The sequence below is a fragment of the Seriola dumerili genome, unplaced genomic scaffold (assembly GCF_002260705.1).
Source record: "Seriola dumerili isolate Sdu_G_001 unplaced genomic scaffold, Sdu_1.0 BDQW01000113.1, whole genome shotgun sequence".
Taxonomy (NCBI): domain Eukaryota; kingdom Metazoa; phylum Chordata; class Actinopteri; order Carangiformes; family Carangidae; genus Seriola; species Seriola dumerili.
The window spans coordinates 595,364-739,542 of record NW_019174368.1 but is presented as its reverse complement, the minus strand read 5'-3'; the positions used below and the strand labels follow the sequence as shown (position 1 = coordinate 739,542).

The 144,179-nt window shown below is 39.5% G+C and overlaps 6 protein-coding genes across 7 annotated transcripts in view; 3 read left to right on the top strand and 3 right to left on the bottom strand.

Annotated features, from left to right (window-relative positions):
- Window positions 1-39,722: 39,722 nt before the first annotated feature.
- LOC111223780 (vesicle-fusing ATPase) lies at window positions 39,723-77,820 on the bottom strand. 2 transcript variants are annotated; one of them, XM_022748047.1, is made up of 21 exons: window positions 77,731-77,814; window positions 62,472-62,489; window positions 54,547-54,632; window positions 52,313-52,412; window positions 52,137-52,176; window positions 50,860-51,026; window positions 50,621-50,731; window positions 49,283-49,358; window positions 48,606-48,761; window positions 47,539-47,738; window positions 47,288-47,453; window positions 46,967-47,041; window positions 46,452-46,639; window positions 45,561-45,656; window positions 45,319-45,475; window positions 44,970-45,103; window positions 44,618-44,764; window positions 44,291-44,425; window positions 43,771-43,884; window positions 42,640-42,695; window positions 39,723-40,987 (listed from the first exon to the last, which is right to left on the bottom strand). In XM_022748047.1, exons 1-21 carry the CDS (start codon window positions 77,740-77,742, stop codon window positions 40,966-40,968), a joined length of 2,256 nt encoding a protein of 751 aa, XP_022603768.1. In that variant the 5' UTR covers window positions 77,743-77,814; the 3' UTR covers window positions 39,723-40,965. The 2 variants fall into 2 exon arrangements, with proteins under 2 accessions (XP_022603768.1, XP_022603769.1); XM_022748048.1 differs by lacking the exon at window positions 62,472-62,489 and having other exon boundaries at window positions 77,731-77,820.
- An 8,004-nt stretch (window positions 77,821-85,824) lies between these two features.
- LOC111223752 (cyclin-dependent kinase 5 activator 1-like) lies at window positions 85,825-87,258 on the bottom strand. The gene is made up of 2 exons (XM_022748012.1): window positions 86,743-87,258; window positions 85,825-86,587 (listed from the first exon to the last, which is right to left on the bottom strand). The coding sequence occupies exons 1-2, from the start codon at window positions 87,256-87,258 to the stop codon at window positions 86,096-86,098; spliced, it is 1,008 nt and encodes a 335-aa protein (XP_022603733.1). The 3' UTR covers window positions 85,825-86,095.
- Window positions 87,259-95,020: 7,762 nt separating this feature from the next.
- Window positions 95,021-98,067, top strand: rpain (RPA interacting protein). Its single transcript, XM_022748022.1, has 7 exons — window positions 95,021-95,196; window positions 95,307-95,498; window positions 95,852-95,924; window positions 96,155-96,266; window positions 96,553-96,616; window positions 97,385-97,525; window positions 97,958-98,067. Exons 1-7 carry the CDS (start codon window positions 95,125-95,127, stop codon window positions 97,985-97,987), a joined length of 684 nt encoding a protein of 227 aa, XP_022603743.1. The 5' UTR covers window positions 95,021-95,124; the 3' UTR covers window positions 97,988-98,067.
- Window positions 98,068-98,758: 691 nt separating this feature from the next.
- On the top strand, window positions 98,759-107,269 carry LOC111223763 (26S proteasome non-ATPase regulatory subunit 11A). Its single transcript, XM_022748025.1, has 13 exons — window positions 98,759-98,872; window positions 99,630-99,731; window positions 100,990-101,186; window positions 102,045-102,102; window positions 102,377-102,571; window positions 102,703-102,847; window positions 102,949-103,009; window positions 104,030-104,092; window positions 104,271-104,396; window positions 104,575-104,610; window positions 104,713-104,764; window positions 105,103-105,246; window positions 106,212-107,269. The coding sequence occupies exons 1-12, from the start codon at window positions 98,782-98,784 to the stop codon at window positions 105,243-105,245; spliced, it is 1,269 nt and encodes a 422-aa protein (XP_022603746.1). The 5' UTR covers window positions 98,759-98,781; the 3' UTR covers window position 105,246; window positions 106,212-107,269.
- A 2,080-nt stretch (window positions 107,270-109,349) lies between these two features.
- On the top strand, window positions 109,350-116,899 carry LOC111223713 (homeobox protein Dlx3b-like). Its single transcript, XM_022747957.1, has 3 exons — window positions 109,350-109,824; window positions 112,539-112,723; window positions 114,851-116,899. Exons 1-3 carry the CDS (start codon window positions 109,473-109,475, stop codon window positions 115,292-115,294), a joined length of 981 nt encoding a protein of 326 aa, XP_022603678.1. The 5' UTR covers window positions 109,350-109,472; the 3' UTR covers window positions 115,295-116,899.
- Window positions 116,900-140,118: 23,219 nt separating this feature from the next.
- The window catches only part of LOC111223726 (homeobox protein Dlx4a-like), a 12,881-nt gene continuing 8,820 nt past the window's right edge, over window positions 140,119-144,179 (bottom strand). Inside the window, exon 3 of the mRNA XM_022747974.1 lies at window positions 140,119-140,704. Within this exon, the coding sequence (XP_022603695.1) occupies window positions 140,462-140,704 (243 nt within the window). The 3' untranslated portion in view covers window positions 140,119-140,461. The remainder of the gene's footprint in view (window positions 140,705-144,179) is intronic.

Sequence of the window (144,179 nt, the reverse complement as noted above, 5' to 3'; positions counted from 1 at the left end):
AGGTGCAGAGACTACCTCCTCCTGCACTTTGAAGGAGGCGATTCGGACACCTCCTGGATGAGAAGGTATTCTAACTGGGAGGAGACCCCGAGGCAGAGCTCGACACACACAAGGGATTATATATCCCAGCTGACCAGGAATGCCTCAGGTTCCCCTGGGAGGAACAAGAACATGTAGTAGGGGAAAGGGGCATCTGGGAAACTTTGTTTCCACTGTGAACGGGATAAGTGACAGAAAATGAATAGATGAAAGCTTGTAAAAAAAGAACATAAACAGTTTATCGGCATCTGTTTGATATCAAAGGGGCAGCAGTACGCGCTGGCACTTAAAAAGAGTGACAGATAGCAGGATAAAGGCATCATAAGCTTGTTATTTTGGAATAAAAATAACTCTCACAAAAACCAGTGCAGAAGATAAAACATTAGGTGATTTGAAAAGTCTGCATTGTCCGTCATTTATTGGGACCTAAAGAAGCATGAAAAGAAATCAGATCCTTCTCATATTCTAAAATCATGACGGAGTCGGACTTTGTTCTTAACCCGTGTAATTTGGTCGAACACTTACATGTGCAGCATTAAAGTACAGTAGGAGTGGCAAAGTACAGAAACACTTCAGCACATACAGTATGTTAAACCGTCATGTCTCTGTGACTGTCTGCAAATGATATGCACACTATAGGAGGATTTCTTTTATGGCATGTACATGTTGTCAAAGGCATGTTGCACAAGAAAAGTGATTCATGCACAGGAGCAAAAAATAAAGCAACAGTGTGCAACTCTGCTCTGATCCTGCAAATGTCACAATGGTAAATAAACAAGCACATAAAGTTCATCCTGCAATCAGAAAAGCTACAGTGCTGTTTCAGTATGCAAAGCAGTTACTGGGTGGAAAATCTATTGTTGGCAACCCACATTTGAATGCACACAATGTACAGACACACACACACACACACACACACACACACACACACACACACACACACACACACACACACACACACACACACACATTCCCTGTTAATCTTCCTCCATCTGTGCAAGCTGCTCTTGGGTTGGGTTTCTGACAGACGCACATAATTCTCTTTGTGTGACTGTCTTTCATAAAGGCAAACAAGTTAGGCTCATGCTGAAGATGCACGCATGCACGCACAGGTGGAGGTTCCATTATCCTGTAAGTGGTGACAACCAAAACAACCATGTGAGTCAAGGCCTGTCCTAACTGAGCCTCAAGCACTCCTCACACTGTTATGGTGCTACTCGTCGACATTAATAGTGAAAAGTACGGACAGATACACAAACTCCTACGCTCACAAACCCGCTCTCACACACTCAAACAAAACTCATGTATTCAATTAAATTGAGGTTGAGTTAACACCCAGTTAAGTTCATATATTATAATATATATATATATATATATAACATATATATATATATATAGTTATATATACACAACCACACACACACACACACACACATTATATATAAACATGATATATACATCAACAAAAAAGCTTCTATTTGCTAGTCCACACACCCCACAGCCATGGATGGATTAAGAGACAACGGACCTTTGTGGTCGTTTTGTTTCCCTTTGTAGTTTTTGTGCTTCATGTGATTTGACTTTCCAACAAGAAACAGCATTTTACACAGAGACTTTGGTTCAGGGGCCTCTGATCTGGTGCAATAACACATCCATGACACTAAAGGGGCAACTCACCTGCACCTTTTGACTCTGGTTGGGAGGGCACAAGGGGCGGCCAATCAAATTCACAGAGGGGGGTTGTACCACCTCCGGCCCCTGGCACTGCCACCCACATACACAGACACACAAACAGTAACAAAAGCCTGTTCAAAACCTCAACACACCTTGAGTCCTGTACAGTATGTTACCGTGGTAACTGTATTGTGATAAGTCGAGGTTAGCACAAATGCCCATCTGTCCTCTTTCCCTCCCTTCACTTCTGTTTTGTGGCAGACAACAACAAACACACTTCTGGTCTCTTCCTCCTAAAACACAGACGTCTCTCAGGGAAACGAGGGAGACCTCAGCAGCGGGTCTAATTAAGCAACAGCAGGAAACAACAAATAAAAGAGACATCAAGATTAATCTCATGAAAGAAGACAGAACGAGAGACAGAGAGAGAGGGACGGGAGGAAAGAGCTATTTCATACAATATGCATCATTCTGTAACCGGGAGGGAAAATGACTTCCCTCCCCCATCAGTTACAGTGACAGATTTACTGTACAGGCTTGTTATCACTAGTGTACCAGAAATATGGTATGAGTGTCAGGACGTAAAAGAAACCATGAGTTGATGGCTGGTTGGCTGCCAAATTGGCTGCAGAGCAAAAGACCAGCCGTCACGAAATTAACAACCATTTGGCTGTCGGAAAGCGAGGAAAAGGAAGACGAGATGAAAAACAAATTATGAAAAAAGGGGGGTGGGGGGGCAACCTGGTGGCTCAGTTGTCTTAGAGACGTGGACCGTATCCAGATCCAGGACGTGAATTCAGGGCCTTTATAGCACGTCAAATAATTCCTCTCGGTCTCCTTTAAGACATTCAGGCTGATAAGTTTCAATACTTTTTCCAACTGTCAACACGGTTTCGTGGAAATAGCAAAACCAATTACTGGATTGTACTAACAAGCATTGTGTGTGTGTGTGTGTGTGTGTGTGTGTGTGTGTGTGTGTGTGTCTAAATCCTGACGGAGCTCCACTGTTGTCCAATGACAAAAACACAACAGTGAACTCGGGGTAAAGATTGGAAATTAAATCCGATACAGATATTTTCTTTCAGAAAGTGTAGCTGTCGGCGGAGTGAGGGCAGCTCACTCTGAGCTTCAAAACCCCTCTTCAGAAACCTATGGGAGACGTCACGGAGGCTACATCCATCTTTACTTACAGTCTACGATGCTGACATTAGCGCTTAACACCTTAAAGCACCTCTGTGGCAAAATAGCCCCAAAGAGCTGCTAGCATGGCTGTAGACTATGAAATGGAACACATGGTTACCACATAGTTACCACATGTAATACTGTAGTACAAAAACTATGGCAAAATATTTGATGTAGATAAATGTACATGATGTTATGATGCCAAACTGCCCACCCCAACTTGGACTGTATTTTAGTCATCAACAAATTTATCAACAACTGATAATGACTTAATCTTAACAACATTGAACAAGAAAAAGATGCCACATTTTTCACTTACAATAAAAATAATTGTTAGTTACAGCCCTAACCATAGACTGTTTTTTAAAATTATGTTTAATGAGAGAAAATAGGCTCGACAGGGTAGACAACCGTTTTTTTAAAAGGGGTTTTGACACTAAGACAGTCCAGGCCTATGATTAAAAAAAAAATAAGATTAGACAAAGAGACAAAGATTTGTCTGTGAATGAAAAGGATCAAAAATCAAAAATTGAAACTCATTCTTCTGATCACAACCAAAGGAATATTTCCAAAAATCTGTATTTATACTGATGATTTTTGGACTGAGGAGTGTGAGATTTTTAGGGTTGGTTGTCAATTAAGTGGGCTGACTGCCCCTCATTATTCTGTATCTTAACTGTGACCTTTGACCTGAGAGGTGAGCTAGGAAACCTAGGGAAGGGAAGTTATCCTCCAGTCATCCAGAAACAATAAGTGTTGTTCTTATTGTCTGTGAACCTGTTGACTTTTCTTCTGCTACCAAGAGACTGGCACACTGACCTGGAACGGGGTGCATGTGCGTGTGAGTGAGTGTGTGTGTGTTTGTGTGTGTGAGTGTGTGTGTGTGTGTGGTGAGCAGAGTGACTTGGCTGAGGCTCTGCTCTGCTGCTCTGTTCCAGTATTTTTGGCAGCAGGTAGGAATGAGGTCATAATGTATTTGTAACTGAGGCTATTTGTCATGACCCTTCTACATTTTTGGATGTGGATGGAGCCTAGAAAACACCCACCACCCCACCTACACACACTCTGCTGGGACAACTGTTGGTAACAACTGCTGGTGTGTGTGTGTGTGTGTGTGTGTGTGTGTGTGTGTGTGTGTCTCTGAGGGGGGGGGGGGGGGGGGGGGGGGGGGGGGGCTTCTCTCTTCCCAGGCAGTGAGGAAGATGCAACACAACTCTGCACCAATCAGACCAAATAAAGCTTAATACAATGTTTTACTTCAACAAGAGACACTTTTACTCCAACATGCTAAAACAAACAAGAGCATAATCATGTTAATAACTGAACATCTCTGTCCTTGTTCTTACTTTTTGTTCTTTACTTTATGTGGTAATTAGCTGGGCTGTAAAACTTGGATCCTGTGCTTGTTGGCAGAGGAGCAAGTAGGTATACAGTCCATATGAAACCATAGGGCAAGATAATGAAACAAGGGCGTGTGATCCTATGGAACTGGCGGAGCCTGTTTAAGCCGCTGCAATAGGCTGATAACGTCCCCGCTCAGCTTTCATGTTGGGCTGGGTGTGGTGGTTCATGGTGTGGGTGAGTAATGAATATTTCTCTGACAGTATTCACATGTGACTCGAGCACTCCCACCATTGAAAGCTTGTTCCACTTTATTTGAAGGGTATTAAATCAGGGAGCACAGACGGAGCTGACAAAGACTGCAAAAAAAAAAAAAAAGAAAAAAAAGAAAAAAAAATTTCAAAGTGAATCAAACAGTCCCTATAATCATTTTTAATGATACACAACGTTACTATCTCATTGTTGAACTACAATAGAAAATAGATCCAGTAACGATGTGGTATGATACGTTAAAAAAAATAAAAAATAATAACATATATATATATATATATATATATATATATATATATATATACACACACACACACACATATATATACACACAATACAATATATATATTATATAGTATATAGTATATCTATGGATGTCATACCCCAGAGGCATTGCCGTGTTTGCTAGCTTGAAAGAGCAGTGTGAAAATGGCAGCAGAGGAATTTGTCTTTTGGATTTGCAGGTGTCATTCAGACAGTAAAAAAGGCATGTAAAGTAAATTTATTTGCACTAACTATATAGTAGGTAAAATACACACCTTGTTCAATTGGTTCATTTCAAAAAAATTAATGCCCTTTACCCTAGATTCTCTGAGCCAGTCCACAGCAGGTTATCTGAACATGCACTATACATGTTTAATTTGCAATGGGCAAATATACAATTAAGAATATACTATATAAACAATGAAGTTTACAACATTAAACAAATCATGAATAAATATTTTCATGGGTTTTAATGGAGCAGTTCTTTCTTTTTATTATTTTCTATTATTGATGCAACAAAATTACGGTCACAGAACATCAACTGTTTTCCATAGAATTAGCACCTAATTAAATACTGTAGCTCTTCCCAGGAAATATTAGGGAAATGATGAGTTATTTATGAGGAGATAATAGCCCCATAAACTAAATGCTAATAAATTGGAAAAAAAAGGGATGAACCTCATCAAGCAAAGCTGAGACACTAAAACACTTTACACCACAAATTATGCAAATTAGCCGTGGGATATTTTGCATAGAAAACCGTTTTATTGTGAAAAGAACATCCACTTTATAAAAGCTGCAGCAGGTTGAAAAAGGTTTAACATTTCTTTTTTGCACAACAGAAACGTGTGTAAAACTAAAAGGAAACAGTTCATGGTCTTAATATTTATAGCTCAATAAAATAATGTACAATTTAACTCGTTTTGCCGCAAATTTCCACAATAGAAACCTTAAAAAAAATAAAAAGTCGATTTTTGGCTTCCAAAAGGACAGAAAAAGTTTGAGAACCACTGTGATTAGTGATGTTAAGGTTTGCATTTACATTTAAAGAGGTTATAACATGCCGTCTGAGCAGCGCTACTTCTTCAGGTCAGACCAGCAATTCAGTGACTTGGTATCTTGGACGAAATCTGAGTTGCACAATTTTTAGGAAAATGTCAGTGGGTGCTGCTGTAGAATAGGTCTAAGGTGGAAGGAGTAGGGGTCACCGGGGTCTTAGAAGAAAATGGCTACCACATGCACTCTGTCACATCCTTACAGTCACATATATCAAAAAGAAAAGAAAAAAAGGTCTTCACAACGCTGGAAATGATAAATCACGAATGCATCAGAATCTAGCTCAAGTCTAATGTGAAGATATCCATTATATATGTTTTAATATTCCAGTCATGTCAAGCCTGTCAAGTGTGGAGTTCATCTCCCACTGTGTGGTTCATTAGGACACACTCGGTGCGGTTCATAAACTATATGAAAATACATGCAATTTGAATGAAAAGAGGGAAATCGGTATGTTTGTTATGACACATGAGCAGCCCGAGCTAACAGAGTACAGGGTCTGAGTGCACTGATGTGAAGAAGCTGAGTAAGGCTTAATGATGAGAACAGAAAGATGATCTATAGGACAGTGTGGAAACAGAGCAGCGTGTCTGATTATCAGTCCAGCCAGGATGACGAGTAATGAGTTCAGCTGGAGAAACAATCATAATTTTGAATTTTACAGTAGTGTCATGCAAATGAAGGATCTATCTGGTACAAATACAGGAGCTTTAATGAAGATCTAACAATTTCATTAATTCACAGACAGATGCCCCCTGTGAAACTGATTTAATGCTCAAAAACTTTACCACAAAATGAAAGAGCTCACAAATGTAAAATATCTTGCTTTCTTAATGAAAACATCTCCAGAAAGGCTGGAAATCACTGAAAATATTATCCAGTGTGTGTGTGTGTGTGTGTGTGTGTGTGTGTGTGTGTGTGTGTGTGTGTGTGTGTGTGTGTGTGTGTGTGTGTGTGTGCCCCTATTTTCCATTGGTTTTTCATGCTCCACTGCCTCCCCTCCACAGCAGACTAGTTTTCTTGAAACAGGCACGTTCACCTGATCTACACAGTCAAATTACAGCCAGTTATGTGGAAATGTCTCATGGGCTGACGCAACGACAAGGCATGACAAATACAATTAACTCTGATAACTGGTATTAATGTTTTCAATTTATTCAAAGCTACAACCTTCAAATAATCAAAAACCTTCAAAGCTTTATTAATTGAATAGTTTTTTTTTGCCACTTGGAAGCTGAAGCAGAAACTGAAAACATGACACTGACCAATGATAGTCTTCTAAATTTGATATGGTTAGCTATGGTATGACGTTATTAGCTAGCAGTACACATCCAGCAACACACGGAGCAACATTAGCATTTATTTGGTGTTGTGAAAGTAGCTCAACACTGGGCAAAACCCTCAGCACCACAGTTTTGTAGTTACACACAAAACAAGTTTGCTGCTTGTTAACAGCTCTTCGGGTTATCTGTTTTTTAACGCTAACTTGATATGCTAATATTTTGTTGCTTTAAAAAGGCAAATGAATTTTCTGGCCACTTGGAGGCATCGGAGCAAGCTGAAAACAGAACATTAACATAGCATCACCTTATACAGATGTTACAGCGAATGTGTAGGCAAACGGTTACCCGAGCCCCAAAGGTTGTTTGTGCAAACCTAGGAACCATAGTTATGTTTTATTGTTAGGTGACCTCTAGCAGTCAGTTTTTACCCGTATTACAGTGGCCTTGGTTAAATGATGAAATATTAATGGGAAGTTAAAGCTGGGGTAGGTAATCCTGGAGATACTAGCATGAGTTAGTCAAATTTTGAAACTCCAACCCCCTCCCTTCAGGTATCCCTTGAAAGCCACTCCTCCAAAACTGCTGGAGTCGACACAAGAGTATAGCCCTCCATCAGAAATACAGCCACGAATGCATCACTTTTTTAAGGCCCTTCTGTTCCCTCAGTTGGCGCCATCATTGAAAAGCAATTGCCTTCTTGCACTGTGAAATGTCTTTTCGGTTGTTGCTCTCCTTTTCTGAGCGAAAGCTGCCCCCAAAGTCAAAGCCTTGGGCAGTAACTGCCTGTACTCTCTCTGCCATTCCTTTGCAACTTCTTCTTCTTCTTCCTTTTTAAGCCCAACTGCCGCTTGTCCGACTAAACTTACGCTTTAATGATCACCTAGACTCCAAAACACAAGAGTGAGCAAGGCCAGAGTACTGGCAGGCAAGCTGGTGTTAGGTCTGAATGCAATGACTGAAAAGACTTTTTACAGCCCCATGTCTGTCACAGAGGAAGGAACTTTTAAGTTATTCATTACTATGGGATGTTAAAGCGAATTTAAAGAAAACAAAAACATTATCTAACCCAGCTTTAACTTTCAACTTATCAATGTGCTTTCAAATGCACTGATGTAGATATAAACAGTACTGTGCGGTACATACCACGAGACAAGTCGACACTATCTCTCCAACAGAGAGAAAAGACAGAAGAAGAAGCGCGCAAATTATCAGGACAGGTTGAACTCCATTTACTGCGAGTCATGAAAGACAACAGGTGAGTGGCGTTAAATTACGAGGACAGGTTTGACACCATTTGTCATCACGCAACAGGGACAAGAACGCCTTTAGGGGGTTAAGAGAAAAAAAAAAAACAATATGCAAATTCTCAGAATAATTAAACCATCCCTATAAAATTTTATACTGAGACTGACTGAGAAAAAGACCTTAGATCTTTGCTCCTCAAGACTCATTAGTAAGTAAGTCTGTCGGAGAGAAAGACAAAAAAAAATAAAATGCTACCCTGATGATAATGATCACCTGTCAGAAACAGAAAGGACAACAAGACAGAAGAACAGACACTGAGTGAAGTTAAATGGACAGAAAGTGACAGCAGTGTGACTCTGTCATCTCTGTTGTCTAAACGTCCTGCTGTAGAAAAAAATGACGCAAATTGAGGAAAAAATATATAGGAAGTGGAAAAAAAAACAAACTTATTATTAATCATAAAGTTATGTTTTATTGATCAGTGGATTCATAAGAAATGTCTGTGGCTGGTGTAAGACCACCTTAAAGCTGCAGATGACTCTGTGTGAAGTGAAAGATGCTGCCCAGAGAATAAGAACTCGACTCTTCAGTAACAGAGTAGGGTTGTGCCGATGGACGATGATAACGGTGATCGATGATCATCAGAACGATCGCCGATCAGTTCATGTCTTTGCAAATGTCAAGGCGATTTTTGACTAATTTTTCCATTAATGTAGTAACTTCTTAACTCGTCCCTCAGTCAAGGTTTAGTTACAACTCTGGACTAATGCAAGACGGAAAGCAATGGAGTGACATTGAATATTGATTGAATTAAAATGTTGATTGGCTGAACATACTCCACAATATGGATACACGTCTCTCAGCACATAAAAACCATCATGTATTCAGTCTAGTCGCAGTATAAATAGTATTACATACTGTTTGAATGGGCCTGATGCAGCTGATAAAATCTATTACGACGCTGCAACCATAGTTTATAAGGTTATGTTTATATTGTATTCATTACCAGGCAGAGGAGGATTTTAAATTATTTTCTACATTTCATATTTTCTAAAAGTTCTCATGTTTTTTCATGAATATTCGCTCTTAAGACTCTATAGAAAATATTCTATTCAATAAGTCTTATAAAAGGAAGATGTTGTCAGTGGTCAGTTAGCCGATTCATCCATCTGCATGTTTTTCTGTGACAGAATGTGACTTCAGTGGATTGCATTCATTGTTGTTCACTGTGAAACCTGTCCAGTATGTGTATATGACACTTGAGGGCCAGTGTGAGCTGGGTGAAGTGGCCGGAGACAGACAGACCTCCTGTATCACCTCCTATATCAGTGACTACAAAGTGTGACCTCAGGGGACGGTTACGCAAGCAGGCCACAAAAGGACACCCAGAGACATGCCATGTATGAGGACACAGACACACAAACGTGCAGCAAAGAGCATGAAGGAATTTGCAAGCAAAACAACACACACACACACACACACACACACACACACACACACACACACACACACACACACACACAACGGTAGACAGCCATAGGTAGACACACATGCACACACTACTGCTTGTTTATGGGTGGGGACATTCTCCCAACTATTACACACACACACACACACACACACCAGCACACTTGTCAGAGTGAGAGCACAGCATGGGTGACCTTGGATGCCGTACGCTTTGCCAGCAGCTGAGCCAAGACCAGGACAGAGAGGAAGGCAGGGGGTGGGGGCATGGTAGACAGATGAGAAGAGACAGAAGTATGGACCTCTTTATTTGTAGAAAAAAAGAGGATGGAGAAAGTTGAGCAGGGGAGGAGGAAGAAGCTGAGAAGGAATGAAGAATAAGAAGGAAGCAGGAGAGGATAGGGAGGAAGAGCAGAGGGTGGAGGTGTGAAAAAGCTGTCTTCCAATGGTTGCATAGCAACCATATAAAAGTCATGAAAACTGAACACTGTGCCATCTGCCAAAATAACAGGAAAAAAAAGTACCACTATCTGTTTTTCAGGCACTCAGAGGCAGAACAACTCCCGCATTTGTGCAACACACACACACACACACACACACACACACTCTTCCATACATCAACCTACGCAAACACACAAATCCTACACAGCTTTCCGAGCCAGAGAGGATGTGGATAAAGAGTGATGAAGGAGGAACAGAGGATTGCTTAAGGGATGGGGAGATGAAACGAAGAAAGACGGAGGGAAGAGGGACGACAGCAGGGAGAAAGATGAGGGGAAGGAAGTTATCAAAAGAAAAATGTGGAGGAAAAAGAGATCACTTATGAATACCATTTAACGCGTGCAGGAAAATGTCCCCTTTATGAGTTTTTTGATGTTGTCAATGACTCATTGTTAAATGCAAAAATGCTTTTGAATTACCACGAAACCTCACTCAGCAGCACCCAACATGCGCGTGTTATTTTGGACTAAATCTGACTCAAGCTCTTTAGATGAAGCAATTTACGTTTGTCACATGAAATGAAGATAAATGCCTTAAAGTAATGTGCCTGATGTAGTGCGGCAGTGATCCTCGAGTGCTCGCTATCGTTTTGATCAAGGCTGGGTGAGACATTTCAATTCCACTCTAGCCCGTCCTTTTCATGAGACAGCGAAGCTAATAGCGGAGAGAGGGCGTCCCATTTTTCACCACTGAGGTGAATGCTTTAAATTGCTTTAAAGTGTAGTGGCCGAGGCCGTGTGAGGCGCTAGTGTGAAGACACACTGAGAGACACATACACGTATATAGCGAGCATGTACTTAAATAAACACTTTCACAGTGGTTCCCGTACTATTCCTGCCTGGGTATAGTTCAGTTTCCCAACACACACCTGAATAAAAACACAGGACCTCCAGCTGGGACAGGACAACATATCAATTTAATTTGAGTAATTCAGTTTGTGTTTTTGCCTGATGTGTCAGGATTCCTTATTGCAATGCACACAAAAACCTTTAGTCAAAGAGTATCATGATGATATCTGGCTAAATGTCACAACAGAGTCGCAACAGTCCTGTACACTGTGATGGGAATGTGTGATCACATGATTAGTTGTGCGTCTGGTTGCCTAGACACAAAGCCGGTCACTTCAACTCAAGGTTAAAGGCCCAACTATCAAATCTCTGCATCCTCTCTCTTGATTTTATTCTGAAAGTCCTGACTGGAAGTTGTGATTCATCTTTCCTCCGCTTTGATGCTTCTTTCTGACACTTGTTCGCTACTCTTCACCCACAATCCTCTTCTGTTTACTAACTGTTACAACCAATCGCACTTTTTGCTTCGTTCATGGGGAGTATTCGTTTGGACTATTATTTATTTATGAGGTTGAATGTGCATGGAGCTTTTTCCAACTGATTTCTGAACACAAAGTACAGACACCACTGATGTAAAACAACCAAAACTTGGTTGTTGGTACTTAACTTTGGTAGAAAATTGTGGCAGCACCAAATTGGTACAGTGTGAGTGACGTTTCGACAAATACAACATGAAACAACACAGGATACACCGTGATGCCACACTCACACAGACACAAAATGCCTTACTGTATTGGGTTGTGTTGCGAGTATTTGCAGCACACGTGTTGTCACATTAATGAACATGTTTTCTGACGTTGTTCGTGTTTTGTCTAGCTGCATGTGTTTTCTTAAGTTGAGCTCTCAGGGCCACCGTACTTTCCCCTCAAGTTCCACTCCAGACATGTCATCAACCACAAGCAAACCATCTGTCACTGGAGAGACTGAAATGGAGGCGGCTAACCTTTGGACTCATTCAGTTTTATTCAAAGCGTCTCTAACAGAATGAAAATTGCCAGCAGAACCATCTGCCACACGGTTCGCATTTATTCAGAGTTGAAAAACTGTTGTCATAACAACATATTGCATTAAAATTGGACTGAAGATTATATGGTATTCCCGTACTCAGACGTGCCACTTGCAGTTCCAATTATCATTTTGAAAAAAATGTGCTGGGGGCAAAGAGGAAAAGTCACAGTCATTAGTCTCATTACCTATTCATTAAAATGTACTCTAACACTGCACTGATAGCACTGCTGTCATTAATGCAATGCACTGATTAGCTGCCTTACGCCGACTAATCCCTCAACAAAATCTTCAGCAGAGGCCCAATCAGCAGCTTCTCATTTAAATGCCGTCACTCCACCACTCTTCCTCTTCGTTCTTCTGTTAGACACTGAGCAGCTACACATTTTGAATATGTGGGTATAGTGAACTTGGATCATGAATATCTTTGGCAATATTTGCTCAGCAGTTAACATGGAAGACAAAAGCCATTCCTTTTCCCCGCCCAAACTTTCCCAGCCACTCAAACTGCTCTGGTCACGTCCACGTCTCTACCTCCTGTTATGTCAGCTCTCTTTGATCCCCCCACTCTCCTGAAAAATCCTATTCAGCAACATATTACATGCAGTGAAGCGTTTGTCTGTCTTTTCGTGAGGCCACTGACCCACTTAGCAAGTCTATATATACCCAGTCTTCTGGGCAGACACTTATTAGCTCTGCTATTCTGCCACATCTACACACACAGTTTTGTCCCACATTCCAGCAGTGACACTGCAACACGTCAGACCGACGCAAACCAACTCACCAACGCAACCATCAAACAGTTCAAATCATGTCAATGGTGGGAATCAGGGGTCTCCAACCCTCTTCACTCCGAGCGCTCCTCCAGTCTTATATTACTGGTTACATTTATTCACATATCATATCAAAACCGTCTCAGAACCTTTGGGGCGAGCTACTTTAAAACAGGGAGGAGCGACTGGTAGCTCGCGAGCCCCCTGTTGGAGACCCCTGGTTTGAACTATTTCAACTACATTTAGTGAACTGACTGACTGACCCAAACAGCGGCTGTCCAATCATAGCTTAGCAAACCTGTCAGCCTGTCATTCTTGGTATCGTCCACATGCTGGAGTCGGGTGTTCGGTGCTCTAAGACCGTTTCATTAGCCGAATCAGTTTGTAGAGTTACAGGTTACAATAAAAAATAGCCTTGTTCATGACAAATGAATCCACTGTGTAGTATTTTGTCCCGCATGCTGTCAGAGTTTAGGGGTTAGTATTATGTTAGCAGCTCTGCTCTTATCTTCAGCAGCAAAGTTCGCAGAGATAATGTTAGCCATTTGGCTAATGCATCAGCTAAAAGAAAAGCGACAACCAAAAGTTTATGATACTTAGGCCTACAGGTTTTGTTCAGCAGGATAATCGTCACAAATGAAAACACTATTATGATCTTTAAGGCCTAAAGACAATCGCCAGAAGTAAAAAGCTAATGTTGGGCTATAAACAAACACCTTGGTCACATGACTTCAACGTCACCACTACTAAACTTGAACTTGTGATTTTCCTTTCCTCTTACAAAGTTAACAATAGTTTGCAAAAGCAGGAATATAAACACAACGAGACTGTAAAGGTGGAGTGGCGAGGCCATCGGTTTTCATGTTCACTGTGATGACGTTTAACGTCCCTGACGACCTCTGTATTCTCAGCCACAGCTGTTTTCAAAAAAAAAAAAAAAAACTCTGATAAACCCATTGTACACAATCTGTTCAGCACCAAACAGCAGACAGCCAAAGTTAGCGACCAGCTGGTGAAGCTTAAGAGCTGCGGAATAGAGACAGCGGAGATCAAAACTGAACCAAAAATGAAGGTAAATATCAGACTAACATTCATCATGTGGCCAGAGACAGGGCTTGAAATTATTATTGTTTTTCTGTGTCTGCTAACATGTTAGCCATAGCGATTTCATAGGGAGATAATTTGCCAATGTTGTGTTTACAGGTTGTTGTGCTGCCCCCAGGTGGTCAGAAAAATAATTAATGAGTTATTCTTCATGCCCGTAGTTAAATTTCTAATCAAATGCAGTAGAGCATATTACTGAATTTTCAGACAATTGTTAAATGATGGAAAAAATGTAGAAAATATGAGGGAAATATGACATTTATGTTTCATGTATCAACTTTACACTCATGGAACAATCGGACAGATTTAATATTTTTGTTTGCTGCAAATCAATGACAAAAAGTCTGTTTCCATTTTACTTTGGTGCATTTTGTTTTTACAAAACTCAGATGACAATACACATAAAAACAGTTGCATGAAAATGCTCCTAATACTTTTGAATTGTCAGGTTTGACTTATCAGCAGTTTTTCTTTATTACTGCCAGCCGTTATCTATTCAAGTGTTACTGATTAACACAACTGTTAACTGTCAGGATTATTTAAGAATCCCAATCATACAATATCTTATATAAGCTAAACCGACCATTTATTCTATAGATAATTTACAGCAAGTTCACCAGAGGCGATCAGCATTTCATCTGATTATTTTCCTGCAGACAAAAAGAAAGGACTGTTATTCTGCTTGGTAAAAATTTAATACCATGTAGCTCACAAATACAACCAGTCACTTTCCATTCATGGACATAATGACAATTTAAATTGCATTCAATATCCCAATTGTTCCCCGACCCTGAGCAGAAAGGGCTATAACAATAAACAACAAAAAAGCAAATTGATTGAGCTTCATGCGGCTCATATTAAGCCATTAAAAAATTCCTTAATTGGCCCCGATCCTTGGGGTGAGCTCAGGACGTCAGAAGCACACGCTGTGAGATACTACACTGTCACTGCCGCGTCATCCGACTGAAAAGAACAGCGCTCAGAGGACTCAAACTGGGTCACCACACAGATGTCGCTGTGCCAAGATAATGCCACCTTTGACCCCAACCTGGTGATGAGTTCATCCGCCGGTCAGCTGTCAGCTGGAGTTTCTACGTTCAAATCAATCATGCAGCATCAACAAAACAGGGAGATGCAGTAGATGAAAGATTGAGGACACAAAGCTCAGTGGGTTTTTTTTTTTTTTTTTTTGGGGGGGGGGTGCTCGGATGGGAACAAGGGTTTATTTGTCCATTATTATCTGGGCCTCACACCAGATTATCCAAACCTACCCTGAAGCACTTTATGCTTTTATAAATGAGGCCTGGAGCACAACAACAGATGACTGGAAACATACTGAGTGCTGTGAGCTGCTTCATGCTTCTGAGTGTTGTTTGAGAAATGAGTCGGAGTGTGTGTGTTGTGCTGTCGAATCATTCGGCGCCCCAATCACGCTTTGTCAGAACAGAACTAATTATGACATGATGAGTCCCATGAGCGCAAACAACAAATGGAATACACACACAAACACATATTTGTGTATACAACAAATACTGGCACACATAAAGAAGTACACGTCCACCATCCCCTCATCCCTACACACACACACACACACACACACACACACACACACACACACACACACACACACACACACACACACACACACACACACACACACACAGAGAGATTTAGTATCAGCGTATATGTTGGCAGATAATACTGAGGAGCTGAAGTACAGAGATGCCAGAATCATTTTTTCTTGCTTCTGTTCCTCCCCTTAATAACTGGTCTCATCAACATTATTATATAACGTTATTCGATGGAGAATTCTTCTGGTTGTTTTATAATATCCAACATTTCACAAGCATTCACTGCAATGTGATTTTAGACCGACGTATATATAAAAGGACCATGGTGACGGGACAAAATGAGCTTTAGTTATGTCCAAAAAACAGTTAATATGAATGGATTTTGTTACTCCTGTCATTATTAATTGTCTCACATCTATTCATCAATTATCCATACTGCTTATCCCTGTAGAGGCGCAGGGGGGACTCGCAGACTAACCCTAACCCGGTAGAATTACAGTTCCCACAATCTAGAAGCTTTGAGACTGTTTGACATCATTAGCATTTAGCAGTTTCTGTTTGTAATGTTCCCACGGATACACAGACAACTATTACTGGATTATTTGATACTGAAAAAAAGGGGAAAACAAGAAAAAAAAAAAAAAGTGATGATTCTCAGGCAGGTTCTGGAGGCAGAAGGAGCGTCTTTTGTTTTTCCATGATTTCTCAGCAGATTCATGGAGGTTTACTGGCGATCACAGATGATGACATCCGGGAGTTTTGAGTGAAAATTGCTGCAATGAGGTATCTAAATCACTTATATGCGCTCTGTGCCAAACAACACCCAACTTCCTGTTGTTGTCAAAACACCACACATCTGTTCCTGTAATCTCACGCGGTGTCTTTGCCGCACGTCTCTACCTCCGTGATGCACCGCTGTGCCCGGGCAGAGTCTCACAGAGGTGCACGCACGGCTCTGAACTCTCGTCTCGTTACCCATCTGATGGCTTCTCTCCCAACTTCTTCTTTTAACCTTCATTACTGCAATTTTTTTTTATATACCAATTATTTTATTTTAGAATTAAATATTTCAAAAATTACATTTTATTATTAATCCTCATAAAACGATAGTTCTAAATGTTGCATCGTCAGTCAAATGTAACTGCATTCAGAAGAACCTGCTGCTTTTCCTTTTCAACAGCTTCTGAGCAGCTGTGAATTATTGTAAAGCTGTAAAATAGAGCTACACAGGTTTTAAATTTGACTGGCTGAGGACACACAACCGTAAATCCACACACACACACACACACACACACATACACAAACACACACACACACACACACACACACACACACACACACACCTGATGTTTGTACCTACCCCTGTTTAGTTCCTATAGCATTGCTTGTGACTGGCAACACAGAAGCCAATGATAACTGAGACAAAGTCTAATCCGTCATCCTTTAATGTTGATGACATTTAAACTGATTACATTACCGACTTCCCAACAAGCCAAAGACAGATAGAGGAAGACAGATAGAGGAAAGAAGAAACAGCAGAAGAAATTAAACTGAATTCTCACTTCCTTCAGAGTTGCTTATGGTTTCAGTTTGCTTATCTGCTAAATTAGAAAACTAAAAAAAAAATTTCACTGACTCTGTTGCTTTGCAGAGAAATTCATCTTCCAGACCAAAGGAGTTTGATGTATGAGCTTTTTATTGGGCATTCCAACAAAAAGCCGCCAAGTTGGACATATCAAAAGGAAGTTTGGTCAATTTCCGAAACAGCAAACTCCTCTGACAGTCTCCCACCCCAACAGCGAGCAACGGCCTTTCTTCTACACAGTTTAAGTCTCTTGTGACTGTAAATCATTTATATGGGGGCCAGATGTGTTGTTCTCTTATGGCGTTTGGCAGCTGTTTCCAGTTTCACAAGCTACAAAGACGATGGATCAAGATCACAGGAATCGGAGAAGTGCCTAAAACCAGAGCAGGCGCTGTCGAGGATTTGCAGTCTGAAGAAGTGGACAGACACAACGGTGTTTAGCACATCGCCCTTGTCAATCACATTGATTTACCTGCTCTTCAATCATACGGACAATCACTTATCGGCTAAGGAAAAACTAACTTCTCAAAACATTTTCAGATTTTTACCAGCCAACACGAACAGTAAGATTTACAGAGATAATCATGGAGAGTTCGCTCAGGCTGTCAAAACTACGACCAGGTCAGCGAGGTATTTCAAAATTAAAATAATATGTGGTCTGCTAGCAATTTTAAAATGCAGCTCCTACTATGAACACTAGGTGCCACCATCATTATTGCTCGTGTTTTGCCATCCACGGACAATAGATACGGAGGTAGACGGACATGCAGGCGACTCCAAACACGGTGGCACTGTGACTATTTTTTTTCATAGAGTTCAAAAGGAAGAGTGTTTGTTTAATTTGCCCAGAGTCAATCACAGTCAAACACAACTCCTTTAAGTCCCACATGGGTAAAAGCAACTGGCAGCTAGCCTGTTAGCGCTGCCAAGTTTCTGGGCCAAGCCTGCTCAGGGAAATGCGACAAGAGCTTTCGACAGAGTGTGACTTATCTCAATAAAGTAGTCTGTGTAAAAGCAGCAAGAATTGAACAACAGCCAGGTTTTCCATTCAAAGTTGTTACAAATTTGATCCAAATTAACAGAAAATCTGCAAAAAGGAAACATCCACCACTGTCACGCCACTCTGAGGAACCGGGCGCATCAAGATAAACAGCTCGTGGCGCCAATTCTCTGCTTAGGTGCCATTAAACTATTGCAAAAGAAGAGGACACGACGAAAGCCAAACCTGAAGTGAATGCAAACAATGTGGGAATATGGCTTATATGTTTGTTTCCTTTAATTAATTAATTAATTAATTTAATTAATAATTAAAATTAATGAATTAATTACTAATTCCACACAGATCTGATGTTATTATCTGATGCAATTTTTCGTCTCTTCTTTGGAGCAGAAGCTTCATGCACATGGACATTATTTATTCATGAAATCTTCATTACACTTTGTAGCATTTCGTTTTGATTGATACACCACCTCTATAAAGATTTTTCATTCAAAAAACCCCCCCCACTTCTTTTATTACTTAATTTTTATGCACATAATTAAAAATGCACATTACACATGCACATAGGAGTGAGATTTACTGGTGAGTAATATTCAGTAGGGATAACATTTTCTCACTTTTATTATTATATCGGGAATTTTTTTTATTAAATGGCCCAGAAAAAATATACTTTTCTCACCATATGACCCGTGGCATGAAAAGTGGGGACACCCCAGAATTAGAGCATGCTGGGAAAGCAGCTACACCTGGTTAACAATGGATATTCTGAAGCGCAGCTGGGACTGCACATAAATCATATCGCTTGTCGTAAACAGTGCATTGCAAATGAAGATGTTACCCTTGGGCCCAGAAGCTTTTATCTGCGGCTCTGATCTCGTCTGTGAACAAGACTGAAAATAAATCGAACACTTTGTACAAATTATTTTCTGTTTGGATCTCGTTTTTTTTTTTTTTTTTTTTTTTTTTTTTACAACTGCTTTGAAAATTTAAGGGATTTTTTTAGTGGGATATTGGAGCTCATGCGACTGACTCAAGCTAAATCCCTCTGGCAAAAAAAAAGGGGAAAAAAAAGAAAATGAATACTGTGTTTCTGTTCAGAGATTTCACACAGAATGCTGATGTACTCTTTGGAGTTCCCTCTGAATAACATTGGGAGGATAAACTTCCACGATCTCTTATTTTGACTGATCATATAAAGCAAACGTATTTTAGTGAATAAATTGTTGTGTTTTCTTTTGATCCAGGACCATGGAGTGCGGTGCCTTCCACTTAGACGTTACAGCCTCTTGTACTTTTATGTTCTTGTTGTACTCTGAGGCACAAAAGATCAAAGTGCTGCCCAAATGGCATTTGAGAGGTCATTCACTTCCTCCTTCAATATCTGCTCTATTATGACTACTAAGACTGAAAGCATGTGGGTTTTAGAGCAGACTGCTCTTGTTAATGACTGACAGGTGAGTGAGACATCCTGTCATAAAAAAGTCTTTACATGGAGTTACATAGAAACATGTATACCTACTGTAAGACAGTGCATGTAATGTATGTATTTGGTTTGTTCGATAAATTTGGAAGGACTGTGTTTCTAAAATCATAATTCAACAGAAGATAATAATATTTTACCAGGATAAATGTTTTGCAATATTATTCTTACCGATGAAAATCCACAATTGAATCCAATTTGTGATTTTACATGATCGCCATTTTTGGAGGTTCTGCCATAACTGTCTTGGTGCATGTGAGTAAAACAGATGCTTTATTGTTTCAGGTTCTCCACAACAGAGACCTCATTTATATTTAGTCCCTTCATGCGTCTTTGTGTGGATTGGATAGTTGTACAATCGCTCAAAAGCTCAGCATAAACGCACTCAACATAGACTGAAATCAAACTGCAGAATCCGGCTCGGGACGTGGTTTGAGACGCTTTCTAGCCAGACGTTGATGCGCTTTCTTCTGCTCCCGTCGTGTGTAACCACATCAGTAAGTGCTCTGTGTCTGTCCTGTGATAACAGCAATGTGTCTGAAATTAAAAGTCACTGTCACTTGGGACAGAGACAAAAGCAGCTCCAGCAATTTCAACACATGCGATCACACAGACGTTGAATCGACCTGTTGTAGTGTTGATCTGATCCCTGGATAATCTGTGTGAGTGAGAGAGCATTGTTCTGTCTAGGTGAGCACCTGTGAAGATGATATAACCTTTGTCTCATGTATTTCATATACTGCCAATACAAATGTTATCACACTTTCTGGTGTAAATTAGGAGTTTCTCTAAACTTTGAACATTTGATCGTATTAACCTCAATTCAACATGTGACTAGAATTACTGCCTCGTGGTATGATATCCCTCCGCCAACCAGTCAAGTTGCAGTTTTAATCCATGTCAGACTCATACTGTGAAACATGATGTTGTGAAGACTTTGACGGAATTTAATAAGAGGTAATACGTGTCATACTTAAGGTATGAATTATTGAGTCATGGCCAAAAGCACATTTTGTGAGGTTAACCAAATTCTAATGTGTTCATTGAATCCAAGTGAACGATTGTGCCAAATGTAATGACATTCCCTCCAGGTGTTCCTGATATATCACTTTCACAAGAATGGGACCGATGTGAGGTCACAGTAGTGAGGCCTTAACCTTTGACCTTTTTACAACTAAAATTTAATCACTTAATCTTTGAGTGCAAGTGAACATTTGTGCCAAAATTGAAGAAATTCCCTGAAGACATTCCTGAGATATCGTGAGAAAGGGACGGACGGACGGACGGACGGACGAACAACCCGAAACAATGACACGGCTTTCGCTGGTACCGAGGTGTAATCAACTTCAGCTTCGTGGATTATTGTTTGTCATAAAGATCCTATAGATGCATTACTGCCACTTACTGGCAAAGAGACCGTGGAAAACTGAAGCATAGTTTGCTCTGATCGCTGCTTCAAAGCAGCAGCAACAATTCAATTACAACTCTCAGCGTCTCCATGTACGAATTCAGGATTTATCTTAATTGATTCTTGACTCAATAAGCAGAATAAAGGGCTCAATTTTCAGCTTCTTCCTCTGCTACTGTGCGCCAAACCATTCACTCATGTCTTTTCTCCACTGAACTGCAATATGAAAAATAACTTTCAGTTAAGCTAACGGGTTTTGATGATAGTCAGTGTCTTATGAAAAGCCGCAGGGCTTTAGAAATGAATCAGCCAATAGACCAAATGGACCCTTCCAGGCTTAATCAAAATTGGTGTGAGTTTTGTAAAGTGTTGCGGGGCGTGTTGGTGGGCAGGGTTGTTGGCTAGTACCGGAGTTTGATGGTATACCCAACATTCAACAAATACTTCACTTTCGTCAATCAGAGGTAATTATTAGGTTGAAGTTAAGCTCAATCCAAGCTCAAATCAGAATCATAGACTGTAAATAAAGATGGATGTAGCCTCCGTCACGTCACCCACAGTTTTTTGAAGAGTGCTTTTGAAGCTCAGAGTGAGCTGCTCAGCCACCTCCATCTTGGCAGTACCTGACTCCGCCTAACTCCCAGCTAATCCAAAAATGGACAAAGAGGTAGTGCGTATGTGGAGCAGAGACTTTGGTGAATACCTGTTTGTGGCAAGCATACGCTCACCCACCTGACACTCAAATAGGCCACGCTCTCAATTTTGCTGAACTTTGCTGAGCCTTAATAAAATGTAAACAGGTGAGTTATATAAAAATTCACCCCACGAACAGTTGTCATGAAGGAGGAAAATAGCTGTAGAGACCGAAAACAGATTTTTGTAAACATGTAAACATGTTTATTTCTGCTGTGAACTTGGACATTTTAATGTGGGGATTGACTCGTCACCATTAGAGGAAGTGCAGTTTTTAGCACTTCTGTGTTGGCTTCATTTTTCAGCCTTGAAGGTTGACGCTTGATCAAAATGGATTCATATAAAAACTGTCTACTTCAATCAATAATTTCCTCCACACCTAGGTATTATGGTAAATCTGTATCAATGTGGGTGTAAGTGTATAGTGTTGGTATTTTTCCGTGGGACATACATGCCTACTTCTTCTTGGTGTGTGACCATGCACGTCCGAGCTCAAAACTCTAAGTGTGGGTTTTAAGACAGATCTATATTACATAGTAGCAGAAGCAGACGGTAGGTAACAACTATCAAGAGATGTGCAAAGAAAGTACAATAGAGCAAAGCCAGAGGGGAGGAGGGAGGTTTGGGTCGAACAGGAAGTGGCTCCATTAGTGGACCATTAGAGGCTGTTGTCGGTAATTGCGTGTGGTTCTGGGGATGCATGGATGACGAAAAAAAGAAAAGACCTTTAAGTCCATCCCCATCATTATCATCACGCTCACCATGCTCCACGCTGTGTCTGACTGTCCGGCTGGATGAGTGGAAGATTAGCTGAAAAAATTGTCTGGCCGGCAGGACTGCTACCGTGCTGCGTGACTAATCTGAGTGTGAAAAAGAGCACGGAGACTGTCTGGAGAAGGACAAACTGTTTGACGTCCAGGTGATAAGCATGACCATTAGGGAGCAGGTACTTATTTTTTAAACAGCTGTAGAACATATCCTGTGACCTTTAAGAGTTTTCTGCTGTGCCTTAGTGCTATATGTAGCCTGTCTTTATAAAACAAACCAACCGCCTTACGACGACACATCTTACCAGACCTCAGACAATGAGTAAATACCAGCTGCTCATCTATAATAGTTCTTCAGACAGGAGCCCAGAATCCCTTACTCTACAATCTGTTCACACATAACTGTGCTGTCAAACACCATAATAACAGCATTGTGAAATTCACAGACAGCACCGCAGTGATTGGTCTGATAACAATGAGGACGCCTAATGGAAAGAGGTGAGGCATCTATCCATACGCTGTCGAGACAAGATAACAACAACCTCTCCTTAAATGTTGAGAAAACAAGGGAGATAATTGTTGATTTCAGGAAATCCAAAGCTGTGAAGCCACCACTTAACATCAACCATGTCCCCGCTGAAACTGTGAGGAACATCAGATTTTTAAGCGATCAGATCTCAGACTTCTCTAAACCCTGGTCAGCTACCATCGAGCACAGGCTACCATCAAGAGCGTCTTTATTGGAGGCTTACTGGTGTGGTTTGACAACCTGACTGCACAGGACCATAGACATTTGAGGAGGACAGTAAAAATGGCTTCAAAAATCAATGGAACGTCACGGCCACAGATTCGAGACATCTACATCTCCCGCTGTAGAAGGACGGTCTGAAGTATTATGGAGGACACCAACCACCCAGCACGTGGTCTGTTCACACTCCCTCCCTCAGGAAAACGCCTACAGAGCTCAGACCTGTTTTTACCCCCAGGTGTTGAACAAAATGTACTTTACATCACTGAGTCATTACTTTATTGTAGGATTAGTTACTAATTGTTGCCATTTCATTTACATCTAGTTTAAAGGGCTGAGACAGATGCATTTTGTTGCATTTGAATGTACAGCTCCACTTTGAAAACGTACATGACAAAAACAGATGAACCAGCTGTTTTGTAAGTTAATGCATTTTTTGCTTTTGGGTCTGTCGTGTACTTCCACATTCATGAAAGGCTTGAAACCAAAATTATTTATGCAACATTTCTCTAGAACTCTATAATTTAGTCTGCATGTTACAGTTCATGTTGAGTGGCTGTGAAAGGGTTGAATAGCCACTGGCCTGTAAAGGCATTTAGGTGTGTGACCTGAACTCACCATGAACTGATGGATGCAACGTCTTTTTCTTATCACGCAAAAACTCTTGACAACCTGAAACCCCCGTCTTAACACTACAGCCAAACAATGACATTCAGAGAGATTACATCACAATTTTATGAAACCAAAAATTTGCTTTACACTTGTAATTTCATGGTCAACGATCCTCGCGCTGCATTTTTACATTTAATATCTGAATATTTCCATATAATCTTTTTTAGATAAATATGAAGTTCAGTATGAAATATCATGTTCTTCTTTTTCATATCTGATAGTAAAACTATTTTGTAGCATTTTGTAGACAGAACAATTAATCAACTAATCTAGAAAATAATTAGTAGATTAATAAGTAATGAAAAAAATATGAGTTGTACAAAAGATAAGAAGTGCAATTCTTATCTTCTGTGACTGAAGGAAAAAAGGCAGGACTCAACTTTGATGGCACAGATCTTATAATTCATCTTCAAAAAAAAAAAAAAAAGGTGTTTGGGTGCATTTTGAATTTAATAATTGAATAATTAGCTTTGCAAGACAAAGGTGTTTTGTGAATACATGGCACCCTGTCACCCAGAGACGAATGTTCGCCAAAGCGCAGCAACAAACTAATGAACGAGACCAGATGACACGAAGAACTGGAATCACAACAAAGCATGAGACGGCTGAAGATTACCACACCCTATCTCACAGAAATAATTAGCGACTTTACCACCACATTATATTTCAATTATTATTTGCTCTGTCTCTGCTTCAGTTAAATTAAAGTCTGTACAACTGACAAATTCAAGGATGCTTAAAGTGTTTTGTTGAACCTGTAAATTTGCATGGTTGGCTAATTAAACACTGATGCATTGTTAACCTGCATTTGTTATGATTCCACGCTAATGAAGCTCATATCTAACCTTTAATCTACCTTCAATCTTTCTAATTAGCTAAGATAACAGTTAGAAAACAGCCTTCTCATTTTGAGCTGGCGCTAAACACCACTTACGATCATCGGCAACAGATGATATCAGCTGTAGATAATTAACATTTCATTCAATAACATTTAAATGAAAGTTTGCAAAAAGCACATTAACCAGACAACAGCCAAACTCTCTGTACTTAACCAAAAAAAAGAAACACTCTCATCACCACTTCACTAATAAACTGGGGACTCTCATCCAGCTGATCACCTCATGTCAATTTCAGGAGAATCTCACAGTGAAACTTTCCTACATATCATATCAATAATTTCAGATAATCAGTTCTGATTCAGGCAAGGAGCTCGTGCAAAATAAGGCAAAGTAAATGGGCTACACTTGTTATTTCCATGTGTCAGATACAGTTCATTTAATCAACATTTCATATCTGCTGCTTTTCTCATTTTCAGGTTGAAGCTGAAGGTTGTGAATATTAACACTGACACATAGAACTGCACCGTCTCTGTCGCTCTCAGCTGAGAGCAAACCGCCAGAGTTGAAAGTTGCAGCTATTTAAATTTGATGAGGGATTTAAAAGGATTAAGATTCAGATATCCTACAGGACAACAATATTATCTTATGTATTATTTATCTTAACGTCTCTCTCATCTCACTGTTTACTATCTGTAATTTGCAAAGCTCAAAATACTTATTAATATCATCAGAACTGTGACATTACATCCTTCTTCAGCAGTGAGTACAAGAACATTTTGTTGAACTGAAGAATAACATGGCAGCACCGTAACCCCGCCAATATCAGCCAGCCATTCCAGCGTCTCTTTGTTCAATCAGTCAGTGCGGTCAGGAGCCCTCAGCACAATGCTTCAATTACTGCATGATCCGCCACTGACACTTGCACAGCTGAGCGGCTGCCTTGCTATTATTCATAGAAGATGAGCAATTACATTTACTTGTTATCATGACAACGCGGATGAAATGAAAAGTTTTCAAAGACAGAAATTGTAATGTCTCAAGTGTTTCTGAAAATTATTGTTTAAAAAAAAAAAAAATCATGACATCTTGTTGTTGAACTAAATTTTATCTAAATGTTTGACTCATCCACCAGCTGAAAACACAGTCATGGCGTTCCTTCTACAATGGAAACCAATATCGTAAGAAATATCGAACAGAAAGTTTGTCTCGATTTGAAATTGTGGACTTGAAAACGAGAGAACTCTGCTGCTATGCTGCAAAGAGTGTGTGTGTGGGTTTTCAGACTATTCAGAAAAGCAGTGTTCCACAAAACTGAAATGGAAACAGTTTTTTTTTTCTTCCACATTCAAGTCGTGGCGAACTGCCGTGTCCCGCCGCAGGAAGCCGGTTCCAACCGAGAGGCAGACAGCTGGAAATCCGTCGTCATGTTGGATTGATATCGTGAGAGGACAAAACCCAGATTCTTTTGCAAGTCAATTGCAACACAGACCGTTTGCAATTGTGTTTTGTCAACTTTTCTAAAAATAAATAAATAAATAAATAAATAAAAGCTTCTATTTTGCACAAAACTGCAATGGAAACCCAACTAGTGTTGAAGTTCCTACAAATGTGTTGCACTTGCAGTTTGCTTTGCTTTCTTGCACCTTCTGTCCAGTTCATCCCAAACCAGCTTCACAGGGTTTATAAAGTCCGGAGACTGTGCTGGTCTTCATCATGCGAAGCCTCCACTGGGTCATTACATCGCCGTAGGATGAACCTCTCACCAACCAGTCTGTCTTCCTTTGTTACTTGTCTTTTTTCGCGCCATTCTGATAACAAACATACAGTTCTGCTTCCTGCGGTACAGTGCTGTCCTAATAACGCATCAGAGGGTGGCCTTCGCACAGACGGAGGGTTTGTCAGTCATCAAGGCTTCGTTTTCTTCCTCTGCTGCAGGAAAGCTGGATGTTCACTGATTTCTTCATCCCTGAGAAAGGTCTGTTTCAGTTTTGGTGTCCTAAACTTTTTTTTTTTCCTTCTTTTTTTTTTTTATAACCTTGGGATGTTTACTGCATTTCAATGTAAACAGGAAAAACGTTCTAAAGCTTTTGACCAGTCGTGTTTTTCCAAATACAGCTGGCAGCGCGGCATGTGGTGCAGCTTCATTCCATTTCTTAGCTGCTCACAGTGATTCGGACGTCGCATGCGAGTAAAAATGGGACAATGTGAGAAAAGCCATGGAGGAAGTCGCGAAACACGTGCCGCAAATTTGCATCAAGGGGCCTCACAAGTGTGAAAATAATTTGGCCTGCGTGAGACATAAAGTGATATCAAATCACATGAAATGTCACAACACATCCTGTCATGTTGCATCACATCAAAAGCATCAAGAGCACACGTCTGTGACTCCTGCTGCTGCACTAATCTCTCTGCTTTCTCCATGTTCACTCAGTGGGGGCAATAAGGCTACACAACCATTATCCACTGTCTGTACATCTCTCTAACAGCAGGGGTGGTGCCACTTTATAGTCCACACACACTCCCTCCACTGCACTGCTAATTTAAAGACTGTGGGGAACGGTAAAAAGCCCTTGCTGCTCATTTAAAGTAAATATAGGCCAATCAAGGACTTATTAGGTTTTTCGAATGAGTGGAACTGGGACAATAAACAATAATGGGAAGCTGTATACCTAACGGAGACAACTAAATAATATTACAATAATATATCATACTACACATATTATATTAGACGCATTACATTAGACTTGTTTTTTTTCCAGGACATCCAAAATAAACTTTTCATTAGTTTGGCAGTTTAGTTTGTGGTGATGTCGTTTTCTACTTGTGGTAATAATGACAAGCTGCTGCTCAGTCCTCAATGTCCACAGTCCATTCATTAAAGTGGCTGAAATATTAACGCAATGTACTTAAAGTGTGCTTATAGCTGACTGAGGTTGTAGTGACGTGACATTTTATGTTTCAAAGGGGTCATTGTTGTCATGGACACTGTAGCTCAAATCCTGTTTAGAGGTCAATAAAGGATTTGTTATTTATTTCACATGGATAAACTCAGTTACATAAGAAGTAATGCAATGCAAAGTATTGAAGCTAATTTAGTCACATTTCATGTTTTTTGGTTTTGTTTTTGTTGTTTTTTGCCTGATATATGATACGCAACTGAAGTTTGTATTGTTACACTGCTGCTCCTGTGATTCAGTGTGTGCAATGAGACCTTTTAAAACCACAACTTTATTTTCTTACTCACTTGCTGAGTGAGAAGCTGCAAAACACCAGCCTCTTATTTGGAAAAGTAGGACACATGGATGCGTTTGTACACTAATCAGAGATGCATGTTCAACACAGCAGAGTCATTATACTGCAAAAACATGTAACCCTAAACATGTGATTAAAGATGCAAAACATCCTGTAGGAGTTGATACTGGAAATCGGCAGTTTTCTCAAAACACTGCGAAGGCTAATCAGCTCATGCCAATGCATGTCTTCTGTATCTTATTACAAAGATCTATCTAAAAAAGAGCTAAAGGCCTGAAGGCTTGTCCTCTGCGCCGGCTCTGAAGAATACCCCTCTTGTTCTTCTTCCTACCTTGTTGCTGCGTGCTTCGCCCTGCAGGCGTGACACCATTATCTCACTGGCACATAAAATGCTTCTTTTTTTTTTTTTTGCACTTACAGTTTTTACCCAATGAATAAACAATTTAACAGCAGACTGTGCAGCAGGTAGATAAAAATCAGCTGTATCACTCAATACTGGCGAGAATTTTAATTGGTGTGTGTGTGCAGGCATGTGTGTGTGTGTGTGAAGGCATGCCATTTACACTTTGCTTTAATTCAACCTTTGTTTTTCTTCATTCCTTGATATTCATGTTGAACGCCTTAGCCTTTGAATTGAAAGTACAAGCTTCATTTACATAACGTAGCATGGTTTTAGCTCATGATAATACAATTCATTTTAATCCAATTTTACACCCCCTACATTTACACTGCTGACACGACACTGGTGCGCTAGCTGCTTTTGGTGAATTCATTTCGGGCAGAGGCGGCTGAGACAACAGGGTTTGGTTACTGCTTGTCGCTGCCACCGCTGGACACAGCTGTGAATATGAAAAGGGGAGGACCAACCTGGTGCTATGAAGAGAGAGGCCAGTCGTCTTCACCGATAATCATTTGACAGAAGAACGTCTTCACTGAAGTAAGATGTACACTCCAATAACCGGCTAGAAACTCTGAAATGACATGGAAAAAAATAACCTCAGATTCTTTTCATTAAAAGTTTGGTATAAAAAAAAAAAAACACAATTAAAATGTGACATTATGACACTGCAATTTTTTTTTTTTTTTTTAATAATTATGTCTTTTTATCAATAAAGATTTGGTGGTTTTTTTTCATACCCATCAACTTTTATGTTCAGCTATGTAGCTAGGTTCAAACAGTTAACCATTTTTATATCAAAACACAAAGGTTGTAGGTTGCACGCCTCCACCAACCACTCGAGATGCAGGAAATATGGTCACAATCTTTCTCCTTTCTGAGCGTTGAATAATAGCCGAAAGTGTCTCTGCAGAACCTTCTGATGTCACAGTGAAGTTGACCTTTGACCTTGTGGATATAAAATGTTATCACTTCATTTTATCTTCACAGGCATTTGAGTTAAATTGTGTCATAATTAATGGATGAATTCGTGATTCTGTGACGTCACAGTGTTCCCATGAAATTCCCTCTGGACGTTCCTGATACATTGCATTCACTAGAACGTGACATCTTGAACTTTGACCTTTGACCACCAAAATCTAATCAGTTCATCCTCTAGTCCAAGTGAACATTTGGGCCAAATTTGAAGAAAATACCTCAAGGCGTTACAAAGATATCGCGTTCACAAGGCCATAACCGTATTATGTGAGGTCATCGCGACCTTGACCTTTCACCTTTGACCACCAAAATCCAATCAGTTCACCCTTGAGTGGCATGAAATGGGAGATTGACTCGATTTTGGAGCCAGACTCTAGTGGTCATTTGAAGAAGGGCAGTTTTTGATGTTGTTGCTTGGTCCGGTCAGTCTATGAAGCTAGCAGCTAGCTTTAGCAGCAGCATTGTCAAAGGTGTCGGTGCTTGTTACAACTTATTGTGTTTCACACTATGTACACCACAAAGACATGCCTTTGCAATTTAGATCAAAATCACAGTATTTGTCAGAAGAAAAAAAAACAAATAAAGAATTCAATATTTTCCTCAAATAAGCCTTTTAAAAAAAAAAAAAAAAAAAAAAAAAAAAAAAGGTGAAAGAGTTGAAACGGGCTCCTTAGCACTCAAGAGGCAGGAGTCCATTAACACTATCAGGTTCAGAGGTCAAACCTATTTGAGTTTGAACTACACAAAGCCGGGACGGCTCCTTATTGATCCGGCCCCATTATCATTTTATCATTTGTTCCAGCTTCCTTTAAATTATATGAAGCTGCAGAATATATAGGGCAGCACTGAGTGTGTGTGTGTGTGTGTGTGTGTGTGTGGGTGTGTGTGTGTGTGGGTGTGTGTGTGTGTGGGTGTGTGTGTGTGTGTCTTTGATATACCCGTTAAGCTGATTTAGTTTAAATGAAAAGGAAAAAAGAAAATTAAAAAAAAAAAAAAAAAGTCAGCCAACGATCTGAATGTTCATTCTCTTTATAAGTAGGTCAACTCGTGCCTCAAGTCAAATCACATGGCTCTGACATCAGGTAGTATTTCCCAACCCCAAGTCTTCCACTTGAACATTCACTGCCGGCTTTGACCCGGTCAGCTTAGTGGAAGCGTAGAACCCACTCCAATCTACCGACTAGCGAAACAGCGGGTGTTAACGATGTAGCCTGACAAGCTGCGCGAAGCTACTGGCCTGTGGCAACAAAAAAATAAAAAAACTTCACCGGGACTAAAAATACATTTAGATTACTGAACAAACATCACGCTGACCCAACGCTGACCTTCACTATCAGGCTACGTTGTTTTCACTCCATTTACTCCGCAGTCTATAGCGCAACGACTGCCCCTCCCGCCTCAGGCTGCCATTTCCTTCACTCGCACGACTCTGTCAAGCAGAAAACACACGCCTCTGGATTCACACGCAACAAAGCAAAGTCAATAAAGCCTTCAAAACACCTTTAACTGTAAAATACACCGAGACTGGATGGACAGACAGATGGGTCACCAGACAATAATGTAATAAGTGCCCGATTAACTTTGTAACTGATCAATCAACCAATCAAGAGAGAATTAGTCGTCATTCAAGCCATATATCAGGGAGCATCTTCTCAGATCTGGTCATCTGCTAGTTGGTTATGTAGTTGCCTCTATTATTATTATCACTATTATTATTATGGGACATTTATTAAATTATTATTATAAAAACTATTTTCTAACATTCTAAATAATAAATATACAAGTCTTAGGACTGATCAATATTTTTCAACATTTCTGTGATTCATTTTCACTGAAAAAATTTTTTTTAAAAAGAATGATTATATGATTTGTGTTGGGGTTTGTATTAAAATAAACATGTTCCTTTATGTCTGGACAATATGATTTGTTGGCCATATTGCGAATTTGATAATATCTTCATTGATCAGACCTGATAAGTCCAAACTTCAAGACACGAATTTGAACTTGGGTCTTATTTTTGCAAGTTTGATTATAATTTCTATTAGTTATGAAAACTGAGATCTCACAACAACAACATCACTAGTCACAGAAACGTTATCATTCAAAGAGTCAGGCAGGTTGTAAACAGGACAACAGTTTAGCCAGACAAGCTAAATGCAGCCACAACTACGGCAAGTGCAGCAGGTCAAAGTTGAACCGGTCGGTCTATAATCTGTAATAGACGTTCACTGCGGTTCCAGCTTGGGCAATAATTTCACCATTCTTCCCAGAGGTTTGTTTACCAGCGAGCTGGCAGGCAAGAGGAGTCACGGGTGGATGTTTTAAGACAGAGGCTGTTTATTTACACCAAAAATGGGAAAAAATAACAATTTACGAAAGATGCAATAAAGTTCTGGGTCTGAAAAAAAGAGGTCAAGTAAATAGACCTAAACTGAGGCCAGCAGAAACTTACTACAGCTGAACAGCCCGCACCGACCTCACAAACTGAACACAAAGGGAACAGCCTGCATATGATGGCTGATCAGACCACTGTAAAGCAAAAGGTGCAACTTACAAGACAAGTAAAATAAACTATGAATACAGAAAAGGACATTGGCCTTTCAATTTAAACACTTAACAAACTGAAGTTCCACTACAAAGAGAAACTAATGTACTGCCAACAATTCTAAATAAACTGAGTATGATCTATGAATCTAAAGCTACGCGTCATCATTAATGTTTCCTTATAGTGTTCAGAAAGTATTCAGACCTTCACTTTTCTCATTTTGTTACGTTCCAGCTTTCTGCTAAAAAATCTTTTTTTCATTCACGTTTTCCTTCATCACTCAATATCCCAAAGTGAAAACCAAATTGTTTACCAATTTATTAAAAAGTTAAAACTGAAATATCACATTGACAAAAGTATTCAGACGATTTACCCAGCACTTAGTTGAAGTACCTTTGGCAGCGATTACAGCTTCGGCTCTTGGGAATTTTCTGCTCTTCTCTGCAGAGCCTCAAAATGAACCAATATCTTAATACTCGGGTGTATCAGTGGTTTCTTACGCCCCTAACTGTTAATGTGTCCTGTTTCTGGTACATAACTCCTCTAAATCACACAAGTAAGAACATGTGATGACAATGATACTCAAATCCAATTACAGCACTATCTCATGGTCCTAAATCTACATGTCAGAAGACTTCTGGTGATTCTCAACCCAGATTAAAAGACCTTTATAAGTTATTTCCTGTCAGTTGGAGGGAGAGTATCGTCCTTGACTGACTCGTAGATGTTTAATTTTCTGTGTGGGAGATGCATATCCATGTCTGGTTTTTGACACTAAGCGAACAGAGGCTGAATTACACACAGGAGAGAACAGAACATTCCAAAGAAACTAGTACCAGGAAGGGCCCCAAGGCTCTTCTTATAATACCAAGTGTCTGTGTGCACGTACAGCCGCTTTTATATTGTAGTCAGTCAGGCATTATGTAAACTATGTTCATCCACCAGGTAGTAACTTCTCCTTTTTCTCTTTGTGACATTACAAAGCTAAACCATTATCCCTTCTGGCTCTTCAGTGTTTGTCTCTTTCCGGTTCCTTTCTCTCTCTCTCTGCCTTCTCTTTCACACTTGAACTTCTTGAAGATTGATTTTTTTTTTTTTTTTTTTAAACCATCAGAAATGTATTATTACAGCAGTTTATTCTTCAACTAGAAAGTTAGAGCTGGAGGTAGACCAACACATCAGCCAGGCTGACACCCTGTAATAATGAGAATAATGAAGGTGTCATCTCTCACACACTAAGGCTGCATCCACACTACTACGTTTTCATTTTAAAACAGAAACAATCTCCGTCCAGACCATCACACCTCAAAACACATACATACATACATACATGAGCAATCACGTGCACTGTGTTCATTATTAAAGATTATCCTGCTGAACAAAACGCTAATTTTCTGCAATAATCCGAAAGCCCATGTAAGAATTCCTTTGGCTGTTTGTCGAGGGAACCAGGGTGACGCTAACATCTCTATATCACTGTATACAGTATTTTTATTCCATGCAATTACTCGATCTGGAATTGAATATATTCTACTTAAGCCAAGCTCTACTTGGCTATCAAAATAAAGGCTATTTTTGGCAAAAGAAAAAAAATGCCACAACAATTTCTAATGTTGGTTCATTCATCCATCCACTATCTACATTTGCTTATTCTGTGCAGAGCGGTGAAGTGCAGGAGCCAAGTCCAGCTGACACTGAGTGAGAATGAAAGCACAGCCCGGATAGGAGGCAATAACAGGACTCGCATGTAGAAAGACACACATGGGCAATTTAAACTCACCAATTATCCTAACCTGTGTGTCACGGACCGAGGGAGAAAAAAACCCGCAGAGGCACCGAGAGAACATGAAAACTCCACACTGAAAGGCTGTGAGCTGCTTTCTTGTTCAGCACGGAGCGGACAGGAGTCTTCTGATAATTGGCTCAGCGCTGACAACATGGACACACCAGAGCGGGTTTACCCGAGTCCACTGCAAGTTACCAGCATCACTTTTCATCTCCACCTTTTCAATTTAGCAATAATATTTACCAACACTGATGAAGTGAAGACTGACGGAGCCGCTAATTAAGACCTCCCTTTTCTTTGTTTCAGCAGTAGCTTGTGCATGTCAGGAAAACCGACAGAGAGCAAAACAAAGTTCTCTGCTACTGAACTCAGAAATGAATGAACAATTTCATGCAATCATGCACTCTTCTTCCAGGACAAAGGAAGGGCATGGCGAAGGAAATGGCATTTAATAGTGCTATCAGCCGAAAAATCAGCTCAAAGACTGAATGGAGCTTTTTTCACAGCAGACGTTTTGACCTGTCACAGCAGTGGAGACACGTGTAACTAATTACATTTAAAATGGTTCTGTTCTATTTAAGGATTCGAGTACGCCGTGCCATTGAGGCACTGTGCATAATGTACGAGCTCTGGAACTGGCAAAGCTCAATGGTATGCAGCCATTATTAATGTTGTTAATCACACCTGCGTTTTTCCTGCTACAACATGTCAAAATGTCAGATGTGAAAAAGATCCATTTCAAAGCCCGGCGCACTCGTGATTTCACTTATTTTGTTTTAATTTGACCTCTTCTCAGGACTCTGTGGGCAAGTACAGACAGCGTTTGACTGACAGCTCCATGACTCTTCTGCTTGTCTTTGTTGCACCTGATAAGGGCGGGACTAATTATACTTTTCATACTAACGTGGTCTTGTGACCCCATGAAATCCCCAGCATCTGACCCCCTTTAACCTGAGCGGAGGACTGATCAGACAAAACAGCTGTGGACACGAGAGGAGTTGCAGTTCTGTTATTCTCAGTCATTAATTCAGAATAAAACTTTGGAGTAGAACTAAAACAGTTAGTAACTGGAGGAGTGGGGCCTTAGCTGGGTATTTAGGAGGTAGGGGATCTCATTAAGTTGCATTATGGGAACTGTAGGATCCAGGGTTTTGACCCTAGGGGTGTGCGATCCAGCCAAAACATCATATCATAATCTTTTTGGGTAGATGGACAATCCACGATCTGAATCGCAACTATACTGCCAGATTCAGCTGAACTCATGGTGTCAGGATTAGTTAGTTAGTTAGTCTTCTGTTACAAATTGTGTCACACCAGCTAACCAGCTCGCCTGGCTCGTCCCGCCTGCAGACAGGTTCCCCGTCCTCGTTCTGCTCAGGTGGAGAACTGGTACGTGTGCAAACTCGCCGAGGCTGCAGAGCAGAACAACTGACTTGTCGTCGCCAGCTGCAGTTAGCGGGCTAGCAGGTCAACACTGACAATGGGCTGATTAGCAGTGACTGAACTTTTAAAATCAAATATCTAACTAGAGCACCTTTTAATCACGCGATCCGATTCATCAGAAAAGTAGATCACATGTTACTTAATCTGTTTCTTATAAACCTCCCAACTTTGTGGAGATGCATCTCTAAATTCCTGGAATACCTGAACTTTAGTGATATCTCTTTTTTCAATAAATACTTTTTCTTTTTTAAATCAATGACAAAAAACTAAATACCTCTGGACTGTCAGTCAGGCAAAGCTAGATTTCTGAATATTTTCTAAAAATTGAATCACTAATCCGCAGATTATTCATGAAAACAACAGCTGCGACGCAAGATTAGATGATCAACAAACAATTATTTGACAACAAATTAAGCAAAAATGCCAAACATTCACTGGTTTCAGCTTCTCAGCAGCGAGGATTTATCTGTTTCATATCACTGTGAACTGAGTCATTGGGGGTTTCGGACTTGTGTGGGGAACATGTCACTCTGGTATCTTGTGATGGTCTACTAGGGCACACACTCAGGATTTTTCAGTACTGGCCAATTGTGTGTATGACTGTAAGCCCCTCCTCTCCTCTGTCTACATCTGTGTGATGTAAGCAGGCCGTGGGACCTCGGGGACTGGAGCAGTGGCTGCCTCCACGGCCCCTGTTATGCAACTGATTTCTCTCAGAAAGAGCCAGGCAGGGGGAGAGAGAGAGAGAGAGAGAGAGACCGGTTTTCTTTCCTGTCTTCCCCTCCCCCTTTCTCCTCACCTCCCCCCTCCCACTCCACGCTCGCTATACATTAAGCCTCAGCCTACCTCGGAAAAACCAGGAAACTGCCTTGCAGCGACGAGCTATGGGAACGGAGGAGACGGGAGGAGAGAGGAGGGGAGGGGAGGGGACGGGAGGGTGTTAGGGATAGACGTCAAAAGAGGTCAAGTCTGGCTGTTGGATTACGGCTTTGCATGTATTTGTTTACACACACTGTTTCCACATGGACTTCCCTTGGTTTCTAATTCATTCCAGGAGCATTTTCAGTGCGATTTCTTTAAGGGGATTAATAAATGTAATAACAAAATAAATATAGGTTTATTTTCCATGATGCTGGTTAAGTGCCAACAGTTGGCATAAACCTGCTAAACATATCAATCGCATTTTTAGCTTTATTTGTCTTAATGGGATTTATTAACTATTGTCCCATTACTTGTAAAGCTGTTTAAAAAAAAAAAAACCCATCAACTCTGAAGGAAGCACTCACACAGACTGATAAATCTTTGAAAGGAAGCTGAAAATGAATAAGGATAACTGGGTTTTCTTGTAAACAATGCGAGCTGAGAGTACGCCACCTGTGTGACTTCATGTCGACCAGCTTCCTGCACTCCAGGTGGAGTCATGGTTATGTGAGTTTTCCGCCTTTCCTCTCTGGTCGTCTTCATTTGAAAATATTGAATTTCTTAAACCCGATTTCAAGATTTTAGAAGTTATAAATAGGTGACGCCACATCAAAAGTGTCATGCTTCTTCCAGATGATCACATACTCACACACACAGAGTGGAGTGACAGTGGGTCAGATGATATACAACGTCTTGCATGATGCACGCTTCGAGGCAGATGAACCTTTACCATCAGCGTGCCGTGTGGACATTTATTGTGAACATTGAACCTTCACAGAGCAGGAGATAATTATTCATTATCTTCACCTGATTCCAGCGCACCGCTCTGATGTTTCCCCTGGTCACCAGCTGTGAACCAGGATCTGTGTTTGTAACTACAAATCTCAGACTGAAATGAATCACAGAACTACATCTTACTGCGGAAAAAAAAAATGAAGTAGATGATGCATTGTGGAATTAAACAATAATCATATTGCAGTGTAAACCTAACCTATCCTGCCCCCACACCCACACAAACTACTGGCATTACATGCAACTCAATCATACACACACACACACACCACGCCTCTGCCTATAGGCTGATAACCACATTTCACATTTCCTTCTGTCCTGTAACACATGCATGATTCATATCAAGTCTACACGAGCATTTCAAGCACATTTTGGCACACACAGACCTGCTTGGATGTCACAGCAAAGGAATGTGAAAAGTGGCTGCGCAGTAAATCGCACAGTGGGAGGGAAACATATACAAGTATATACATGTATATACATAAGGCTTATCTGCTGCCAACATCTTGGCACAAAAGCCCAAAGTGTACCCCTCACATTTCCTCTGGAGGGTCTTCTCTCACATTTCCACGCTGTGCAGCCGCGTAGGGCTGAGTGCACGTTAACAGGTTTCTGTGTTGCCATGATTATTTAGTCCCAACTTTAACCGTGCACTTTGGAGCCCTGCATGACCCGGGTCCCTCAGTGTAACGACAGTAGAGGGAGCACATGGCAGTCGTGTAGGTCAAACCGGCAGCAATACTTTCTCAGATGACACACGGAGGACATGTTAGAGAGCCGCACTCCGCCGGGCTTCTTTGCATTAGCCTATAGGTACAGTAGTAGTAATGAGGCCGGCGCAGCGCCCGGGTTGACGTGAGGACAGCACTCACCTTGCACCGCCGTCCCTGTAAAGCGGCTTTCGCGGTGTTTTGCTCCGGAGTAACTGCGATAGATTGGCACCACTCACCAGAGCTCCGATACAAAACCGCCCCTTGTGCCGTCAACATAAACAGTCGAATTAACACGTGAAGAAGAAGCAGAAGAAAAACACGAAGGGGGTAAAAGCGAGTCTAGTTGGTTTACCGTCTCAAACGGCGTAGCTAATGCCTCTCCCGGTGGTAGCCCCCCTTTCAATCCGCTATCAGGTGTGTGGAGACGCGAGCGCCGTGTCTTTCCAGGACTGCCAAGGCCATGGCCACGGTCTGCAGGGGAACTCTACAGCGTTTATTAGCTCTCTGTGTTCGGTCCTCCCCCCTGCCTGTACAGTACGGGTGAATGCGGGTCAGGAGGAGCGGAGCTGCCGCCGGGGATGATTCATCTACAGGCTCCGCAGCTCCCTCTACCGGCAGGAGAGGAGTACTGCGCCGGGGTGGGGGGGGGGGGGGGTGGGGGTTGCATAATCCGGAGATCCTGGAGAATTAAAGGGGAATGTCACCCGTTTTTAACCTGGGACACACTAAAGCAAAATGAGTGGTGGAAGAAGGTGTTCATGTAATACACTTGGGAAACATGTATGTATTGTTCTTATGTATAATTTTGTGTTACACTTCACTTTACTTTCTATTTATTGTAGCCTACCTGCCCTGCTCAGAGATAAATGTGTATTTACTCTACTACATTTATCTGGCAGCTGCATCAGTTCATTTTGGGTGCAAAAGATAAAACTGTAATTAAAATAATAGAATATGGTGCATTGTTATTACAGTAAATTTGGGCGATTTTTTTTTTTTTTTTTATCTCAAAATCATTGTTGTGAAGACATTTTTGGCTGTTTGAGGGTTAAGTATTGTTTTGGTTGGTTTTTTTTTTCAAGTTATTATATTATGCCATTTTTGGCTTTATTATGACAGAGACAGTGAGAGAGAGAGAGAGAGAGAGAGAAGATGACATGCAGCAAAGGGTCTGAATCGGCTTTGGAGGACTGAGCCTAAATGGTATTTGCTCCACCAGGTGACCCACTGGGGCGCCACAGGACTTGGTATTAGGGTTAAGATTAGATTTAGGTTTGGGCTTGGGTTAGGGTACGGGTTGGGGTTAGGCATTTAGTTGTTAGGCATGTACTGTAATAATAAGAATTTGAAGATGTTACAGCGGTCACTTGTAGTGACGAACCTCAATTAAAATGATCAATTATTATCATTTATAGTGAGCTTCAGCTGATTGTTTAGCCGTGCGTACCACAACTTTATTGTTTTGGTTCACTGTCACCATTCTCTTAACGTTGTTTTCAGCCACTGCAGGCAGTGAAAAAGCCCTGAAAAGCTGCAGTACACAACCTGCTCAGCACCAAACAGCAGGCACACACAGTTACAGACTAGCCTGTGAACATAATGGAGCATTTAGCTGCTATGGTTTCAGTGTGCAAAAATCTTCTTACCTCTTAACACAAAATGCTTCACTATATAAAGCAAAACATGACATCACAGTCCTTACAATGCATCCACCTCATTATCAGCACAACGTTCAGTGCTTATTTGTAGCTGGACACATCACTGAATCAACTTCACACATTTGCAAGTGCACTGTGCAGCACTGCAGCAGAGTTGAAAATTAAAAAAGAATAATTTTTACATATGTTTTTGTTTTATATGTACATATACAGGATATCATATATGGAAATTCATTATATGTACAAATATTACTTTTGGATATGGGTTAAAAAAGTTGGTAGAGACAAAAAACTGAGCTAAAGGGAGAGTGAATATTCTACACCTACACATGGATCCATCAATAAATGTGACCAGACAAGATACTGGAAGTGTGTTTTTCTTGTGCATCCGTGTTTTTTTATTGCAATAATACATCTGCATGTTGATATATATTTACATACGCACATACACACACACACACACATATCAACAATGGTCAGAACAAAACAAGAACTTTGGACAATAAGCACTGAACATGTGACATGAGAAAAAAAAAACCCCACAAATTAACCCCCGACTGTCCAAACCTGGATTCAGATGCACACACACACACACACACACACACGCACACTTAAACACACACATGCTCACATTCAAAAGCACACTCGCAACTGCTCACACACACGCTCACATATGCACAGGACACATGCAGCATTTATGCACATGAGCAAAACACAAGCTCGAGTTCCCACGAAGAACCGCTGAGATAAGTACTAAAGTTTTTTTTGTTTTTTTTTTTGTCAAAAGTGCAGATATTTTTTATTTTTTAATTCTTAACACTGACGATGCCAAAGCTACACTAGCTCGACTGAACTGAACTGTACTGTACACAACACAGACAGACAGGCCAACAATCCAAACAATCCAACATTTACTTTCACTATTACAGTCACCTGGTAAAGTCAACATCTCCAGAGCAATAGGGAAGAAGAATCATACTGTTAAAGTACCAAATAGACTTGAGACTGATCATTTAAATTATTTTCATGATATACTTTTGTCTATATATACTATTTACAGAACATGAACATATTGTATATTTAAAGGGATTACATTTACACATGAAACAGCTTGTTTTTTTTTTTACAGCCACTACATATTCACTAAAAGCCTCTCGTAGATTCTTAATATTCAAACGGATTCAGGATCTGTGTCACTTTTAGATCGTTTTTATACTGGTTGTGATTGTGAGGATACATATCGTACTATCAATTACTACCTTTAGCTAGACAAGAGATATGCAACAAATACACGTAATATACTATAGCTAAAAACATACATGACTCTTTATTTTTTTTTAAATTATTTCTATGCCTGATGCACAAAACAGCACTTTTTACAATCATCTATTGCAATTTCGTTACAGATAACAGATTTGTATCAGTAGGACGTCCAGTAGTTTGCGGGAAAATGTCAATAGTTGACGAAGATGAGTAGGAGGAATGTGATACAGTGATACTGCCTATGGAAACATGCTGAGATAAAGAGGACTTGTGTGTTCCTCTTTTAGATGGATGGGATCAGTGGGTGACAGGAGGAAGATCTCTTCTTCTTCTTTGCCTCTTCCCCCTTTTGTCCCATGGGTGTCCTGTTGATGGCAAAATGATTGCTTCATCCTTTCAGCCCCTCTACTCATAGAAGCTGCGGTCACTAGAAAAAGGAAGAAGCAGAAGAAGAAAGGCAAAAGTTGTTTTGGTGTCCTGTGCATAGACTTCCTATGTAAGAGGGGCCCTACTTAGCAACCCCCCCCCCCCAACAAACTCCAGTGTACTCACACAACACCAGCACAACGCTGGGCCGTGTCTGGAGAAAAACAAAGTGCGATGAGCAGGATTTAACGGCCTATGACACAAGAAGAGAGCCAACACAAGGAGCCTTTACTCTTTGTCCTCTTGGCTCCACTGAAATCCTGATCCTCTGTATGGGATGTCAGGTACATTTGTTTTTTTTAAGGAGTGAGACTTGGGGACAAATTCCAAAAAGGAGGGGGACACATCTGTAAAATGAGTATCAACAGTTACCTTGGTTATTCAGTCTAAACAATGTTGTTGCCATGATGTTTCTGTGCCAAGGCTCCGCCACCACCCGAAACACAACATACGTACACTGAGTTTTTGTGATGTGTAATTTAAAATCTTCCCACTTTACATATTTATTAAACAGCATGTTAATTGTAAATGTCAGGTCCGATACTCTATATTGACCTTATATTATATTAACTCTTTTAATCCTTTTGTGAGGCAGGTCATATATTGGCAAGCTAACGTTAATATCGTTAATAATTTAGTGCCCCCCCCCCCCAACACCACCACTCCGGACACCTCCAGGAGCAGCAGTGAAAATTACATTTGAGCTATAAAAGCAAAACATGCTAAAGGAAATCTTAGAATCACATACTACATTACTACATGGTTCAGAAATGAATACACGTGACGTATAATGCTGTGGGTCATAAGATTGCCTTGGACTGTAACATAAAGATGGAGGGGAAGCTTTCAGTGCTTGCATGACATGTTAGATCAATTAGATAAAATATTTGGCTAAAAAGATTATGATTGATAATGATAATGGGAAGTGCAGGGGCAGGTTTATACTACGTTTGATGGTCGTGCTTTTTAGCTTTAAAACGAGAGAAGCGTGAATTGTGCACAATGAAAATATACTATACTATACCATATACTATATAGCTCACTATACACACTACAACAGAACAAAGGGTGTTTACGTGAAGCTGCTACTGCAATCAAAATCCTATAAGCCAGAAGTAGGGGAAAATAAAGGTGTAAATGCTAATCTAAGAGCTAACTGGCAAGCTACAGATGTTGTTATCCTAACCTTCGGGCACTAAGCTCATTCATTGCATTGCTGTTGACCTTACCGGTAGCACAGCGAGAGAGACGGAAACCTTAAATTCTGATTTGATCTCCTTCATTCAACCTGGTGATTGCAGAATAAAGCCGTTAAGGTCAGTAGTTGATGAGAAGAGGTCACTGATTGTTTGCTATTCTTCCGCACTCTTAGGAAAGTGGGAACATCCCCTTTCTGTGAGTGTGTGCCGTGGAAATACAAGATTGCAGCCTTCAAAATCAATCTTTTTTTTCTTTATCTTTTTTTTTTTATGTGTCATTACAGAGCCGTGTTTAACTCCTGATGGTGTAAAAGAAAACGAGCTGACAGGTTAATGGAGAAACATAAAATGCGAAGAATATGAGAGAGTAAAGGAAGAGGGTTTAAGCTGACAGAGGCCGCCTACAAGCCATGAAAATGAAATGACAGTTAATTGGTGAAGCGGTTGTACTCACGCCCCCTCGTCTCTGAGCAGAGACAGGAATTTGGTCACTCTGTAATCGTGGTCCATCTAGAAACAGAAAAAGGGAGCAGAAGGAGAGAGAGACTGAACAGCCTGTTGACAGTAGAAACAAACGGTGGTAACAATAACAGGCAAAAGTCAATGTTGGGCCCACAGTCACGCCAGAAATCTCCCCACAACTACAGTTGGTGCCAACATGGAGGTCTCCTGTACTGTAGTGGCTCAATACTCTCGCTGGACAGTGACATGATCAAAGGCCGTCAGTTCTTTCTTTGAGATGAAGGCAGACTGTTGTGAAATGTTCAAAATTACTGCATTCCTCACATTCATGTTCGTACAGTCCGTTCAGCTGCAGGGCTGAAGTCAGTCTGAATTCGGCTTCAGAGGTGCTGGTAGGGAGACACTGTTACCTTAGGACGAAGCCAAGCTAGCTGTTTTTCTCTTTGTGCTAAGCTAAGCTAATCAGCTGCTTCTTATTGTATAGACTTGAAAGTGGTACGAATCTTCTTCTTGAATTCACAGCAAGAAAATACGACGACGTTCAAGTGAAAAAAGATTTTCATGACCTGGTGCCGGAACAGCTCCAGTGTGGATCAGATTTACTGAGTACAGACTGTAATATTGACCTGACTGAACAGATCTGGATCTGGTGTTGGACAGATTTCACAGTCTCCCCTAAAACCCCTCATATAAAGGTGAGGTAGTGGTGTGCATTGTTTCTGCCACACCTATGTTTAACACATACAGTATGTCTTCTCTGCCGAGGACCATTCTGTCAGGACCAAGAAAGAAAAAGACATATTGTTTGCATTTATGTACTTATGTTCTCTGGTGGCACAAAGATATAACTGACTAAGGGTATTATTGTGGAATAGTAATTATAGTGTCTTTCTGACCAAGTGTACAGAGTGAGATACAAACACAACAGACCAGTTTTAACTGCTTTTGACTGTAATATTCCTGCATTCACATGCAGACACGCACTCTGAGAATCCCATTCATATCCAAAGCAAGATTGGTATTGTAACTGAAATATCTCTGACTGAGTCAATACTGAATTGAAGCAAATGGAAGTGAAACGGAAGTCGTATTGAGTCCGACTGCCTTGGTGACCGGTCTGTACCTGCAGCGACATCTCGATGAGCACGAGGAGCTTCTTGATGCCGATCCAGACTCGCTTCCCTTTCAGCTGTTGTGCGATGCTGGCCCGCTCTTTATCTGTGAAGCTCCCCAGCAGCTGCAACAACAACAACAACAACAACACACATAGAGAGGTGAGGGTTTTTAATAACAACTTCAAAACCTCCAAAATAAAGAAAAGAAAGCAAGAGAGCCAGTGAAAGCATCCTTATGTTTGAGCCACTTCACAGTTTCTTTGTGGCGTTTGTGAATAGTTTTTCCACACACACACACACACACACACACACACACACCAATCTTTTTTTCCAAGGCTGCGTGTGTGTGTGCATGAACATGTGCTCTTGAGGATGGCTATGTATAATTTATCGCATCCGTCTGTGTGTCCTTGTACAGGCGCACAATTGTGAGCATCTTTACCTTCAAGTATCCACGTGTGTGTACATTTGACTAGATGGTAATGAACACCTGTGATTGCGTTCATGCGTATAAGTGTGTGTATAAACCTCTAAGGCGTCGACGAGTTGCTCCCCAGTGGAGATGTTGGGGATGTGGATGGTGGTGCTGAAGGCGTCCAACATCTCCATCTCCTGCAGCACGTCCTTCCTGCTGGTGGTGCCGATGATGAGGAGCTTCCGACCCTAAACACACACAACGCAACACGTTCTCCAGTCATTTCCCCTGATGAGTGAAGGTTAATTGTCCGTTGTCAAGGTAATATAAGTCGATAATTCATGCGTGTCAAGAGGCACAGTGTAGATAGAGATATCTAGGAGTCAACTTGAATCAACAGTATAGTAACAGCATTTGTATTGGCGTCTTATGAAGCTGACCTTGGGTGGAGCTTTCTTCAGCAGCACCAGCAGAGCCTGAAGGACCAAGTTGGAGAAGCGAGGACCAATAGGGACGTAGTCCAGCAGACGCTCGATATCATCCACCACCACACAGCTGAGCTGCGACTTATAGGCGTCATCGAAGACCTGAAACAGACGAGGGAGGGAAGAGTGAAGATAGGAAGACATTAATGGACGGGAAAAACAAAGTCAGTGTTGAAAGGGAAGGGAGCAGTTAAATAAAAAAATGATTTCAAACAGATGGAACAGTTCAATAAGCCGTTGTTCTGAATGTAAATGTTTCATTGTTTGCTGACATACTGTGAGGGTTAAAACCCATCCCAGCACTTACCTTTTTGATTGCCTGGCACTTGGAGATCTCTGAGTGTCCAATCATCTTGTCTGGAGAGCAGATCTTAATGAAGGGGAACTGCGAGTCCTCTGCAATCTTAGCTGCCAAAGCTGTTTTTCCACTGTGGGGTGGACCTGTGTGTGTGTGTGTGTGTGTGTGTGTGTGTGTGTGTGGAGGAGGAAAGGAGGGGCACAAGTTACTGTCTGCATGTGTCTGTATTAGTATGCATGCAGCTATTCACTGCGGTCAAGTAGAAGTTGTTTATGTAATTAAGTGCAGATAAGCTCATGTCAGTCAAACAGTACAGTATTTTATAATTTACAAAACTGTACAGTTTTTGATTTCTCACCCTCCAACAACACAGCCACCAGTGGTGTGCGATCACTGTTCTTGGTCTGCTGCACCAGCAGCTCTCCATCATCCAGGACATGGGTGACCGGGTCGCCCCATTTGATGATGCCGTTCATGATGTAGCTGGCGTAATCCTCCTGGTTTGTACCAAAGGCCTGGAAAAAACAAACAAACATGAGTGTTGATATGACAGGAATGTACTGTACTCTGCAGTTAGGAACAAAAACAACTGGTACATACAGGTTTTATGTCATTGTTGAGGGAGCCCAGGAAGTCATCTCTGGTGACCTGCAGCTTCTCTGCCCTCTCCATGTCCACCTCCACTGTAGATGTGGCCTGGAGAAGGAATATGCACAAACAACTGTTAACGGCTCAGTAACTGTCTCTCTGTGCGACCTGAACATTTTCAAGTCAGAGTCAGAAGACAATGACATACATGACAGTGGTACTGAAGTATACATTTTTACATTATTTATTGTTTTATGTAATAAAAATAAATGAAATTGCTTGAGGTATTTTTTTATTTTTTGGCCTTGTGCCTTCGGCTAGAGGAGAGCAAGAACAGCACCGCTATCACAAAATGTTGATGGTACTTCAAGTATAACAAAGTGGTAATATTTTTTAACTTGAGTAATTCGTTTGCATGTGTTTGTTGTTTGTTTTGTATTTTATCCTGGTGAAGCACTTTGTAATCTCTGATTTTGATAAGTGTATATATGTTTATGGTTACATTATTACATTACCTGCTTTTTTTACGGAGCTTTTTAACCACATCTCATCTCACACCCTTTATCAGGGATCAGAGGTTCTTATTTGTCACAGAGTTGGTAAATAGGTCACATGATGACAATTCAATGCGATGAATGAATTTCACATGCTGATGAAGGCTGTGACATGTGGTTGAAAGCTCCAGAAAACGTGAATAGGCTATATAAATCTTGAGTTTATTATTTAAGATATTAAGATTATTTTGTCAACTATTACTATTTAATTCACTTCTATTATTTTTGCTTTCTCTAATGAATTTAATATGTTCTTGAAATTTTACCACCTAGTTCCCAGCATGCTTTGGGTGATGTAACCATCCTGATCCTAATGCAAAGCTCTGTGTGTCTGACAATGCCAAGTGACCTTGATGTGGCGGTTCATGGCGGTGGACTGAGCGGCCCTGACCAGCCCCTCCAGCTCTGCACCGCTGTAATTCTTGGTCTCAGCTGCCAGTTCCTTGATGTTGACGTCACCGGCCAGAAGATTGAAGTTTCGCATCTTGTTGGTGTGGATGGTCAGGATCTGGACTCGGCCCTTCTCATCAGGCAGACCTGGAGGTTAGAGGATGCGGAAGTGACGGGTGGAAGGAAAGGGAAAAGATGGAAAGAGGTTAGGAAAGGAAAGAATAAAGAAAGAAAGAAAGAAAGGTTTTTTGTCTCTATTCACAAGACACTGTGCTGCTTTACTGGTGTGGTGTTCTCAACAAAGAAGATGTATTTCAGCATATAAATATAAATATGACAGACAGTTCTATATTCTGTAAGAGAGCTTTAATTATGGAGCCTGAAGCTAAGATTATTTTCAGTGATATTGTTAGTGTTACCTAGAGGAACAAAGAGGGAGCTGAACAAAGAAAGAGTTTTTTTCTTAACACTTACTAATTTCCATCTTGACCTCAAACCTGCCAGGCCTCATCAGGGCATCGTCTATCAGGTCAGGTCTGTTGGTCATACCTGGAGAGAAAGAGAGAGAAGGACAGGAAGAAACTGAGCTTAAAGGAGTAAGATATCACGTATGTACAAATAAATTATGTTGAAAATGTTCATGTGTATACCTCAATATTAATCATAATTAGCCAAAATCAGTATTGCACTTTTTGGAGACAAAAGGCATTTGCCACTACAATTATTGAAAAATAAAATAAACTGGACGCTCTGCTTCATCAAACAAGTTTCTCCAGTTTCTCTGACGCTACTCACCGATGACCAGGATGTTGTTGAGCTGCTCCACGCCGTCAATCTTAGACAGAAGCTGGTTGACCACGGTGTCGTGCACGCCCGTGCTGCTGGCTCCTGTGCCTCTCTGCTTGCAGATGGCATCCAGCTCATCAAAGATGATGATGTGGAGGCCGCTGTTGGCTCCCAGCTGGAGACAGGAGTTTTAAAACAATCAATTCAGCTTTGTGGTTTTTAAATCAAACATATAGAAACGTCCGCTGAGCTTCTCTCACCCTCTTCTGCTCGTCCTCTGCGTCGGCGAACAGTTTGCGGATGTTGGCCTCAGACTCTCCCACATACTTGTTGAGGATCTCTGGCCCATTGACGACCTTCGGCTCACGGGCGTTGAGCATCTTCCCAATCTGTCGGGCCATCAGTGTTTTACCACAGCCCGGAGGTCCAAACAGCAGGATGCCCTTCACGTGCTTACACCCTGGAACAAAGAAACCCGGGAGGGAAGAGGAAGAGAGGAAGAAGGAAAAAAAGTGGAAGGTCGAAGAAGGAAGAAGAATCAGGAAGGAGGGATGGAAGAAATAAAGGAAGAAGTCAGAGGACAGAGCATGGATGAGGGAGGAGAAGAGAGGAAAAGACAGTGGGAAGAAAAAAGATAAATTAGTGTTATAAAATAGTTTTATTTGCTCAGAGCCAGAGGGAGAAGAAGCTGGATTAATAAAATGAATCATAAAACCAATGAAAAACTATTGTATGTTATTGTTTCTGTGTGTGTGTGTGCATGTGTGTGTGTCTGTGTGTTTCCTCCATGGTTTTACTGCATATTAGATTTTGCTACTGCAGGGAATAACATTACAGAAAATTACTTGCAATCCAAATAATGTCTGATCTATAAAATACATTTCTTGCTATAATTAACTTTAAACATTTAAAGGTTTTCTCCTGTGTTTTATTTGAAGTCTTGACCCATAAGAAGTTTTAACAACCAAAAACCATCTCAATGTAGTTTTACATCTCCGCTCTCAGGCTTCTCTCTGGAGCTCTAGTAACAACAGGTCGGTGAGCCAATCAGAGGAGAGGAGGCTCCGAGCTTCTCTTCTGATTGGCTCACCGACTTGTTGTTACAATATGGGACCTTTAAGTGAAAGTACCTGCATTGAATATATGTCTACAGAGGACAGAAAAATCTTAAATCTCATAAATACATTTAAAAATAGAGACAAATTGTCTCACAATCGTCTAATTAGGATGGTGGACATAGAGGACAATAAAAAACCCTATGTAATTTTGCATGATAAAATATAAAACATGACAAAAAGGGAGTGAAGATAGAGACAAGGTTTCTCACCCATCTGCTCCACAATATCCGGAGGGAAGACTCGGGAAGCAAAGGCTCTGCGGAAAATGTCAGAGAATTCCTTGTCCAGACCTCCGATTCCCATCTTCTCAAAGTTCCAGTCTGGGTTGATGATTGTCTGTCGAGCCTCCTTGGTCTTTGCCTTACCTGTGAAAACACAGAGGGGAACAGCTTAGCCTGCACATCTCGGAAATAAATTTTAAAGCCAGTGACTACATGAGGGAAAAGAGTAAGATATCTGTAAAAGGCTCTGCAGGTAAACCATGTTTATAGGATGTTTGTGTCTTCAGGGTTTGATTTAGATATACAGTATAAGATGCAAGTCAGTAATGAATTAAAAACCAAGTTTGGTCAACAGGTCAGTCTTTGCTGCTCAGACAGGGAGATTCAGAAAACATGTGTTTGTAAGAGAAAACTGTGATGTCCTCTTACTGCCATCTTGTGGAGCAAAAATAGACGAAGGACTGTTACATGAGTTTAATGGTTGTGCAACATGAAATCCAGCTTTTTAAACCGTCCATGTTACATTTATAAAATAATGCAAAAGGTGATTCTGGCTATATTTACCCTGCGATTTAATGACTCATTTCCCTGCTCTTAGCCTGGAGCTGGACTCAATAAAGTGTTGGGAAACATCAGCTTCCTGTGGGGAGAAAGAAGGAACATACCGACAAGTGTGAGGGAAGAACTCTCTGCCTTCTCAAAAATCACCTGGCTGTTGCCCACCATCAGCCCATTGTCGATCTGTCAGAGAAAACAGAGTCACAGTCAGTCCATTCAGCCCATTAGCTTCCTTTATTTACCTCAAGCGAACAATAACAATATCAAACCGATACTGATATTCATGTGTTAGTCAAACACATGAACGCATCTTTTCCTTAGATGTTCCGATGAGGTAGAAACATCTCACTCCATCTCCTGATTAAAACATCAGCTGGGTGAGGACTCTCATTTAGAACATTGATGTAAAATATACACAAGAGCAAAAGCACAAATACTGAGACAGAAAAACAGAATAAGGGTGATGCAATGTACAGGTGTTGATCATAAACGTCACATTTTTTAAAAATGAAATAACGATATTGTGTTAATAATACACGTATGATAATGTGGTGATGACAGCTCTGACCTTGTGGATCTTTTGTTTATCACTTCATCTCGTTGCCTTTTCATTATCTAGTGTATCTAGCAGCTTGTGTGTTGTGGTATTTGCTTTTTTCTCTTCATTTCTCTTAACATGTATACTTTCACCTGTATATGTGTTTTGTTATTGTCAACGTTTCAGGATTGGGAGCAAATTTCTCTTAAAGTTTGTAGTTTGACTTTTGTGTGTGTTTTAGCATGTGTTGCATTGTCTCATTTCAAGTGTATTTGTACCCGTAATATTTGCATTGAGATACAAATACTGAATGTTTGTTGTAGCACTTGTTGCATTTATGGATTTCGAGTGCATTCCCTTCATGTTTGCACTTTTGCACTTGTATGTACCTATAGTTGGTAGATGTGTGGATGTGCTGTATAAGGATCAAGATAATATTCAAATGTGAAATTAATTATTCACACCATTAAACAGCAGTAGTGTGTGATATACATACGATACATCATTTAACAATGCGCCACTGTAATATGTCAAATACCTTTGTCCTGATTTATTGATCAATACCAGCCTGCGCCATTTCTTCAAAGCAATTAAACTTGAAGCTGACTCTGTTATGTATTAATTAGAGCTCAATTATGTGTGTGAATGTGTGTGTCCAGAACAATCAATAAAATCCCACTGGTGGCAGAACTGAATCAAAGAGACAATCCAATCAAAGGTGAAAGGGATCAGTAACAGCCTGACTACAGCCTGGCACAAAGATTTCCATTTTGTGACATTTAAAAAAGAGATAGAGTCACAGTCTGAGCAGACTGAGGTTAATAACCCTGAGCCACTTCAGCAAAACTCAAATCTGACAAAGGCTTGAGAGCAGTGATATATTGGGCTCAGTATAGAGGTCATGTACCTTCTGCTGTTTCTTTCCAGAGGCTGGCTCTCCCTTGAGGATGCTGGCGTCCATAGCCTCGATATCCTTCACCACCAAGCCAAACAGCTTGTCGCAGAAAGTAAACACGAGCTGAAAGACAGAGAAGCAGGAGCAAGGTCAAAAAATCCTGCAAAGCAACATCAGCGACCAAAGAATAAAGCCATGTGTGTGTATTTGTGTCTGTGAGCTTGGTTATTTTGAGGCATGTGAATATAAACCTGCTGGGTGACAGAGAAGGCCTGGTTGTTGAACTGCTGGATGAATTCGGCGGCCATCCTGTCTGAGTCATAGGGAGAGGAGTCGGTACTCTTCTTTTGCAGGAAGTCAATTTCGATTGTCATGGCGCCAATGCACTGCTTGGACTTGTCGAAGTTGTAGTTGGACACTGAGGGGACAGACGGAGGCAAGTTTATCTCCTACAACACCCGGAATTTCAAGCTTTGTTGTGTTTTTTAACAAAAAGAGAAGAAGAAGCAACTGCACAAAACATATCAGAGCATAAATGCAACATCTAAGCCTAGACTTGAACAGTTCAGAATTCAGTCTTTCAATGGAAACAGCTACTTTGAAATAAACAGAAAGTGATAATGCTCTGATTGTAATGTGGAAAAAGTAATGTTTGCTCCAGCAGGAGGCAGCATTCAAACACAAACAGTTATTGATTTGTCCAGCCACTGTCCAGTCATAGCTTCCTGTTGCAATCATGACGACCCATGTAAAGCCTCTCACATGCGGAAGTGGCACTACAGTAGGGCAGCATTAGTAAGAGCAAAACTGATAAAAGTACTTTTATTTGCTTAAGCTGCGTTCATTAGCATGTCTGGCTGGCTAACAATCTTTCAGTAGTTATTGATTATTTCAGAAATAAGACAAAGACTGTATGTAATTAACTACATTAGATTGTGGAATTTCAGATTATATATATACAATATATATATATTACCAACCAACCAACCAACCAACCACACAAACAGCTATATTTCCATGTCTTCTTCATGGATCAACAGCTAAGTTCTTACCTGAGACATGCAGCTTTATTAGTCTTTTACAATATCATGTATGCAGCCATCAAGTACATTTATGACTAATGTACAGGGTCCTTGTTTTAATATCTTTTCTATATATTAATAAAAAGAGAGAACAGTGGAGTGTTTTCAACCAGCTCATGGAGCTAATATTAGCTTAATCAACTAGCTAGCTACAGCTGATCGGCTCACAAAATCAATGGCTGCCACGCAGAAATGAAAAGCTGCTTTTGTCTACGTCTGACTGAAACAAAGCATCCACTGTTTCAAAATAACTAAGAATTTCTGGTAGTAAATCTTTCACTGTTATCATTGTAAACTGTAAACTACATATGTGTCTTAAGGCTTGATGTATCTATCTAGAATAACTAAAGGGGCATGGTTTAATGAACGATCAATCACAGCAACAGAGCTTTGATTTTCTGTTTCGTATACTATCAGATTCAGCCGTTAAATAAAGGCTATCCTACCTTCCACCTCCTGGCCGATGGAGAGACCGGCCCATTTCCTCTATAACAGAGATAAGGGAGAGAAATATTAGCAAAGACTGAGCATTGAGAACTGGTAATTAATTAACAATGTGAGAGTGTGTGTGTGTGTGTGTTTGTGTGTGTGTTTGTGTGTGTGTGTGTGTGTGTGTGTATACCTGTGGCAGGCTGAAGGCGATGGTTCCAGGTGCCACAGTGTGGTGGGTCTTGACTGTAAACACAAACTTGTGGTTGGGTGTCGTCTTCACAGTCACATGTCTGCAGAGAGAGGAGACAGTTGGACCCTGATTATCCAAACTACTTAGTGCTTTGACCTCAACTTTTACTTTTATCTGAAGGGGTTTAGATGAAAGTTTTCCCTGCCCAGGAGTGGGTGGTGGCGATTGCTTTTTGACAAGAGCTCTGGCCATTGTTGCGTTTACAAGACAAGAGGTTATACGGCCTGTGAGGGGCGCGTCTTCAGGGCAGGTTTAAAGTGACGAGAAGAGTCGGAACTTGCTGGTTAGCGTAAAAGAATGAAGTTCGATGCTGAACTCAATCGTTTCTTCTAGACTGCTAAGTAAACAACAGTCAATGCTAATGTGTAGCAATAGCAAAATTAGGGTTAGGATTAGAGATTGAAGTTGCATTTATCAATTTTTTTGGCCTTCTAGGAACAGCAAAACTAGCTTAAACACAACACTGACATAATGTTATCTTAAAAAGGTATATTTAATCCTGAAGACATGGAGCAGCATTAGCATTCATTTGGAATCATGTTTCTCGTCAATATTCAGGCTCTGTTTTGCTAGCTTTAGCAGCCAGTTGCTGACTGCTGTTTGCTGGTGGGTAGGCAGCTACCTGCTGAAAAACCAAGGCAGGCCAAAAAAAGACTACAAAGGTCCACAGAGCTAAAGGAATCACAGGTGGGTCACAATTCTAGGTGGGTTTGTCATCCTCTCTCATTACACAATTTTCATAGATACATTGCTGATGACTTGTAATTGGTTAGTGTCTGATGGTTACTAAGATACCACCGCCCACCTTCTTCGTGTGAGCCACCTCATTCCTACAACACTCATCAAAAGAGTTTATGAGTTTTATAGAGAGAGATTTTTATTTATTTATTTAGCTCCTCTGATGTTGATGCTGAGGAATAGTATATGACATTATTTTACAACATTGCATATGTTGAATATTTACTAACGCCTTCATTTTAAAAGATTCATGTTTCCTTGTAGGTAATCTACCATAGAAGCTTCTTTAGGTCAGTGGACTGCCAGCATACTACAAAGTGCTGCATTTATTTAATAAGATGAATTTTAACTTGCAATAGCAAGCACTGGTGTTCAACCTAAAAAAAAAAAAAAAACTATTGGCAGCACTGCAAGACCAACACCCCTGTTTAGCGGCACTGAATGATTAAAACAAGGCTGCAGTTGCCATGTCAGTAAACTGAGGTTACCCATTTATTTTGAGACCTGTCAGTTGGCTGCTACTTTAAAGCAGGTATATAATGTGTGCTCGCGTTTGTCTTGGATAATCTATAGTTCATCTTATTTTTAAAACGACAGCAGCTAATGTTGGTGCGACCCTAGTATGTGTATCATAATCCATACAATGACACACAATGAGATCTGAAGTGTCTGAATGTTTATCATGCCTCAAAACCCACTGGAGAAGATTTTATTTCACAGAGACTAACTGACTCCAGAAAATAAGAAAACAATGGTATGTGTAACTTCCCACTTAATCACTGAGATTAACAATTATTACAAAAGCTGCACAAAAGCATATTCCTTGTCAGTCCACCCACATGACAGCAATAACTGTCTGAATCTTCAGTACAAGGTGATGCCAATACATCAGACTTGTGCTGCATTTGTTTATTGCTGAATGTGGTAAGTCGAAAGTGGGAAGTACATAGTTACTGATAAGGTGTGATAACATGGATATCCACAGTAAGGTTTTTGCTTTTTAAAGTGTCTGTTTGACCCATATGGATAACAACCCCTGGTTTACAGTAAACATATGACAGGCGAAAGACTTCCCACAACACTGATTTAAGTTATCATCCTTGAGATTTTCATTATATCAAACCCATTTTATACTACTTTACATGGTCTGCATTTTTTTTTCTGCAATAGACATTTAATGTATTCATATTCTGTCATTGCCTATCTGTTTTTTTTTTTTACAGCATATTCCTACAGCTTTAATTATCATTATTACAATGCAAAGCAAAATAATCACATGCTGAAAGCCTTTATTGACTGTGACCTTCTGGATAAATGATGGCTAATCAGGTGGGTGGATAGATGGGTGTTTGAATAGATGAGAAAATGAGAGATGCCCTCGTTTATTCGCTGTTATTGACAAACCCAACAATGGATGGGCGATAATGACTACTCACTGTCCTGACTGCAGATCCTTCTCGCTCACCACGGCACAATTAGTCAGCGACAGCTCATCTGTCGGGCATCGCGCCGCTTGCATGGTCTGCGAAAAGAGAGACAGAAGAAGAGGAGGAAGGGTGGAGGAGAAGAACGATGTTTACAAGATACTGAAAATGACTGATAGATTCTGGTAGAGATTATTTTCTTTATGTTTCAGCATGAATTTATTGCCAGAATGATCACTAAACATGAATTCTGAGCATGTCAAACATCATATCAGAAGGAAAAAGTAATACTAAATTATAACCAAAGCCCACTTTTACCAAAGCCCCCATAATTATATGTTTATCTTGTAAGCAAAATATTAGTTGAACTTCTGAGATCTGCGGACTGAACATTGATAGTCATTGAAAATAGTTTCAAATTAATATTCAGAAACATGTCTGAATTCAGAGTTAAAGTTAAAGTGCTTGAAATTATGACACGTCCATTATGTTTTGCTTTTTAATTGTGTTAAGTTAGATGATTTCTGAAGTAAATACATTCATTAAAAGTGTATGCCATGAGTTTAGCACTCCTCCAACACTGTCCCACTCACAGTGTTAGAAGATAATCAATGCAGCACAACCAGGGACACCATCTTTTCTATTCCACACATTGTTATTTCTTGCCAAAAACCTGCCACCTACATCACCCACAATGCAACTCAACCGCCGACAGCAGCTAATGTAGCCTCAAGCCACTAGCCTCATAAAGAGGTGAGCAGCACGCTACTGAGGTCTGGCAAACTAACTTCTTTCAAACTCCATGCACAGGTGTTTTTTTACATTTTCAAACTTGTTATCTACAGACACAACCCACAGTTACTCAGCACTTGAATACATTCATAGGGCTTCACACAGCTACCACAGGAGCCACAAATAACTTTATAGAACTTTATACAACCTGTAACAGCTGCGCTGCGTAAAACTGCCAGAGTTTCCCTTTAAAGGATTACACAGACAAACAAGGTGGTAGAAATATTATGCAACTATTAAAAATAACAGCAATTGCACATCTGTCATTCCCACGCTTATTATAGATAAAACTAGTGGTTTGGTTTGTGACCCCTTACAAAAAAGCATCGTCTCCTGAGGGCCCCTTATCTATGAGTCGTTAACCTTTCCACCAAAGAGCATTAGTATTCACAACCTAATTTTACTGACAACTTTTCTGTAGGTGAATGCAGGACTTTTAATTGTAATGGAGTATCATTAATGTCACTTCCTCCTCTGTATATAATTTAACCTAAGATCTGGCTATCAAGAGGGATGACTCATCAGTATTTCACCTAGAATCTATAATTAGTAAGGTGAAAATCATTATGTGAAACGTCACTGTGTGTGGAAATTTTTCACTTTACATTGAGGAAAACTTCTGGTGAACTGTAAAGCTGCATTTAGCATCTGTAGCTTGCCAGACAGGCAGTGAAAAGCTTCAGGGAAACAGAAAAATGAATCACTATATCAGATGTTTTATTCCAAAGCTTGTTAAGAATAGATACAGGCAACCTTTCAGTGTTACCAAAGGAAGTGATAAAGCAAAGATGTGATATGGCTGGTAAGCTTTATGAGCGCCGTGATCACCAGATGGTAAGAGACAGACAGATTGGCAATAATATTTTTGGAATAGTCTAAAACCCACACAAAAAGCCAAACGGTTTAGTTTTATCTCACTCAGGTGAGGCATAAAACAGGAGAACCAACTTCTGTATCTAAGTCCATGCTTCTCTATGATCTGTACACTTGCTTTTACCCTGATTTCTGATTACAAAATTCACATAATTCCTTATCTTTCAGCATATCCTACACTTTAAAGCAGATTATTTTGTATCAAAATGGAGATGAGTCCAGCTGAGACGGAGGTATGAATATTTCAAATCAGATGGAAGAAACAGATGGACCATCATTCCCGCTCATGTCGGCCACAGACACACTGACATGTTCTCATTTCAACACAAATTGAAAAGCCTTCGCAGAACAACCGTCTCTGCCGCAGAGACGAAAAGGTACAAAAAAAATCAAACGCTGGGGTTAGGCAGATAGAGAAATTCCAAAGCACATCACTGCTGCCTGAGCACACGAAGTGGTAACCATGGTAACTGCATTAAGCAATCAGACTGAGGCTCTGAAAATAAATCAGGTTTTACCAGACTGAAATGCCTGTCCCTCGGGGGCAGCAAAGTGTTACTCTGCCACAAATTGTTTTAAGTGATTTGTCCCCGCGAGGCTTTACAGCAAATACTCCCACAGACCATCCGTCCTGCAAATATGATGTATCACAGCAAATGCATCACTGACACTGGACACTGATAGACTCCTCTGTGTTTCCTATTTCATTTGTGTTTTCCTTCAACACTAGCTGAATAAATACACAAAGCAAGTGTTTCATTCGAAGCTAACAATACAGCAGTTCACTTCCATACACTGTTGAAACTTCCTCCCTTTAAGAGCATTTAAGTGTGAGTTTCTGTGTCTATTCATTTGGGAGATGCTGTTATTCAAACAGATGTATAAATGAGGCACAATTGGAGCTACAGTACATCACAGAGAAGCCTCCAAGAATAATTACCTAAACACTCACTTTCCACCTGACGCAAGGCTTGCAGGTGTATGAAGCAACATATAAGAGCCCGGCAAATTACAACTTTTGAGAAAGAGCCAGAGAATCAAGAGAGAGCGACAGAGAGAAAGAGCATACGAGGTGAATATACTCTCATAAGATGGGTCTTCAAGTGACTTTTGATGAGAGAAGGAATCCAAAATCTTGATTCTCAATCCAAATCAAATCTGATAACTTACAACCACTGAACCAAACAATAGAAGAGTTTAGACCAAGACTTCCCATAGTTATTTTTCATATACAGATAGGCTGGGGTGCCATGAGCTGTCATTGGCTGGTTGAGGGCCAGACGTGATGCAGCACTTTGAGCCACTTGCAAAAGTTATTGTGCGTTCTGGCAGCCCTGCCAGAAAGGCATTAAAGTAATCAAGACAAGAGATGGCAAGCACCTGCACAAAGAGTTGGCAGCATATTCAGTCAGATAAAACCGCATCTTTATCACGTTATATCATGCAAGGCGGCACGACCAAGTGACAGATGCTAAATGCTCTGTAAAAGTTCATCATCAATCCCAATGCCCAGGTTTCTTGTACACTTTCAGAGTTTCAGAGTTCAGACTTATAGAGACTGAGTTAAAGATAGCACTTTCTCATTCATTTTGAGGCAGGCTGAGATCTAGAGTTGTCTGTCACAAATGACAGATAAAGTTGGGTGTCATCAGCATAGCGGCGGTTAGACAAACCATGCTAGTGTATAATAGGATGAAGGGAGGTGAGGTCTATTGCTAACAGAAATCATAAGCACAGATCCCTGTGGTAATCCAGTGGAAAAGTTTGTTAACCCTGTGAGGTAGGGCTCAAACCAGAGTAGTGCTGGACTAGAGATGTAGATTTCAGATAGTGTGGACAAGAGGATTTGTTGGTTGAATGTGTTAAAGGCAGCCGCCAGGTCCAGCAAGTTGGGAACTGAAGACCCTTCTTGCTGACCTCAGGGGGGCTAAAAATAAACATTTATTTTGTCAGTTTCAAAGGTAGTGAAAATGTAGCAGCTTCACCACAAAGTGGCATCAGCCTCCAAAATACTACATTAGTTTAAACATAGTTTTACAAATGATGGTTTGATGGAAAGAAAATATTATCTATATATCAGCAGTGTTCATCTCCAATCAGTGGCAATGCCTTTGTGCAAAGGAGATGGAGAAATAATGCAGCAACAGTTCAGAGAAATTGACAGTTAGAATAAGTCTGTTTTGATAAATTATGTCTAGAGCACATACTGGTGACCTGCCAGCTGGTTTTGCTCATAAGTAAATGCTTAACAGTGTTATTAATTCCTTAAATAATTAATACCATTGCTTGCAACAGCAGATGTACTGTATGTGGACAACTGAGAGTCAGGTTAGACTCATGTTACTTTGCTGCGATGGTATTGACTTTCCTTGTAGTCAGTGTGTTTTTCAATGTGTTAATCCATAACCAGCTGGCACATGAATAAATATCCACCCATGTCGAAGCTGCTGCCCTTGCAGCAATTTAAGATCAGCACTTATCAGTTTGATCTCGTGCCAAAATAGCACAAAATTGCAATGCTTTTGAGCTTTTCTCATTAGGAGAAAAGCTATGGATGGGAAACAAAAACTGTTTCATGGACAGATCCAGGTATATACAGTTGGGTCCAAAAGTCTGAGGACACTTTCCCAAACTTTAATTACTGTCTAATCATGTCTGCATACAAAGTATACAACCCAGTTGTTGACAGGAAATTCTCATCAATCACATGTAACATAATCATAAATCACAGTGATCACTGCATCCGGAGGTATTATATACAGTTAGAAAGAAATAGACACAGGAGGATATGAGCTAAATATGTAAACACAACAATGTATAATACACAACTGCATATCAATGTAGAAATTGAAAGACAGTAGATATAAAGAGGGAGTGGGAGAGTAGAGACAGAGAGACAAACAGATAGAAAACACTGCAGTACTGGCATCATGCCCACATCATCTGCACCCCTGTAGTCTGGCCAGACACAGGTGAGACGGAGCAAGACCAGTGTGTCAGAAAGTCTTAAAGGGGCCTTTCACTTACGATAAATATCAGCTCTTTCCCTTTCTTGACTTTAGTCGTTTTTATTATCCCAAAGAGGATTTTGTCATGGTTGCTGAATTCCTTAGTAGCCTCATTCAGTGTGCTTATGTCAAACATCTTGTACAGCACAGCCAAAATAAAACAAGGACCATAAAAACAATCCAACAACACAAAGAAATACAGCCTCAAAGATGATAAATTATATATACAGTATGTAGTACAGTTTGTTTATACCAAGCTCTAAAATGTGAATTTTATTTGTGTCCACTTCAATAATATCTGGTCCTAAATCAAATTTAAGATATGTGTAAAGGTAAAACTGCTCAAAATTTTTTCCTTTTTTTTTTGTTTGTTTTGGGCAGTAGAACAAGTTGTATCTCAACATTGACAAATATTGACCTTATAAAGTTTAAGGGGTGAATGTGTCAGCATTGGCTATTTTCATATTCATCAGACACGGAGCTACATTAACATTCATTTAAAGTTGTGGTTCTGGACTGTAAAGTCGACAAAACGGTAAAGTTGCGGCCCATGAAACTACAACAATGCACTGAAACACACTACAAAGCTGAGGAGCATTGCGACAGCGTGGCTTGTGTTTTTTCACCTTGTGAGTCTGTGTGTGTGTTTGTGTGTGCGTCGCTGTAGCACTGTGGTCCCGGAGATCATACTGTAGCGGGAACTACTGAGGCTTTGAGTTCTTTGGCAGGTGTTTATATGTCTGTGGACAGATTTTGGCACAACAATAGCGTCACAATCATGCAAGATTTACATTTACATTTACTCATTTGGCAGATGCTTTTATCCAAAGCGACTTACAAGTGAGGGAAAACACTAAACTAAGTACTAAGTAGTAAATCTGTTCAATAAGGCAAAATGCAAAAAGATCAGGTAAAGAAGTGTATCGAAAGTGCATATAAGTGCTAGTTCAGCATGTTAGGGTTTTAAAGATACAGTCAGGTGACTTTGCAGGTGTGTAGTTGAGATCAAAATGAAGGCAGCGTTTGAAGATGGGTGTGTATCGACATATGAGTACAGTCGGAACGTCAACATGTTGACGGGTGTCGCAGCTGGTGTGAGATCATCGCAAGATAGACTATAGTTTTAGGTAGATTAGTCATGAAGAGCAACCTCTTTCATATTACACACAGTAAATTTTAAATTTTTAAATTTATTGTTAATATAGAAATATTGATTACTACAGTTTTTAAGTTTCGCATTTGATTGCATTTCCAGCCAAATAGTCAAAAGTCCTCAGGAACACTTTGAAGATATTTATATAGTCACTTAGAAACAGTCACCAAAGGTCTTACTCGGAGCTACTCTGATTGGTCCAAATGTCATTGCAGATATCCGGAATATTCTTATCTGCAAATATGTTAAATATACTTATAGACAATAAAAGACATTTTTCTGTTGAACAGGGTGTGCCACAAACTGGGGAATGAAAATCTTTCCCCTTGTGGAACAGAATATAAATGAGATACAGGATGAAAAACATTTTGTGGTAATGGAGATGAGAAAGATTGCTTTCAGCAAGGACAGCAGAGTGGCACAGAAATCAATATGGACGATACAGAAGGGAGTAAAGAGCCAAAGCATCATGAAATAGTTGAAATACAAACTAATGGGATGCCCTAGAAAGCATCTCGGTAACCTAGAAAACAATGAATATCAAGTTTCATGACATGGTTTATTTAAAATCCTACACTGTGTTTGTTCAGAAATACAGTTTCTGAAGGTCAGTTGTTCAAATGTTTTTCTCCCCAGGAAATTAAAGTTTAAAGAATTCCAGAATCTCCACGCTCAAGATGAAGTCCATATCATTTAATGGGCTCAGGAACTTCTTAAAGGTCACGACCAATCCTGCTCAACTGACTTTGTAGCTGACATGCTAGTACAAGATGACAACAAGCTAATGTATAATGTAATACAGGCATTTATAAATATTGATAACAGAACTTCAGCTTCAGTTGCAACGGATTCCAATAGTTAAAGGTTTTCACGGCAAAAAGAGAATTATCAAAATGTCCATAAAAACTTTGCAAATCACACCTGAAACAGAATTCTTGTCTTTGCTAGCAGCTGTTGTGCAGTTAAATTCTGCATTTTAACGCTACAACTGTCTTTGCTGTTCCTCATTTGTAGCATTTTTTGCAACTAATCAACTGCAGAGTAGACAATCCACTTCCTGTTTACACTGGCACGCCCAGTGTACGTGAATGGTCATGTATGTGTGTGTTTTCAGGTGTGATAGTATGGATGGAGATCGTTTCTAATATGAAGCTAAAACAGTCGTCTGGACAGAGATCGTTTTAAAATGAAAACATAGTAGTGTGGACATAGCCTGAGCAAGCTGACTCATGCATGGTGCTGCCAGTATTCGCTTTCTATTGTAGTGTGCTGACTACATTTTGGATTGGGTCCAATGATCCTCTGGTGTATCTCGGGTCTATTTAAAAAAAAAGAAAAAAAAGAACAAAGAATTACATGACAGGTTTGGGGGATTATACAAATAAAAATTGACTTGACTTGACTTGACTTGACTTGACTTGACTTGACGTGACTAGGTTTGACCTATTTCAGATCACAAACAAACATTTGGACCCATCCAGACCTCCAACTGAAACATATTGTGCAAAGGAAAAGTTTTCTTTAATTCTTTCACCACGAAAACTTGTCATGACTGGAATCCATTGTAACTGTGGTGATTCCACACTGGCCACAGCCTCTGTTGTAATCTTAAATGTGGCTAATGTGCTGTAATACCAATCTACCTCACTATGTTAACTCTGTATCAGACTACCTGCCACCTGAATCAAAATGGCAAGCTCCTGATGGAACAAATCCATTTTGTTCTGGGCTTCAGAGACTACACCTTCTGTGCAAGTTGTAGTGCGACAAGGGGAGTTGATTGATGGATGCTAATGAGTTAGCATTTCCAATCAGTCAGCATATGACACCTTGCTTGACATTGCAGCTCAGTCACTGGGTTGCAATGGTGCCAGACACTCTAGGGTTGCTGCTATGTGTATGGTTGCCTGGCTCCTGAGGTGCTAGCCAGCTATCCAGCCTGCAGCAGGGGGGCTGAAAGCAGTGACGCACATCTTCTATACCACCAACTCTCCGGACAGAGAGCCACAGACAGACAGCACGCTACCGGGCAGAAATAGCAAATATATTCCACATGATGAGGAAGATGGCAGCTCTTTTTGAGAGTTTAACAAGTGTGTATCCATACATACCTTGAAAAATATTACGACCTTGTGGGCGCCAGCGTAGGCAAGCAGAGAGGAAGGACAGAAGACAGTATTTGAGACAGGGGGGGGGACTTAGAGCAGCAAGCTGCTGAGGCTGAGGTGCGAAGCTGCGGTGGCAAGTTGGGATGGTGACAGATGCATGCAAGCCAGAGCTGGGGGTTGCTTTGATTGGATTCAATACCATTTTTCAGCATTTTATCTTGTAACATTTTATATGTTTTCTTTTCCAACTGCCATAGTTACATATTATCCATTTCCAAGTCTCACCCCCAATCTGGTAGTGGTATGATGATGTGAGCCATATGCAGAGTGCCATGCCAAACATACAGTTTATCACAGGGTTCATCTTCCCCTCATAAGAAACAAAGTGCCAACTCTCTTATTGTGGTAAGAGACATGGATACAGAGAAAAGAACCTGGTTTTGTGCTCTGATGGGAAAATGTTTACTGTTAATGGATGAAAGGAGAAATGACATCAAGGTGACCATACTGGGAATACCGGGAATTTTTACTTTATGTTTCGTCTACGGTTAGTTCTGTTAGGACTGGATCAGGTTGCATTAGCTGGCATGCTCAAACAGACAAAACATCACAGGTAGTGGAACAATGTCAGAGGAAACACAAGGTAACACCAGCTGTTTTGCATAGAGTTTCCCTGTTTGCCTTCCTGCTCTAGTTTCTGGGCAGACCCGTGTCTACCTTCGCCTCGAGGAAGCTCTGAGCTGCCTCATGAGGAACAGCAGAGGGATGCACGTTGCTTGTACAGCAGTTGTGCAACTTCAAGGAAAATATCTTTATAAGAGCAGAAAAGGATAGGAACACCATTTTATATTTTTTCATTTTATGCATCTGTGTGTTATGAATGCTTGGAAATATTGGCTTGAAATAGTTTCACATTTTGGGAAATACGCTCTAGCTCTCTTGCTAAGAGTTAGATAAGAAGATTGATACGACTCTAATGTCTGTACAATCAATATGTAGCTGGAGCCAGCAGCCTGTTAGCTTAGCTTAGCTTGTCACCCCTTGTTCAGTGAGTGTAAGTTGCTCCCATCTGGTCGCAAATATACTATGGCTAGATGCAGGACCAATAAACTTAAAAACCCATTTGTCCCTGCTACCATTGGTTTTTCGATCAATCTTATCTTACTCTTTGTCTTTAGTGTAAATTGTGTAGGTTGATCCGTGTGATTATTGTATTTATGGTATTTATTTACTGCTGTGTGTGCAACAAGTTGCTCCTCTGGGATAATACAGATTATCTTGAACCCAGTCTAGCTTAGTTTAGTTTAGCACAAAGATAGGTAGCTTCGGGTTTTCCTTGGTGGATCCATTGCAAATACAACCAATCAATACCAATCAGTGTTATTAACCTAAAAGTATTAAATATCATTTCTCTCAGAGGTCTTATGTTGGGTTGCTCAATAAAAAGCAGGCACATGGTACAGATGATAATGTCTTCACATGTCATCAGTTACGTCGCACATCTAAAATGATACAGGTATCCATATGCACTACACCAGAAAAGGGAAGCTGTACTCCACACACACTTCACCTCACTTAACACATCGTGAACAATAGTTAACATTGGCGTTCTTTGCCACCTCTGGACGCAGCTCTTGGTGAGTAACGGAATGAAGTTTGATACTGAACTCACAACATTTCTTCTAGACTGGCAAGTAAACTGCTGATAATGCTAATGATGGCTATGTAGCAAGAGCAAAACCTAAAAATAGCACCATAGGGCCCGCCGGCCCATATACGAGCCCAGTCAAAGGTTCTGAACAGGAGTAAACTTTTGTCAATATTGACAGGCTGCACCTCGTTAGATCGGTTAGAGTCTATAGGATTCAAATATTCAGTTCATTTTACCATTCTGTACCAGTGGAGCGTGGTGACTGCCTACTGTTTAGACGTGTAGAACTCCAATTCTTGCTCCATTCCTCTATTATTTGTATTCCTTTAGTCCGTAAGGGTCCACAGATCACAAAAATCAAAATGGTATTATGGAGCTTTTTCATTGTTCCTGTATAAAGTATATACTATTGGTAATTATGTAATATGACTATTTTACAGGCAAGGACTGAAAAATACAAAAAAAAAATACCATGTATGAGCTGATGCAGTTTAGGTTGGGTTGTAGTCACATGCAAAACAAGCACATTTTCAGAAACTAAAATATGTTACCTTTCAAATGAGGTCTCATAAATGCATTTTGGCCTTGAAGCTCTTCTGTTATAAGCTTAATACATTTACATATGTGAATTGATGTAAATTAGGTTTAAAACAGGTTTGCTCTAAGAGGTTACGGGGCTGTGTTTTCCAGTTTCCCACAAAGAGAAAGAAGGTCACCTCTTCATTCAGTTTCTGAATCTCTCGTCTGTAGAAAGAAATTGTGTCTGAGCTCACTTCAGCAAACGTCATTATCTTCAGCAATTTTAGTCTCTGGTGGCTCGTCATTATAAAACCCTGAATCAAATTTCTCCCTTGCATGTTTAATGAGGACACTTTTTTGATTATTTTACTGTTCATCATGCCTCCCTCCCTTGAGCATGGAACAAATCTGTTGTCTCTTCAACATATTATTAAAAATGTTCTTCTTCTCTTTTGGCAGTGTGCTGTGTGTAAAACTGCAGCAGCAGGGAGTGGCAGGAGAACACTGCGGTCAATCGCTGCATCTCACTCTAAATATTCCTCTTATTCCAACTATCCCATTGAATTATTCATCCTGCTGTGCCTCAGGGTGTATCTTGTCAGATGTCTGCTCTGGCAATCGATGGGTCTGCTTTCTCACAACAAAAGGTTTAAAATATATGGTTCTGTTGAGGAATTGCTCACATTATCACCCAACTCAGCAGATCTCCACAGTTCCTCTTTAGTGTCTTTCAGCTCAATGTTTTCGGTTTCACAAACTGCAACTTTACCGCCTGTTGATTAGGAACAAAGTTAGCAGCTAGCTGGTGAAGATACTGAAGCATCAAGCTGGCTACAGAACCAGATATTTTCCTAAAATATATTAGCCAAACCAGTGCTGAAAGGAGGTTGAATATTGGACTGACAGTACAAAACACAACTTCACATTTACGATAATGAGGTTCCATTCAACCATAAAAGGTCAAATGTGATTTTTAGCAGTTTGTGGAGTGCAGATTTAATGTTTTAACACTTAATATGGATTTAACACAGAGAAAATTGAAGATACAAAATTTTAATTTCAGTTTTCCTGAAAAAAAGATATATACCTACAGTATACAATACATATTTACTACATCACTTTCAGTCGGTTATGTTTGTCATGCTGTTAGAAAATCTGCTGTTGGGAGACTGTCTATTCCTATGTGAAAGTAATATATTGTAACCATGACAACAAAGATGGTTTAATGTTGAGGAAGTACTTATTTTAACCCAAATCGCTGTCTTTTCCTAAAGCTAATCAAGTAGTTTTTGTACCTAAATGTAACCAAATTGTTAGGTTGTCATAGTTACCATGGTGACGAAAGCAGGTACGCCACTGTCGGTACAGTCCACGTGTTAAGTATCGTAACAATGACAACCAAGGTCTAGTCCTGCAGCAGTGGGGCGCTATTTCAGGAGACACTCCTATGGGTTGTAACAGAGCGTTGGAAAAAAACCACCTACATGGTTGTTCAGGTTGGAGGACTGGTTGGCTATTGGATATTTGGTAAACAATTTAATGAATTTTACACTGGCAGAATTTCATGACAGTCCATTACGGGAAATGACAGTTTTGTTTTCCCCCCACAGGAGCACACATAAACACTTCACTTCTTCAGTATTAGAAAACATACTTAAAAACAAACCTTCAATCTTAGCCACTTAAACCAAAGCCTCTCAGCCTCCGAGCTCAGTTCGTCTTTGAGATCTTGCCACAAAATATCAGAAAAATCAATGTCAAACGAATTTACATTTACTTTACTGTAATTACATTTAAACCCATTTCCATCCAAGTGAATGAAATATGAGTCGAGCTCTGTAGTCAACGCGTCAGCTCTGTGTGTGCATTGCACTGTGTTTTGGAATTTATGCAATAACATGTAGAAACACTAGACGTGAAGCACAAACAAGGCTCTAAATGACAGGAAACACTCAAAGCCAACTCTTGTCCAGCACCTGCTTGGCACCGCACCTGACACACGTTCAATCTCTGTCATCAGCCCACTCTTCAGCACATTATGAAATTAATAAGCTGCATATAAGATCCAGCTCACTTTCCCATTTAAATAAATCACACTAAGTAATTTCTCAGCAGTCCACTATTAAAGATGGTGATAAATGAAGAAGGTTTCAGGGCACACGCTGCTGTAATTCTTCATGGGAGTGACGGTGCTTCTCTGTCAGATTTATATGTTACAACTGAGTGTCTGTTATTCAGGGGCACTTCAATGAGTGTAAAAAAATAATTAATTACATATTTAAATCTTTTTCAAACATTAGAGAAGACATGTAAAATAGGTACTAAAAACTGACTGGGCTTGTAAAGCAACATTGTTATGAGGCAAAAATGCATTGCAGAAAAGTGGGCAGTGTTTATTATTACATGGACCATTTATTAAACTCATATAATCTGCTGCAGCCATGTTTAGCTTTGGACCTATTTTGGGTGAGGAACCAATTGTTCATCCACTGTTGAGCGCTTTTTAATCTCCTACCTAAAATTGTCAGTCAGTGAAGTGAACATTAGCTCAAGCAGCTTCAAGTGTCATTTATTCAGAGGTCATCATCTATCAGCAGCTACACTTCAAAACTTGAACTGCACCCGACCTTTCTACGCAATTTAAAAAGCGACACACGAAACAGCACCCATTGTTTGTGTCAGCAAAATCAAAGGTTTTCGGCTGCAAAGAATGAAAATGTTGTAAACAACAGCCAAACATGTATCTTTCATATGACTATGAAGTAGAATCCCTAAAGATGTTGTCAACGTGGGTGCTAAAACTCTCTTTGTCAACGCCTGAAAGCTGACACAAGATAAACCGGATGAATAGTTGCTTACGCCAAAACTAGTTGGGTGTCAGTGGTTGACCTTTCAGTTTCAGGACAGTGCACCATGAACATTGTATATACCATTAACCACTCACCATAGCTATCTTAACTATGGGGAGTAAAATCACAATCATATTACCATATTGTTTAATGTATTTTGGAAGTCAAACAGAATTCACTGCCTTGCTTCTGCTATGACGAGTCAATGCACAGGTGGAACTTATAGCCTTAATTTAATCCAGCAACTACTTCAGTGCAGCATTTAGTGTTGTTATTAGTTGCACCTGTGTTTAACAAGTCAAAATGTCCCCTCTGGTCATGTGTGACCACTGCATTTACTCTGGTCCCCCACAAGGGGTCCACCCTCAGCTTGGTAACCACTGTCATATATGGTTAGTTCACCATTTTGGGAAATATGCTTTATTTTTTTCTTGTCAAGAATTGATTAAATACCATTCTCATGTCTGTTTGGTAAAATGCAAGGCTACATCTTGGCAGTACCTGGCTCCGCCTAACTCTCTATATACGTATCTCTCTATATATATCCTTATCATAACCCTACAAATGTCAGAGGCCTCTCAATCAACTCGTGGCAATAAAGTAAAAAGTGTAGTTACCAAAATATTAACATATTTTAATCTTTAATTACTCTGAGTAAACTGTAGGCATACTTAAAATCTTACAAAAGTAATTATTAAATTCACAGCAGTACAACACTGTATATTGCACTGAAAATCAATTCTATTTATTTTTGTGATTTTACATACATTTGCCAAGTCCTTATTCTCATATATGGTCCATTAATAATAATAATAATAATAATAATAATAATAATAATAATAATAATAATAATAATAATATTGTGATTTTGGATGGCCTTTATCAGGGCTTCTCCTGCTCAGTCTGCTTGTAGAAAGCCTGATGACAGAGCAGACAAAACACACCAACACACACTCTGAATGTTGCCTTTGTCTTCACTGAACACACACACAGGCTCACACAGAGACACGACAGTACACGGTGTGTGTATTTGCAGGTGTGTTTCACTCTGTTTGTACGGTGTGTGTCCTTTTATCGGCTGTGTGCCGTGCGAGTGTGTGTGCGTGTGTGTGTGTGTGTGTGTGGTTGCAGTGAGTGTGTTTGTATGTGAGCGTTGGCTGCCCCACAGCTGAGAGAGGTTCTCTAAATATAGCTACAGCTCAGAGCTCACAGAGGAAGGCCCCGCACTGAGACAGCCACAGATTAACTATTCCTACACACACACACACACACATTCACAGATATACAGCCACTCACATACTAAACACGTAGGTACATGATACACAGACACACACTGTGCATGTATAGAAGTTGTACACACACATATGAGGTTTTCATACAGATGGATCGTGCCCACACATATCCGCACACATTCAAACATGAAACATAAAAGAAGCTGCTGTTGTTACACAATCTCTGTCTGCTGGCATCTACATACTATATTTATGGGACGACCTTACTGATAAAAACATGTCAATAAAAGCTGCCAAAATCCATCCATCAATGGAGAGACATAGATCATGTCACACAGTCGTCTGATGTTGTGAAACATTTGCTCAACAGCTCTACTAGAAAAATTATATGTATTAGAATTAGAATGATGATTTTAAAAATGTAAAAATAAATACATATTATCATAAATAGGTGAAATAAAAAATGTGATCATTTATAGAACGATTAGGTGTGTCCTGAATACTATCTTTAGGGCTTAAAAGCTTCAGTCATAAAATATTTGAATATTGGGGTGGGGTTAGAGTGGCACAGGGACAACAATCAGACTTCATTGTTCCACTTTGTTAGCATGCAGGTCGCACTAACATCAATTAGCTGTTAATTACAGTTTCAAGGTTATTTGCCAAACTACAAAATACAAAACTTAAGTGGCAAAGATGTTTGCTGTTAATGTTAATGATCTACAGTGTATGTGTTTGGTTGTGTCAAAAAAAAAAAGGAAAGGAACTGAGTAAACGAAGGAAGGGAAAGCCTGAGAAAGACTGGAGAGAATGGCTGCAAAAAAGATGGAGAGGCGACTGCAGGGCGCAGCGGAGGTGGTCTAACAGGCTCCGAGCTCTGCAGTCTGCTACATCTGAAACTGGGTGTGGGTGCTAAAACAGAGGCTGGAGCAGAGAATCAAATAACAGGCTCGGCAAAAGCTGCAGAAAAATTGATGCGTGAACTACAGGGAAATTATGAGGGAAATGAACTGCTCACTTTATTAAGGAGAAAGAGACCACGGTGAAGAAGAAACACTCAGGAGAGCTGCCATCTTTTGTAACCCACTCACTTGTTCCATCACATAAGTAGGCGTCTTTTTTCTCTGACTGTGGGATCACAAGCACCACAGCTCCGTCAATTGATTTCGACACAATTAGATCGACCAGGTTGTCCTTGAAAGCACAGACGCAGTTCTGCTGGAAGACTGAATAAATCTGGACAGCAATGAAAAGAATTTCATTTCAGGCATGACACCAATTGTCTGAGGTTAAATTGAATTTGTTGGCTGGAAATACCCACGAATAAAATATCGAAATTTACATTTTCAATAGAGTGCTGCAGGAATAAAACCTGGAAATTAGTTAGCATTTTAGCACTTCTGGTTCCCTCGTCCTGAAGTCTTGATTTTTTAGAATGTGTTTTTTGTTAGACAAATGAAATAAGATCTGTGGATAACACAAGCTCAAGACATTTTCACGTTTTTTTACGACATAAAATTTGTCAGTAAATAACCCAGTCCTGGTTTATTTAAGCTTTTACAAAAAGACCGGTTGCTAACAAGTGTCTAAATGTGACTACAGAGGTTGTCGGGGATGTGAAACCTGATCGACTCACCAGTCCACCTTTATGGCCTCGTTGATTTTATACTCACGCGCTTACAAACTGTAACTAACTTTATAAGAGGAAAGGTTTTTGTAGAAGAAGTCAGAGCTAAATCAAACTACAAGTTGAAGTTTAGCATGGTGACGCTGAAGTCATGTGACGGTGGTGTAATTGGTTTATAGCAGTTAGCTTTGTTGTGTTCATTAGTGTGGATTGTCCTGCTGAACAAAATGTGTTAGTATCATAAACTTTTGCTCGTCACAGTTTATTTTCTGCAGTAATCCAAAAGCCAATGTAAAAATCCCAGTGGCTTTCTGTCCAGGGAATCAGGGTGATGCTAACATCCAGGTTGGCCCACAAAAATATGTCCCGGCAGCACATTATAGTATTTCACTGATTATTTTCCCAGAGTAACCCAGTTAGTGTCCACACTCCAACACTTCTAATTCGAGTTAAGCTGTTTACGTCTGATACTGTCCCACCACAGCTGCTGTTAGAGCAGTAAACAGAATATATGTCTGCCAAAAAAAAAAAGGGTTAAAAAGCCTCTTTCTGCCCAAACACACAAAAGGAGATTTTGTCTAATGCAGAGGAGAAAAAGGTCCAAAAACCAAAAGCACAAAGATGTTTCTACAACACAGTAACCAGTAATTACAACATAAATCAGGCAGTATGGTAAGTTTTGGGTAATTATGGGTTTAACCATGTTATTCTTGAACATTTGTCAAGTTCACATGCTTCAGTCTTGACTTGCTTCTCTCTAATCCAGCGGCTTTATGAAGGCCAGATGGCCGGTGAAACTGCCTAGTGGACAAAAGGTCATTACTTCAATCCTCACCACAGCCAGGCTCTGTCCCACCGTCTTACTGACCCTTTTTGCTCCTCCCTGACCTTCAACAGAGTCTGTTTGGAGGAGGAGGAATACTGTCTGTGTTTACTTCAGAGCACAAGTTAAAGACGGAAAATCCCTATGTGAAACCAGGTCAATTTAGCATTTAACATTGCAGATCAATACATCCATTAAAGTCTAACCAAACTGCAGAAGACTGTGGACAGACTGGTTACCCACATGCATCTCAATCTAAAAGGTGCAGTGTGTCATAAATTAAGGATCTGTCCTAGATAAAAACTGTATATCTTAAAGATTTACTGGCCACAAGTTCTTATTATTTCCATTATTCACTTTTAATTATTATTAACTGACTGAATATTTGCTAACCACTCACCACTTGTCACTGAGTCCCATACTGAAACACAGAGCCTTCATTAAACAGCCTTAAATGAGCTATTTGTAACTTTTTGCCATCGCTACGTACGTTAGCTTTAACAGCTGTTTACTTACCAGTCTATAAGAAACGTTGCGAGTTCAGCATCAAACTTTATTTACTGAACACGCCAAGAGCTGTCTCCAGCAAAGCAGCATCAGTGTTAACTATTGTTTTGCCTCTATTTCTATCACTTCTTTTCTTCTACTTAAGTTAGCATGCTAACCAGTTAGCTCAAGTCCCGCTGGACTGTCTCATCGCTCTCAGATAATGAGTCACTGTTGAGTCCAGGCTTCCCTGAAGAGGTAGCACTGCTCAGGGCGCAACAGTGGCTGAAGCTCTCGTCTAGACTGGTAATTAAACAGCTGCTAATGCTAACATTAGCTATGCAGCAATAGCAAAACTTCAAAACTGCTGTTTATTTGTGCAGTTAAGCCTTTGCAAAATCCTGAGCTGTGTACATATCAATGAAGCTAACAGCTAATTCTACACTCTGAGCTAACAGACAGGTTTCCTTCTTGAGATCATGAACATTTCCCACTCATTATTTTTGTGATTTGTGCAGTTTTAGGCACAAAAACAATGTTTTACTTTCTACTCTACAAAATGCTAATTGTCAGTTCAATTTCCTGAAACCGGTAACAAAAAAAACAAGTTTTCAAAAGATAAATCAGTAAATAGTTAAAACTGTGTTTGATCCGATGCACAATGACAAGCCAACAGCTGTGTGTACACTGAGTCTCTGCCCACATGGGTGGACAGTCAGTGACAGATTAAAACAGGACACAGCCCAGCCTCAGGTCAGCTTCACAACAGGCAAACCACAGTGTTTCTTATTTTGGCATCAATGACAAACTCCCTTTTTCGGGAAAATCAGCACATACAGGAAAGTCAGTACCAGAGACTTGTCAACACACAGACTAACTCATACACATACTTTCTTTCCCCACTGAAAGCTTTCCTGACCATAAAGCCATGAAAAATGTATGACTCCACTCAACAACAGACAGATGGTTGAAAGGCCATCACCTGCTTTGAAGTGAGAATTGGGAGAGATGATTTATGAAAGAATTTTTCTCGAACACCCTTGGGCAAATTGCCTGTCTATGAGATCAAAGATTTTTCCTAATGGAGACCAGGGGTTCCATTATGATCGGTTTTATTTAAGTATTTATTACTTGATATGGTCTTTGACCCACCTAATTATCTCCTCCAGCTAATTACCTGCAGAAGAGAAGGCATAAAGGTCAGCTAGTTGCTTTCAGCTGTTGTTGGTGCTCAATATGGTATTTGTCATACTTGCAACAAAATTGTAACTAGAAATACTGCAGCACTTCCTCCAACTCTGTCATTACACACATTGATCTGAATCTCATTAGTGAAGTGAAATTTCCATGGGTGGAGCTGAACATTAGACCGATTCAAAGCACAAACATAAGAGCTGGATACCGGAATCAAAGATGGTGTCTGTTCACTTGGAAACATGTTTATCTCTGCTGTAAAGTTTGACATTTTACCATGGGAGTCTATGGTGACTGACTAACTTTTTAAGCCAGCCTTGTGGTCATTAGAGGAACTATGGCTTGATTAACCCAAACATTCAAATGCAAATCTTTCAAATAATCAATTTTTTTCATTCACTTATGATCAGGATCAGGAGGCCTTCAGGTCAACAATTCGCAGTTTTGGATCGAGTGCTGCAGGAGTAAGTCCTAATACCTGGAAATTAGTTAGCATTTTAGCACTTCTGGTTCCCTCGTCCTGAAGTCTTGGTTTTTGACAATGTGTTTTTTGTTCGATGTTGTTTTCCTGAAAAGGCTACAATGGCTGACTCAAAACTCAAACTACACTTTCCTGCCACCCTGTAGTCATCATCATATTAACCAACCATTATCAATACATTATTAAATTGTTATCATTACTGTCAGGTTACATTTCTTAGCACAGGAGTTTCTCTTTTGAGACTGATGTTGAGTCTGTCTTGGTGTCAGCCTGTGGAAATGTTTGTTTTGTCTTGACTCTCTCTGACAAGCTGCAGTATGCCCAGCAACAGTACATGGTCTGCTGAGGGTGAAGGGTATATGACTGTGTATATGTGTGTGTGTGTGTGTGTGTGTGTGTGTGTGTGTGTGTGTGTGCATGTGTGTGTGTGTTGACTGCTGGGCCCGTGGGGGGAGTAAAACAACACGCTGATGGACACTTTTGACTCATGCTGGATGACCAAACAGAGGAATGTACCACTGCATCTACTCTTTCCATGCACATACACACACACACACACACACACACACACACACACACACACACAAAGATCTATGCTCACAAAGGGAAGTGTGATGCATTCGTAAAATCTTCTCTGTTCCATGATGCAGAAATCCAGTCTGAGCTTATGTCAATATGGCGGACAGTTTGAGATCCATTCATTTCATATCTAAATGAAGGACAGGTGCATCATTTCTGTCACTCTAATACTGTATCATATTGATTACATCTGTATGAGCCTTCTTATGAGTGACCAATAAACAAGGCTGGTGAAGGAGAGGGCCCATTGTTTCAAAAATCACTAAGAATTTTGATGGCAAGTCTACCACATGTGCCGTGTGAGAGAGGAAGACCTCATAGGTGTAGCAACAGTAACTAAGGGCTGTCAGGTAATATTACTTCAGTTCATAGCTTTAAAGGTATATGGCATTCACATGTGTCAAGCAAAGTGGGGAATAATCATATTCAGTGTCTCAGCCTCAGTAAAGCATATATTATTTATTACTTTTGAAAGCATTGACTTATTCTTCTCTGTTCACATTATACAGCTTGTGCAACCTTGTAGCTGCCCTTAAGGTTTCCTATTAATATAAAAGCATTGAGGGTTTTCTTTTTTTTAATTACTTAAGGAAGTAAATCCAGTTCCTTATGTAAAACCTGACAAATGAGAATGCACAGGCATTCAATGCAGTATTGACCGTGCCCCCTTGGGTGCTGTGTTCAACAAATCAGCCAGTGGTCAGTTTGTTAAGACACAGCAGCTGTTACTGCTGTTAGACTGTTAGACTGTTAACAAAATGCTGCTGTTGTGGAACGTCTGGGTCCTGCAGTAAAAATGAACTCAGTGCACTGGCTCCCTCCACCTCAATACATATTTTGCTTGTTTTTTCAACAGAACTGTAACAGTAAAAACACTGTTAGTGCTATTAGAGAAAAGCAGCTGGCATGGTAATTACACTGCTACAAGAGGTGTAATGTCAGAGTCAGATTTCCACTGGGACAAGTCTGATAAAAATCGAAACCCAAGCAGCTATCTTTGGATAAAAGCACCAACCTAATGGCATGTATTAACCCGTGGGTGCCATTGTGCTCCTCTTCATATCTCGTTTGCATGTACAAACTGAATGGTGAAAGTAGTGAATGAGCTGATCGAGATCTGCACATCTGCTCTGAGAGGTTATGAATGAGTCACTTGCAAGAATATATTGAACGTACAAGTACAAAGGTGCCCTTATACATAAATGCACATGATTTGTGTTACCTCTATAACATGAGCACAGTGAGACAGTCTTGCTGTGTAATGCTACAGCTATTAGCATGACTGTGCATGCTGCCTGCACTCATTTTATGATGGCACCAAGAGTCTCGAATAAATAAAACCACATAAATAAGCCTGCCTGCAAATTATGAGACATAGACAAGATGTTAATACAGCACTGATTTTAGATGCTACATTCAGCCCCCTGCTGTCACAAAAGTGATGTTTTATGATGCGACATCATTTTAAGAATAAAATGACAGGATGCGGGTTCACAACCTGGTGGTCTGGACCCTTCCAGGCATCATAAGATCAATCTAAAGGGTCCTGGGATGATTAACAGCATAAGAAAGAAGAAAAATCATAGTTGTGCTAAACAAAATGGTATACTTTTTTCACATTTTTATTTTATATTTTTTCATGTGAAATACTTCATGGTTTCATCATCACAGACTTAAAAAATGTTCAAATGTAATCTGAACATCACTCTTGGGCGGAGATAACAACTAACTGTTCTTTGAAATGAGTTCTATGAAGAAGGGTCGCACTGCTTCATTTTAAAGGAATTGTTTCACTTATTTGCTTTCTGTTAGATTAGATGTTCAGATTGATACCTCTCTCATGTCTTTACAGTAACTACAAGGCTACGCCTAACATGCTAGTTAGCTTAGCTTAGCATAAAGACCGAAAACATAAGTGTAAAAACAACAATTTGCCATTTTATGAGGGCTTATGTGCCAGACCCCATTTCTTTCCTCTAAACAGTTGCCAGGCAACCAACAGAGACTACAGGAAGTTACGGCTTTCAACCAAGAAATAGTCTGACACATAACACCAGTTAGACAAAGATTGTTACCTCCACCAAGGAGGTTATGTTTCTCCTGTTTATGTTTGTTTGTTTGTTTGTTTGTCAGTAGGATTACGCAAAAAGCACTGAACCAATTTGGACTAAACTTGGTGGAGGAGTGAGGGTGGGCGAGGGAAGAACCAATTCAATTTTAGGTGCTGATTTTGTCAAAGATGTGGATGCAGGAACATTGTGAAATGGCACTGATGACACTTTAGTCAATTTCTCAGTAAATAATGCAAAAAATAAGACAAAGATAATTTACGGTGTTGAGATCTATGAGATGAGATCCATGAGTTTGTTCAGATAGATCTGTCTTGGCAGAGGCATGTGCTCTACTGAGTGCCATTAGCACTTCAAATGACATATAACATGTTAAGTAGTGAACTTTTGAGGTGCTGGTATGCAGATTTTATTACCTCTGGACAGAGCCAGGCTAGCTGTTTCCCCTAGTTTCCAGTCTCTTTAGCTAACTAGCTGTGACAGTAGCCTCATATTTAAAGTATACAGAAATGAGACTGCCAATTAATCTGAACATCTAAGTCTTTCCCAAAAAGTGACCATATTTCCCAAAATGTTGAATATCTTCTTTAAACAGTCATAAGGCAAAACCTTTACTCAACAGCCTGTTTTCAATCAAGATCAAAATGTTTTTTTTATGCAGGAAACATGATGGAAGGATCTCTATAGGTGATCAGTTTACTACATTTACTGCACCAAATGCAAATGCTTGGTTGCCCTTCCCTAATTCATTACATATATGATTCATTTTAAATCATTGGATGCTGGTTTTGAGATGCTGGAAAACAAACAAACAACAAAAAAACAAATAAATATACTAAACAAATAAATAAACAAACAAAATTTATATTTGATAAATCCTGTCTTGCAACAGATACGGCTCTGGTTTTGCCACCTAAACTAGATATTTCCTGCAATAACATCAGAGGTCCTGTCTGATCATTTCAGGCTTTTATACCAAACAAGGGACCTGAGCTCTGTCCTGCCTGGTAATGACACAGCTTCTGCGTTCCTCTGCAGTAGGGCTGGAGACGAGAGTGATTGCAGGTTGACACTGGTTACCTGACATCATCCTCCCTGTACGTCGACAGGTTGTAGGCTACACAGCCACCCACTGAAATGAATATGCACACAACCCACCAGTCAGCCATGCACTGCTCTGCTGCTCACCACCGCAACCAGCGCGTATACCACCGCAAAAAAGAGCCGCAGAAGCAGCAGCACTGGACCTCACTGTTTTGACTGGGATCATCAATTGCATGCTTATGTGCTCGGTTCGTACATGTTGTGCCGCGCTGTACTGACCACTCTGAGCTTTACCACACTAAATCGTCCACCCTGTTCTTGCAGATGCATCGCTCATAAAAGCTTTTCACTGGCCGTGTCGGCTCAAGGGCAAGCAGAGCCCAGGATTAAGCGGCGATCCTCCCAGCGAAGGCAGCGGTTCGCAGGCTGAGGGGTCGGACGCTCGAGCTATTATGCAATCTTAGCGGAAATGATCCTTCCTGACACATGCCAGTGTTGTAGAGCTGCAACATCATGTGAAATGAACACCAAATTCTTTAGTCACGGTGACATTCAGGCGCAAAAGCTACTAAGACTGCTGGAGATTTGAAGGCTCGCCCGACATTTTGCGCCCTGGGTTTTTCCTCATCTACCCGACAGAAACACATTGTGTTTGATTTGTTTTTGTTTTTCTTTGGAAAATAAAGAAAGCAGACATATGTATCTTACCCGGGCCGCCATCTTCGCGGTTGCAGTAGGCCTAGATCAGAGGTGCTAGTCGGGCCAATGATGCATAGGACAGCGGGGACAGTGAGTAGAAAAGCACGGCAGCAGATGGATATATAAGATGCAGCGCACCACTCTGATTGGCTGCTTCAAGCGGAAGCGTGGCGACGAGGATTTCACCATTACCTCGCGTGCGGCTGAGGATGGTTACTCCTCTCTCACGTGGCAGGTTGGCAAAAGTGGGCGAAATACATTTTACATGACGTCGACAGTTAAAGATGCACATTGATAAACCTGGCACGTGAAGACTGCACACATTTCACTGAACTACTCTTGTTTAATTAATTAATGTGTGAATCCCGCTGAGACTGATTATATTCATAAATCTGAACTCACTTGATCTTAATAACTGAAAGCATGGATTTTGATTTATCTGTAAAATTCCTACTGCGTATCCACACGTATCACCTTCACTTGTTATTTCCGTGCCAAGATTAGATAAAACGTTTTTTATTTTTGGTAAATACAACCTCTTAGACCTCAGTTCCGCCGTTTCAGTACCATGGACAGCGCCAACCCCCCCACCCCCCCACCCCCTGCACCACGTCTCTTCATTTGAGGGGGGGCTGTACTGTTGCAGCGCAGTGACAGAATCCTGCTGAAACAGGAGAAATATATCAATAGACAGCTGGACACAATGAGAGAAATTTAATTACAACACCTCCCACTGGCTGACCATAAAGCAAATTCAGCACCATGGACAGCAACACAGTAAACAGATGATAAAACATATTAATGTACTAATACTGTCACAATACTACACTCTCTTTATTGTAGTCAGTCTATTTACAGTGTCTGTTTTTGAGGCCGTTTCAATGAATGGAATTACATATCCAAATAGTATCTGTGAGAATAGCTGTCCAGCCCATCACTGATCCTCATCTCACCACTTCAGCAGTATATTATAGAAAGAAATACAAAATTAAAATAATGTTTAAAATGGTAATGTTTGTTAGTAATACAGTAGGCTAATATGATGATAGCAGCTATTCAATTAGTATTAGCTATATTTCTGAAGTAAAACAAAAGCCTGGACAAGTGCTCATGCATCCTTTTTCAGCACCATGGACAGCAACAGCCTGACAAAACCACTCTTAATCACTCTGCCTTTCAGTGAAGTTGTTTCTGTCAGATATTTACAGTAAATGTATTCTTTTTACACAAATTGCCTCTAACCCTAACCCTTAAGTTTTTCTACTTTCAAACTTTATTGTTAGCTAAGCAAAAATATGAGTTGACAGGATTAGCCACTGTCAGTTTGATTCACTAACATACTGTATACGTTTGATTAAACACAATGGAATGCTTTAACTATCCTGGTGGAAATTATGAATTACATTGCTGATTAAAATCGTTTTGTTCAATTGTTGTTATGCAGTCACTAACTGTACAGATTAGTCACTTTTTTCCCAAGCTAAGATAAGCAATCACATCTCCATTTAAATGCACTTCAGCACATCCAACAGTAAGTGAATGTATCACAGTGCTGGTTCTGTCTTCAGTTCAGCGCATTCAGTCTGTTGCTACTGTTGTTACATTCAGTTCAGTGGAGCTCTGTGTCTAAAAGCTACTGACTCAGTTGGTGACAGTGATGATTCAGTATGAGGCATTTAAGTCATTGACCATGATCTGTGATTTTCCATCTCTCCTCTGTCACTATCCAATAAAGGCACAAAATGCCGCCCCCTCTCTAAATGATCCAGTATAGTCAGTTTTGTTTACATTTGTTTGTACATGCATTGAATATTTCTATTAAACTGACACAACTAGGTGGCCTGAAACTTGACTAAACTCTTTGCAGCAAGTTGCCTTATTTCTTTTTGGGGTTTTTTTGGGTTTTTTTTTTAAAGATTTTAGATATTTACTGTGTGTTAGGACCGTGGTAACCCAAAACAGGTCAGTTGCAGCTCATATTTTGTCCAAATCATGTTAGAATATCTAAACAGTAAGTTTGGTGTTAGTTTTTCCTAAAGCTCTCACAGGCTGTCATCTCCCTGCTGCACCTGGTATTAAAATTTCAGCAACCCAGCCAGAATTAAATCCATCCTCGAATGCTCTCTTGGTGCATCATAACAACATCTGTCAACACTACACCCACTTAAGTGCTTGAGTCAGCACGCAATAATTGCATTGCCTATTATGAGGCTTCCTCCTGGATCGAAGCCCTCAAAACTCCCCAAATAACATTTCTTCCCTGAACCAAATCTTGTCTTCAGCGGCCTCAGCTGCAGCTACTGTGGATGACTTCAACAATACACTGCTGCCTTGTTGTGGTCAGACTAAGAACTGTATTCAAAGGGTCATAACATTTATCTGAAAATAAACAAAGATGACCATGCTTGTAAAGGTTTTTATATAAAGTACCTGTAACAGTTGATCAAATTATTCTTATTTCTCACATACATATTCATACATCCACATAATAACAGACTGCAGCATCAGCACTCTAGTAACACTAGTAGCCTTGACTTTTGTTCAACAAAGATTCTTGTTTACACAATATGATTCACAAATGAAAAGGAAGAAAAACTGTAATAACTTCATCATCATTATCATAAGCTTCATATGTTACACGATAGTTTTTGTCTTGTACGTGTTGCAAGATAAAATATGGCACATAGTTATGAGTTGATCAATGATGAGAGGATGTATAGGAGGGGTGTAGTCAACCAATACTTCTCTCTCTAATTCTAGATAAAAGGTTCATTCAGAGGACATCTTTCCTTTTCTTGCTTCCTTGTCTCTTTTTTTTACCGTCCCTGCACAGCTGGAAGGACTGAAGCAGGTGGAAGCAAAAAATTGTGAAAAATGTTGAGGGACATTTGCTCATCGTTTTTTTTTTTGTTTTACAGAGAAATACACCATAACTCCTCCCTTCTGTCAAAAGCTGTCATCTGACATAGCTACATGATACTGAATGACTAATGTATAATACTATAATACTGAGTGTGTGGGGGTGTGTTTTCTCAAAAATAGGGCATCAGATTTGAATTTAAGAGGAACGGTACAATTGACTTTTCTCTAAACCCCTCCCCCGTGCTGTGACAATTCAGTCATGGATTAGCAACCAAAGCTACGCATGGAAGGGCCTGTTAAACCAAATATTTCTCCACATGTTGAGGCTGTAGTAAGAAGTAAGAATACATGGCATTTCAAGTGACATCTTCTTTGTTTTTCTAAAACCTTGAAAGACGACAGCAAAAGTGTAAGAACTGGATTAAACAGTGTGTTTATCTGCTCTAACGTAAACTGCAATCATTAGCACATGTGGCTGACTGGCTTACTACCTATGGTAGTAACTGTGCATTACTTCCAGGGGCAAGGAGCACATACATTAATGTGTGGGGTTACGTGTTACATTAAAAAAAGCCCCCTTAACAACTCGCATCAACTGTGTAGTGTTTCGCCACTGTGTGGAAGATGAATCTTGATGCTATCACAGTTTAGGCTAATGTGCACAGCTCTGCCCACCCACTTGTTGAATTTGGGGAGGTTAACGTTAATGGTGAAATGAAAAAAACAATCTGACCTCACATTTTTCTTAATCATAATTACAATGTTAGGACTAAGTAGCTTTACACTACAATATAAGAACAATACTGTTTCTCTATTTTCATATTTTCGGCTGGTGAGAATGCTAACTTTTTAGCTGGGACACACAGCTTTAGCTTCAATCTTTTAGTAGGATATCATGTATGTAGCCATCAAGTGCATATTTAAGAGCCCTTTCACATAATTTTAAAACAAGTAAGATAAGCAATAAAATGTCAGCAGGAGACAGCATTTTCAACCAACTCACTGAGCTACCATTAGCTTAAGTAGAGCTGGTAAAATCTCCTAGCAACAGCTGTCATTTCAACCGGCAACGTCGATAGCTCCTGGCTAGAAAAGAGAAGCTGATCAAGGACCCACTGTTTCAAATATTACAATTAATTTGATTGCAAATCTGCCATCATGACCAGTGTAAACAGCATAATGTTTGGTGCGAAAACAAAAAGCCTAACGGCGGTAACTAAAGGTGGTTTGGATTAGCAAATGTTCAATTAAATCTTGAGATTTGCACCATGGAATCAACAAGTAACAGTTCTTGAATTTAGTTCCCATAAATTTAGGTTTATCAGTAGCCATGTTTCCATATAATTGTCAAGCAAATTTGAAGCAAACTTTTGAAATGTTGCAAAAATTTTAAAAAAGAAAAAAAGAAAATGTGAATTACGCATGTTTCCATCAACTGGTTTGGAGCCACTTCACTAGCCTGTGTCACAAAGGTGGCGGTATAGACTACTCGTGGCCGCAATAAACAGAGTAGCAGGAGCAGAGTTTGCGAACCGCAAGCATAAGTTGTTTACCAACCACTGAAAAACCTCAAAGATGAAGAAACCAAAATAGTCGCCTTGACCATCTATAAGAGAAAAATGAAGAAAGGGCTTCAGGAATTTTGTCCAGTTGGGAAACATGTTATTAATCTTTGTCAGTTAATAGTAGTTGGCCATCAACCTTTTCTAATGCAACACTTCAAAATGTGCAGAAAAACACATTGGTAGAAACACGGCTACTGTAACTTATCTCAGTTCACCAAATGTCTTGTCATGGAAATGAGAATTCGTTAGCAGCTTGTAGTGATATAGATCCCACCAAACATACAGGTTGGCTCTTTAAGTACAACAAATTAAGAAAACAAAGATTATTCAACAGTCGTCTTGGGAATGCCATGTCTACTGTTCAACCCATCAGAAACAGCTAAGGAGGGGGGACATGTAAACAAGCTTGTTTGCCATGGATTCATTCTTCATGTGCATATTTGTCTCATGAGGTCTGACTCTGGATCAAGGCTACATTTTCCTTTTTTTTCTTTTCTTTTTTTTACAGCATGGCACTTCCTGCAGCCCAGTTGGTTATCATATGAACACAAAACAACACCAGAGTTAAATCACCTGTATTGTGGAGACACCCAGTCTGGAAACAGGCATGGCATTCTGTTTTGTTAAGTTTGTTTGTTAAATTTTTAAAATCCCATTCCCCATATTATTTTGACATTTGGAGATTTTGATTCTTTTTAAATCATATCAGAGTGAAATCCAAACATGTTTTCAAAAACTGTAAATTCAAGAAGAGAATGCTTGGTTCTCTAGCTTTTGATGACTCCAATTTGGGCCTACAAGTGGCACATAAAACTTCCCTGTGTATTAAAATCACTCTTAAGCAAAGTCCCTCTTTTCTGCTCTATATGTCTGATACCTGATATAGCAACACTGTGAAAAAGCTTATTCATGAAATTCCTTTAAAGTCTTTCTTGTTCCACAGTCAGAGACTTTGAGTTGGCTCATGTTTCTCTGTGTTTTGTTGTTTTTTTTGTTTTTTTATATGAAATAACTTTACAATGATATGGCACAAGATCTCTGCCCTGTTTGAGAAGGCGGAGCTTTTCTAAAATTGAAGACAGTCTGTTTGGCTACAGTTAGACTTGGTGATGTGACATCATCAAAGCAAGGAGGGAATATGTGGAGCATCTGTATCTCAATTTCCTGCCTCAGTTAACTCCTTACAACTGTACTTAAAGAGGCATTCCACCAATGTTACACCTGTAGGTCAGTTTGTGGTGAATGAGGAGTATTACCCGATCTGTGATAGCAAGAGTATAATGTCTTCTGTCGCTCTGGAGAAGCTTTTGAAAGCTAGAAACAATAACCCTGATGATGTCATTGGGGTTATATGTAACAAAAATGCTGCATTACAAACTGGAGGAGTGTGGTTTGAAAGAAGAGAGCATCTAGGAGGTGGGGGGTGTCTAATGACAGATGCTATCCAGCTGCATTATGGGAAATGCTTTGATTTTGACCATTCTGTTTTTGATCTGTCTGAGCCTGCCAACCTTATGGAAGTGCACTGATAAATTGTTGGAATACCCCTTTAATATTCTCTCCAATTGACCCAAAGTCTCGCAGGGATTTTGGAGTTTTTTGAAACCCATCTAAGCTGTAACTTAGATCTGAGGGAGAACTATTTAGTCATTTAGAGGTCTTTAGACCCCTAAGCACCATGGAATCAAGAATAGTGGCAAACTTGATTAAGGACCAATAGTTGAACTTGCCTTTTATGTTCAATGTTTACACAGAAGAGGTATGGATACATCTGGCCTTCACACATGTCCTTCATTAAAGAGTCCTTTTGCTGAGTGGATGTCACATCACTGAGTCTAGCTTTCAGCAGTTCAGCATGGCGAATGCTCAGTCTCTTCTATAACATGTGGTGCGGTGTGCCCAACACAAAGCAGCATGCTAGGAAACCTATAGAAGCACACATGCATATCAAATAAGTCAGTGAATAAGTAAGCCGTCAGGTCAGCGGACCAGAGAGTCTCTACATATGGGATGACTGGACTGGACCGCACCAGAGAGGCAGGACAGGACCGGTTCAGACCGGACTGGAGTGGATGGAGAATCTGTGGTGTTTTAATTTGTCCGGGTTGATGTGGAGAGTAATCAGTGGGGGGTAAAATTAGAGAGGACGGTGGTTGACACTTTAAACAGCAGTCCCTCGAGCCTTCGAGTGGCGACAGCAACATCAAAGAGTTGTTGTGGAAGAAAAGTCACATCTGCACTTGTAGCATCTGCCCCCGCCCTCACACGCCTGGAATATCACATTCTCTTTCATTCTGGTGTTTGTAGCCATTGGTTGAGACAGATCACATGATCCAACTCTGAACATGTCCTCCACGAGCCGGCTCCACCAATCATTCATACAGTATGAAGCACACAACATGAGTGCAGTGTTTTAAAACAGGAATCTTTCTTTCTTTCTCTTTTTTCTTTCTTTCTTTCTTTCTTATTTTCTTTCTTTCTTACTTTCTTACTTTCTTTCTTTCTTTCTTTCATTCTTTCTTTCTTTCTTTCTTTCTTTCTTTCAATTAAACACTTTCCTGTGGTCATTCAGGACAGCACCAATATGGACTGCAGGACAAAGTGCAGGGGAGCAGGAAGGAATGAAATAATTCCTTGAGTAAAATATGCCCTAGAGGGGTCAGTATTGCATTTTCCCATGTTTTTTGTGGATGTAAACAGCTCACAGTAGGGCTTGTTTCATGATTATTAATCTGTGCCCAAAGGATTAGCATTTCATACTAAAATAAATAACTGATTTCCCAATTCATAGCAGATTTGGCTGGATAAACCCAAATATTCCCTTAAAAGTACAGTACTTTATGTAAGATGCGGATCAGCTAATCCACTACAGTAACTGGGACGAAAATTTCACGGTCCTACTGGTTGTGTTGTGGTTGATTCTGGCTCATCCATGTTATGGTATTGATTAATGCGCTGTAAGTCTCAACAGTGGACCTCTCAGCCAATGTTGGTGAGTGCAATAAGCTCGGGCAGGACAATAGGAATAAGGTAAAATGGAGTTGGCAATAAGCAGGTGGTCATGTGCAAGGACATATGAGGTGACCTCATGCAGCGTGGTTCTTGTTTTTCATTACCCTGACATTTCTCTATAGCGAAAATGCCTGGATGCTATCACACAATATCAATATCCTGTATCTTTATATTTATAATAATATTCACCCTTATTTACGTAAATGTGTTGTCTGGCGTTTCTAAACCCAATCTTTTTTTCATTTATTATTATTATCAAAAGACAGAAAAATACTTCAATAGATTGACCTTCTTATCTCACTGAAACAAGGTACAGGTCAGACAGATGTGTGTCTGTGGGCCAGAGCCAGAAGATAAAACCGATAGATATCTCTTTCTCACTTCCTGTTAATGTCATATCATGAACCGTGCTGGCCAGGCATTTGATAAAATATGGCTTTCCCTATCTGTGTTGTCAGTTACATTGTTCTTGAAATACTAAAGATCATATCTCGGTCTTAAAGCTTGTTATTGTCACATCCTGAGCCAAGCAACCCGGACACTGAATACCAATAAGTAACCTGTCAGATCCAATCAAGTCACAATGTGGCCAGCACCACAACAACCCTGATTTTATCGGCTTTGTTTTGGTGAAATGGCTCTGTGGGCCAATTGCTGCCTTCAGACAAGACACTGCCGATTTGTCTGAAAGCCTGTCGGTGTTTAGGTGGCTCATTGCCCGACTAAAATCATTTAAACACCAGGTTCGTTCCCAGAGGCTCTTTGTTCTGGGGTACAAACAGGAAATTTAGTTAATCATAAACCAGTAGAGACGCCAGACAACAGTACTGCTCCAAGGTAGCGCTACAATGCATTATGTTAGTCCTACCCTCTCCAACCTATTAACTCCATCAATCTTTCTATCCAACCACCCACACCCCCCTTCCAGCTTCCTCTTATCGGTCAAGGCCTATGAGGAGTTTGGTCTTCTCCTCTTCTTTCTTGCTCTCGTTCTTCAGGTCAGCAAACACCTGGGTAAAGAAATGGGGGTCGGTGTTGATCTGGAGCATCTTGCCACTCATGCGGTTGATGATCTCCAGGCAGCGGTCCCAGAAGGCTTCCTTCTCCGCCTCGACCAGGAAGGGCTTCAGCGGGTAGGAGATCTCGTTGCCCATGTAGGAGTAGGACAGGTAGAGGCAGGTGAGCAACGAGGCTTGCAGCTCGCGTTCCGAGGCCACCTCGGCTGAGACCACGTCACGGCACAGCATATACAGGAAGACCACATTGGCAGGAGTGATGAAGCCCTGATCCTGCCAGCCCTGTAGGAGGAGGGAGCGGTCCACACTGCGCAACCACAGCACCGGATCTGTTGGGGACAGACGCTTCAGTCGATAACACCGGCGGCACAGGAACTCACCCAGGCTGCGCATCAGTTCACTGGTGGAGGCCTGGAAGGAACGGAGAGAGAGAAGGAAAGAGGAAAGAGGGCAAGGAAGGGAAGGTAAGGTTTGGGCGAAGGGTTGGAGATATGAGTTTAAACAGCAATAGATGAATTTAGCACCAAATTTTCTGTGATGAGAAAAAAGACAAACAGTTTGGTTACCTGGACAATGACACGTTTCGGCGTGCCTGCTGCAGTAGACGGCTGGATCCCAGAGCCTGTGAGGGAATTCTTTTTGGCAGCGACAGTAGCTACGTTAGCCAGGGTCTTGGAGGTGGGCAGGTGGGAGGAGGTAGTGGTAGTGGTGGCTGAGGGGTCTTGGCTGGACGTGTAAGATGAAAGGTTAGCGCAGGACTGAGACTTCTTCAGCTTCAGGCTGTTGGAGGCTGAATTGGCTGTGGCAGTGGCGTGACCGTCCGGAGAGCTCCCTTTCCCACCGTCCCCGCCGTCTGACTGCAGCTTCTTGGACCCCTTCCTCTTTGCTGATACAGCCACAATCCGTTTCCATGGCAACACGCTTATGATGGACGGCCGTTTGAGGGATTTTGCGGCTGCAGCAGCAGCATCCTTGGCGTTCTTGCTGTTCTGGACCGCTGTGTAGTGGCCCACTGTAGCCGGGCCATCCTCAAACAGCGCCGCCTTTCGGTAGCTGGGAGACAGCGACAGCACCGTACCCATGATGCCCGGTGAAGGTCAGCAGAGGGACACAGGAGAGGTGGATCGGGGAGCGGTGGGGGGGGGAGCTCTTTGATCGGTCTAGACAAAGAGCTTTGAGAAGTGTCTCACTTTTGGAGTAAGTCAAACCTGTGAGGAAAGAACAGGAAGTAACTGGTTACATTACATTAGTAAACAATGCAAAATGAAACCAATCATCAAAAAACACTTAAAGCATTATCAATGCTTCTATTCGTATTTCTTAATCTTCCTCAGCAGATGAAGTTAGCTCAGTTTTCATGGAGATAGCTGCCTAGATAACTACTTTCATGGTGCGGTGGCGTGACCATCCAGAGAGCTCTGTTTTCCCACCGTCCCTGCCATCTGACTGCAGCTTCTTGGAGCCCTTCCTCTTTGCTGATACAGCCACAATTTGTTTCCATGCCAACACACTGATGATGGAAGGCTGTTTGAGGGACTTTTCAGCTGCAGCGTGTCCCAACACTAACACTGGAGTGTTTTAAATGTTCTTTCACTGTTTCACTGTTTCACATTTCTGTGAACAGTGAGTGAGGACAAAACTAAGTAAGGTCCACTTACTAACTGAATCTTTCAACCACATCTCATGTTATTCCTCAGTTTATGGAGTTTGCACAGTTTTGATCTAATCACCTATAGATAGTTGTTTTCATGGTGATATTGCTGTCCCCCAGCTACCATAACAACTGCGCAAATTCCATACTAGGGGTTTTCTATAGATATTGTGATAACATAGTAAACGTGAAATCTTTTGATAATCATATAGTGAAAGTCTGATTTTGTGACAGCCCTACTCTGTACTGTGAGGAAAAAGCCCCCAAAAAGCCAGTATGTGGATTTACTGTTTCCAATGACTCTGACGCTCCACATTTTTATTTTGTGAGGTGTGATTCAGGAGAAAACCAATCAAGGTTTTTCCCAGAGCTTCAACTGGGTAAGACCATGAAATGTGAAATCTCCACAAAAAGCCAGTAAGTTTACCTTGAGTGAAGTGATTTTTTTTTAACTTGCTTGATGAGTCAGAAAAAACTTTCAAGATTTTAAAAGTTAATTGATTGAATTTTAGCCTAAACAAATGATTCAATAGTTACCTATGATCATATGTTAATTAACTGTTTTGTGATATTGTTTCCCAGAGAAAACATGACTGAAAACTTTACAAGAAACCCTGTAGCTACATAAATATGCTGGCATTCTTTCACAGTAGTAATGTAGTAGTAATGTAAACCACATCATCTGTAGCCAAAAACAAAAGCTCAGTGGACACATACAGGAGTCTGATGTTTAGTTTTAAGTATGAAAATGAGCTTTCCTCTGCAGTTTAGTAGAAAGCACCTTAGCAATTTCATTTCCATTTGGTTTTAATCTCCATCAAGCCCCAATGTCTGTGATTAAATCTTGTTGCTGATACCTCTCCACATAAAGCCTACCGCTCACGTCAGCGTAACTGCGGCCTGCCGCCCCTCAGTGTTCATCAGTATTATATAAGAACCAAGATAAGGCCACAGAGGCATGAGAAAGAAGTGTGCACAAGCATCCATCTTAGCTTCAAAATGGAAGCCTTGAACGCAGCCCCCCCTCCAACATAAGGCAGCTTCAGAAGCATGAGCTCTCACATATAACACATGAAATATGATGCTGTTTAATCTGGTTTTAACATCATCTAATTATGAAAAAGACTCGTGAAATGATGGTGTATCTACATTGTTGGCTTAAGAGCATCACTGGGCCTTCTCAGCACGCTGCTTTATGTGTTATCATATGCAGAGCTGAAAAATGGCTTTTGTCACAAGCAGCAAAAACAAGCCTCCATGTGTTCCTACCTTCAAATTAATCGCCTCTTCTTTTGAAATCCATGTATCACACCCTGACCCCCTTGCCGCTGAGCAAATGTGGTCAAAATGTGAACTCGCTTTCCAGCCGTTCTGCTCGGTATCCACAAGCTGCCCGAGGTCCAGGGTGTTAAAACGGATCGGTCCCTGATAAGATGTAAACGCCAGGCCGACAGGTTTGTGTCCGTGGCTGCTACTACTGCTGCTGCTGATGATGTGTCTGCCTCTTTCAAATCTTCATTTGTAAAAAGTCCCCCGCTCGTCGGTGGGAATACAGAAGCAAAGGAGATGCGAAATGTGCTTCAGTCCTTCGCTCGCAGCGAGTGGGAAGATGTCTTCCATTGAGAACCGAAAATCTATACGGTCACGGCCACTAATGTTCCGTTAACACACTGGCGAGCTCGGACAAACTCCCCCCTAGACATAGCCCAAATAAAACAGCACGTATCGGTCTGAAAACCTTGATCAACACAATGGCGGTGAATATCAAGAAAAAAATGGCTACTATGATTTCCAAAAATAGATTGCAGCTTTTACCCTCAGCTATGTAAACCTGCCAGAGAGAGAGAGAGAGAGAGAGAGATAGCCGTTGCTTTGATGCGGGCATCTGCAGTTATTCGGGTTGGATGTGGGAGAGAAACAGTGGCTTCTCATTGGCTGCCGCCGGGGATGCTGCTCCTGCTGCTGCTGGTCGTCTGTCACAGCCGCGCCGCTGAAGCCATTGGCAGCCGACGGGCTCCAGCCTATCGGCGAGGTCGCTGTCCGAGGTGCTGAAGCAGATGTGTCCAAGGTCTCCGTGGCAGAGGAGGAGGAGGCTGCTGTGCCGTTGAAGACCAACACGACGGAGGATTTTGTGAATCAGCTCCAGCCCAGCTAACACCGTGGGTGCGCCTGCAGACAAATGAGCTCATGTGCTGTTGTTGTGACAGCTCAGGAGTTTACATCTCCCATCTTTTAAAGGGGGATGCTCCTCTCAGTGTCAGGCTGAGGGTGAATCACCCCCTTTGATAATTTACTAGAAATTAAGTGGTACTACTGCTACTTATACTCTACATTTCAGAGGGAAATGTTGTAAATGTTGTAAAACACATGGTACCATATACAATGCATTATCAAAGATTAAACCAGTGGTTTCCAACCTTTTTCATACAAAAAAAAACAATATGTGCTTGAGATTCTTCATCATGATGAAGATATCTATGAGTTTTACTTGTTCAACCAGGAGACCTGCAAAATTTGTCCAATACATCCTGACTTTTAGTTGCTAATCAGTCAAGTTTCAGAAATGTTGAATCCATCTTTCAGTTCCCATAATGTTTCCACTTGGCCCGGAGACTTTACATTGTAGGCCCTGGTAAAAGTTTAACAAATAGCCATAAAACCTCTATGGATTAAAATTCATAATGAAAGAGTAATATGCCTAACCTTGTTTGCAGTTGTGGTTGATGGATAAAATATTAGTTTTGTTGCAATACAGACCCCAAGAGTCCTAAATGGAGGTTGTAAACAACAGCTTCTTAGCTGTTGTTTACAACCTGTGTGAACATTTTGTCCTGTTAATGACCAGACTAAGCTAATGTGTTAACTAACTTCATGTTTGTCAGCTTGGAGAAGTTTATTTTTCCTTTTTATTTGGGGTAACTTTCTATTGTAAGATTGAAAGTAAAAGCTTTAAATCTCAGCTTTTTGTTTCAGCAGTCACACTCATGTTGCTCATGTCTTGCTTTGTGTTTTCTTTTCTGGTGTTTTTTGTTTTTGTTTCGTCATATATCTCCTTTATGTGCTACCAAGACGAGTCCCATGTTAACCCTTCATGAAAGTCTTTACATGACTAATATTTGCCTCTTTTCTTTCACCCTCAAAAACTGGCCAGAGCCTCCTCACACAAAGCTGATGTAGAACTTTAGCTGGTCTCCTTCTCTGTAATCCATATCAAGATGAAAGAAATCCATTTTACAGACAGTGTGTCATCCAGAGCTCCACTAATGGCACTAAGCTTTTTCAGCCATAACCAACACTCCCTGAAAACAAGTGTGGAGGCGAGTGACTCAGAAAGTGGATTTATCTGAATGGCTTTCTTCCCAAATATACTGCTCTACCCACAGGCAAAGGAGGCCACTGAGTTGGAAGAGAGGCAGGGATTTGTAAAGCCTCTGAAAGAGGCTGCTGCATCTAAGTGCTGGGAAGAATAACAGCTGTGCTCTGATACACTGTGGTACACAGTGAGTCACCTGGTTGTGTGGGCTAAGAGGTAGAGCTAAAGAAATAAAGCAACACCTGTATTATGCTTCACCCAGATGTTTTGCATGTTGGGATTTCCACATAAAATTTAAAGAAAATGTATGAAAAAATGTCTAAGCTTAACCTCATTTATATCATAGAAGGCTTCAGACAGCCTGTCTAGGTGGCTGATGTTAAATCAGGGATGAGTATGGTAATACAGTATATGCACATAATCCATTTATACTGCAATATTTTAATTGTCTGACATAGTGCATCATGGTTTACCAGCCCATCATGTAAATCAGTGAGCAAGAAGTGGAAGAGGAAAAGAAAGAGAAGAGGAGCGTTAAAGTCGTTTAATTGTTAAGATGAGTTGAGATTGTTTATTATAAAAAAAAGTTGAGACCGTTGGTTAAGCTACCATTTTCAGTTTTAAGTTTTCAAAAGCTCTCTGTTATGTTGTTATTACTTATTATGGTCATTATTTTCCTTGAAATGCTAAAGGGTAAAGAAACACACAAACACACACACACATATTTATATACATATATCATCTATTATCCTGTACCTGATCATCTTAGTTTGTTTTTTAAATAATATTTTAGTTTTACTGAAGGAATGTTCGAGGGTAAAATTGGGCAATATTTTATTTTCCATTTTGTCATAAATTTCAATAAAATAATAGCCTACTTTCTTAAAGAAATGCTTAAATTAATTAAATAGCATACTTAAATTCTCAAATGACGTGTTGACGTATGACGCTGGTTGCTATGGAGAACATACTGTATATATTCAAGAAAATCGTTCCAAATCCATCACTTGACTCTGAGACTCTGAGACTCTGAGAGAGAAACATTGAAAACTTTAACTCGACTATTTCTGGAAAACCCGAGAAACACTCGACGAAAAAAGGAGCCACGCTAACGACTGCTGACCTCTGTCACAGTTTTATCATGCAAAATGTGAGAATATGATAAGTTTAAGATCATTTAAATGACTTTTTTTTTAACCGTTTTATCTGACGCTTCCTCGGCTTCGAATGTTCGAGACATCGCGAGACTGACTTTGATGCAGCTGAAGTTTGTTCAGTCGCATAATGTAAAATATTAAATATGAAAGTGTTTGAAACAGTGTTCAAACAACTGAAATACTAAGACAGAAGTAACCATGCGCAATTCTGAACCAAGTGCTGCCTTTAAAGTAAACTGATCCAGTGTTGATCTTGTTTAATTTGGGTAAAAATAAGATATTGCATTTTACACAGGTTTGTATTCAGCCTCAGTTGCTCCTTTTAAAGATAAAATAGCTTCATATTCATTATTAACTTTACCTTAAGTGACCCCTCTTTTTTTCTTGTTGTTTCGGCGCTGTCAAGTTTAATGTGATATTACAGCAATAAATACATAAAAAAATTACATCAATTTAAAAGCAGAAAAGAAACTGACATTTATATACGGCGTAGAAACAGGTTTGTCTTATTAAGGGAAACATCAGGGGTTGAAGGGATTAACCAGTTTATTCAATGTTTTGTGTTGAATTCAGTAGAGTCCCATCCTAAACTGTATTATAATGGTTACAGACATTACAGATGTATGCTATGCTTCGTCACCTCCACGACCACAACTACTGGAGAGAGTCCAGGAAGAGCCAGAGCAGCACTGACACCACCAAGGTAAAACACTTTTCTTTTGCTTTGTTCAGCTGCAGACAGAAAAAGTGTCTGTCCTGTGACATTTGTTTTGAGTTTACACTGATCTGAAATATAATTTGGAATATTATGTTTAGTTTTATGTCGTGTTTGCAGCTACATGTTATAAAATGTAAAAGGGTTCAATCGACATTCACACACAGGTCAAATAACTGCAGGTATTTATCGGCTCTGGCTCTGATTGGCATTAATGTAAACGCAACATCTGGGTGAACATGCAAATTTTTGCCCCTTGTTTTTCTGAGCACAAAGACTGTAAACACACCTGTCACCTGCCCAGCATGGTGCTGTTAAACCAGAGACACCCCAGCTACACCTTCCTCTGAGAGTGAGCTGCAACCCCGAACTAAGTTTTATAACACACAAATCACCGATTGAAGCATCTCACACGGAGGCTCCGACACTTCTACAGGAGCACTAACCCAGGGATGAGAAGAGACAGATCTGTTTTACTATAGTTTGCACGGTGGCTACCAGCTCACTCTTTCTCCACTGTGTCTGTGTGTGTGCTGTGTAATTGCATGTGATGACATCACTCCTTGCAGTTGTGTGTGCCCTCAGTCCAAACTGAAAAGAAAACTCGACTAGCAGTGGAAAGGGGTTCAGTTGGCTTTTATTAGTGGGTTTACTCACATTTTTTAGAAAATGGCTTATACCCACTAATGTTGGTGGAAGAGGCGTATAAAGGGTGTAGCTGAACCAGTCTGACCTTCCTCCTCCTCCATTCTCTGTCTCTCTACAATGTTCAGGAAAGAACAGCAGGAGAAGTCTTTGCAAGACTGTTTGCTGAGCCGTTAGGCCGGATCCCAAGCCCCCAGCCCTCCACCTCAGCCCCACAGGCCGGACTGGAAGGTGTCCAGCTGGAGGTGAGTGCTCCAAATGTCTACACAACTGTTGGTTTTCACCTGCTTCCTGTTTTATCATTGGTCAGAAACTCCTTCACTCTTTGTCTCTCTATAATGTTCAGCAGGAGATCCAGCACAGAGACCTCCCGGAGCTTGTGGACAATGGACCCCTGCTCGGTCTCTCACAACCTGCTTTTAGTGCAGTGGTGGAGATGTTCCTGGGCTGGATCTGTTACTCTCCATACAGCCCAGAGATGTGAGCAGTGTGAGGTGCAGAGCTCCATGGCTGGACCCGCCAGTGGTTGAAACAGTAACACACATGCGCGCACGTGCGCACACACACACACACACACACACACACACACACACACACACACACACACACACACGCACACACACACACACACACAAAGAGTTTGTAGATAAGTTTTAACTTTTTAGCTTGTGGATAAGTTTCCTTCTTAAAAAAAGAAAAAAACTTCTATTTGTTTCATAAGTTTTAACTCTCTCTTTCCTTTTAGTTGGTCGATAAGTTTCCTTCTCCAAAAGCAAGAAAAGAAAATTATTTTAGGTGGTAGTTAACTCTTTCATTTGCTCTTTGTATATAAGTTTCGACTCTTTAATTTCTTATTCGCTGGTTGATAAGTTTCCTTTTTGAAAAATCAAAATATTTTAGTTTGTACATAAGTTATAAGTTTTAACTCTTTAATTTCTTATTAGTTGATAAGTTTCCTTTTTTTTTTAATAAAAAAAAAACCTTTTAGTTTGTAGATAGGTTTTTAACACTTTAATATCCTAATTTCTTGATAATTTCTTCATGAAAACTGGTTGATACGTTTCCAGTTTCTTGGTTTTTAAACAGCACTGAGATCATTGTGTTGGGAAATAAACTGTGGTCTCTAAAAAGTGGCACAACTTCAACATGAAAGTTGTGCTGTCGATTCTTCTGTGTGTGAGTGTAGTTTTTCTTTGCATGTTGATTTTGGCCTCATACACCTGATATCATCTTTTGAAACTAAGACCACAAAATCATTAAAAGTCCTGACTCTGATTTTCAATTAAACCGTTTGGCCGCTCTGAACTACACATCCCATCATGCAATCCACAGCAATACGCATTAACTTCCGGGGCGCGGGGTTAAAAGCTGAAATGTTTTGGTTTTGAAGTCCTCCCCAACTTTAGCCAGTTTGTTGGAACAAGTCTTTGTGTATGAGTGATTTTACACTTGCTAGTGATACTACAAATGGACGCTTTGCACAGACACCGTTCACTTTATAAAGGAACGACTCCGCCATGGAAAGAAACGTACCGCAAGGTGAGACATTAAACGTAAATTTGTCAGTTAGCTGGCTAGCATGTCGGGACAACGCTACGTCGTGTTTGGGTTTAACATCGTGCTGTTCTCTATTCTTCTGTATTCTATAGCGCTGTGTGGACAGGCTGAAAAACAGCCGGTCCAGGCTGCTGGAGAGATACCGTCAGATGGGAGAGAGCCAGCAATGCAGCGGCTCCGGGGCCTCCATCATCGTCCAGGAGGTGATGGAGGAGGAGTGGACCGCCCTGCGGTCTGAGGACCAGAGACTGCCCTCCCTGTGGGGGCCAGATGGCATGGCAGAGGTCGGTCGGTCGGTCGGGCTCTCTCAGTCCCCCAAAATCTGCTCTCTGTCTCTCTCTCTCTCTCCACCCTCCCTGGTGTCTTCCTGTGTCTCTGTTTGCTCTGTCAGATGTAAGGTCCCTACATTAGAGAGCTTTGCCTTAACATTGCACTGCCCCTTTAATAAAAGCTTGGTACACACATTCAAAATAAGTCTTCCTTTCCATCAGATCATTAAGTCATAAACTGCATTCAATAATGAACTGCATGTCATCATCTCTAGCTGTCTCCTTGAGCTGAACTGTCTGTTTTTTCAAATCCCCAACGTTTTAGTTTTATAACCAACTAGAGGCCATCTTCCTTTTCTTTTAAACAGATGTTCAGTGTCATGAAAGAGTATGATGAACTGGCAGTCCTTGAAGAAATCCAACAGGAGCTCATGTCTCAAGGTAACATCTCCATAAACTAAATCATCCTGTTGGTTTCTCTATCTAGACTACTGACTGTGTATATCAAAATGAATGTTCAGTGAAATAAATGGAAACATTTGCAACACCACAAAGTTAAATATGGATATATGCAGTGGTGATTTCAGTAGGCTTGAGATGTATAAACAGGTGTGTGAGCTTGTTGATTTGAGCTCTTGCTAAAGTTGAGGGTGTTTTTCTTTCTGCTTCAGAAATATCTATTATTGATGAGTATGAGAAGAACCTGCAGTTTGAACAGCAGTACATGTCGTCTGTTGTGGAAGGGATGGACGAGGTGCATATTATTTGCCCCATATGTCACACGTGAGTCAAAGAATTGCCTGCTATAACAAATATATTGACAAAGGTTGATAGTTTCTTATATTTATATTTACATGAGTTAAGTATAAATTAATTCTATGCTCCCTCAGTTTTAAAACCAGGGGCTGTCAGTGCAACTGAAAATAGAGCCTGATAAAGACTGAAAATAATTTAAGTTGTACCATTTGACGAACAGGCAAACATTCAGGGCTGGACTTTTTTCCAAAATTGCATTGATGATAAACACATTTTTATGACTCAACTTTCAAGTGCTTCTTGTGTCTTGTAGGAACAACTTGAATATCAACAGCTATTTCATCTCCTGCCCCTGTGGACTGTACATCAACACTAAGGTTTGTTTGAGAAACACTACCCTATTAAAAATGAGGTCACTCTGTATCGAATTACAGGATCTTTCATTTCTACCTAAAAATCATACTTATGGCATCATATTTATAACTCAAGAACTTTCCACAGAATCATTATGTTTTTAAGTTTTCTTCAGTATCAACGTAAGGAATTGATAGTTATGTAGTGTATTGTCTATATAGCTAGCTATATGGATAGTACCCACATCCATTGGTACATTGCAAAGAGGAACCTCTAATAGGTAATTTGGTATAATTCTAATGGTGCAAATTTGCCAAAATGGAAATAAATAGGTAGAGGATTAGCTCAAAGCGTAATTCGATAACTCACTGCAAGCTGCATACTTTTGTTTTTCATCTGTAGTTCCAAAACTTGGAGCATGATTATCCCCCAAACAGAAGACTAAGACATCTTATCAACATGATTCTTATACAACACTGGAACACTGACACTCTCCTTTATCCACTCAGCCCTGTTTTGAAAATCTGACAGAAAAAAACTTTAAAATATGATTTCATAAAAACTCCTTGAACATGTATACCACAACTTTCCAAGTAGCCCAACTCATTCTAAGAAGAAGCAGAAAAAAACAATACACGGCATTCCTGGCTTAGTCGTGTAGTGACTCTCCTAAAAGCCTGTAAATGAAATGAAGGAAGAGAAAACTGGGGAAAAGCCCAGTGTTCAGTTAAGTGGGTTTGTAATGGCTTCAGCTAACCCTAACCCTATAAAGTTGTACCCCTTGTCTTTAGAAACAGAACATTACTCCCGACATCCTGTGCCGTCTTCTGGAGTCCAGGGTGTCAGAGCACATGGAGGACTGTCTCCACAACCCTGTTTTCTCTGTAACTCCAAACACTGACAGCTCTCCAAACCTGATGATAAGCTGCAAGGTAGGGCACAGTCACTGCCAGGTCATCCAGGCAGTTCATACAGATCTGAATTTGGAATTAAGAATTTAAGTGGTTATCCTCATGCTCTGTGTCTTTTGTGCATAGTGCTTAGCCCTGTTGTATGTGTTTCCATTTATTGCTGTTGATTCCAATAAAGAAGGAAGGTTCTGTATTGTGTATTTACTGGTCTACACTTTTGTTCTCATCTATTTGATTGAACCCTAAAGGAAAATTAATCTGCATTCCCTTTTATTGTTTAGCTTGCAGATTAATTTTGTTATTAAAATAATTATGTGTTTGTGTGTGTGTGTATAGTATAAATATATATATATATAAACACTTGTGGTGACCTAATATAGGTATTAGCATATCTCCTTTTTTAATAGAGATCTTTCTTTGCCATCACAAGTCTACTGATTTCTGTGCTTTCAGGTTTGTGACTACTTGTCCATCGTCCTGTGAAAGCAGCCACGGCCATCACGAGTGACTTGACTCTGCTTTGCTTTTGTGTATGTTTTGTGAAATAAAGGCTATTTTTTATATTTGATGGGTAGACGCTGTTTTTCTTGTACTGCATGCTGTCACCCCAACTAACATTCATATGGTAGCCATGATAAATTTGTGTATGCATCGTTTAGCCCTCATAAATAAGGTAGGTACATAAATAAATGAACCTTCCATTACATGAATAGTTGAAACTGAACTTTATTTTTTATATATATATATATATTAAATGGGCCCCCGCATGTGAATTTTGTGATGTTCACAGAAATAGTTGGGAGAGCATTTTTCTGCAGTTGTCATATCAGCTCAATTGAATAATAAATCCACATTTCTCTGTATGTAAAAACCAAATTATACCATCATCATACCATCACTGACATGCAGTGCCAAAAACACATTGTCAAGAAAAAAATAGTTTCCCTGTAGGAATACTGTGAGATTAAGAAATAAAGAAAAGCTGCAAATGTCAGACTAATCATAAATAGGAAACGCTATTCCTAGTGTCTAATAAAGTATTGATCGCTCAGTGATCATAAACTATAGGCTACAAATCATCTAACAGAATTAATTAACCTGACAGTGTAGGCTGTATCACTGATAAACTAATAATTTGCTTAATAAATTATTTAAAAATTAACTTGTCAGCAGGCGGTACTCGGCAACACCTGCAAGGGGCGCCATTGTTCCGAACATGTGAACGACCTGACCGGAAAACAACCGGGCAGAGTGGAGCGGAGGCAGGCAGAGGAAAGATGGCAGCCGCGGCAGTGGCTGAGTTTCAGAGAGCACAGTCTCTTCTTGGAACAGACCGGAATGCCTCTATCGATATCTTACATTCAATAGGTAAATATGATCGACACAGCATGGCACGAGAAAGAAAATATTTTTTCACTCAGTCATTGATGCTACACGTCTCCATCAAACGTAGAGCAGCTGAGTTAGCTACCTGTGCTGTTAGCCAGTTAGCGGCTAAGCTGAGCTAAGTTAGCCAGCCCAGTGCTGGCCGTTTCTTTTTTCTCCTTGCTTGCACAGTGAGTCAGCAGCAGTGGGCTAGCCGGCTAGCGACATACCGGCTAGCTTGTCAGTTAAGCTAACGTTAGCTTCCCAGGCTCATTCATTTTACATTGAACTTGGGTTACAGCTGGCTAGTTAACATTAGCATACAGCCAGCGTTGTTAGCAGCTAGCCTTCGTCTTGTCAGGAGTCAGGCCAACAAGGAAATAAATGTGAAACTGAGTTGACTCTGTATTATTACCTTCTTTGTCACAGCGGTTAGCTTTAGCCTATGTACCATTTGACGCTGTCTGATGTTATTAAAGCTAAGACATGTAGCTGTCATTTTCGTGTATTGTTTAATTTGACAGTTCCGATATTTCACAGCTTCGCTAGGCACCTGGCTGTTTGCCACCCAAACTAGCCTATCGATGATATATCTTGACTTAATTCTAGTCTACGGAGACAGAAGGAAAGAGTAATATCAGCATTTTCACTGTTTGTATATCGCGGTGAATCATATCAGCAGGGATCACATTACATCATCATTGTGTGTGGATGTATGTGTGTGTGTGCGTGCGTGCGTGCGTGTGTGTGTGCGTTGTAGTAAAGCGGGACATCCAGGAGAGTGATGAGGAGGCGGTGCGTGTTAAAGAGCAGAGCATCCTGGAGCTGGGTGGGCTGCTGGCCAAGACAGGACAGGCTGCGGGTAACCAGAGCATGATGTTCATATTTCAAGTCAAACAAAGCTTTACTTCAAGCTATCAATATAAATGTTTTTTATCCAACTGAAACTACATTTTTCATACCTAGTTTGAGGTATCAAAAGTGTTTTACTACTATCCCCAATTTGCTGACTGGACAATCTCAAAAATGTATATGGGGAGGCCTCTTCAAATTTGGGGAACTGTGCCTTATACAATTTTCACTTGATTGGTGTTGTCAAATTGTGAATACTGAGCAGCAAAGCACTGAAGACAAATGTTGTCAAAACATTAACAGTTAGACTCATTTAGTAGTCTGTAAATGCAGTAAACACAAAAGTCGTTTTTTTTTACACATGTTTATGAAAAACAGTAAAACTTACATTACCATGTGTTTGGATTTCTCTATTTGTAGCACAATGCTGTAAAGCCATTGATAGTCATAGTTGTATGAAGGTCTCTTTCTATAATATCACTCAAAAGCAAGGAGTTAATCTAGTGCTAACCTGAAAAAAGTTTTTAAAGGTGTTCTTGTCAGTAAACATGCACCACATGTCTTTGTTCAGCTATCTGTCACCAATTGTTCTCTGTTTGTGTAGAGTTATATCAGGAACTTATTGCTCAGAGTGGTCATCAAGGTAATACTGGAATATTGGCATTTGTGTTAAACTCAGTTTCATACCTCAGCAGCTGCATTGCTCCTCTTGGCACAAAGTCTGACTTTTTTAAATTGAAGTACCTGTAAAGTGAAAGATATCCAAGGATCTTCTAAAAAAAAATCAAAACTACCTTTTAAACAACACAACTGTAGCTGGTAAAGATTGAGTCTCCTTTGGATGAAAAGTTTGTTCCTGCCTGATGTTTGGGCCAGTGGAAGTGCTGTTTTTCATCAGAACAGTAACCCAGGAATAAAATATGACCTTTGTCGAATTAACTGGCACTATACAGGCCTGGGTTGTTTTCAAAATCACTCCTTAGTTACAAACTTCACTTGATCAGAACCCTTAACTTTTCCAGAGTCAGTAGACAGGTGCCTGTAATGCTCCTTACTAAAACACAAAAGTGAAAAATGGATAAACATGTTTTCTAATATCAGTCATGAAACATATTGGACTTAGGAGTGTGCTCTTGTAAATGTTTGCAACTCTTCTTAATAATCTTACATCCTCTTGCAAAATATTTGCATTCACAAGCCATTGTGGCAGCCTTTTTCTGATTGTAAGTTTTCCCCTCTACTTACTCTTCCTCCTGTCGTCTTCTCAGAGCTTGGGGGTCTGCTGAAGTATGTGCGCCCCTTCCTCAACTCCATCTCCAAGGCCAAGGCAGCCCGGCTGGTCCGCTCCCTGCTTGACCTGTTCCTGGACATGGAGGCTGCCACAGGTCAGGAGGTGGAGCTCTGCCTGGAGTGCATAGAGTGGGCCAAAGCTGAGAAGAGGACCTTCCTCAGACAGGCACTAGAGGTGAGACTTTCTCCAACCTGTGGAGCTCTTCCCTCCAGGTTTGTTTGGACGAGTGAGAACAGGCCGGGTATTTAAGTGGTACCAGATGATAACTGCGCCAAGATGCATTGTATTGTGGGTCTCAGAACTTTTCCAAACAAACTGTGATGTGGTTCATCGTGGTCCATTGTCCAGCCACCCAACCAGACAGGCAAGGAGGTTTGGATCGACTTGTCTGGCAGCTTTCTGGTTTAGCAAGCTGTATGGAAAAACAATTTGGCGACACCAGCTGATTAACTGAAAGAATCTTGTTTATTTCACTAATAACATGGTATTTCTGTTTCAAACAACACGTTCCAACAACATCAAAACAAAAGTCCATGAACTTTCTAGCTGATGTTCCTACCTTCTTTGGGTATTAATCCAGCCTGCTGGTCTATCAGTGTACAAATGATGCTCAACTAACTATTCACTGAAAAGCTACAAAAGTCATAGAGAGGAATGCAGTTTAAGTAAAAGTATTAGTGTGTTTTTTTTTTTGTTTTTTTTGTTTTTAATCTGTTTAACCAGTAGTTGAGTGTGTTTAAAAAAAAAACAGTGTTATAATGGAAAATGTGCACTTTGTGTTGGGACATTTTTCAACGATTCACCACTTATCAATTGCTAACATGTCAATAATGGATTGATTACAGAAATTCCATGAAACTTGTACCCCTATTGGTTTGTGTAACATAGGCTTCCAGGTTTCAAAAATTCTACTTGGTACAAACTTTTAAGTAATAAATACTGCTCAGAATCTTCTGTCCGGGTAAATCTGGGTGTACTTTCCCCAGTGCAAACAACAAATTTGTGATGGTGGATGTTTTCCTCTCTCCTCAGGCTCGTCTGATTTCACTGTATTTCGACACAAAGTGCTACCAGGAGGCACTACAACTTGGTGAGTGATCACTCTCTTTGAGTTGGTGTTTTTGATTTGCTTGAAAAAGACAAAACATTTGAAAGACAAAAGAAATTTTGGATATAAAACATAAATAATGGGAGGAAGAAGACTGTAAACTCCTGCACCACGCTATTTAGTTGTCATCCTAAGTTAAATATGATAGATGGGATTTCTTATTATAATTCTGCCAAATTTCTGATGGGTTTAGTCTTCCACTTATTTGAGCCAAAAGCTCAGTAAATGTACTGATAGCATTGTGTTCGGTCTCCAGGCTCCCAGTTGCTGCAGGAGCTGAAGAAGATGGACGACAAGGCCCTGCTGGTGGAGGTTCAGCTGCTGGAGAGTAAGACCTACCATGCGCTCAGTAACCTGCCCAAGGCCCGCGCCGCCCTTACCTCTGCCAGGACAACCGCCAACGCCATCTACTGCCCACCCAAACTACAAGCAGCTTTAGACATGCAGTCAGGTACAATGTACACCACTTACACAAGTCATTAACCAGAGTTTATAATTGAATCAAAACATGATGTTACTAGTTTCTGTTCAGCACTGCACATTGTAGCTAAGATTTGAATGTGTGTTTGTTTGTGTTTCCAGGGATCATTCATGCAGCAGAGGAGAAAGACTGGAAGACGGCTTACTCTTACTTCTATGAGGCCTTTGAGGGCTACGATTCCATTGACAGCCCCCGAGCTATCACAGCCCTCAAATACATGCTGCTTTGCAAAATCATGCTCAATGCGTAAGTGGTATACCCAGAGAAGTTCTCATAATGCAGTAAAACAAGTTTTCATTGGTCGAGAACCGAGAATGGGCCTTTGACGTATATTTTCTCTGTTTCAGGCCAGAGGATGTCCAGGCCCTCATTAGCGGCAAGCTAGCTCTCCGGTACGCTGGCAGACAGGTATAACCCTTCTTTCCTAAGAATTTACACTTTAAGTCTGATTTTAATTTATTTGACTGCCTACTAAAACCCCTGCCCCAAACAGTGATTGTCCAACCAGATAATCTTTGCAACCATAGCTAGACATAGCAAGTCTATCAGGCTTTGGATTTCTCCACATGTTGAAGCAGTGCACATGGAGGTGTAGTAAGAGAGATTGTTAGCATTTAAAGAACATGTTATTTGTTGTTTCTTTGTTTGTTTGTTTTTTTAGCATTTCCAAATGCACAAGCAACAGAAGCAGCCGTGTAAGCAAATAATTAAACAGTGTATCTTTTTTATCAGAAGCAGCAAACATTAGCATCTGTGTCCAACTAGCTTACTCCCTGCATTAACCCAGCATTACATCCGAGGCCGCGAAGTACAGCATTAACAAGTTTATTAAAAAAAGATTTAAAAAAGCCTTGTTCATGACTAGCAGTTCCACTGTTCCCAGCGTGGAGGCTCATCCTGGATGCTATCAGAATTGAGGCTAATGTTAGCAGCTCTGTCCTGCTCTTTATTAGATTTGCATTAGATCCAGAAAGGCCTGATTGCTTTCTTTCAGTCTTTAAGCACAGTATGATGTATGAAGCCATCAAGTGTGTGTTTAAGGCCTTTTACATGGCTCTTGTTTTTAAAAAAAAGTCAGTTTAACATAGTCACCTAGAGACATAATTTTCAACCAACTCATGGATCCAAATCAGTGGTCGTTGGCTAGAAATTAGTTTCTGAAAATCAGACTCCTTTTCAAAAATTAAAATTCCTACTGCTGAGTCTGCCTTATTTGTTGTAAATTAAGCTTGACAGGTGTAGCAGTAGCAAGCAGCAGAGATGGGGATTTCACAAATGGTCAATTAAGTCTAAATTTAATTTTAGCTGATTAGATTTTCCGTGTTTATTTATTTTGTATAGTACCACTTCCCTCTGTCTCTCTTGGTAAAAGGCTGATCCACTGCCATGTTGATATAACCTTTTATTTATGTTCTTGTTTCTCTACAGACAGACTCACTGAAATGTGTGGCACTAGCCAGCAAGAACCGGTCGCTCGCAGACTTTGAAAAGGTTTGTGTCTGGAGTTTGATGCTGATGTTGTAGAGACTGTGGATAAGCTGTCATTGCTTAACAACATTAAGAATTAAACCGCCATGATTAGAACGCCGTCTGTCTCTTATCTTTTGGGGAATGTTTTCGCCTCTCCCCTCACTTGTGATTAAAATGTCCTGTTCCCACCACCCTCAAGGCGCTTACAGAGTACAAACCAGAGCTGAGGGATGACCCCATCATCAGTACCCATCTGACCAAGCTGTATGACAACCTGCTGGAGCAGAACCTCATCAGGGTCATCGAACCTTTCTCCAGGGTCCAGGTAATCCCCCACACACCTGTCCGTGTTCAGCCACAGTTAGTTCACACAGGTGCAGAACCGTACCCAGGATATTGGGAAGGTTCATGAAGACAAAGTATACTCAGTAAATATTAGAATAAGTACTAAGAATACTTGTCAGTCTTTAATCATTGTGTTTGTCCGTCTTCTCTCCTAACAGATAGCACACATTTCCTCCCTCATCAAACTTTCTAAGGTAAGATTTTGCCCTTTTTGTTCAGTGTTTCCTTTTAGACCTTCATCTTCTTCATACACAAGTTGCCTGTTTTCACTACAGTCTAGTTGTGTTGCCTTGCAGGGAGACGTGGAGAGGAAATTATCACAGATGATTCTGGATAAGAAGTTTCACGGTACGCATCTACAGTTGTTTTAGTGAACATGTAGTAAACACGCTGGCTTTTCTTCACATGTGAAAACCGAAGAGATGGCTAAATATTAGTGTTTGGTTGTTGTAAATATTAGTGTTTTGTGGTTGTCTCCTACAGATGGATCAGATTTACACTCGAGCTAAATTAAGTTTCAGTTCATGCGGTTGCATTAGGGTTGAAAATCCTTTGTTCTCACCCTCTGAAATGAACTAAACAGACTGAGAGGGTGTGTTTTCCATCGAAAACCCTCTAACAGCATTCTTCCATTTTCTCTCTCTCGGTTTCCCTTCCTTGTCGTCCCACACCGTCCAACCTCACAGGTATTTTGGACCAAGGAGAAGGAGTGCTGATCGTCTTCGATGAGCCAGTGGTGGACAAGACGTACGAGGCGGCCCTGGAGACCATTCAGAACATGAGCAAAGTGGTGGACTCGCTCTACAACAAAGCCAAGAAGCTCACATAAGGTCAGCCCGAATAGACATGGAAACGTTGGTGTCTGTGTGTTCATTCAAAAAATCCCTGAAAATAACTTCTGAGGCTGAGATGACATTTGGTCCGTTACAGCTGTCTTGTGCAGAGATGAAAACAGTAATTGTGTTTTGGATTACATAGTGAGGTGACAACTTTTAATTTTCTTTGCTCTCCATATCACTGCTTTGATGGATCAGTAGGATGATGACTTATTTACTCACTGATTCAACTGGTTTTTGTTGTGAAGCTGTTTCAAACGACACGTGGAAGCAAAACCAACAATGAATTGATTTTACTACAAAGTATTGATTGTACATCTTTTCCCTCTGTGTCAGTTCATATAAAAATGTGATAATAGTTCCACTGGTTCTTAAACTTTTTTTGTCATGCCCCCCCCCCCCAAAGCTGTGCAGTTGGAGAGCCACCAATCATTAAAGAAAATAGTCAGTTGTGGCCACATTGCTGTTGCCATATATAGTACACTCACTAATTTGCCAAATGTGTATTAATCCACAGCTGAAAGTAGTCCCCCAACAAATTCACTATTTACTCCTGTTCAAGCAGCACTTCATAAATTACTGAGCTTTTTCAAAAATAAAACTGAGAAGATCGATTCCACTTTCATGTCTGTACGGTAATTGTACGTCTACAGCCACCAGCTGGCTGGCTTGGTCCAAAGACTGCAAACAGGAGGAAACAATCGGCCAGGTACAAAATCCACCTCTGAATGTTATGAGCTGCTTTGTGTTTATTGTACAGATATGAGAATGGTATCTATCCACTCATCTGACTCAAGAAAACAGATGCGTATTTTTAAAATGTAGAAGTATTCCTATAAAAATGGGCTTTTGTGACAAAGTGAAGATAAAGTAACACCAGATTTAAATTCGTAAAATTAACTCAGATCTCAAATCTCAAGAGTTCATTGTCTTCAACCCGTCTCTGTCTTTCCCCGCAGAGAGAGTGAAACCATCTGTCCTCCTGTCCGGAGTGACGTGGGCCAGTCAGACCTCCGTCGATAGCTCACTTCAACCCGGGAGGGACGAGGGGAGGAGGACGAGGAGATTACGAACACTCAACAATCCAGCAAGCAAAGAAACCAGCTGACCAACTGACGACGACCCAACGGAATAACAAACTGACAGGGTGGACACGCAGCTCCTCCTGGTCCTCCCTCAGCCCTCTGCTCTCCCTCCCTCCTGTCACTCTCTCTTCCTTCCAATCTGACTGGGGTTGATCTGACACAAAGTGCTCCTCCCTATGGACAAATCCAGGCACTGCGCCCATCTTCTCTTCTCCCACCACTGGTTTCTACTGTATGTAAAACTGGACAAGCCTCCCTTTCCCCCTTTTTTTCTCCTCTGTTTCTCTCTGCACTGGCCATCAGGGAATCTTGTAAAATAACGATAAAGAATACCTATACAGTACTTATACATACATATATTGTAAAAAAAAAACAAACAAAAAACACATGCTCGGTCTGTTCTCAGTGTAACCTGGGGCAGTGGTGGGTTGGTTGGTCTGTCCCTCACCGGATACTACCTGTTCTGTTCAGTTTGCCAACCAGCCCTAAAAGTGAATGTTTGAATTTCTGTGATTCTCTGCGGTTGTTAAGAATCAACCCTCGGTCACTTCGGTCACCTGAAGACTGGTTTTGAAAATGCCGGCCATCAGAACAACCCCTCCCTTCTCCTCACACCTGTACTGTGACCTTTGCCCCCCTCCCCTCCCATCCTCCCCTCTCACCTGTTTCACCCTGAGTGGTCTCACTCAAGTCACAAGGCATTCTGGGATTCGTGGACCATACAGGGAATTTGCTCTTCTGTCCACTCGGGACCATGCCACAATGAGAGGAGGACATTCATTAACACACGGGGGTCTCCCATAACCCCCCCCTTCTTCCTCCCACTTCCTATTTGTATATAACAGTTGCCAAGCATCATCCAAGGCCTGATGTATTCACACTGTCCCCTTTTTTTGTAATGCATAAGAACAGAATAAACCTTGCCACTGAGAGCTTGGTCAGTCACACAAAGTGCTTTCGATGCTTGAGACGTGACTGGAGAGAGAACTCTTTGTTCTGACGTGTGTATAAGGGCGGGTTTCGCTGAAGAAAATCAAGCTGTACATTTCTGGGAACTTAATTTTGCAAGGACTCGAGGGTTTACCATATATGACATAGAGAAAGACATGCTAATAAAAAAAAAAATTAAACCTGTAACCTGTGTGATTTTAGGATCCTGGAAATGAAAGTGAGTTACAGTTTTGTGCCTCATATCATAAGAGATTTCATATTTTCCATGAAGCGATATGGTTAAAATGTGTTTAATTTCTCTTGTACTCAGTTGCAGAGGTTGCAAACTATAGACCAGTGTTTACAAACCAGGGGCACTTGTGCAGTGGGCACGTAAAGACTGTTCAGTAGGTAGGGCGGCACGATCGAAATATCAAAGTGGCAATATGGCCAAGCACAATTTCCAAATTGCACAAGCTGCAATTTTTTTGATAAAGGTAAAATGTGTCACATTATTGTTGTGCATGCTTGTTTGGTTGAAGACTCAACAAAAATCACATCTCCAACATTTAAAAGTTTTTTTTCCAGTGAAAATGAAATGCAAAAATTGAAATCGTGACTAACTTCTGCCAAAATAATCGTGATCTTTTTTTCTTTTTTTTTGCATATCCCTGAATAGTAGCTAAACTCATTTAAAAAAAAAAAAAAAAAAAAAAAAAAAAAAAAAAAAAAAAAAGTAAAAATTAGATTTTTATAAAATCTGCATATTGGATAATTGCAATTAGAGAATGCATAAAAACTGGGTAGTAATTAGGCTTGGGCTTATTTTTGATAATATTGAATATTCCTGTATTTCCCGCCATATACAATATTTTTCATAATGAAAAAATATAGGCTACATTTATTCTTTGGCAGTTTTGTGACATTTCACTGCTTTGCTTCCTGTACATTGAACCCTGGCATGTGACATAAAACTTTAAGCTCATGCTTAGTGGCAGCATCGCTTAAATATGAAACATAAAATACAGTAATATAATGATATATTACAACAACAACAAAAACCACCGGAAACATAAAATACAACGACACAATTACATTACAACAAAATAATTACTAAACTTAGGTTGGATTTTATCGAGATATTAAATTTTGGATACTGCCCAAGCCTACAGCAAACAGAGAAGACTCAACAGTGACAGTGTGCGGTTGACATGGACAGTCACAGGTTTCCAGGAGTGTCCATAGTGACATCTGGCGGTCAGATTATGTCACTCACCTTTGAGGGAGATGGAAATCTCACCACCTGTATTTTCTGTTGCAGTTCATGGGACCTGTAGTTTGAAAACAAGAAAAGCTTTTCTCTTCCAAACAGAAACTGAAAACTGCAGAGCAAATGATTTCATAACACATGTAGGGCACGTGCAGCCAGATTTAACTTTACAGTGAGGTGCTGTACTGAAGTTTGACTCTTTGTTTATCACCACTGTGTTTCCCCACAGTTTTATACACCTGAAGTTTATTGTAGATTTACTGTGCGCTGTTTCTCCTCCCTGAGGCATGGGAGAAGCCCGGGGCCCGAGTCTACACACGTATTGAGGGACAAGCCTTTCCTGAAATAAGCCTTAATTAACTGTAAATAACTCGCAACATGGGTCGACAGCAGCACTTGGCTCCGCATCTGCATTTGAATGGGAGGCAGCAGTGTAAAGCTTATGCGTAAACACTGCTTATCACAACACCATTATGCATGGCTCGGTTGGTAAATCTTTAGTCTGTTGAGAGTCTCGGATGTTGTTAAGTCTCCAAGATGCGTCCAAGTAAATGTTAGTTAGAGGACTTTACGGGCTTGCCAACTGTTTATGCGCTCCGGTGCAGGCCCGAGGAGAGGCTTACTGGAGGTTTCTGTGGGGAGAAGAGGGAGCCAGACAGGCGACAGTCAGCGCTGTCTTGGCCTCAGGGCAGAGGCAGGGAGCGAGCAGGCGAACCAATGAGAAGGAGACATCCACTCCCCTCAGTCCTGCCCGGCTTGGCTCAGCTCGGCGCGCCCTGTAATTAGGAGCTCTAGTTGGGTTGGGCGCCGCCACGGTGGACAGCCTGGCTGCTGCGTCAAGGGAGTTTGGGAACGCCAACTCCAGACTGCGTGTGGATTTCTGAACACTCCCGGTTTCCAGTTTAGAGCAAACACTAGAGGAAAAACTCCTGAGAATGAACGGGCAGCCCTCACCTGTCTTCGAGGAGAAGAAACCTTCGCTCCCCGTGGCTGGGAGCTCCATCTCGGCCACCAAGGATTCCCCGACCCTGCCCGAGTCCTCATCCACAGACATGGGCTTCTACAGCGGCCAGAGCGCGCTCCACGGTTCGCAGGATTTCTACCAGGCACAGCAGCCGTACTCAGCTCAGCACATGAACCCGTACGCATACCACCACTATAACCTGAACGGGATGGGTCCCGGCGGCGCGTACCCAGTGGGCAAAGCAGAATACCCGTACCCTCATGCAACGTACAGAGAGCACGGTGCCTTCAGCAGGGAGGTGCAGGCAGCGATGCAGGACACTGGTAAGTTAAACCCAACAAGAAAACTCAGACACATGCAACTTCATTGCATAAATGTTTCATGGGGATCAATATAACTCATTTATTATTGGCTGGATATTAGTTTATTGAAGACATTAACTGAAGGTCTCCAAACCAAACAGGTTTTCTCCTCTGTAAGTAGCTCTGTGTAAGATCTTCTCCATCTTTGTCCAGGAGCGAGAAAAGCTGCATCACCTGAGGCTGATGTATGACCATTGCTCTGAAACTGTAAAAATCAATAATTAAATAATGAGTTTTACTTACCAGGGAAATGAAACTCTTTTTATTTCCCAGTTTTCCACATTTCATACATATTTTGGAGCATTTAGTTGACACTTTCTTCTCTTGAACATCTGACTTTCCATCATGAGAAGATGAATGTAGGGGAGGAGAACTTAAGTTTCTTACAGTATTTTTGTCAAGTATAAGAAGGAGAGACCTGGGACACACACTTGAGTCATTTTTGAAGTAATGACGGTAATATTTCTACCAAATGTATTTTTGTTATTCATAATTCACCTATGTTAAAGTGCAGCCCCAGAAGTAGCATTCACCAGAATTTATAGATATTTTAAATATTTAACTTGCTCAGGAACAGCAGTGTTCATGGTTGAAGATTTGTTACTTTGAACAGTAACTCTGTAATAATAAAAATATGGGCTGTTTGATGGACGTCTTGAATCAGGGTGAGGTTTACAATCTGCTCCTGCTAAAAGGTCAGAAACTGAATCAGAGTTTTTCTTGACTGGAAGAGGAACTTACTCATCAACTCAACTTGATGTTTGACTTTCAGTGCAGCAGCTTCTGGTTTCACATGCCGGGGATATCACAGATTACAGCTGAATTTCTATAAATTCTATAAATACCAAAGGGATTTAATGGCAATTGTTCAGTCAAAGAAACAGGAGATCAGTAGATTGAAAGAAAAGACCATTAAATTTATTCTGTTTTACATTGTTATTCAGTGTAAATGGAAACTGACTGTGAGATATCCTGTTTATCAGCTTGTCTTTGAATTGGTTTGAGATTTTACTTTGATAGGAAAGCGGAGATGAGCCTAAAGGCCTTTGGATGGAAGCCACATCCTCATTCTAGTCAGGAATTCTTCAACTTTACCTTCATTAGGAATGAAGAACTAATTCATTTACACACAAATGCACTAAATAGGTCATTTAAACATAAATAACCTCATTTTCCAATTTGATGAAAATGGATAAAAACTTGAAATTCCTTCAGTGAATATCATAAGAATATTAATTAACACCAATCTAAACTCAATACACAGTTGCTGTAATAGTATAATAAGAATATAAACTTTGTTCAAAAGATTTTTCCTTTTGGCTTTTTTCAAGTGTCTCTGAGCAAACTGCAGAGGAAAAACAAACTCGACAGACTGGTGTACTGTTTTTGACATTCCAGTTGGGAGTTGACTCCTGCAAATGGCTTCAGGGGACTTTGGCCGACAGCCACGCACATCAGGTGTCACGACATGTCAGTCAGCCTTTGCCTTTGAATCATCCAGCAAGGACGACTCCTTATCACGCAAGGCCTGTGGCCACGCCCTGACAAATAAATCAATAAACAAATACATCAACAGGTTGTTTTTTTTTAGAAGTAGGCCTATTTAGAAATGCACAAACAGGAAAAGAGACATGAGCCAAACAAGATAATTGGCTAAATTTCAAATGAATGAAGCTAAATAAATGTCTAAATTCAACTACAGAAATAAATGGGGACAGAGCCATAGCAGGACTTTTAGAAATACTGAGTTTATGAGTCCAGTGTTTCCCAGAGTTCCCCAACCTCTCATAAAATGGACCTAACACTCAATAAAAGATCTTTATTTATTTATTTATTTATATAGGCCTACATATTTTTCATTCATTTGGATTTTTAATATTTTATTTAAATTAACTGTTGCTAATGTTGTTGTTTCTCATAACAGGAAGGTTGTTTCAAAGCCTATAACCTAATTAAATACTGAATATTTTATTTTATTTTTTATTTTTGTCCAAGCATAGTCCAATTTAAATGTACTGAGTATTAAGTTACACTGGTTAAATCAGCTCAGTGAATAATATAAATGATATATAAATGATATAAATGCTCAAACATATGAAATATTACAATACTGAAATATATTTCCCACACAAACTGTACAAACACTTTATGTTTTTTAGTTTTTTTTATTAATGTGTCATTTCCAATTTAGGGCAATATATAATATATATGCTGATCAAAATGTAAACAAATAAGATTGGCTGTATCTTTAAAGGAAAATATCAAAAATATTGTATATATATGTATATATTGGATAGAAGAAAAACAGCATAAACTGGGGAGGATGTATACAAGCGGGCCTCCAGGCTACATGAAAAGCACCTATAAATCTCTGTCTCCCTCCCCGGCTGTGGGAGACACTCAGACCAAAATTATAAGTTCAGAGTGCTGGCGGAATTTCTTTGAAATTTCGGGGTTATAGCGGCCATGGCTATTTTTGTGCTACAACTTCTCTGCACAGAATGTGAGACCCAACACAAGTTCATGTCATTGTTTGAAGAAAAATACCATCATTGTTTTTCATAGAGATAGTTTTCATTCATAGATGCTGTGTTGCATTTTGTCATGAAGTACAAAGTTTTGACTTTAAAGTTCCACAAACACCCAAAACTGTTTTTTACTGTCATCCCTTGCAGTGAAAGAAGAACCAGACATGGAGGTCCGGATGGTCAACGGGAAGCCCAAGAAGGTGCGCAAGCCCCGGACCATCTACTCCAGCTACCAGCTGGCAGTCCTGCAGAGGAGATTCCAGTCGGCCCAGTACCTGGCCCTGCCGGAGCGGGCTGAGCTGGCTGCACAGCTGGGCCTCACACAGACACAGGTGAGGCTTCAGGGAACACCATCCAGTACAATGCACTACAGTGACAGAAATATAATACAATGCAGTGATAATTAGAGTAGGCTACTTTAAACCACAGGTGTAAACACTGTAAACGGATTAAAATGTCAAGATATTTTACATGTGAGATGTCGAATGGGATTGCAGTTTGAGGTTAAGCAGGTTGAACTGTCAGTTTAATTAGGGGAAGATGAAAGCAACTGTAAATGATGAAAGCAATTGAAAGTTGAAGCCACAGATAGTTCAGGTGCACTGTCAAAGATTGAAGTGACAGATAAAATGTAAAGACTGGCAGCAATTTAAATGTCAGCTGGAGAATTTGAGCTGCCAGTTGAAAATTAAAAATTGGTTGAAGTGCCAGTTGATGTGTCAGAAGTTGAAACGTAGATGTTATGTGCTTGAGGTTTGAACACAATGCACACCAACGCAAAAATAAGTCTATAAAGAGCATGAAACAATGAAAAGCTTGAAAGGCCTGAAGAAGCTGAAGTGATATGAAGAAGCTGAAAGGGTGGTGGCTGGTGTAAAGTTAGAATGAAGCCTCTTAGTGAAAGTATGAACGAGTACGAAGAGGTTGGAGAGAAGCTGAATAGGTCCTCAGATGGGTGTAATGTTATCTTAGATTATAGGTTATACTAAAATATAATTCATCAGATATAACGGAATACAATACCATACAGTGCAGTACCAAACCAGGCTCCACTAAATTTAACAAAATGAAATAAGAATAGCACAGAATAGTTCAATAGAAACACATTAGCCAGAGTCTTCCATGATCCTCGACAGCGCTGTGTGTGAGTCAGTCTGGTTTACACAGTCATGCTTCCTGCCCTTATGATTTACCACATGAATTATCTTGGCTCAAGTGATAAAAGACGAAACCTGCTGAGCGAGTTGTTTTATCGTAGCTACTGTAAATCATTGTTCAGTGTTATGCTTGGGTAACATGCCCAAGCTTTAACAAAGCAAAATCTCAAAAGCACAATGCCAGTCAGCTTGAAGTGTGATTGTCATGTAATTTGGTTTTGATGCTTCAATGAACTGTTTGTAAAAATAACAATATCACAATAGCTCTTGTTGTATTATATTTCAAGAAGCTCTAAATAGTCTGTGATAATGCTACTGCTGCCCAGTAACCGTTTAGTTTAGTGCAATTAATATAGTTTCAAAACCGGGTATGAAACAAATATTATAATTGCTTTTGCTAATTCTCGACTAATTCTTGACCTCTGTATCAAAGGTAAATACTGCTGAGATAATGTTGTTGGCAACAGTGGTTCAGTAGTTACATCAGTTAGATAAAATATTGTACCTTTGGAGCAGTGTTTCTGGCCGCATGATGAATGTTTGTCTAATAAACACTTCTTTTGTTGCCCTGTTTTTTGAAAACTCCAACTCTGGAAAAAAAAAAATTGGATTGTTTATCTGCTAAATGCTACTATGTTCTTTTCTGCTGTTTTGGATGCAGTATGTAATGTATTGTGGATTTACCAGAGCAGGAAAACAGCTGCCGGCTGCAGCTGGAAACAAGGTTGCTAAAAGTGCTGTTTACAGGAAAGAAACCAAAAAAATTAGCTAAAAGAGGCTGAAAAGATATTGATGTCAGTGTTTCCCATAGAATTAGATAAAATTTTTGGCGTTAGCTACGTGGGGTGGGTGTTCACTATGTGTCATGCTTCACCATGTGTCAAATGACCCAAAAGGAGTTGGGGTTGATAACATATTGTGGTTGGCCAATGAGCCGAGTCCCGGCACATGCACGCTGCACAGTGTGTGCACCCTGAATGAGAGGCACACAGACAGGGCTGGTAAAGAGACAGACACGGATGGTAAAAACCTCATTGACTTTTTGCAACCCTGATTCAGAGGGATTTCTCCTGGTGGTCTCCTGATGGACCGGTCTGACCATGGCTACATCAACATTTAAAACCTTTTAAATCATATCAAGTTTTCTTCAGAAAACTTTGCCTTTTGTAATTTCTTTAAGTTGCCTGAAAAAGACCCTTTAGATTTAAAATTTACCTTTTCAAAATTTCAGCAGCAAACACATGTACATTTTCTTCACAAAATTTTGTAATTTCTTTAAATTTTTGCCGCTCTTCCTTCCAGGTCAAAATTTGGTTCCAGAACCGTCGCTCCAAGTTTAAGAAGCTCTACAAGAACGGAGAGTTTCCACTCGGGGAAATTCCTCTTGAACACAGTCCGGACGCTAGCGACTCCATGGCCTGTAACTCCCCTCCATCACCAGCTGTGTGGGAAAACAGCAACAACAGCAACAACACCAGCAACAACACCAGCAACAACACCACCAGCAGCAGCAACACAAACAGCAGCGGCAGCATCAAGAATAATGCAATGCTGGATCCCACCAGCAGGGGGCAGGGCTCATATCAGCCTCCAGTTGATTCCTCGCCCACCTACATGGGGGAGTACACACACCAGAACTGGTACCACCAGCAGGGTGCACATTTAGGTCTACCAGCGGGGGGCCCGACGCACCATACGCCATCGACAGCACCGTCAGCTGCACAGAGCATGGGAGCCGTTTACTGAAACATGTTCTGCTGACCAGTTTGACAGCGGGGTTTTTTTTTTTTTGGATGATTGAAGTGCTGTTGTGACCAAGAAACACCTGACAGTGGTCATCAGACACGTGTCATGACTGTAAAACCTGACACATGTTGTAAAACAGGCTTTTCTGCTGTAGAAGTGGACTGAAAAAAAGTGCTGGTCTCAGTCACCCTGTTGTCCTCATCTCCGAACTTTAGAAACTCATAACATCGAGGTTGTAACAGAGCTTAGGGTGCTGGGGCTGATACTGACATTTGTATTTGAAGTCACTGATAATATTTTGTATATTTAATATTTTAAATATGACCAAATCTTCCTTCTGAAAAAGGCCTTTGACACAGCATTTTCACAGTAAAACTGAATACTACTGAAATTCTAAAGACACCATCACAGGAAACTGTAAGATACATCGGGCTTTAAATTTAGAAAACGGGACCATTTGATGTGGCTAGTTAAAGGTGGACAAGAGTGAAAGGCTGATAACCTTTTAAAATAAAAAATCGATATCAGCCCAACTGGAGACTCAAATGAACCATGAGAGGGTTTTTTCTTGACACAATTTGAATTAAGTCAGTTTCCACTAGGATGAACATCATGGACTGAAGAACACAACCAAACAATGTTTATGTCCATATATTTTTTGTGTGAAAGTTTTGTTTTGTTTTTTTTTTGTCGACAACACATGGCTGTGACAGGCAAAAGTAAAACTGTGTGTGAAAGTGAAGAGCTCCAACCTGTGAGCTCAGTGTTGAGGCGAGGCTGGGATTAAAAACAACAATGGGCACGAACGTCACATAGAACCAAGTTAAACCCTGGGTTTACAGTTGAACTTTTAATTTCATGTCATCTAGATTAGGGTTGAATAGAGCAAACATGGCTGCCATATTTTTCCTGCTTGTGTGTTTTTGTGTCCTGAGTCTGCAGCTTAGTTCTTGGTACACATACTAATCCAGGATACTGTAATTATTATGACTTCGTAAGGGGGGAACTCCACTGGTTTCACACATCAGTCTGTTTGCATGTGTTGGGGAGTTCTACTGCACTGTTTTTTTATTTTTTAACTGTCCACTGTTACAGGAGTGCGAGGGGCCTTTAAAAGCAGATTCCACAAGCACAAAGGTGTTCACACTCAGTTCTTCTCTCCCACCTGAGCCTGAGCTGATGTTTTATAGTCAGTGTGAAAGTCAGACCACATGGACCCCAATTGGATCCAAGGGCAAGTGATGTGAATTTGATGACTTGTGTATAATTAGTCAGTGTCGCTTCGAGAGTTTCTCCAAGTATCATCAGGCAGCAGTTTGGCTCAACCAGTTTTGGGATGAAGCACAATGACGCAGAACCAACTCGTCTGATTTATAAAGATAATCTTGGTAAAAACTTATAGGTGTGTGTCAAACCAGGCATGCGTTCAAAATGTGATGTAACTGTTATTATGTTATGCAGCATTGTTAGGCCCCTTTTGTTTGAGATGACATCCTCAAATATCTCATCAAAGAGTAAAAGATATATCTGTGATCAATGTGATCACCGTAAACTACTTGGCCTGTGCCACTCCTTCTCCTCAGTGATTATAGAAACCTATCAGCCACCCCCCCTCCCCCCAAAAAAAAATTCATATTTGATGGATTTTTTCTTTATTTTTATGTTTTCTTTAAAGTCCAAGGTCCCTGCAGGGATTTAAAGTGTCCACAAAAATGCCTTTTACACTCCATGCCGCTACTTTTTAATGCATGTTTTCTGTTAAAAATGTATAATATTCGACCCTAAACTGAGGTAACCTTAATGATGTCAGTATGAAATCATCAGGGTAATTTTCTCAGGCCTAACAAAGACATTACATAACTGTTTACACAAGCTGTGTAAGACTCCCCATGTCGAGTAATCTGATCTTCACGTGTGAAATTGTCTGAAGTGGCCCTTTAATTCCTGCTCACAGACACTACACGGTCCTATAAAATGTCTATAAAAATCACTATCAATAATAAGTGATAGTGCTAGTTGGTGCTTCAACATCTGAAAAATAAGTTGCATATATTGTATTAACATGCTGTACTCAGGTTTTTTATTTATGGAGTCAACTGTAGATCAAAAGTGGCGCAACACACATTTGTTTTTCAGAATAAAATGTCTCTATTTGAATCAGCTACTGGTGTATTATATTCTGCATGTATCTGCGTGTGAAGACAGTAAACACACACACAAAGGAGTTGATAGTGTGCTGACGGTGCTTTCCTGGTGAGTATGTCAGGGTGAGTCAGACAACAGATACAGGTTGCACCCATCTATATATTATAGACACACACACGAACACACACACAGAGTGCGTGTAAAGGAGGCTGTGGGAGGCGACAGTGCAGCAGACACTCTGGAGTCTCTGGATACTAATAACACACCGCTGACACAGAGAGAGAGGGGTGTACACTGCTTTCATGTGGCCCACAGTTTAAAAAGGGGAGGAGAGGTGTGTGTGTGTGTGTGTGTGTGTGTGTGTGTGTGTGTGTGTGTGTGTGTGTGTGTGGGGGTGTGGTGGTTGTTGTGTTGTGTGTGTGGTGTGTGTTGTGGTGTGGTGTGGTGGTGGTGGGTTGTGGTGTGGTGTGAGAGAGAAGAGACAAACAAGCTGCTGTCCAGGCTCTCAACCAACCAAACCCACAGGTTAGGCAACAAGAAGAGGGCGTAATGAGGATGAAATACACGGACAGGTACGCTTTTATACCAGGTTACAGACCCAAGTACTTGAACCTTATAATACTTCTGTTTGTGTCCTTGTATGAGATGTTTTGGTGAAGGCATAAAAACTATGACATAACACATATGGAATTATGTAGTAAACAAAAAAGTGTAAACAAAGAAAAATGTTTTTTGTTAAGTCTTTTAATTTTCTTAAGTAGAAACCTTTTGCTTTGATGGCAGCTTTGCACCCTCTTCATTCTCTCCACCTGATTCATGAGGTCGTCACCTGGAAAGGTTTTCCAACAGGCTTGAAGGAGTTCTCATATATGTTGAGCACTTGTCGGCTGCTTTTCTGTCACTCTGACTTTCAACCCATCCAACACCATCTCACCTGGGTTTAGGTCAGTGGAGGTCAGCAGCCATACATTGAACCAAAGACATGGTGGTAAGTCTTTTCATTTGTTTTATTTACTTAGTTCAGGAGTCTTTATTTCTCAGCATGACACCCAAAATTCAAACATACAAACAGATGAATAATTGGACACATGGGTTTTGGTTTGATATAACATATGTAGTTTTATTGGCAATATTTGACAGTACCGTTATCTATTTGAGGAGCACACATTGAGTTAACTTTCTTTGTTGTATTAGTTTCATAAACTGAGGTTATTCAGTTGTCATGAAGATCAGCTGCTTCAGCAACCATCAGCATCTTTTACTTGAACACTTTTCAGAGTAACTTAATGTCAGTGACTAATGCTTTGTTGGCTTCATCTCCAGGTGTTTCTCCTACTGACTTTTTTTTTTTTTTTTTTACAGAACACTATGATGTCACAGTGAAGTTGACCTTTGAGTGTTATAAAATTTCATCAATTCTTGAGTTATGAACTGTGTCCGAAAACACTCACTACTCCCTATATAGTCTATACTGACTCGATATATATATATATATATATATATATATATATACTATATACAAAACCTTTATAGTGTGGACTCATAGTATCCCATAATGCATCATGAAAAGTAATGTACAACCAATGGTCACTATCCAAGCAATTTATACCTTAATGCAGTGTGCTCAGTGCTTGATGGGCTTTGTGCTGAAAGACAAAATAACCAAAAGTGTTTTTCCATTTTACCTATGAGCTCACTATATAGTCCTCTACATAGAACTCCCTTGATAGGGAGTAGGGAGTAATAAATGAATGATTTCGGACACAACCACGGTCAAATACATGTTTTCTGAGGTCACAGTGACCTTTGAAGTTTGACCAGCAAAATCTAATCACTTCATCCAAGCGAAGGTTTGAACCAAATTTGAAGAAATTCCCTTGTTGTTCCTGGGAGGTTGTGTTCAAGAGAATGGGACAACATGAAAACACAATGCCTCTGGCCACGGCTGTTGAAGGTGCTGGGGAAAGCAATAGATCTGTACACAGTCACAGATGAATGACTGATTTCTTTTAGGCAGACGCTCATGTTGGTCCAATTTGTCTTTGCTATGGCTTTCTTGAAAATGAGGTTGATGTCTTCAGCCACTGCCTTTCAACTCCACCAGATTTTGCAGGCAAACACTGTACTTTTTACTCCTGTACATTCATCTGACCGATAGTTTACACAAAATTTATTTTATTTTATATTATCTTTTATCAAGGATATTTTTGTCTGTTCACACTCACATTACTTCTCAGAAGTGTTGGCGTCATGACATGCTAGATTTCGCTAGGTTGTAGTAGTAAAGATGCTAACATTTACACAGGTCACAGAGAGAGCAACAGGATGGAGTAGTATGTTTCTGCAGACCTAGGGACTGCAGGAATTTCAGGACTGCATTTTTAGGCACTGCCATCATACTGGAAACCCAACTTGTCCCTAACCACCATCTCTAGATGGCGCTGTAGCGAAAAACTAGGGTCCTAGAAATGCAGTCTTAGGACTGTAGTCCTGAAAGTCCTGAAACTGCAGCCTCTGGTAATGCAGAACCATATTATTGACAGGGCAAGCAACAGGTCAAAGAGACTTGACAGATTGGCACAAAATTTGCTTGAGACTTTCATGGTTTCCAGATGATGAATCCTCAGACATTTCTTCTAAGTTAACCCTGAGCCTGAGATTTGGGGTTCTGAGTAAAATGTTTCAACAACTGTTGGGGTTTGACTATGAGACAAATTTATGTAATATGCTACACACATTCAAACCCACCCTCATAGGCAACTGTTTAACATCAGCCTGTTAGCATTGTCATTAGCATGTCTATGGATTTAGTCTTGTTTACTGTAGGTTCTTGCAGTATTTCATATTTAAACAATAATAATAATAATAATAATAGTTATAATAAAAAGTAAGACTTAGTGTATTGCTTTATAAAAAAAATGTAGTTTAAGTGTATTGAAGAATAAATATGACTTGTATGGAGAGCAAACTGACTGAATCCATAAGTGTGCAGGGTGTGGACTGTAAACCACAGACCCAGTAGGACACCTTCCATGTTTGTTTAGGCTCTTACCTTCCTGTGTTGAGCCCTCAGCTTCCAGGTGTCAGAGAAGAATGTATCTGAACATCACAGGGAGACAGACAGAGAGGGCAAACAGGGACTTGTAGCGACCTGTGACTGGCACTCCACAGGAAAAAGGTTTCTAGCTAAGCCATTGTGGGTTTCTGGCCAACACATTATGGTTTTAACATAACAACCAGGATCTTACATTCATGCAGTTTACAGCAATTTGATGCCAAAGACAAACATGCGAGGTGGATTTATGATTTTATATTTTTTCATGGTTTTGAATTCTATGAATCTTATGATTCTTGTGTTTCAGAGTCTGTCCTCACTGTCTCCAAGCATGTGGAGAAAACAAATGCCTGGTCAGTTATGTCACCATGAGAAGGTGTATGAAGTATTTGGAAGGTGAGCAGAGGGCACAGCTTTACACCTCTGGTCTTTGGCATTCACAGGCAGAATGAAGAGGGCGAGGCAAGGTGATGACATCTACTGAGAGGAAAACAGCAGTGGAAGGAAAGTTTATAACAATGTAATGAAAGATCGGGAACTGACGTTACTTTCCTCTCCTTGCCTCTAGCCATGATGTGCTACCATGCTTGGACTGATATCTGCTTTTGAAAGCTGATACTAAGGCTTTTTTTTCTACAAAGGAATGTCACCAGGGATTTTGTGTCGTATGTAATGTCAAAATGTTATTGTTGTTTAGATCTTGCCATCAAATCTAATTTTAAAAAAAAATTGTATGTATGTAGATGCATTGTGACCAATGTATATAGTAAGCCAAAAAATGTCAGTATAGTAAGGCATAAAATGTGATAAAAGACATCAAATTTAGCAAAGGAATAAAATGTCATAAAAACATCATAGTATAGTAAGACTTAAAATGTCATAGTATAGTATGACATAAATAGTCATAAAAACTTCACTGCATAATATGGTATAAAATGTCATAAAAACACCATAGTATCATAAGTTTTAAAAGGTCATAGTATAGTAAGGCAAGAAAAAATCATAGTATAGTAATTGTTACGGCAGCATTCCCGCCCACTGCTTTTTGTCTTTTCCCTGTCCTGTCTCTCCTGCAGTTTCGCCAAGGCCCACCCTGATTACTCCACGATATCCAAAGGGCCTGGGAAGAAAAGGTTAAAAACTCTGGTGCCAGCTGGGAAGGGGAGAGGCTTTCCACATGGGGGCCGCTGGTTTTGTTGCCTCTTGGCCTGGGATTTTTCTTGTGTTCTCTTGTGTCTTTTCTGTATCTTTTGTTGTCTTAATTTAGTGTCCTGATCCTTTTGTAAGTTTATGTTGAATAAACCCTTCATTATTTTGGAGGTGTGTTATGAGTTTGTTGTGTGACTTAAAGGTTGGGCATAACATAGTCATAGAATAGTAAGGCATGAAAATGACATATTACGGTAAGGCATAGAGAGTCATAGAGGCAAAAAATGTCATAAAAATGTCATTGCACAATATAGCATAAAATTTCATAAAAACTCCACAGTATAGTAAGGCGTAAAACAGTTATAGTATAATAAGTCATAAAAAGTCATGAAAATGTCACAGTATAGTAGAGCATAAAAATGTCATAGTATAATAAAGCATAAAATGTCATATAAATGTCATAGTATAATAAGGCAGAAAAAGTCATAAAAACGTCATTGCACAATAAAGCATAACGTTTCATAAAAACGCCACAGTATAGTAAGGCGTAAAACAGTTATAATATAATAAGGCATAAAAACTCAAAACTGTCAAAAATGTCACAGTATAGTAGAGCATAAAAACATCATAGTATAATAAGACATAAAATGTCATAAAAACGCCAGAGTATAGCAAGGAATAAAATGGCATAAAAATGTCATAGTATAGTAAGAAATAAAAAGTCATAAAAATGTCATTGCACAATATAGCATAAAAATTCATAAAAAGGTCATAGTATAGTAAGGCATAAAATGTCATAAAAACATCATAGTATAGTAAGGCATAAAATTTCATAAAAACGCCATAATATAGTAACGCACAAAAGAGTTATAGTATAGTAAGGCATAAAATTTCATAAAAACGCCATAATATAGTAAGGCATAAAAGAGTTATAGTATAGCAAGGCATAAAATGTCATAAAAACACCATAGTGTAGTAAGACAAAATATTTAAAAACAAACCTTCATAGTATAGTAAGGCATAAAAACATCATGGTATAGTAAGGCATAAAATGTCATGAAAATTTCATAGTATAGCATGACAAAATGTCCTAATAACATCATAGTATATTAAGGCATAAACATGTCATACTATAGTAAGGCATGAAATGTCATAAAAACGCCATAGTATAGCAAGGCATAAAATGTCAAAAAAACATCATAGTATAGTAAGGCATAAAAAAGTCATAACATAGTAAGGCATAAAATGTCAAAAACGTCGTAGTATAGTTAGGTATAAAATGTCATAAAAACATTACAATATAGTAAGGCATAAAACTGTCATAGTATAGTAAGGCATAGAATTTTATGAAAACCTCATAGTATAGTAAGGCATTAAAAGTCATAAAAATTTCATAGTATAGTAAAGCATAAATAGAAATAAAAACGTAATTGCATAATATGGTATAAATAGTCATAAAAACTTAATTGCATAATATGGTACAAAATGTCATATCAACGCCATAGTATCATAAGTCATAAAAGTTCATAGTATAGTAAGGCAAGAAAAAAACCATAGTATAGTAATTGTTATGGCAGCATTCCTTCCCACTGTTTTTTGTCTTTTCCCAGTCCTGTCTCCCCTGCAGTTTCGCCAAGGCTCACCCCGATTACTCCACGACATCCAAAGGGCCTGGGAAGAAAAGTTTAAAAACTCTGGTGCCAGCTGCAGAAGGGGACAGGCTTTCCACATGGGGGCCACTGGTTTTGTTGCCTCTTAGCCTGGGATTTTTCTTGTGTTCTCTTATGTCTTTTTTGTATCTTTTGTTGTCTTAATTTGGTGTATATCGAATAAACCCTTTATTATTTTGGATGTGTTTTATGAGTTTCTTGTGTCACTTAAAGATGGGGCATTACATAGTCACAATATAGTGAGGCATAAAATGTCATAAAAATGGCATAAAATAGTAAGGCATAAAAAGGTCATAGTATAATGAGGCAAAAAATGTCAAAAAAGCATCATAGTATTGTAAGGCATAAAAAAGTCATAGTATAATAAGGCAAAAAAATTTCATAAAAACATCATAGTATAGAAAGGCATAAAATGTCATGAAAATGTCATAATATACTAAGGCATAAAAACATCATAGTATAGTAAGGCATAAAATGTCAAAAGCTTCATAGTATTGTATGGCATATAATGTCAAAAAAACTCCATAGTATACTGATGCATAAAAATGTCATAGTAGTGTAAGGCACAAAATGTCATAAAATGTCATATTATAGTAAGGGAAAAAATGTCAAAAAAAGTCATAGTATAGTAAGGCATAAAATGTAAAAAAAAGGTCACAGTATAGTTAGTCATAAAAGCATCATACTATAGTAAGGCAAAAAATGTCATAAAACATCATAGTATAGTAAGGCATTGAAAAGGCATAATATAGTAAGTCATAGAATGTCAAAGACGTCATTTTAGTAAGGCATAAAAAAATCATAGTATAATAAGGCAAAAAATGTCAAAAAAACGTCACAATGTAGTAAAGCATAAAAAACATCATAGTATAGTAAGGTATAAAATGTCAAAAAAACGGCATAGTATAGTAAGACAAAAAAAGTGATAAAAATGTCATAGTATACTAAGGCATAAAAATGTCATAGTACAGTAAGCACAAAATGTCATAAAATGTCACATTATAGTAAGGGAAAAAATGTCAAAAAAACATGATAGTATAGTAAGGCATAAAATGTAAAAAAAAAACATCATAGTATAGTGAGGCATAAAATGTCAAAAAACATCATAGTATAGTAAGGCATTGAAAAGGCATAATATAGTAAGTCATAGAATGTCAAAAACGTCATATTATAGTAAGGCATAAAAAAAATCATAGTATAATAAGGCAAAAAATGTCAAAAAACGTCACAATGTAGTAAAGCATAAAAAAAGTCATCGTATAGTAAGACAAAAAAAGTGATAAAAAAACATCATACTATAATAAGGTATAAAATGTAAAAAAAAACGGCATAGTATAGTAAGGCAAAAAATGTCATAAAAATGTCATAAAAACATCATAGTATAGTAAGGCATGAAAAGTCATTGAGTAAGGCATAAAATGTCATAAAAACATCATAGTATAGTAAGGCATGAAAAGTCATTGAGTAAGGCATAAAATGTCATAAAAACATCATAGTATAGTAAGGCATGAAAAGTCATTGAGTAAGGCATAAAATGTCATAAAAACATCATAGTATAGTAAGGCATGAAAAGTCATTGAGTAAGGCATAAAATGTCATAAAAACATCATAGTATAGTAAGGCATGAAAAGTCATTGAGTAAGGCATAAAATGTCATAAAAACATCATAGTATAGTAAGGCATGAAAAGTCATTGAGTAAGGCATAAAATGTCATAAAAACATCATAGTATAGTAAGGCATGAAAAGTCATTGAGTAAGGCATAAAATGTCATAAAAACATCATAGTATAGTAAGGCATGAAAAGTCATTGAGTAAGGCATAAAATGTCATAAAAACATCATAGTATAGTAAGGCATGAAAAGTCATTGAGTAAGGCATAAAATGTCATAAAAACATCATAGTATAGTAAGGCATGAAAAGTCATTGAGTAAGGCATAAAATGTCATAAAAACATCATAGTATAGTAAGGCATGAAAAGTCATTGAGTAAGGCATAAAATGTCATAAAAACATCATAGTATAGTAAGGCATGAAAAGTCATTGAGTAAGGCATAAAATGTCATAAAAACATCATAGTATAGTAAGGCATGAAAAGTCATTGAGTAAGGCATAAAATGTCATAAAAACATCATAGTATAGTAAGGCATGAAAAGTCATTGAGTAAGGCATAAAATGTCATAAAAACATCATAGTATAGTAAGGCATGAAAAGTCATTGAGTAAGGCATAAAATGTCATAAAAACATCATAGTATAGTAAGGCATGAAAAGTCATTGAGTAAGGCATAAAATGTCATAAAAACATCATAGTATAGTAAGGCATGAAAAGTCATTGAGTAAGGCATAAAATGTCATAAAAACATCATAGTATAGTAAGGCATGAAAAGTCATTGAGTAAGGCATAAAATGTCATAAAAACATCATAGTATAGTAAGGCATGAAAAGTCATTGAGTAAGGCATAAAATGTCATAAAAACATCATAGTATAGTAAGGCATGAAAAGTCATTGAGTAAGGCATAAAATGTCATAAAAACATCATAGTATAGTAAGGCATGAAAAGTCATTGAGTAAGGCATAAAATGTCATAAAAACATCATAGTATAGTAAGGCATGAAAAGTCATTGAGTAAGGCATAAAATGTCATAAAAACATCATAGTATAGTAAGGCATGAAAAGTCATTGAGTAAGGCATAAAATGTCATAAAAACATCATAGTATAGTAAGGCATGAAAAGTCATTGAGTAAGGCATAAAATGTCATAAAAACATCATAGTATAGTAAGGCATGAAAAGTCATTGAGTAAGGCATAAAATGTCATAAAAACATCATAGTATAGTAAGGCATGAAAAGTCATTGAGTAAGGCATAAAATGTCATAAAAACATCATAGTATAGTAAGGCATGAAAAGTCATTGAGTAAGGCATAAAATGTCATAAAAACATCATAGTATAGTAAGGCATGAAAAGTCATTGTATAGTAAGGCAGTCAAAAAAACGGCATAGTATAGTAAGGCAAAAAATGTCATAAAAACGTCATCGTATAGTAAGACAAAAAAAGTTATAAAAAAACATCATACTATAATAAGGTCTAAAATGTCAAAAAAACGGCATAGTATAATAAGGCAAAAAATGTCATCAAAATGTCACAGTATAGTAAGGCATAAAATGTCATAAAAATGTCATAAAAACATCCTACTATAGTATAGTAAGGCATAAAAACGTCAAAAAAAGTCATAGTATAATAAGGCATAAAAACGTCATAGTATAGTAAGGCATAAAATGTCATAAAAACATCATAGTATAGTGAGGCATAAAATGTCATAAAAACATCATAGTATAGTGAGGCATAAAATGTCATAAAAACATCATAGTATAGTGAGGCATAAAATGTCATAAAAACATCATAGTATAGTGAGGCATAAAATGTCATAAAAACATCATAGTATAGTGAGGCATAAAATGTCATAAAAACATCATAGTATAGTGAGGCATAAAATGTCATAAAAACATCATAGTATAGTGAGGCATAAAATGTCATAAAAACATCATAGTATAGTGAGGCATAAAATGTCATAAAAACATCATAGTATAGTGAGGCATAAAATGTCATAAAAACATCATAGTATAGTGAGGCATAAAATGTCATAAAAACATCATAGTATAGTGAGGCATAAAATGTCATAAAAACATCATAGTATAGTGAGGCATAAAATGTCATAAAAACATCATAGTATAGTGAGGCATAAAATGTCATAAAAACATCATAGTATAGTGAGGCATAAAATGTCATAAAAACATCATAGTATAGTGAGGCATAAAATGTCATAAAAACATCATAGTATAGTGAGGCATAAAATGTCATAAAAACATCATAGTATAGTGAGGCATAAAATGTCATAAAAACATCATAGTATAGTGAGGCATAAAATGTCATAAAAACATCATAGTATAGTGAGGCATAAAATGTCATAAAAACATCATAGTATAGTGAGGCATAAAATGTCATAAAAACATCATAGTATAGTGAGGCATAAAATGTCATAAAAACATCATAGTATAGTGAGGCATAAAATGTCATAAAAACATCATAGTATAGTGAGGCATAAAATGTCATAAAAACATCATAGTATAGTGAGGCATAAAATGTCATAAAAACATCATAGTATAGTGAGGCATAAAATGTCATAAAAACATCATAGTATAGTGAGGCATAAAATGTCATAAAAACATCATAGTATAGTGAGGCATAAAATGTCAAAAAAACGGCATAGTATAGCAAGGCAAAAAAAGTGATAAAAATGCCATAGTATACTAAGCCATAAAAATGTCATAGTATAGTAAGGCACAAAATTTCATAAAATGTCACATTATAGTAAGGCAAAAAATGTCATAAAAACATGATAGTATAGTAAGGCAAAAAATGTCATCAAAACGTCACAGTTTAGTAAGGCATAAAAACGTCATAGTATAGTAAGGCAAAAAAAGTCATAAAAATGTCATAGTATATTAAGGCATAAAAATGTCATAGTATAGTAAGGCAAAAAATGTCATAAAATGTCATAGTACAGTAAGGCATAAAATGTCATTGTATAGCAAGGCATAAAAACGTCATAGTATAATAAGGCAAAAAATGTCAAAAAAATGTCACAATATAGTTAGGTAAAAAAAAGTCATAGTATAGTAAGGTAAAAAATGTCATAAAAACATCATAGTATACTAAGGCATAAAAATGTCATACTATATTAAGACCAAAAATGTCAACAAAAAAAAACATCACAGTATAGTAAAGCATAAAAAATCATCGTATAGTAAGGGGAAAAAAGTGATAAAAACATCATTAAATAATATAATATAAAATTTCATAAAAATGCCAAAGTATAGTAAGTCAAAAATTGTCATAAAAACGTCATACTATATTAAGGCATAAAAACAACATAGTATAGTAAGGCATAAAATGTCAAAAAAACATCATAGTATAGTAAGGCATAAAAACGTCACAGTATAGGAAGACATAAAATGTCATAAAAACATCATAGTAAAGTAAGGCATAAAATGTCATAAAAACAGCATTGTATAGTAATGCATAAAAATGTCTATAGTAAGACATAAAATGTCATAAAAACAGCATTGTATAATACTGCATAAAAAAGTCATGGTATAATGAGGCAAAAAATGGCAAAAAAAATGTCACAATATAGTTAGGTATAATAAAGTCATAGTATACTAAGGCATAAAAACATCATAGTAAAGTAAGGCATAAAAACATCATCGTATAGTAAGGGAATAAAAGTGATAAAAACATCAGTAAATAATATAACATAAAATATCATAAAAATTTCATAGTACAGTAAAACATAAAATGTCATAAAAACATCACGGTATATTAGAGCATGAAAACGTCATAGTATAGCAAGGCAAAAATATCATAAAAACGTCATAATACAGTAAGCATAAAATGTCATAAAAACATGATAGTATAGTAAGGCAAAAAAACATCATAGTATAATAAGGCAAAAAATGTGAAAAAACATCACAATGTAGTAAAGCATAAAAAAGTCATAGTATAGTAAGGCAAAAAATGTCATAAAAACGTCATTGTATAGTAAGGCATAAAATGTAAAAAAAAAACATCATACTATAATAAGGTATCAAATGTAAAAAAAACGGCATAGTATAGTAAGGCAAAAAAAGTGATAGAAATGCCATAGTATACTAAGGCATAAAAATGTCATAGTATAGTAAGGCACAAAATGTCATAAAATGTCACATTATAGTAAGGCAAAAAATGTCATCAAAACGTCACAGTTTAGTAAGGCATAAAAACGTCATAGTATAGTAAGGCAAAAAAAGTGATAAAAACGTCATAGTATATTAAGGCATAAAAACAGCATAGTATAGTGAGGCAAAAAATGTCATAAAAATGTCATAGTATAGTAAGGCAAAAAAAAGTGATAAAAACGTCATTAAATAATATAGTATAAAATTTAATAAAAACGGCATAGTATATTAAGGCATAAAAATTGCATAGTATAGTAAGGCATAAAATATCATTAAAAACTTGATAGTACAGTAAGACATAAAATGTAATAAAAACATCATAGTATAGTAAGGCATAAAATGTCATAAAAACATCACAATATGGTAAGGTACAAAAACATCATAGTATAGTAAGGCATAAAAACGTCATAAAAACGTTGCATAATATCGCATAAAATGTCCTAAAAACATCCTAGTATATTAAGGCATAAACATGTCATAGTATAGTTAGGAAAAAATGTCATAAATATGTCATTGTATATTAAGGCAAAAATGGCAAAAAAAAAACATCATAGTATAGTAAGGCATAAAAACGTCATAAAAACGATGTTGCATAATATCACATAAAATGTCCTTAAAATGTCATAGTATATTAAGGCATAAACATGTCATAGTATAGTAAGGAAAAAATGTGAGGCATAAAATGTCGTAAAAACGTCATCGTATAGTAAGGCATAAAAATGTCATAGTATATAATTTTTTATAGTATTCATATTTTCTTACATGACATTAGCTGTCAGATAGCCCCCACCTTTTCAGTCAAATGCTAGCATGACTAAATCATTCGTCTTGGAGACATAGCCAATTGGAATGATCTAATATGACTTCACTCCAAATATAGTGCGAACGAGTTCACTCAAATATTGGTACGGACAATTCTCATCTCCCTTCCGTCCAAATGCAAACCTACACCCTTGATTATTACTGTACATTCAGTCAGAAAGCGACGAGAACGTCAAAGCGATCAGATGTCCTTCTTTAATTTTCTATCTCTTGGCGGCGAGCAGCAGCATGCCAGTCAGTGGCATGTACAGCAGAACTTGGTCCATGTGGACATGAGAAAAAAATGAAGTCCAGGCAACTCTATGGTAATAAGCTATTATGCAGTTCAGAGGCAATCAATTGGAATGTAAGAGTGCTCTGTTTGTGAGAACACTAAAGAACACACCTGTGTCAACTTTACTTACTATTGCAATTGATAATTGCAGTGGCAATGGGTTTCCCCATCCTTGACGACATGTCAATCCGTTTTTTTTACAGAAACTTAAATTTAAAAAAATGATGAATGGACAAGGTGTCTGACACTGTAGGTGTTCCAGGGGAGTTGGTAAACTCTAGCCTGTATTTTGTGACAATAGGAGGGAATTGCATGCTAACTAGCACTATAGCATGCAAAACAGTGATGCTTGACAATTTGATGCAAATCACTCAGAAATGTTGTTAATTTAATCTTATCTTATACCCTACTCTTGGTGAGTTAGCACAAAGATACCTGTTGACATGTCTGTTTGCTTTGTGGGACTTATAAAGCACGTGCACGTGCAAACTTTTAGCATTCAACAAAACTAACGACAAAATTTCTTCATAGCGCTACTAGTGGTAACCAACCTCATAGGGAACTTTATAGTGAGCAGTTAATCCAGATTTTTAATAACTGTTTTATATCTTTTCATGATGATTGTAATCATTACTACATTTTTGCATCTATAAAACAACAACATTGCACTGAGGGATTGTTTGAAAAAAGTGAACAAGCTATTTTTCTTTTCATTGTGGCCACTTCTGAGGGTCAAATTAAATGAGAGAAGGCAGTACATTTTTAACATGCAATTCTTTCTGTGGGTGGACGCTCCCTCAGCTCCAGTGTTTCTTATGTTTTCCCTAGTGTGTGTTAAAAGTCTCCTGTTTGTTTCTGTGTGTGTGTGTGTGTGTTTGTGTGTTTTAATCAGGGCGTGGCGCTCTAGTTTCCAATTCACCTGCATACCTGCTGCCAATCTCATCAATCACCTCAGAAGCCTATAGTATTTAAACCAGTTTTTCCCAGTTTGTTTCTCTGTGTTTTTGAAATATTTTTGTTCATTGTCTCAGACCTGGATAATCTTGTCCTTCAGGTGGTTCTTGGGGGCTTTCATTCATCATTTATTTTCACTGTAATTCCATCCATAAGTAACACAATGACAGAATGTGTGACTGTTTGGTCAAGGGTTTCAAACTATTTCTGTAATAAAACATCTAGAATTAAAGATCTTATCAGTTTGGGGACCGTGGTCTAATTTGTGCCAGTTTAGGGTCCTTGTTGTGAAGTTTCAGAACCACTGGTCTAATGTATTCTGAAAGTATCAATATATAATATGGCTAAGACATAGATGGTGTGACTATGCTTGTAAAAGGAAAATAACATTTGTTGCATGTTTTAATGTTGATGTAAAATCCTTTGTCATATTCACAGTGGACAACATTAGTGACCAGTATCACGTAAATATATCGGTCTAACTCTGAAGTGTAGTGTATTATGCAACTCCACACACACACAAACACCACACACACCCCACTCGCACACACTCACGCACACTCACACACACACACACACACACACACACACACACACACACACACACACGTGCATACACACATATGAAGGCTCATCGTTCCCACACACACACACACACATGTGCATACACACATATGAAGGCTCATCGTTCCCACACACACACACACATAGGCCAGGCTCCGCAGTATCTCAGTTGCACTTGAAAAACTAAGCGTGTATGTGTCTTTGCGCCGCATGGGTCAGGTGTAACAAGCAAATTTAAAGTGACCCCCGCTGTTTATGACTTGTTTTAATTAATGTTTTTTACTTCATGTCTCTCTCTCAATGTGTTTTGTTCTGTGAATCTCTCTCCCTCTGCTTTCTTCTCTCTAGGGGGTCACATGTTGTCATCTGCCCAGTAGCAAGTTGTGAAGTCTTTAGTTTTATAGTTTCTTACATTTTTTTCCTCTTACTTCCTCTTTTCAGTTTTGCCTCGCTGTTTCCCATTGACCTTACACAAGCTTGGTTTTTATTTTTCTACATAAACGGTGAAAACATAGAGGTACAGACCATGAACTCTCATTTACCTGATGTCTCCTCTTACCTTGATCATTTCAGTATTAGAAAGTAGTGGGGATAGTTGTTTATGATGAACTCTATTTATCTCGAACAGGCAAGTAAAAGTAAATGATTGGCTCCTGTCAGATTAAAGTCTTTGATATTAGCTCCCAGAATAATTAGAAAAGCAGCAGGACAGAGCTGCTTTATCCCCTGTAGTATCCACTTTATATACAGGGCTGTGTGTATAATATTCCACTTTGTATCACACGACAACTCTAGTTGTAGTTGTAGTAATAGCTACTTTACGAATGAATATTTCTGCAAACAAAACACATGAACTGCTTATATAATAGGTCTGTGTTTTGATATAAATTAAATTACCCAACAGCAAATACAAGCACAGCAGAAAATGATTAATCAATTAATCTATAAGTTCATTGATAGAAAATTACTATTTTGATAATGATATCGGTCATTTCTCGTGCAAAAATACCAAACATTTCATGAATCAGTCTTTACGAATGTGAGGATTTGCTGTATTTTCCCTTTAATTATATTAAAGAATTATTAAATTAATTAATATTTTTTAATAATTTTGACGTTCAGACTGTTGGTTGGACAAAGAACTATTGTGAAGAACTGACTTTGAGTTTTGGGTGATTGTGAACTGATTAACGAGGAAAATAATCAGCAAGTTAATCCATAGTAAAAAAATAATCATTACGTGCAGTCTGATACAGAATAATTAAAAATGAGCTCCGCCTCAACAAAATACAACTGTTAAATTCTACTTAGCCATGCATGGGTAATAATAATCTAATATAATTTTATGTACAATAGTTTTTAAAAATTCATCTTTTAATTTTCTAATACTTTTACATTTCGATGATCATACATACATGAGTGTTTTTTTTAATACAGGACTTTTACTCATAATGTATAACCATTTTTACTCTGTGGTATTATTACCTTTACTGAGGGATGTGGCTACATCCTCCACCACTTCCCCCTCACCTCTTCCACAGGTAAAGCTCCATCTGAAGACCAGGTGCCTTTGTCTCCTACAGTCCCACTTGCTTCCCATTCATAAGCTACTGTTAGGTAAATGACTGCACTTTCATGGAGGTGAGGAAGTGAACAATGGGGTGGACAATCAGCCGCACAAAGGTGATATTTATACCTCATCAGCTGTGTTTTACTTAGGCTTCAAGGAGGAAGACCCCATTTCCTCATCTGCAGTAAAGACCAGCACGCAGCGGTGTAAACATTATCCAGAGAAAGTCTCAAACAGGGCAAACAGCTGGTCAGATGGTCGTGTCGTTGTGTGACATACCAGCAGAGCAAAGAGAAATAAAGTAATGCACAACATACTGTGTGACAAAGTTGTTTTTCTGATGCCGTGAACACGTGCTCATTAGCTCAGCTGTCTGGAGGAAACAAAATCCCTGCTGGACTCCATCCTGTACCTGCTTTAATGTCATGTGAATATCCTGAAATCACATAACTAAGTCCTTATTACCTGTAACTTCAAAGCTGCTTCTTTTCTCACAGTTTACTATTTTCTGAATATCCCTTTTTCCTAACGTGGTCCTGGTACTCCGTCACACACAAGTCAGTTTGATAGATGAAAAATCTGCCTTTTGTGTTTGTTAATTTCACAGCTGTCTCATAGCGTCAGGAAACAATTATTTAAATACAGCTGTTGGAGGATGAAACACCCTGTACAGTGGTGGAGCGGCGATTGGTATGAGCAGGAAAAATCCGGGTGAACAGCATTCACTGAAGATGAGATGAGGTAACAGGTAACAGAGGAGTCCGTGTAGACGCTGAAGTCATTCAGAAACCAGATGTTTTTAGTTGATGTGTTGGCCTCCTCAGCAGCTGTTACCTGACTGAACGCTGCTCTGGATTGTTTACATTGTACTCCTGGTCCGAGTGTTAAACTCTCTGCACCGACTCCATTCAGCAGTGGATGGAAACACATTCATTTGCCTTTTCTTTTACTGAATTTCTGGAAACTTGTTCAAAATTTGTCCTAAATGCCTAAAGTTGTGTATTTGCTCCTTGTTGTTTTTATTATTTTTGTTAGTATGTTTATATGTTTCATATATTTACTACGCTTTCCTTGTGTTTGACTTATTTTATACTTGCTTTTATTTATTTTAATCGTCCTTTGCACAGCTCTTTGGTCAGCTCAAGCTGTGTTTAAATGAGCTCTAGAAATAAAGTTGACTTGACTAAATGAAGATGTAAACTAATAGAGAGACAGCTGATGGTGAAGCAGTTTGATTGGCTGTACGGAAAGAAGTTCACTGTTTACATATAGACACACTAATGAATGTAAAGATAGGGGGCGCCATCATGAAACCAAAAATAAAGAAATAACAATTTCAAACTTTTTCTCAAAGGAGAACTCATGTGATGTACAGTGCTGCTGCAACAGAATAAAAACATAACATTTAATTTCAGCTTTAAAGAAAGATTTATTTTATTTCAAAGCAATAATTTATCTAAATACAGTTTCTGATCTTAAAGGACAGTTTTGTAAAATCTCCGTAAGAAACAATACGTGATCTATGAAGTGAAAACCACTTCTCTGTAGCTACTTGTGTGTGTCAGGCGCTCAGCTTTCTCTTTTCGTTGTTGTCTTCCTCTTTTCTGCCGAGAGCTTGTGTTGTATTTATGTTCCCTCGGCCCCCGACGGGTTTCCATCAGTTCATTAGGACAATACGACGTGTCTGAAGTCTGTGAAGAAAACTATTCTATAAAACTCGACAGTGTGAACTTGGCCAGAGGCAACAGGATGCTGCTCCCAGTAGCAGATTAAAAAAGTCAGGGCCTTCTAATCCTTCCTCGTGCGGCTTTGTGAAGGAGACGTTTGATCCTCAGAAGAAAAGAAAAACTGCAAAAAAAATAAAAGAATTAAAAAAGTTTATAAGTTATTAGAAGGGCGATGAGGCACAGGAGAACCGTCTCCAAAAAGAAACAGGCCATTCACTTTATAATAGTTCTACCACAATATGTAAATAATCAGTCTATGAATCATAATTTCTCTCAACACGGACTGTACATCGTGCTTCCTCAAAGACTGAGGGCTTTGCCAGAAATTTGAATAAATGATTGCTTTTATATTCTTGGTTCCCCAACATGTGTTTCCCTTTAAAAAGACAACAGTTAACTGTCTCCAGCGGACTGAAGAGGAAGAGGAAGAACGGTGTATGAAGTCTGCAGGACTGTTCCACCCACATCTCTTATGGACGGTCGTGTTCAGGTACAAATCACTGCTGCTTCACTTACTGAACCAGCAGAGCAGCGTCGTTATAGTTATATGGTATCACTCACTCCCACCCCATTTAGAATTTATACTCATTATATTAACAGATATAAAGATATTTGGATGAGGACCAGTGTTTGTTGATCTCGCCCGCCTCAGTGCTTCGATCATAGATGGTGAATAAACAGTTAATGAATGAAAATTATAATCATATATAATTATATGTTGTCATTTTTATTATTACATGTTAGTGACACGACTGCTCTTCATGTGTGGAGAGGTGCTAACAAGTGTGTTCATCCCACTTTAACGAGTTCTCATTGATGAACATGAAAGTATGTGTAAAATGTTACCAGGTAGGTATATATGCTAATAAATATAACATACACAGATTCTTACAGTCTTATAGTTAGTATAATGTATAATATGTGCTTGAATTGTATGTAAAATTGTGCACACCGGGGTTTAAGCTATGAATTAGTTTTAAAATGGATTTAATTTAAAAAAAAAAACTTTATATAAACCCTCCCTGGAAAGACACTGAAGACCAGAGGTGGCACATCACAAGAGACTGTCTGTCTGTGGTTTCACAAATGATGCAGGTGTTGGTTCAGATTTCTATCTCTCTTTTTACATCATTAAAAACCAGACGACCTTGGTTTCATTGCCACTCAGGTGGTTCAACAGTGGATTTCACGTCCTGCTGAAGTCTGACATGCCATTATCCACAGTGACGAGGTCTGAGACTATGTTGTGCTGACGTCACACCCAGGCTGCCCTCAGTCCCACCTGCTTCTGAAGCGCAGCGCAGCGCAATCAATCACTCAGCATTTCTTTCATCTGAAGCGCGTTCCTGCGGTCGACTTCCCATTTTCTGAGACAAATCAACATCCACTGCACCAACTAGTTGAAGCTGAAACCTTCATGATTTTAACAAAGTTAAAAATCATTTACTTTGTGAGGAAAAAAAACTACAGCTTCGTGAAAAAAACCCCACAAGCGCAGCAACATGGATACTTACTCGTCCAGTCATTAAACTCACTTTGTTCTAAAGTAACTTCTTATCTTTCTTATCTTAAATGTACAAAAAGTCAATTCTGTCTCACAAAAAGAGAAAAAAAAATGTAAATTTCCAAGCAATAACAATGATGTACCTCAACCACCATTACTTTCATTTTGGCCATTAAATCCTACTTTTTCTAAAATGTTTCCAGATGTGTTGACTGAGAGATACCGTTAAACCTGTGCAGCCAAACACGAAAAAACAAACAGGAAGGAAGGAATTTTTCTGTCATTGCTGTTTATGGCCACGATTCAATACCCTGATGTTAGGAGGGTGAATGCAACAGAGTAAACAACGTTAGTTTCATTCATAGTTAGTTATATTCTAGCATGACCCGTCACAATGTTACCACTGATAGTAACTATACTTATTGACGGACGTATCTCAGTTGCTTTCTTTAATTCATCAGCCTCTTGAATAACATAATTCATCGGTACAGTTGTTCCCTGCTCTTGTTGCTAGATGTTAGTTTGTCGACATGTAACGTGGTAGCCGGGAGGCTCTGGAGAATTCCCGGTGGGTCATTAACATTTCGGGCCTGACTGACTGCTATAATTAAAAATCCGGGACGAGATATGCTATAATATGTGTAGGTGTTCATATTGTATAATGTAATAAACATAGTTATGACTTTAAGTTAGGACAGGCACAATGTACACAATGCATCATATGCTGTCAACTGCACCTGAAGATCATTTGGCCAGAATTTCTTTTTGTCCTTACAGTCCAGTCAAACCAGTCAAAAAAGTCCCATTACCATTGTATTACTCTAACACAGTAATGGAATATATTAAAGCCTCCCCCCAATAATAAAAACCTAAACACAATGTATTAATGCATTCTTGTAATATTTATTAAACAGATCAATTTGTTGTGAAAGGATTAGCCCTCAGTAATCCAGTTTGATGTAATCCTCTATTTCCTAGCCTTTTGCTTTAGGGCCTGAGGCAGAAGGATATTCCCTTGACTGACAATTACAGATAATTACAGTGTCGGAGTTAAAGCTTTATTTAACAAGCTGTGTCCTAAATTACCTATAATTGACGTGGTCATTTTATAAAATCATTGACGATGTTTGACGACTCTTTTTGCTTTTCCAGATGTTTGCAGGGCCAAAGATGTGACCCACTTCTTCTGATTTACGACTTTAGAGAAAATGGCCGCGGGCCACATGAGGCGCACAAAGACCTTCCACTGAGGAGGAATTTGTTATTTTAGCAATACATTACTGAAGCCTCGTTTTGATTCTATCTGTTCGAGGCTAAAGATGCAAAAACAAATCACAAGCTGTTGGATGTGAAAGCTGAATAAACAAAATCAAATAGGGTGGCAATGATCACTGGGTTTGATTTATTTCAAATAGGTGTATCCTGACCCATAATCAATATATCATAAAATATTAATTCAGTACTTTAAAAGGTTGTGACTCATGAAACAGAAGTTCATAAGGAGTTTCCTATTTCAGGTCTCAAGTGGGGGAGTAGAATAAACACAGTGTTAGCATGAAACATTTAAATCAAAGAAACCTTCAGAATTAAAAGGCATTAAAGATGAAATGTTGTTCACAATTAATTAAACCCTGTTATGTCGCTTGGCAACGTCCCTGCATCTAACAGTCCGTTATTTACTACCAAAACCACCAAATCCATTAAAAAGGACTTTCTGGGGACAAAAAAATGAACAATAACAAGCTGCGAGGAGTGTGAGGCCCACTTATTTTAATTTTGTCAATTATATTAATTATGGGAACTGCAAAATCAGCACTTTTGTTCTGAATGACCTGGTGTACATGAGGATTTCAAATGAATTTCTGGCATTTTCCTTTTTGGCTTAATCATATTTTAGATATGTATATAATTTGACTCAATTAAAACTTAAAGATCCAATAAAGTACCGGTTTCCATTCTCCCTTTGGTTACCTTATCAGAACACCTGTTGGTGCTGTGATCACCTGTTTGATATTGGCTCTTTATAGGTTTATAAGCTACATAGAGCCATCATAGTGTCACACAAAACACAATTCAGAATTCATGAAATACACGAAATAGAATCAAAACAACTTTAATCTTTTCTTTACTTATTTAATTTGATCTGTTTTTAACAAATATGAGGGTTGTCAGAATCAGTATGGTTCAATTAAAAACAACCATGAAGAAAACCCTGAAAACCCTTTTTTTTTTTCTTTTTTTTTTTTTTAAAACAAGTTTACATGCCCCACTGAAAAGACAGAAAAAACCTGCAATGTCCAAACGTAGAGATACGTGACTGGCGTTAGCTTGGAGCTTTACCAAAAACGTCTTGGCAGGCGGAGCCGCTCTGGAGGCAGAAATAACCTGACTGGCTGTTTTAAAGTGAGATTACGTGACTTTTGATGGAGATATTTGAAGAAATAACATTTTCTTCCTCTTACAAAATAAAAGGTTGAATTAATAAGCAATTACACAAACCCTCATCCCATTCAGTTCACTTATGGGTTGCTGCTACAGCCTTACACAGTCAGGGATGACCAGTGTCTATTGTCAGCTTATGTTAAAAAACACACACTCTGACATGGACGGATGTTGCTGTGTAAAGGAATTTCCTGGGTCTGTTTGTTGACCATTGGTCTCCTTCACTTCTACTGTAAAGCTGGATTTGATCATTTATCATCATCCTCTAATTAAGACGTGTGCAAGGCAAAAAAATAACTATAAATCTTAATAGGCGGAGTCAGATATGCAAAATCTCAAATTAGCAAACTGGCAAAATGAACAATAAAAACATAACAGTGAAATAAAAAAAAATAAAAAATATATGATTTCTTTGGTGTTGAAGTCAGTACTTAAAGCAGAGACTAGTTACCCAGCATGCATCTGTGCTATAGCTTTGCACAGCTGAGCCACTGACCAGTTTTGGTCAGCTGTTATGTTGATTTTGAATCATGATTTGACAACAATCAACATCTACGTGCCATTTACTGATGTTGTTTACCTGAAGGGCCCTACACACTAGAGATGCACTAATTGATCTGCCGGCGATTGGAGTCGGGCAGTTTTTAGCTTGATTAGCCATCACTCTCACATATATCAGATTCTGTGTCGGTCACATTTACGTTCATGCGCCCCATGTCGTGCACACAGCGGCACAGACACACCCACACACCCACACACACATAAAGCTCGCAATTTGTAACACCTGTGAGGTCAAAGTAAACGATGGAGGAAGAACCACAAAAACATTCAGAACAACAAACTTAATCAGACACTTAAAACACCTTCACCACGATGAACATGTCCAGCTTCAAGAAGCTAGCAAAGACAAAGCGGCTAAAACTACTGCCCTCTGCTGACCCCACCTGTGCACGACAGCTACCTCGCTGAACTGCTGCAGGTGTTTTCCACACCGCCAGCATTGCTGTTGTAGCTTGGTTAATGGCCATCGATGATAATAATCATCCACTGTTGATGAGCGGCCCGAGCAAACATAGAGTTTAACGACTCTCCACCAGAAAGTGGTCACGTGATATTTGTTTACCCTTTTTCAGAGAGAGAGAGAGAGAGAGAGAGCGAGCCCTTCACCCAGTTATTTAGTCAATGTTTTATTATGAATATACAATTGAATTGTCCATTAAAGAAAAGTTACAAAATGTTTGTGTAGCTGTCAGTTATAGTTCTTAGACAGAAAACTGGAATCGGCCAAAATGGGAATCGGCAGGTCAGGAGATCGGAAATTGGAATCTGCCTAAGAAAATTGCAATCGCTGCATCTCTGCTATAAACAATACCTGTTCACCGCACTACATCTCTGACAGTTCTACCATTTCTGCCTCCAGAGTGGCTCAGACCATATCTGTGTCCCTAACAGCACCAGTCAGCTTTCTGGCATAAATCCGTAACTTGTCCCAGAAGAGTTGCGTCCTCTTGTCTGTCACATCATCTGAGTCCTTGGCATGGAGTCCTGCTGGTGTCCTGGGTACCAGTGTCCAAAATTGTTCATATATCCTCCAGAGTGCACCGGTGCGCCTTTGGCAGCCATGCTGATGTCCCACAGAGAGCAAGGAGAGGAGGAGGACGGCGGTGGGGGGGCTAGGTGGTCTCCCTCAGGTCCACAGGGTCCGTTCTTCATGATCTTCTTGTATTTGGATCGTTTGTTTTGGAACCATATTTTAACCTGAGAGACAAGGAAAAGGAAACGGGTTGATAAGAGTTATAAGCTGATTCACATATTTGCCTATACATGGACACTAGAGAGGAGACAGGAAGTGAGGGGAGAGAGGAGGGGTGACATGCAACAAAGGTCCTCATGAGCCAGACTCAAAATGGGGACCGTGCACTTATATGATCAGTATTCCAAGCGTCAGTTTGAATTCATGGACCTGTGATGTGTTTTTAGGTTGTAGGTCAGTGAATGTATTGTATAATAAATATCACAGAGCAACAGTCAGTTATGCTGCTCTACCTTTGATTTCACTGAGTTCTTTTTTTTTATCCTTAACCAGCACTGAGGTGGATGTTTTCATTTCATAAATGAAAATTAGAAGATATGCGTTTAAAGCCTTAAAAAACATTAAGACTAAACCTGAATAAGAAGTTACATTTTCGAACATAAACTTTGATGAAATGTTTTGTGATGAGGAGTAAAGAAATTAATTACAATGCAGTCAATGAGCAAATATTCAGTGATTTGCACATTATACTTACTGATTACTAAAATGTCCAAAAATTCCTAAAAGCATTTACTGAAATATAAGATGCTGCTTATTAATGCACCAGGTCAAATATCTTAACCAAGTTTGTATTAATACATCTCTGCCTCTGTCAGTAACATTTAGCTAGCATTAGCGGTTCTTAAGTCTCTGGCACTAATGTTCAGTAAAGTTTTGTGTTAAGAAAAAGTAACAGATTTATAGACTAAATGTATCAACAAGCCCACTAAAAAAATGTTAAAAATTAGACAAGAAGCTAAAACAAAACTGCTGAGACAAAGCACGAAAACAAACGAGCTAGCCAACAACATTCAGAAAAAGGTAAGCTAACGTTAGCATTCCATTATCAAGAGCCATTTAAAGTGCGTCGATATAAAAGTTACTGTCATTCAACAGTCGTGTTCATGGACTATCATAAGGATGGCTGCAAGTTTAATGCCAGCTGTCAACTATCTATATCTGCCCTTGTGCCTGAGCTTAAAGAATATTAATGCTTTTATATCTTAGCTGCTCGTCTCAGGTTAGCTAAACCAAACAACACGAGCCACAAACACACCTTCAAGGAATAACACTGCAATAAAATTACCTACAATTACATAATAATGAGGTGAACAGACAAACAAGTGATTGTTAAATGTTACAGCACAACAAGCCAACAGGAAAAAAAAATACCATTAAAAAAGGCATATAATAACATCACTTCCTACTGTCTACCACACACACTGCCCCTGTTGAACTATTATGATACTATATGATACTGTGACACAACAGGAGCTAGAAACGCCAGCACATGGAGCGTGATTATTGGTTATTGGTCATTGTAGAACACTGTGATTCCTGTCTTTAATGCTGTACTATTAAAGTTTATATAACTGAACTCCAACAGTGATGAACAGACATGATACTATTCCAATAGACCAAAAATGTTGAGCTGAATATACCTTCATTCATTAATCTGTGGTTAGAGATGATTCAGGTGTGTTGTTTTTGAAATAATTAGCATGTTGTGTGTTTCCATCATAATTGCAAATTGAGCATCAAATTACACGAATATGCCTCTCGGGGAACCTGTCAGATTAGCGGGACCAGATGAATCATCAATAATTACACACAGTCAGTGAACGATACTTTTGTCTGAAACAGGTTTTAACTGCGCCGTAAAGGAAAGCACGAACGGCCAAAGCACTGGTGCTGCGCAGAGAAACAGCTCTGGCTAGCAACAGAGGAGAGAAAGATAAAAGGGCGAGGGAAAAGAGGAGAAAACACTTTTGGCACTGGAATTGTTTTCTCCTCCACACTGACAGTCCTGGGAATTATTACCCTGGGATTTTATGGGTATTTATGAAGATGGTTGAAGTGGTTTATGGAAGATATTCTATTCTATAAAAAAACTAATTTCAGACTGGTTTAATTGACTCTAAATATATGGAAAAAATTTATCCTTTTACCCAATAATCAGAAAAGGCACCCAACTATCACACCCAGCTTTCAGTTTGAACAGCCAAGACGTCACGCAGAGCGAAATCTGACATTTAATTTGATCTCTATTGTTCCAGTGTATCTGCTGACGTCAATCACAGCCTGTTAGAAGTAAGTATGGATGGTGGTAAATATATAAAATTAAACCATCACTTCATAAATATGCAATACCATTATAATTACACCGCATAATGCTGTTATTCAGAAACAGACTTCTAGTTTCACTTTAAACTCTTTCTCCATTTTTACAGTAAAAAAAAGAAAATCCTTACTACAAACCGAAGACCTCGACAAAACTGTGAGCGGCTCTTTAATCTAAAGTCTAATGTAATAATAATGACAGCCACCGAACCGCAATGCCTGCAGTGTAATAATTACCTGGAGCGCAACACAACAGTGGCGGCTCGCAGATGAAAACCTACAGTGAGTATGTGGAGCGGAGCTTATGAGCCCAGGAGTCAATCAACAGCACGTTAAGTTAATGCAGCCTCAGTGAGAGGATTTCTGCTGTAATTATTGGTTTCATATTCCAGCAGCAACATGGAGCTGACAGCTTCCCTGAGAGCGTGGCTAATGACACCGACATTAGCGGAGGAGGGTGGCTGAGAGGCAGGCCAGGTGCCACTGAGAGTGTGCATGTGTGTGTGTGTGTGTGTGTATGTGTGTGTGTGTGTGTGTGTGTGTGTGTGTGTGTGTGTGTGTGTGTGTGTGTGTGTGTGTACATATTCAGCCATGAATTTGAACGTGTGTGTCTGTATATTTTCAAGTATATGGACGAATAAATTTGATCAGTGGTTATCCTGTGAGGTTTTTTATTTTAGAAATGAAAGGCTTCCATTTGAAGCTGTATGGGCAGTGTGTGTGTGTGTGTGTGTGTGTGTGTGTGTGTGTGTGTGTGTGTGTGTGTGTGTGTGTGAGATGAAGTGAGATAGAGAGAGTGAGAGTTTCAGGGGAAAACGTTAGAACTGTGCTACGTGCCATTTCTCAGCTGCGTCTGGGAACTTAAGAGATTTCGATGGAAAGTGGTCAGTGGTTGGCTGGCAGCCTAATGGCATGAAGGCAGGAGAGAGACTTGGTGTATGATCACTATCTTAAAGTGCGTGCGTGCGTGCGTGTGTGTGCGCGTGCGTGTGTGTGGTGTGTGTGTGTTTATGTTTCCATGTGTATATGCATTAGAAAATGGACACAAGCTACATATGTTTGAGTACATGCATGATGGAGGTGTGTGTGTGTGTGTGTGTGTTTGTGACTAAAGTGCACCCATGCATGTGAGGAATGTGTGCACGGTACATACTGTATGCACTTGTATAGTCACATATGAATACACTAATTACAGCTGACTGAGAGCAACATGAATGCGTGTTTCAGTACAAGCTGTTCTCTGTCTCTGTGTTTACTCCAGAAGAGAGAAAACAAGCCCGCAAAAACAAAATTGCATTATATATTTTTTTAAAGTAATAC

Bases quoted from the DNA above. Each gene is read 5' to 3' on its own strand.
- LOC111223780 (XM_022748047.1), bottom strand. The intron at 47,042-47,287 runs GTGAGTAGCGTC...CTTTCTCTCCAG, and splicing joins CAACAACATCCTGGTCATCG to GTATGACCAACAGACCTGAC. The intron at 45,104-45,318 runs GTGAGAAATCAA...ACACACACACAG, and splicing joins GGTGGCTGTGTTGTTGGAGG to GTCCACCCCACAGTGGAAAA.
- LOC111223752 (XM_022748012.1), bottom strand. From the start codon at position 87,258: ATGGGTACGGTGCTGTCGCTGTCTCCCAGCTACCGAAAGGCGGCGCTG. The intron at 86,588-86,742 runs GTAACCAAACTG...CGTTCCTTCCAG, and splicing joins CGAAACGTGTCATTGTCCAG to GCCTCCACCAGTGAACTGAT.
- rpain (XM_022748022.1), top strand. From the start codon at position 95,125: ATGGACGCTTTGCACAGACACCGTTCACTTTATAAAGGAACGACTCCG. The intron at 95,925-96,154 runs GTAACATCTCCA...TTTCTGCTTCAG, and splicing joins ACAGGAGCTCATGTCTCAAG to AAATATCTATTATTGATGAG. The intron at 97,526-97,957 runs GTAGGGCACAGT...CTGTGCTTTCAG, and splicing joins ACCTGATGATAAGCTGCAAG to GTTTGTGACTACTTGTCCAT.
- LOC111223763 (XM_022748025.1), top strand. From the start codon at position 98,782: ATGGCAGCCGCGGCAGTGGCTGAGTTTCAGAGAGCACAGTCTCTTCTT. The intron at 99,732-100,989 runs GTAACCAGAGCA...TCGTCTTCTCAG, and splicing joins CAAGACAGGACAGGCTGCGG to AGCTTGGGGGTCTGCTGAAG. The intron at 104,765-105,102 runs GTACGCATCTAC...CCAACCTCACAG, and splicing joins TCTGGATAAGAAGTTTCACG to GTATTTTGGACCAAGGAGAA.
- LOC111223713 (XM_022747957.1), top strand. From the start codon at position 109,473: ATGAACGGGCAGCCCTCACCTGTCTTCGAGGAGAAGAAACCTTCGCTC. The intron at 109,825-112,538 runs GTAAGTTAAACC...CATCCCTTGCAG, and splicing joins GGCAGCGATGCAGGACACTG to TGAAAGAAGAACCAGACATG. The intron at 112,724-114,850 runs GTGAGGCTTCAG...TCTTCCTTCCAG, and splicing joins TGGGCCTCACACAGACACAG to GTCAAAATTTGGTTCCAGAA.